A 126,230-nucleotide genomic window follows, 5' to 3' on the forward strand; every position below is an offset into this window, starting at 1 on the left:
CAAATGTACTGGCACTGATGACAATGCTGTTCCTATTTTGAACTTACAGATGCATGTTGCACAGAAAGCAGCTGCTGCCCTGATGGGAAAGTATGGGACTAGCTATGAAGTAGGACCAACCTCTCTAATTTTATGTAAGTTTCTTTATCTTTCCCTTTGATTGCTCTGGTTTTCGAAGAAGAGAGTCATTCTTGTGTCACAGGCATCAGTAAGTACTGTTTTGCTGAGTTTCCTCTTTGAGTAATATTTAAATAGGCTGGTTCAGTGGAACATCTAAGCAGCAGTCATTTGAATACAAGATAACACTGTACATTATAAAGCTGACTGTGGGAAGGAAGGAAGCACTGTTCAGAAGCTAGTTCCTACATGAATTCCTCACAGATAGATCACAGGGGACAGAAGGAGATTGGTGATAGATCATCCTGACCATGCTGAAGTCAGCAGCAAAACTCCTATTTGTCTTCACTGGAGTCAAGCAAAAATTAAAATCCCAATCAGGTCTATAGTTACTCCATCAGACATTATCACATGGCAGCTGCTTGCAGTTCTGTGTGAAATATGTTGGTGTCAGCCTCGTTCCTAACAGACCGGATAGCCATATCACGAACACACCATCACAGCTGATACTAGCTGACAGCCTTTACATAGAGGACTAGAGGGTCCTAGAGACTGCCTGGTAAACCCCATGTTTTCCCAGCAAGCAATAAGTCACACTAGTCACTCAGAACAGTAAGTAGTTGGCTCTAGTACCCATGTGGTTTTGCATAATCACAGCATCTGTCTATGCCAGTCTCCAAGTCACATAAGTCACCTACTCCATGAGCAATGAGGTGTAAGTAGACAGACACTTGTCCATGCCTAGGACTGCATTTTTCCAGGGTTTTTACTTATACTGAATAGGTAAGAAAAAAGATCCAGGAGCCAGATGAACAGTCGTACAAGGAGTAGCCAGAAATTTTTCAGACTTGACCAAAATTATGCTTAAAAACAAATACACAAAGAAATTCCAGGCAATGACAATGTAAGAAATGAAGTACCAGAACAGACAAATGGCCAGTCCATCCTGTACCCCACACTAATCACAGCAAAATGCTAAAAACACAGAATCCCTGGAACTCATCTCCTGTACAATACCATCTTATGGAGGATTGTTAGAAAACTCCACTTAGGAAATTCCATGGAAGACTTTCAGTATAATTAAGCATTGCAGCACCTAGAAACTCTGCTCTCCATGTCACAGTGATGTATTGTTACTGCTTAGTTCAGGGATTCTGGTATAATCTTGCATTAACTATAGCAAGAAGTATTTTCAAAGAACTGTGCGTAATATATATATCTCCCTTCTATTTTTAAATTCACAGACAGTAACTCAGGCTCCTCACGGGACTGGGCTTACATGATTGGCATTCCTTTCTCCTACACATTTGAACTGCGAGACAAGGGTGCTCATGGATTTGTTCTACCCCCTGACCAGATTCAACCCACATGTGAGGAGACTATGCTAGCTGTTACAACTATCATAGACTATGTTGATCAGAAGTACTTCCTAGGTGGGGCTGTGAGCCCAACCTCCGGCAGCCTGGTCCTGAGCCTTTGCCTGAGTGTTGTACTTACATGGACTGTTTCTTAAAAATGGCTTAGAGAACCCAGCAAGGCACTCCCATGCAAAGTGTAATGTCCCTTTGAAAAGACAAATTACATAGGCAGAAGAACTAAATGTCAAGTATTCCAATAAAGGCTCATCCCACAAAATACAAGCATCCACTTGTGGTTTTGATAGCTGTGTTTTAGGAAAGGAGGAAAAGATGAAGAGCTGTGGCAATTTCCCAAGCCTCACTTACTGGCTCTGCAAGAAGCCAGCTTGAGTACACATAGGGATAGAGCACTATTACTCCCTGGTTCTTATGCATGTTTTCAGGGTCTCACCTGACCCTGTGCAGCCTTTCTGCCAGCCGCAGTCCTGCTCTGTCATAATTCTCCCCACTGCCTGACCCCGCTGACCCCTGCATCTTGCTGGCATTAGCAGGATGCCTGTGAGACTTAGATGTCCCCAATTCCCACTACAGAAAATTGGATGGCTTTCTTGACATCCACCTTTCTTCCCTAAGCTGCCACACTGGGATTTACCAGATATTACAGGGCCTCAAAAGCTGGTGAAAGGTCATAATCAGGCAACCATCAACAGCAGCCTGAAACCAGCTGAAGAGTTGAGCTGGTGCAAGCATGTGGGGACAGACAGGAGGTGTGTCACTCAGATGCAGTCAGATTAATGAAGATAGAAACTGCCCAAATCCTTCAAAAATACAAAAGGGAAGGGGAGAAAGAAGATGAGGATGGGGTGCAATTCCTTCGGAGCAGACCAGAGAGTGATTTCTTTGCATCCTCAACTTCCAAAACTGTGTGACTGGTGACAACAAATATTCTTCTAAGTCAGGCTCCTAAAGGATTTCATTACAGATGGTATGAAAGGAAAGTCCATTTACAGAGGGGTGCCTTTGTTACAAACCACCTTAGCCCTTTGGTGCTGACTCTGCAGAAGGACTGGGGCCCAGCTGTGTGGCTCTCTATCACTTGGGAGGGCCTGCAGCCTGCATGGATCTGCCTGGGGTCCTCATGTGAAGCTGGAAGCTCAGTGGAGCGCAGAGAAAATTAAACATTTCAGCCCATTGAGCAGGGTCCCTCTGCCTGAGACACTAGAAAGGAAATGCTAAGGAAAGAGCTTCTGTGTTGTTACAGCCAACACCAGAGGGTGCAGGGCATTCACTGAAATAAAGACCTATTTTAACCTGCACTCTCTGCTTTTGAATCCAGGAGTCCCGCATCCCAGAAATATGTCCACCAGGCTTGGCTATTACAGATGATAGATTTTTTTAATTTTTCCTGAAAGAAAATTAAGGGGGGGGGGGGGGGGGGGGGGGCGGGGGGAGGGAAGGAAAAAAAAGAGTTTGTATGACCTGTCTGATTTTCTTAGAAAATTTCAAGATTCCACTTGAAAATTGAAAGTGTTCTAACCAGAGATTTTCAAAAAAATATTTCCAACTTTGGGGAAGCGAATGCTTTTTTCCCTGACTGCTTGAAGGCTAGTGATGGCAAATGCAGATCAAGAGCTTCTACCAGAAAACTCACAGATAAAGGACACTGGGAGGACTGAAATATTACTGTCCTCGAGTTATAAAGTACAGCAAGACTCAGTGACTTGACTAAGATATCATAGAGTGTCTGTGGCAGAACCTGGAAAATTCTTTTGCCCAGTTCTCTTCCAGTGCTGTCAAGAGAAGGATGCATATCACTTGGCCATGGTACTGTAAAACAACAACAAATAAAACCTTGCAGTCATTTTTCCAAAGCACATCTTATTGTCACTTTGTCTGTGCTGTTAGTTGACAAATCTTAGCTCCTGTGTTCACTGTCCACAGATCATTACCAATTGGTGTAGCTAAATCTGTCTAACTCCTGCAGGTTCCCCAGAGCATAGTCCTTCCAGACCAACCACTCATTTGCAGTGAGACCCGTCTGTCACTGGGCTCTGTAGCAGAAGGTGTCACTAATTAGCACTTCTCCCCACAGGAGCATCACTCCCCAAACTTATGTTTAGTTTAGAATGTGACTTCTAAGTCTTTATATTTGTATTTGTATATTGTGTCTTTGGAACTGTAAGAAGAAAGACAACTCCATCTGGTCTGTGACTGTGAGCTGTCTTTAAGCAAGTGGGGATTGACCACACATATTTTTGTAGCCATTTGCTGGCAAGCACCTGTGAAGCTCCCTCGTGCCACCAGTAGCAGATGGCAGTGCCCTCTGGGGACTGATGCCCACAAACTCACCTTGCCAAGCCAACCCAAACTTGGGCTGACACCAAGCGCTTTCCAAAACTAACCCAAGACTACACTGGTACAAAAATGCTGCCGGCCAGGGCTTCTTTACTGAATTCAGAGATGTTGCACAGCCTGTACACCTAGAGGCAGAGAAGAAGGGAGCTGTTTTTGCTGATCTTGGGTATTTTTTTGATAAAATTGTTTACCACTACAAGATATAACCAGGTATGTCCCAAAGTTAATTAGCAGGTTTCTGTGGACTGGCTCAGTCCTTCATTAGCTCCATTTGTTGTAATAACCACCATCAGGAAGGAGAAGATGTCCCTGCACATGGCACCAAGGCAGGGGGATGAGGGGAGATTTTGCCTCCAGCATTCCCAGCAATCAAGGATCATGGAAGTGGGGAGGAAGACTTCACCAGAAAAAAATGAGATATTTGGCAATAACCATTATCTAGAAGAATGTCTGCTGCTGTCAGCACACTGATCATGCCTGGGTTTACAGCTCCTTGGATCTGTCAGTAATGACTCACCCACTTTGCACAATGAAACCACAAATGAGGGTTGTGTCGAAGCAGCACCTTGCCCTCATTGCCACTGGAGAACAGATGTCCCACAATGAGTGCTTACAGCCCCTTTTAGGAACAATCACTGCACAAGCAAGCCACAACCACTAAAAGGCTGAGGCTGCAGCAAATTGATCTTTACAAACATTACACAGGCTTTATATTTCATACACCCTCCCAGTTTGCTGACTTCTCTGTGTACCTTTTGTGCTTGTAGATGAGCGACATGTATGGCTGACAAAAATCACTGCAGAGAGAGTGTATTTTATCAACTATGCTCTGCAAAGGAAAATTTTAAAGAAAAACATAGTATCGAGGTCTCTATTGAAACTCCTCTTCATGAATCCATTGCCTGGCTTTCTCTGTCCTGCATTCCTTTGTTGCTTTCTCTGACCTTTGCCAGGTTTTGCTTTGTGATGAAGTCTGGAAAGAGCTCCATTCTGATTTCTTGCATGTTAGCAGAAGCACAGCATTATCCTACGGAGACAACACTGTGACCTGATTTACTCATGTGCAAACACATGCAAAACTAAAAGTTATCATGCAAAACTAAAAGATTCTTTTATTCACTGTTGTTTCACCCTGATAGTTTTACCAAGACCCGTGCCCCTTTCCTTTCTTTCTCACAGTTAAATACCCAAATCATGCTTGCTTTATTATATGATTAGTATTGTGAAGGATTAATTACTTTTGGTCATTCAGGTTATTGAACAAAAACAAGGGCATCCCAGTTCTGAGTAACAGTGTTCTATATTATCCTTGTTAACATTCTGTCTGTAATACAAAAATAAAGTCTGAAGAAAGGGCCATCAGTGATCTCAATCCATTTCATGCAAGGAGCTCCCCTCTCTGTTAATTTCTCCTCCATGCTATGTTAATTTGATACAGTCCTCAGGCTCCTAACAAGTTAGCAACGCTGCCCTCATTACAGAAAGTGAAAATATCACCAGGGAGCTATAATATTAAACGAATGTGTGTAGCCTCCTTTCTTAGAACATCACATGATGGAAAGAGCAAAAACCTACAGTTTTGGGAGGAGTGTGGAAAGCACCTCTGTCAGTTGACCTTTCTGGGGAAGCAATTGCAATGCAAGTTGCTACTTCCTGATAAACTCCTTATGCTCCAGAAATCCACTCAAATGTTATTTTTTTTTGTGCAGATTCTATTTCAAGAAAAAAATTCTCATACTTGGACATTTTAGACTGTGTATGAAAACTGGAAGCAGTCTTAACTGGAACAAACCTGCTCAGAAACACAGAAAGATATTCCCAGTGTGTTCCAGATATTATAATAAATAGAAATGTATTGATTTATGACAGCTGGAGACCTAGCCACTTGTGTCCCAAATCCCTCTAGCCAAAACTCCCCATTTTCCAAAGTAGCCTGGGACCTACTTCAGACAAAAAGGTCAGACTCTGAATGGAAATCAAAGTGTCATGAGCTGGTCTTGGGTTCCTTCAGCCTACAACCTGTAAGTATTCATGGTCCTGATAAACTTTGTCTTCTTTTGGCTTAGTCCAGAGCTGGGTTTTCTTGACTAGATGGGATATCCCATTATGCCATCCACAAAAAAGACAGCAAAACCCATTGCTTGGATAGGACATGCTGTGCTCACGATTTCCTTCCACATAAATGGCTGGCCAAGTCTGCTTTGTTTTCATTACCACTAAGCAGAGAGGGGACCAATAAAAAGAAAAAATAAACAGAGTTTATGATTGGGCATTAGAATTAGCAAACTTGGGTACTCTTAATGAAAATGTTGTCTAAAATGCATTTTATATTTCCTGCATCCTCCTTCCAATGAATCTGGATGATCCTTGTTGGTATAAAATATAAAGGAATAATTTGATGACAACCTGTCATCACTTGCTCCTGTCTGCCAAATCTCACAGTGTCTGTGTATGTGCATGGTAGGCATTCACAAAAGCAGCTTCTTTTCTGCAAGTTGGCAAACAATATGAGTGTGCTATTCACAAGGCAGCTAATAGCAAGCAGAAAGAGCAAATGCAGTGTCATGCTCACACCTTTTAATTCACCTCAGTATATTGACCCAAGGTGCATCCCATCACAGCTGTGCTCTGTTGTGTGGGAATGCCTCAAATGAAGGCAATGTAACTTAAGGAGAGGTCGTTAGGACTGCATAGTTCCAACAGCAATGGAAAATCCCTAGAAGAGGGAGAGCATTTGTGAAAATGATGGAAATTTATTGTACTGACCAAGAAGTAAGTAATGCTGGCTTTAGCAGTAGGAAAGAGGAAATGGGTAGGTCACAGATGGAATAATAATGCCATTTTTCCTAGCTTTAGCTTCTTCTGCATGAGTGCCCAAGACAGACAGCCCTTGTTTTGAAAATACAAACTCTTCCTATTCTCAACACCCATGCAGCTTTACCTGGGGGCAGGCTGAGGAGGAAAAGGATTCCCAAAAAATGTTAGTTAGCTCTGATTAGTGAGGCACAGGGCAGAAGGGCTAAAACTAATGAGGGAGATACTGAGCACACATATAACCGGGCAGCAAGGAACACGCAAGTAGTTCTTGATCATGCTCTGTGATAATGAGGTGTAAAAGTGTATTTGCCAGAGTCACATAATGGAAGTTTATATCCTGAGATTGCAGTGCAGGCTTTTATGTCATTTACTGCTAGTGCCAGGGCAGGTCAATCAACTGATTGTAGCAAGGATCCCCCATCCACTGCCATCATCTAACACAAAAAATTTAAGTTTGTATTTAAAGTCTGTGTTCCTAGTTTCTAAACACAAACCGGAAACATATGAATCTATGAGAAAGGCCACTGTACTCCAGATTCTCTCTTCTCACCTCAGTCACTGTTTCTGCATATTCTTTAGATTTGCATGTTGCAATTTTTTTTTCCCCAAGCTACACAGAAAAAAATGATGGTTTGGGGTTTTTTTTTCAATTTTGTTTTTGGGGGCTTATGCTTTAGCTTCTACTTGAAAAATGAATCTTCCTTGGGATAAGCAATGTGACTTGTGATATTGGAACTGTCTGAATTCGCTGTTGTTTGCTTCACCAGTTACCTGTGACATTGACCTGAACCAATTATGGTGTGATTTTGAAAACACTTAATCATTACCTAGAGGTAGAAATCTGTGAAAGCCAGCTCTGTGTCAATTGTTTGACTAGGAAATACTATAAAAGGGTCATGCTCAGGGGTGAAAAACCATCCCACATCAGGAGAATGTAATTCTATTGTGGGAATGATTGCACAAGAGTGCACAACCAAAATGCATTATTTGGCATTGCTCCCATCTCAGAGGCAGAAGTCAAGCTACTTGTGCATGGAGAAATGTATCCAGCTGTCTTTTGTCTGCTACCTACAGAATCCCATTAATTTCATAAACTCGTTAGTGCCTTAAATCTCCAAAACATTATCCAAGGATATTCTTAGCATCTGAGCAACTGGGAATCAATAATAGTCTTGGGAAGGGGCAAGAAGGGGAATAAGGGTTAATAGCAATTATTCATGGAAAGCAATCTAAACCATTTTAAAATTTAATTTGGAGTGCCAAATGTAAAGGATTCTTGAATTCTAAGGCCATTTTCATCATGCTGATCCTGTGTCTTATTGAGTACGATCAGAGTATTACTCATTTTTTGTGACCCTGAGTTATCAAGGACATGCTGGGCAAACAGCCAAGGTAATACAAGCTCAATAATAATAATCTATACTTAAAGTTAACATGATGGCTATTACATGACGGCTGTGCCAATTGGAGGAAGGTTAGATCTTCCAGCTCTGGTAACTGCTTGACTTAGCACTTTTTTTAGTGCATGAGAAATGTTATAAAATAAAGCATATATCTTACAAGTGGGAGAACAGTCATGCAATGTAAGCAGCAAAGAAATGGGAAGAGGTAGCAGAATGATGGGGGTGGAGAAGCAGTGAATCCAAAAGCAGTTTGGACATGTTTTTTAGAAAAAAAGGCAATAAAACTCCCCTGGCTCCATCTGCACATAGGACTGTCATTGTGTGTGCCAGGAGAACAGATCAAGGGATTGATAGAAGCCCTGTTCTATTTAAAGGACATGGAAATGTGTGGAATCTAAGAAGTTAGAAATTACAAAAAAGGCCGATGAAAGACTATCTGTCTCCTAGTATTGCTCTCTGGGGTACGTTTCTAGGGGTGGTTGTCTAGTTGAGTCATTAAAGTCTCAAGCTCTCCTCTTCTGTGTCCTCCTTCAGACTCTGGAGTTGTACTTTTACCTTCAGTTTCCAGCTTTTTCCAATCTGTGTGGCTCTGTTCAGCGCAGGAAATATATATTTCAAATACATATGGGTTTTTTATATATATACTCATTTTGTTTAGCAATCCTTACTCATCTTAGTTACTTCTGTGGATTCCATGGACTCTCAAGGATCCAGAGACCGCCACTGGCTTCACCCGTTAATTATCTATCTTGTGACCCACAGTGTCCCAGGGACTGAAAAAGAGTACGTTCCAGAAATTGTCACTTCCTTTTAGACTATGTGGATAAGATGTTCCTGAAGCTTTTTTTCAGCTGTAACATGTGGGTTTTGTCCCGCTTACCAGGAATCTGATGTTGTACCTATAATAGCAGCAGAAGATTGAGCTCTTTGACTATCTTCCAAGGAAAATCAGGAGCTCCAGCTGAGTTCTCGAGCCTAAGATAGCTGTTGAGACAAAGCTTATTCTAAACCTACACCTACTCCATGGTTAGGATCACTCAATTAGGCAGTCTGGTCAGCCCCACTGATCTAGCTTTGTTATTCTTTAGTCCTCTGCCAGGTGAAGGTCCTGTCAGGGGGGGCTATGTTGATGCAAAAGTGACCAGAAAAGAATAAGCCGTTTGTTTTCTCTGTAGGCTACAATGGCACTTTCCCATAATGTTTCAGGGATAGACACCATTTATTTCACCTCCCTGTACAATCAAATACAATGACACCTACCACCTACTGCAGAACTATTTTGGAGTTCTATGTTTTTGAACAGCAAAGATATTACCTTTATGTCACTATAGTACCTCCAGTGAGGCCCACATAGCTACTGAAAGTCTTACTCTTAGTAGCAAGAGAAACCAGCCAACAAAGCACATGTGAACTGAGGGGAAAGAAAACCAGCTTGCATAAGGGTACCTAGCAAGATGGGCTGCAGAACACAGAATAGGTCCAGATCTTTGGACTCTCAGTCGGTGACCTACTCACAACCCTGTAGCATTCAAACTGAGCCACAGAGCTTTAAAATGAAAGATGGCTTCAAAGGAAAAGCAATCATTTCTAAGCACAGGTCTACTTTAGAAACACATAGCATCCTAGAGCTAATCAATATTTTTTGCCTATCACTTCTCCCTTACACAGTATTTTTAGCAATGTAGTAGAAATTTCTCATTCTGCTTTTCTACAGAAAAAAACATGAAAAGCATTTGATAGTATGTTTATCAGGTATTTATTGAAATACACCCTGCTTAAAGGTCACATTTTTTTGAGAGAGATTTCTATATGCAGTGCACCAGGTTTTACTTAGAGGACAAAACCCAAATGTTGACATGGTGCTATAGTACTCTCTGAAATTACTGACTCTACCTCTTCCTCAGCTTCAAAACACAGAGACACTTAAGAGAAACCCACCAGGAACATAAATATGATGATGTGTCAGGAGCAGACTGCAGCGAGCCAGTGAGGACCTCTGACCTCACAGAAAGCCGGAGTGTCTCAGAGACCCCTTCACTAAACAGCAGCATTTTCCAAACTCAAGAGTGGAAACAGAAGTTGCTTAAAGGGAAATAATCTTCTTTGTTGAGCAGTCATTTTTTCTAGATGAAAAGGAAGAGAATTTGCAAAACCACAATGTACCTTCAAGATGTACATATATATATATTATTTAATACATTTTAGGGGAAAAGATGGTTGACTATAATTTAAAATGCAGTGTTAAGCTTGCTGTACAGACTATTCCAAATTTAAGCTTGAAATTAGTCCAGCCCACCAGCAATGTCTCAGAAATTTCTAAGGTTTCTGTCACCATGGTAGCTAAGTGGCAATGGGCTTAATCTTGCACTCGCTGAGTCCATAGTCAAACTTCTCCTGGCCTTAGCAATGCTGGATCTGACCCTGTAAATCCTAACGTGCTTGAGACCAAAGCTTGATTTCTAAAACCTTTTTACCCAGTTTCCCACGGCAACTTGGGTTGGGAATTCTGTGGAGACCATTCACTTGAAAGATGTCTGGGGGAGATTTCTTTCATTCAGCAACAAATCCCTGACTGATTGAAAGAACTATGTTGACAGCCTGACAGGAAGCCATGCCATCCACTCCTTGGGCAGCAGGCATTTTGGCAACATGTGCCAATTTAGAAGACAAGGAACAGTAAAAGAGGGGAATCAGGAGTCAGACAAGGTCCCTGGAAACTTCCAAGCTGTTTGAAAAAGAAGGGAATTGTTGCCTTGGTTAAATGCAGACCCCAGTCTTTCACAGCCAACTAGACAAATTAACCGGTATACTAAAACATTTCTATTGTCCTCAGTGGATGATGGTAAAATGTAATGATTAGATAATATGCAGTAGTATACACAATAACTCTTCAACAAAATCACCAGCTCTGTGGGATAAAGACATCTCTAAAAAATGCAGGTCCACAGACATAAAGACTTGGGCTCTAATCACCTTGTGGTTTTATCCTCTTTTCCTGAAGAAATAAGGCCTGAGAGATCATACTGTTGATCTCTCAGCCTCTTCTTAATAACTTGTGAACCATCTGGCTGCCTTCAGCCAAACTAGAAATGTGAAAGAGGTTACAAAAGTAGGAAGTTCCTACAAGCTCTGTAAATAAAGGTGGCTGTGTGGAGTAAAGACCCCCACGTTAGTGCCTTTAAGAAGGAAAAGGGTGTGTGATGAGGTCAGTAATTAGGTCTTGTTTGAAAAGAGCAGGGGGGGCCTCTCCAAGAGGAGAGTGGAGGAAATTGAGGGTGGTTTTTGGCACACTTATGATGGAAATTTAGGAGAAGTGGGTTACAGACTGTGTGTGGGCGTGGACACAATTTCAGAGGAAACTAGACTTAATTAATTCCGCTACATGGTTGTATTATTGTTTTCTGTGAAAATGATGAGGAATTAGACATAGCTGACTCAATTGCATTACCAACATGAAAAGGTCTGAACCAAACCACAAAAGGATCATGAGGAAAGAAGCTCAAATGCTGAGAAGGCATGTAATATGTAGTCATACACAATAAGAGCCAATATCAGCATACAACTTACACAGCATGTTAATTAAAATAATGTACAGGCTGAAAGCCCTTGAAAGTAGGAAAGAATCTGCAGGGCATTTAGAGCAAGGGTAGCACCTACATAAATCAGTGTGTATTTTTGGACATACCTGAGTTCAGCCAAAGATTGTTCTGAGAGTTCTTTGATCCTTTGGGAATTTGGACAAACCAAAACACCTTATTATTGCTCTGAAGCTTCCTGTGGAAGTATTAACTCAGAACTGACCATTGCACTCTCTAGAAACACACTTGGACAACTTCCTGTTTTGTAGGAATATACTTTGACCATGAGCATAAATGCTTAGAGATAAAGTAAATGTCAGCCCTGAAAAAAAAAAGATCCTTCAGAAGAGATCTCAGATAAGGCCCATGTAGAGAAATGAAGAAGCTATAAGCTATGTAGGAGCTGCACTTTGAAGAGTCATATTCTGCTCCCATTTGTGGCTTGAAAAGCACGAGCAAGCCTGTAGAATTGCCAGGCTTTTTCCCCATTTAAAGCCAATCTGGGAGCAAAATCTGGTTTCTATGTGAATATAGCTTCTGCTGAAAAGAGGACTTTCTCACTCTTCAATTGTTAAAATACTGCTTTTTAAAAAGCAAGCAGAAGGCAAGGCAAGGGGGAGGTTTTGCTCTACAGTTAGGAAGACCTGTTAAGCACATACCCCACATCTTCATCAGGTGACAGGATGATAATCTTGAACAACAACTTCTGATGAGTAAGTGTCACAAGGCTCAAGGGAACTGCTAATTCCCTTTCCTGCAGTGACTCAGGCTGGGATTTCCCCTAGTTTTGTTATTAGCCTAGTTGCTATTTTTCTTCCTACCCATTTTGTTTCTTAGGAGACTGCCAGTCATGAAAAAAACCCACACAAATGAAACAAAATAAAAAAACCCCAAGGCCCAGTCCTGCCACTGTGATACCAAGTTATGGAATGCTGAATGCTCTGCCTCCTGGAATCTGCCCACACAGAAGGAACACACTTTGTTAGTATAAAGAGTTGCCAGGGAAGTAATTTTCCAGGCACAGCCACTGTTCGCTCTTCCAAAAGCCATGTAGTATAGATTTATTTTTTATTGTGTTGGGGCAGTAACAGAAGCTTCTCCAGCAGAACAATGTAACTGGACAATGATTTATGGGGCAGGGGGTTGGTTATAAGACAGAGCCATAGAACAGAGCAGCAAGTTCCCTGTCATTACATCATGACTGTGCAGTCCTATAATAATTATACTTATATCCCTGTGTAAATATAGGGATAAATTCAGGGACTCCTTTTCACAGGGAGGGACTGCCAAGCCTATTTATATACATTGTAGCCCAGTATGAACATTGTGACCCTTAACAAGGGCTGGCTCTTCTGTCCCGTTTTCATGAAGAGATCTCAATCTACTTCGTAAATCTGGTCGCCATAACTTCCTCTTTTCCCTTTACATTTTTATCCTCCCTCCCCACCTTTCATTTTATAGTAGGTGAAACTGCAGCCAAGAGAACAGGTCAACAATTAGAGGTGCTGAAAATTCCTGGACCTTGGTCTGGTCCTCTAATGGAGGGATATCACTCTAAAGAGAAACCAGTGTAAAATGCTGTAAAACACTTCACACAGGCTAGAAAATGAGTCCTGTATTACAAACCCTGTCTCTTGTTATTTCCTGGCTTTTCAAAAGGACCAAGTATATCATTCCTTGATGTGGGGTTGAAGCTCTTTATGTTTCATCCCCCTTGAAAATTCTGGTGCTTATTTTTAGGATCTCAGCCACAGATTTAAGAACTTAATATCAAGCTCCTGTGCTTGACGTGCTGAATGTGTGGGTTTCTGGCACATGTATTTAAGAAGAGATGTGTTATAAATTGGCTTCCTAGGGCCTGAGGACTTTGGGAAAAGACTTAGAGAAAGATATGCAGCATTAGAAAGCAGAACATCTTCAAAAACTGCTGCTGTACAAGATGACTTGTAAGGTGATACCACCGATTTTGCTAGTAGCACCAGAGGAAAATTATGTCCTAGATGAAAAACACTCAGATGTTGCGGACTTGTTCCTGGGGAAGACATACGACACGTGTTACCAGGCTTGTTTCCTCAGCCAAATAGAGTGACTGAGAAAGTAGATAATACCAGCATATTCAATGCAAGTGGTAGGTAATGAGGGGATAAGTTCTTATGTCTTGATCTTGCTTTTATTTGTAGACGCTGACACATCTCCTTCGGACTTTAGGAAAGTGGGACTGACACCAATATAGCTGTCCTTAATTTCCTGCTTTCTCCTCCAATCTCTTGTTCCTGTCTCTTGTTCCCTGTGATTGGTCTTTTTAGATTCCCTCTCCAGGAATCTTGTTCATGTCTGTTTGCCAAAGCCAGCGGAGCAGTTTATGTAGCTCTTCACCTTTACATAATGTTTGCTTACTGTCTAGCAGTATCTTTGGAAGAGCTCGCACATTCATTGATCTATCTGAAGCACGTTCAAAATGATAGACCATGAATGTCCTCCCAAAATCACTGCCCTCCCACTGGCAGAGGGAAGGGCATAAGATGGGTTGTATGCAAACCAAAATATATGATCAAGAAAGAACAAAGAGACAGGGGCGCTTTCCCACAGGGAGAAGGCTGGTGAGGTTACATTCCAAAGATGGTAACACGCATTCCATCACAGACTGACAACCTAGGGTTGAAGACTCCTAGGGAGGGTGGGAACATGCATCACAGAGTCATGACCAGCCCACCCTTCCTTTATTGTTAAGGTGGGAGGATTTATGTATTAGTTTCTATTTCTGTAGCTCTTAAGACCAATACCAAGAGGTCAGGGCCATGCTGGACAAGGTATGATAGTGACATTTAAAACAAAGACAGCACCTCTTCCACAGTGCACACACCTTGCTACCTAGACAGTAGGCAGCACAAGGAGAGAGTGACACATAATGGGGAGACAAATGGGGGACAAAGCCAGAGCCAAACCAGGGGCACTAGAGTAGGCTTGCTGCTCAATCACAGGCAGAGGCAAACATCCTGATTAATGTCTGCTGCAAGCTACCTGGGTCATGCTGGCTGAGGGTGTGAAGGGGATCTCATTTTCAATGCCATCCTGCTTCTGCTACAGACAACAGTAATAGCACAATTCAGCTTATGTGAGTTCAGGGTCCAACAGACCACTGCCTGGAGCCCCCAGTACAATCCCCTTGCCTCCATCAAGTGTAGGTGCTTTAATCCCCCATCATTTCAATATGACTGAGAACAGCTGAGTCAGATTTCAAAGTCAGGTCTTCTGGACCCAGCTCCTGCACTTTGAGCTCTCGTCTGTTGCCTCCCTCAGCTGGGAACTGCTCAGCTCACCTGGGAACATTTCATTTTTTCCACTGATTTCCTTTGTAAACCTGTTGTGCCTTATCTCTTTAGATAATAAGCTCTTCGGTATCCTCATTATAGTCTGTACATACAGCATCAAGCATGACATGGCACCAGATCCCTGGTTGGAGTGCCCATACTTTACTAAAATACAAACAGAGCCATAGGAAGGGCAGAGTGAAGAGAAACAACTCCAAGAGGTTATGGGGTGCATAAAGAGGGTCAAATTTACCAGTGTTCCATTAGCTTCTGCCATGAGGAAAGGGGTAACAACATCTGTGGCAGCAGCTACCAGGAATGTCCTTGGTGAGGGAGGGTGATGATAACTGTGGTTGTTGGTGAACTACAGGGATCAGTATATCTCACAGAAACGTTCCTTTTCTATTCACTTTAGCTTCTCTTTTGACATCTTCTAGCTTTTTTTCCTTTTATTTTAATCAAATAGAAGCAGTTGGAACTGGGGCCACTTCTGAGTGTCTGATGCTTTGTTTTGGAAAGCTAGGGAAATCCAGTGTCACCTCCATCTTGTCTGAAAGGGATAAAAGACATCACAGACTTTACAAAGGCTCCTGCATCCTTGTGGATTGTTATTGCAAGGGTTAAGCCCTGTGTTTTAAAAATGGAGGAAATCTTGTACTGAAAGTTCCTGGGGGCTTTTGAACTGGTTTATAAAAATAGCTGCCTGAAGAAGAAAAAGAAGAGAAAAAGAAATCTGCAAAACAAATTCAACACCAAATAGTTTCTAGTGTGCCCATCTATTTCAACTAGTGTGATATTAATAGAACACACAACAGCAGGGAGTGGGAAAATAAACATATTTTCACTCACATAAAGAGACTGCCTAAATGACTCACAAATGCAAAAATAAATAAATGCTCCCCATGATAATCTGAAACTATATTATAGCCACAGAAACAACTCGGCTTCTTAACTGTAACCTAACGTGTTAAATTCACTCAGTTTTATTTGAGGCCATGGACAGATTGAGTGATCAATCTCTATTACCCTGATCTTTTTTTTTATCTCATCCTTACAGTGCCATTTTTCTTCTCACTAGACATTTCAGTTCATTTCCCTGAGTCTTCTTCAGCTTAATAGCTGTATTTCAGACTTACAGAAAAAAAAAAAGGCTGTCAAACTTCCAGAGGGAAGTGAGCAAGTAAGCGCATGCTGTGCATGGGAGAAGGAAATATAGCAAAAAAGGGGAGAAAAAAAAGGGGAGGGGGAATTGTTAGCATTGCATGTTCTGGACTTATCTGATAAAAGTTATGTATTCTAGTTTCATAATTGAGATGTTCAGGGTGAAACAGGTGCTGGCTTCAGATGCTGTAAAATCAAGAGGTGGAGGGGTTTTTGTCTTGTAGAACTGGCAAACAGGTATTCCCCTAGAGAAATGGAATGAGGACATAGCAATTAATGCTCCCGTTCCTGCAATCGGAGTGCTAATCACATCCTTAGCAACTGCATGGTCACTATGGTACCAACACTATCTTTTGCTCAAACCCTTTCTGATTCATTCTCTTCGTAACTTTGGTGATGGTCAGAGCAGAGGTTATGTACACTTGCTGACACTGTGCTGAATGGTTCCATCAATCTCCATTCTGCAATACTGGGCTCTGTTGCAAATGAAAATCAGCTGGGAGGCTAGAAAGGAAGCCAGTAAGTGTCCAGAGAATCTATTCTGCTTGCTTTTCAGAAAGACTGCAAATGACAAACACAATGCTTCACTACAGCCTCTCTGCTCTAATAGTCTTAAACGTGAGGCTAATGAACTTTAGCTTTCAACTCCTTTGAACCTCATTATACCGTAAATACCCTTTGTGTAACATCTTCTTGTGACTCAGCTGCCAAAACCAATAATGAAGCTATCAGAAAAGAAGGAAAAGAAAAAGCTATGGTCTTAAAAACAAGCCAATCAGATTCATCTTTGCACAGCAAATATTTGTCCTGGGAGAAGCAGTGACAAATTATAGAGGCTGTAATGGAAAAATGCTAGATGTTGAGACATTTGTGAATGCTAACAGAATCAGAAAAGAGCATTCAGGAAACACACTAACGATCTGTCCTTGATGGAGTTGCCTAGAGTGGTTGCTGAACCTCTCCTGTAAGAAGTTCTATCCCATGCACTGCAGACACAAACAACTGGAACCACCTTTCATTCACTGAACGTTTGGGGTTCAAGTCCCTAATGTTCTCTAACTGCTTTGAGTGCTCCAGTGACACAGAAGAGCTGGGAACTCCAGTCCACACTTTGTGAAGAGGGACTTGCTGACTCTTGCCTCGCTGGTGGTATAAAGTGGCAAAGGAGAACTTGACTCAAGACTCCAGCCCTTTATTTTCAAATCTCAATGTTTTGGCACACAGGAAGGCTAACCTTAGCATCAGTCAAGCAGAGAGAAGGAAACAAATGTTTGCAGGAAGAAGACGGATGTCATGTAATCAAAGCATATGAAGTCTACATCAGGACACCATGCAGTTAATGAGAGTAGAAGAAAACATTTATTGGGAGCATATTTTCAATATCTCCTCAGCGGCAGGATTATGTCCTCTGATAAAGCTGGAACTGATCATTTTTGGAGGCAGAACAGGTGGATGCTGTGTGCATCTAGGGTGACAAACATCGATTTTCACATGTGGGAGATAACATTAAAATGGAAGGCATGGATACTGGGAGGTAGGCAACTGGAGTGGGAGTTTCAAGTAGTACCATCTGAGAAGCAGATAAATGTGTAGCTTCAGAAAGATTCGCACAGTGGACATTTTCAATAGTCAGCATTTATTATATACTTCTAATTGGAGGACCTCAGTTCTCCAGTTTACTAATTGATTCCTGTAACAAAGATGCCCGAAGTGCTGTATACCACTCAGTGATTGCTGGGCAAACATTACTGGAGTGACAATATTTGCTTTTTCCTAGAGCTATCATTGTTTGAGAGGGTACAAGTCATTTGGGATAATGGTCTACTACTGTCGTATTAAACACGGATGAAAAGCATCTGGTATGCTCACTCTCAGGTTTTTCCACTTTTTGTTTTACTTCGCAGTGAAAACAACTGCTAGTCAGTTGATAAAGCCAGAAGACAATACAAGGTATTTCAAAGGAATAAAATTTTACCTACCCTATTTGTATCCCATTACTGGGCCCTTAGGTTCAGAAAGGGTGAGAATTCAAAATCTTTACCCATTTTACATTCTCAAAGCTGGGCTCCATAATGATGCATTTCCCTAACTTCCCACCTCCTTCTACCCTGGGTGCTGATGCTTTGCCTTAAATTAGAAGTCAACATCTTTATCACAGACGGTTTCCTTCAGAAGTTTTGCAGCACCTAGCATAATGGGCACCCTGCTCCTAATTAGTTCTTCTTAGTGCTACCATGACACAAGCCTATGTTTTCATGTTAGAGGTGAGCGTTCTATTTCTTGAATGGGTAAAATAAAGCCTGACTGTGTATCTGGACAGAATGAGGAGAAAAGTAGATGGTGGTTTCTTGTTAAACAAGGAGGAATTATTTTCTGCTCTAGCCAATATATAATGAGGCCTTCTAGTTCTTCCAGGGGCTCATCTTTTCAAATACCACATAGATTTTCTCTGTAGCCCAAGAACTTGAGCAATAATCAGTGTAGTGGAGCTGGAGATAACCCCATAACTGCAAGTTTGGCTAGCTTACCCGAAGCCTTCACCACAAACTTTATGAAAAATTTTGCTCACTATTTATGTGAAAGTTGCAGTACACAGAGTATGGTACTTTTGAGAGAGTGACTGAGCTGCATAGCTGTGGAGTAATATTTCAGATGATCCTGCTGTCCTTTGGTCATTCAATATATAGGTAACTCCATTTCATATAACACTCTCCCAAAGTAGACAGAAGATCACTATGATTTCTGGCAATGAAGTGCCTGGGGAGTCTCCTGCTGCGTTTGGAAAGAAGACAGAACAAAAGTGGATTGCAAAACCCGAATGCTATGGTCTTGGCTCCCTGACATAGGTCATGAAGAGGTTGTTTGGAAGTTAACTGTGTATTACAGACCTAGAAATCCACACCACAGGACCAGAAGTTTTGAAAGGGCAGCTTTGTTACCCATGGTTGTTTTGCTAACATCAATGTTTTTCCTTCGTCCTGCTCTATAATCAGGATAGAATTTGACCTTGTATATTTAAAAAATGTGCCTTTCAGTGGGTATTTAAATTAGGTGATTATTCTTGTGCAAGTCAATTGGGAAGGTGTCTAAATCCACTATACATGCCTTTTTATGTGTGTAGAAATTTGGTTTCATGAATAGAACTCCAGGCATATGGAGTAGATAAATATCTCTGGTAAGGATCTGAGAAGAAACTTTTGCCTATTCTGCACTAGAACTTACATTTATATGAAACATTACCAAGATCCTGCTGAATAGGAATTTGGCTTGTTATTAGACTGTTTGGTAACTCTTGGTCAGTGTAAGTCATGTTTTTTCTTTCTGCATAATCTGATGAGAGTAAGAACCTCTCACAGCTCCAGTTGCATGGGATAAGTTCAAATATAAAAAGCTCATGTTTTCAGCTTTCTGTACGTTCTTGTGACATTCCCCAATGGATAAGCTATTTCAGTAGCCATCACAACACCCCAAAGCTCCTTGCTTCCTCTTTTTTCACTTCTGATGAAACTTCCTCTATCACAGAACACAGCTAATGGTCCAGATTTAATCAACAAAAGCATTTACATTTCAATATAATGAGACCCACTCGGCTGGTAACTTGTTAATTAGTTCTTAAGCATTCTCCCTTTATCCTCTTGTGCGGCAGCTCCAAACACGCAGTGGCTGCAGCCGACAATCCTTCCAATAATAAGGGAGGTAACTTGAGCAAATGTTATCTCAGAGTCCTACCTTGCTCCAGGCTCAATTTACACCAACCTGTTGATTTCAGGAGAACTACTTCTGATTTACCTAGTGGTAAAAGTCTTTATGTATCACCCTGTCTTACTTTTCCTAACAAGTTTTTGCCTTCTATTTTTGCATGATGAATGTCTGCAAAGCAATTACATGCCTGAACCTGAGCCTCTCTGACCCTTTATTTTTTAACAATGCTGTTCTTTCACACTGGAGCTCCTAATATCTGAGGTCAGATTGACATTTACAGAAAACCTATTTATACCACTTTATAATTCAGTGCCATTTTTTTCTCGATTCTCACATGAAGGCCCTTCTACCCAGCTATACAAAGGTAACAGAATATAAATAAGAATCTGCCCATTAATTTTTTTGTAGCACCCAGATACTAGCAAGTGAGAACAAATGTAAAGAACGAGGTTCTGTTCTCAATTTCTGACCCTGTACTAATAAAATGAGAAATACATATGCTGGGTTTCACAGTCTTCCCCAGCAGATTCCTTAACACCTGGAAAACTCCACCAATTAATCCCCAGCACAGATTATGCTTCAGATGACCTGCTGGCAATCAGTTGCTCCAGAACCTAGATCGATTTTGTCCTGTGATTATCAATTCTCTGGTCAGACAGAAGAGACAAGATCTTAAAGACAAGAAGACATTTTAGGAAATAAAATCAGGATATTCTACTCAGCACACAATTTCCTCCTATATCCTACTAATTTTGCAAGGCACGTGTGTGCTGAACTTCAAGCACATGATTAATCACCTCTTTGGGAACAGGAAGTCTTACCTGAACTGGAGTCTGTGTCTTCTCTTCTGCAGCTCTATAGATGGGCACCTTCTTTTTTTCTGTTTCCTTTATCTTTCTGCTCTTTTCTTCTTTCTTCTTTTTTTCCCCGTTTTCCCATTTCTTCTTATTTTTTTCCACCCTTCCCCTTTTCTTTTTTCCCCTGTCATATATAATGCATCTGTGCAAAGTTCTCCTCTTTCATAAATATGGTGGGTGGGTGAGGAGGTAATTATTTAAATAATAAAGTGGGGGTATAAGTTATAAAAATAGCAGCACATTCCCAACTTTTTAACAGGAATTTGTACTTCTGAACCATTTCAATTTCTCTGGAAGCCTGAGGACCGAGTACACATACAACTGAACCTGGCTTTTTTATTGATGTTTGTGTTCTATAAATGAACTACTTAACTATGTTTTCAAAACCATAAATTAGCACCAAGGAGCCACACAAATAGCAAGCAAAGCAAAACAAAACAAAAGAGGAAGAAATAAAACTGCCATAAAAAATTTTATCCTTCCTAGGTCTCCAGGACATCTTTTGAATACCCATCTAATTGTGTTTGTGACCATGGCAAAAAATGTTCCCCCATGTTGCAAATGTGGAAACATGTTGCCAATACTTTAAAAATATTTTAATAAATAAGTCTCATGTTTTAATCAGACATCTAGAGCCTGCATTTGTTGCCTGAAAAGCCAATCCAATGATTCTGATTTTTACAGAAACATAATCCAGCCACAGGGTTGGCAGAAATTGTGATTTTGGATCTGAGCTTCAGGGAACAAAATTCTAGAAGTGTGATTCATGAATTGGAGGGTCTAAGGTTGGGTGTACTTCACTTGAAACACTTGAAAAGAGTCTAATCACTTCCTTAAAGATCATCTCATGTGTTTATAAGGGTTACTCATGAAGGTTCATTCTAATGCAAGGTTTCTACCTTGATAGTCCATAGGAGGCAAAAATCCTGAAGAGTATCACTTGATAGCCAAATTTGTGACAGTGTACTAATTGTCTGTATCTGCAAAAATCACTTGTCTGATTAAAACTTCTTGATTAGATAGATGGTTCCCTCGAACAAAGAAAAGAACTGGGGAAGGAGGGTTAATTAATTAAATATTTTTTCATGTTACTACTATTTATTTTCTTCCTGACTCCTTTTTCCATACTTTTAAAAAATATTAATCCTCCTAGAATAGTCTATGAATAGCACAAGCATTCACAACAGATTAGCCCAGAAGGGATTCTGATCCTCTTTCACTGTTAAGACAAAACTTCCATTGATACCAATGAATTTGACCCTGGAATATGCATTTGCAGTTGACTTCTCAGAGCTTAGCTTTGCTGCCCACTTGGCATGATGCGTACCATGCACCTATTTACTTAGGACCCAGAATCAGAAGTGAGAGTTACAGAAAATCTGTTCTGAACTACTTTAGTTTAATTTGGATATTTGTGGCATTCAGAAGAGAGCCAGCAAGACTAACCTAGTTATGGAATAAGAATATTAGCCATTGCAAGTCAGGCTCTGGCCAAATTATTTTTCGAACATGAATAATCTTTGTTGTGACTATGAATATACAGGATTTTTTTTTTTTTTACTTTTGCATGACATTTGGAGGCTCTGTCCCTACAAAGACTTGTGCATATGTTTGACCTAAACCTCTGTGGAATAGCCCCTGCTACTCCCCCCGCAGATTTAATTCCTTGATTTCAGCATGTGTAAAGTATAAGGTATAAGCAGCTCAGGGGTGCTTTGAGGCGTTCTAGTCCATCATCTCTACAATGGTATGGGAGTCTTCTGCATATATCCACAGCAGGAAGAAAAGAGCTGGACTATTGCTATAACAGTTTTGCAGGAGGAAGATATAAAGGGGAACAGCAGAAGGAAGAATATTTTGGAAAATATTTCAGTGTAATGTTAGGGTGTGAGGTGGGAAGGTAGTGAAGCAGGCATTAGATAATCTAGTCTTTAAAATCTACTGCATGTGATTTGTGATCACTGTGAGTTACTCAGAAAAAACTCCTTGCTCAGCTCTGAATATCTTTACTTGCAGCTCTATGGCTTGTTCACTAGCTTCTCTATTTGATTTTGTATTTTTAATAAGAAAATTCCTCCTTTCCAAATTTTAATATTGGCAAGCTACACTTTGGTATGCTTCTTACCCAAAGGGGCTTAGTCAGAGTTATGCTGCAGTCCCTTATATACATAGTTGCTTCTTGCCAGCCATTAATAGATAAATATTTTACTACCTGCTTTTCTTCACCTACTAAAAACTTATCTATATAGATCCAATGGTGTCTTGCAGCTGCAGAGTCCCCTTTCTCCCCCTCATTCTGTGACCTAACCTGTCCTTGCTCTACAGATTATAGTAAGTATTACAGTATCCCATTGATTTTTGACACTCACTCATTCTTCATAAATACTCATTATGTCAAGTTCTCCTTCCACTGTCATACACACTGCTTTCACCTGTTATTATTTTTAAGCTTGTGGTATGCAGACATTGATAGTATTTATTTTTGGCCGTTTACCTATTTTTAAACAACTCCTCTGCCTATCTCCCTACTTCAGAATATAGCATTGTGATATCAGTTTAGTTATTCTCATGGTCACCCGTCATCCCTGTTCCCATCTTTTATAGCTGGATACACAGTCAACATACTGGTGGGGGAAAAAGAAGGTATGTGGAAATGTAGGCACTCTTTTACCCCAAGACTTGACTACCCACATCCTATCCAGTGCAGACAATGCGCTTCCTGATCCTGCACGCTGCGATGAAGTCAGAGCTGTGTGGCTGCAAACCCCTTTTCGTAATTAGATCAGGGCTGCATTTTCCCTAGGAAATGCTCCCTCTTTATCATCAAGACATTGCAAAGCTTCTGGTTTGGTTTTTTGTTTTTTTTTTTTCCTTTTTTTAAAGCAGTGGGACAGCTGATTTTTCCTAGCAATTTTTTTCCCTGTCAAAAAAATGATAATAAAAACAATTTCTACTTTGAATTTTTTTCAGCTATTCCATTACTGATCTTTCCATTGGTTCACTGGAAACTGTGAGGGAGGGTTTGATTCTTTTCTGTGGAAAGAACATGGGAAAACCTTGTTAGGCTTTTTGTAGAAAAAGAACAATTTTTCTTTTATCCAGCATTTTACCTGCAATTTTGTATAACATTTCTTTGAAAATTACATGTCCCAGTTTCCTTTTAAATTTCTTTATTCTGTTCTGCTACTGAAAAGACTGCAGATGGAAGGGGGGAACTAGGAACTCCCTGTGTCAATCAGCTCTATTCATTCAATGGCTGTATTTATTAGTTTCATTAAAAACATATTGAGCAGCCCCAGTTCCTCAGTTCTGCACGCCTACACATCCCGACTGCCTTGCTGTCCCCCTGTCAGTTAGTGCTCTATCCTGAGGCCTCTCTCAGCTTGAGATTCCACATGAAACATGAATCCAAGAGGATATCACATGTTTTTAGGTCTTGCTGGAAAGATTTCACACAGCTTGACGGGTGGGGAGGGGGCTGGGGTGGTTAGATGAGAAAAAAGAAGTGCTCAAGGTGGACTAAAAATTAACTTTTTTTTTTTTTTTTAAAGAGAAATGGAAAGAAAGTCTGTGTAAAGCTTGGAAAATATCTCCATTATTTCTGCCATTTGGTAATCTTTGACATGAATGTATGTGTAACATCTGACCAGTGTACAAACTATGGTTTTCTAGGAAATATGGCACGCTGGGCTGTCATCATACAAAGACGCAGTTCTTAGAGAAGACTGTTAATTTGCTATATTATTAATGCTGAGGCATGGACTGGTCTCCTGCAGAAAATGTTACATTCTCTATATGCCTCCTCCTGTTCTTGTTAAAATCAGAACTACGCAGAAGAGCAGAACCATGGCAGAAGTCTGCTCCTTTTGGGGCCAAAAGAGTGAGTGCAGTAAAAAATATTATAACTAGATTGTTATCTTTTAGCACTTTTGTTGTTTTGGTTTTTTTTTTAATCTACTTTACTGTATGACAAAATAAAAAAGTTTGGCACAAATCAAAAAATCTTTTACTCAAGACTGGGAATTAAGGTTGCAGTCTAAACTCTATTTAGGTTGAAAACCTGCCTAGTAGGTTTAATGGTCTTCAGATCAGACACCAGGCTAGGGTTAACTTCTCAGAAAAAGGAATTTTTTTCTGTATTCAGCCCTGAAGAGTGATCCATAAAAATCTGTCTCCTCAGACACATTGGAACTTAATGTTTTCCGCTCTTTGGAGATGATCTCTTTTTCCAAAAACATCAGATTGGATGACTGCTACCTAAATACACTAATTTCCTTTTTCCTCCCCTATATATCTATGGACCATGAACTTTAGCACCTGCACCCCACAATTAAAGAAAGGAAGAGACTGGCCTATGCACTGATGCTTCCAAGCACTCCCAAGAATATACAGCATACACCTCTTCCATAAGTTTTTTTTTTTTTTTCCTAAGCAAGTCACAATCTATTAGCACTGATCTCAGAGTTTCTTACAGAACGATGGTACATTTTTGTCTTTTATGGCAATAGAGATTCGGGGATACAGAAAAAAAATCTGCCTACTACCAAACAAATCATATTCTTAACAGTCACTTCTCCCCCTCAAAATGTTTGATCCTCACATTCGTCGCTGACAAGGAATTTTTGGTATTGCTTCCAGTTTCCAGCTGAGACAGTAAAGGTGCACTGGCATCACAAAATATGTATCAGTATCACACAGCATACATTGGTATGGCCTTGGCCAACACTCAAATACATATGCTCCCTTAAATTTACATGTCTTTGTGTGAAAAGAAACAAGTCCTACTCAGATGGAGAACTCACCCAGTTCACAAGCACATGCTTGGCCCTTACCAGAATACACACAGCCACTATGTGATGCATCACACAAATCCAGTGCAGAACACAATAGAGGACACAAGGCAGGGAAGGAGAAGAATTATGGTAGTGCAGTACTTTCACCTACTGTATTTGAATATCATGGTATTGCCACTGAAGCTATCACTTCATGGTTTGGCAGTCAGCTAAGGAGAAGTTGGTGTTTAACAGGATGTAATTCAATTGAGGGCAATATCAACTAGGAAGGACATGGTGTTATAAACAGATCAGCAGACAGATGAGACCAGGGAAATCAGTCTGGGGCCTCTGTCTCTTTGGAGTCTGATAATCTCACTAACACACGTTCCCCTGTCTCATAGAGGAATGCTATCATTCCTGGTTTATGGAGTTGTGGGGAAGCTAAAGCCTCCCAGTACCTATAAAGATATTTAGACATTGAATTCCACCTATGAATTTGGACCGTGATGGATTTACAGTGTCACAGGAGTATCTGGCTTGGCAGACAAGGCCTCTTAACGCCATCCTAGTATTACACTCAGAAGATCTTTGCTCCTCTCACATCGCTTAAGTATAGGGGTGGGGGTAGAAGAATGTTCTTAAGGACTGTGTACTATCAGGATGGTCAGGAGGGAATGTGAAAACTTGAATATCCCTAAATATGTGCATGTGTAGACCTGTATAAATGCATATGCATGTGTGGGGGCAACACATAAAGCAGTAATCATGCTGATGGTGATTACCTGTTCACTCTGACAGTTGCCAGCACACAGGATAGATGTTAGTCTGGTTCTTAATAGATGTGTATCCACCTCCACAGCTGGTGATGGTTGGCTCAGCAAAAGACAGTTAGAATCAATTAGCCTTGAATTTAAGTGGTGCAGATACTTCTATAGTCCTCCATTTCAAATAGTTCTTCTGGGTCAGGTGTGAGGCTCATGGCATGTGAAGGAAGAATCATAAACTTCCTTAATTTATCTAGTATTTTCACCAGCCACAATTTTTCCCTGAACAAAGCAAAACCAAAAACATCATGCGCAGAAAGTGATTTTGACTTCAAACTCCTTTTGTTTTCAGTCCCATCACATGGTAAGATAACTGCTGCCATAATAAGACAAATGAAAATTATGGAGCTGTCCGAGGGTGTTATCCTTCTACTGGAATCATGGATTTTTCCAAAACTATTTACAAATTCTTTTCAGAAAAATAAACACACAGAGTAATGAAGTCATTCTATGCCTCAGAGAAAATTGGTTGCTGTACTTATAACAAAGGGTATTGTAACCAATGGGTACAGTTACATGGATTTGGTTTTGGTAAAGGAGAGATTCCTTTCCCAACTTGGTGTCAAAGTCAACTCAAGTCCTCTGCAGAGTAGGCTGTAAATTCCTAGAATCCGGATTTAGCACAGAATTCATTGATAACAAATGATAGTTCAAACCATCTTCCCTGGGCTTGGCTACTGCCAGTAAAAACCCTCTCTCCACTGTTTATTGCTAATGTTTGAACTTCTAGTAAGTGGACCATATCTACTCTCCCCATGGAACGAGGAACCAACATTAGCCTTTCACAGCAGAATCACCCAGGCAAAATGCCTTACGCAGATATGAACACCTTGCTGTGTGTCTGCTAGAGCCATGGAGCAACTGAAATCCATGAGCATACTATACTTGTACTACATAGGAGCATACGGAGGGAAAAGGGGTACACATCACTAAAACTGAGCCAATAAAAGATGATGATCTTTAGTTAAATTTACCTAAAATGTCTGCTGTGGTGTAGGTGCAATCTGGCACTTCCAAATCCTGGTACAGTTCCTCGCTATACAGCTCCACTAACGTTTTGCTTTATTTAAAACCAAATTTGAGCTGAGGTTTTCTTTTTATGTTTTGCTTCAATGTCCTCTTTATCCTTTTCTGTTAAAAAATAAATCAAGAAGGCATTTAAATCTGAGTGTATATTTCTCTATTAAATTAACAAAAACATACAGGCAATTTTCTCAGTGTTTTTTACTATTTTTCATCGGTTCAAGCTGCTTCCAAGAAAGCCCTTCCCTGTGTGGAAATTGGGCCTTTCTGAAGAGTGAGGGACGAGTGGCCAAAACCCTTTCGACACAGTGACTTGCTGCCAGTGATTTCCAATTAATTAGGGGCACATTCTCCCCTTGGTATGTGTACAATGTAATTCCCACTAATATCAAAGGGAAAACTGCCCTCCTCAAGTTTGTCAGGCAGCAACTACCCAGGGGCTGGTCTTTTGTTCAGGGGCTGAACAAAATTGCTTAGCCTGTGGGCATTTTTTTGCCGGCTCACCGTGGGGTACCAGCTTCTTTCTGGAGCATGTGCTTACCTCCCACTGCCTGGTACCACAAAGCACATGCAGCAGCAGGGTAAGGAGAATGCCTGCCCAGCCTGGCAGCCATCCTGGCTACTGTTGGCACAGCTGCCATCCTGAAGCTTCTGTGCTGTGGTGTGTATCTGAGGCACCAAGCCGGAGTGGCCTGGCTGCTAGGGGCTGCATTCAGAGAGCACAGCTACCTTCTCACCCCATGATCAATTAATTTTGCACAACACCTGATCACAGTGATACAGCTCCTGTGAGCCTGTAGTGCTCTCCTCACAGACAGCTGTGGTCATCAGAAGAGCCCAAAAGCAGCTGCTGGATGGAATGGTGCTGTGTGGAAGTGCTGGTGGAGTTCATACAGAGAAGTAAACGCACCTGGGGCCTTCTCTGGCCCTGAGGCTGGCTGGCTCAGCATGGCTTATGTCTAACACCACTGAAATCACTTACCTGTCCCACACGATATTCCAAAATAGTGCCCATGTCTGGGCTGCATTTGGGCACCTGCTAGCTCTGAGCCAGGCAGTGTTGTGGAGGGTGTCTGATGGGGCCATACCAGTAATTTAACAGTACAGACAACTGGGCTACAGCTCTGTTGAGTTTACTAATGAAAATATGGCCCGTGGATGCCTAGGTGGCTGATTTTTATCCATGCCAGGCTTGGGACGGCAGGCACCCAGCATCAGAAATGCTGAGAGAAAAGCAGATTAGGGGCTAATAGCAATCCCCATCATGAAGAACATGGTGGCATTTTATAATTCTTTGGCTACCAGCACTGCAAAAAGAAAGCCCTTGTGGCTCAGCAGAAAGCCTGGCCAGCTTTGCAGGAGGGACCCCAAAACAGTGGAGCATGGGATGGGGACAGAAGGGTGACAGAATCACTGTACCAGGAGAGGGTTCCGCATACCAGGTCAGGACCCACCTGATGGGAGAACATTTCCTCCTGTGTTTCCCTTCAACCTTAAAGCTCCTGCTGTCGCTGCCGCCATTTCCAGTAGCTCACGGACACACCTAACCTCTGTTGGCCTGCTCCTCCATGGCTGGACAGGGTGCACTGAGCAGGGCTGGCACTCATAGCCAATGCCAAAAGGTGCCTGAGACGGGCTACTGCTGGGACAGCTGAGGGGAGAGAGGCACCATTTTGAGGGGCCCTGTGCCTCTCTCCAGGGCCTCAGCCATGTAGTGGCCTGCGAGGCCCCTGCTGTAGTCCCTGCCCCTCCGAAGGGCAGCAGACTGTCCTCAGGGGCAGGGGAGAGCATCTCACCTCCCCTCTCCTACCTCAGGCCGTGCTGTGCTGGGGCTTGGGTGCAGCACCTAACTAACTTTTTAGGAATGGGATCTCTGAGCAAGGGGAGGACTATACTTGACAAGTACACATGTTCCTTGGATGTTGTACCATTGACTCACCAGTATGTAGTTATATTCTCTGAGGTGCACAGTGACCCAGCCACAATTTTGTTTCTTGGGTCTCTGAACAGTGATCACTTTAGCTTCCTGTAAGTCATCTTTCACAATGAAGAAAATTTAATTTATCATTTAATAATAATTTAATCATTAAATATCAATTAATCAGTTAAATGTAAAGTGGTGATAATGGTCTTGGGCTAAGAAGGGAAACTTGTCATCTGGCAGCATAAAAACTTGAAAAAGGAGTGAGATGAGGAGGTTCAGAGTGGGCTGAGAGGATTTAGAGAAATGTTTGCAAGATAAGCTTCAGGGGGAAAAAAGCAGAAGCGAAAGAGTTAAGGTTTATTAATAATGGTTACTGGGACTTCAGGGTATTTGTGGCAATGCCTTGGAGCTACTCACATGAGTTTACAGGGAGACAAAGATCTGTAGCTGAGACCTTCCATTCTGTGCTACAGCTCATGAACCTTATTTAGGTTATGCTCTGGCAGTTCTTGCCATTTCCCAGAGCATTAGGCATTGTTCTGATACAAGGACTGTGCCCTCCTTCCTCTTCCAAACTACCTTCCTTGTAGTAGCTCTGCACCATCAGCTAGTCACAGTATTTCAGGGTCACAGGAAAGAGGTGGAAAGAAATGTATATTTTAGGGACCAAAATATTCACCTGACAAGGCCAAGGTTCTCAACACTGAACTTTAGGAACTTGTATTTATTTTGCAGCTTTCTATCTAAATAGTCAGAGGCTTTTGTAGAAGGGCAGGAAAGTTCTTATTTCTCAAAGATCCTTCCTGAATATCCCAAAATACTTTTTAAATGGTATCACACAACTATACTTCTCTTTAGTTATGGGATTAGTACTGGTCCTAGGTTTGCTAATACCAGCTAGCCTGGATCCTGAGGGGAAAAGTGCCTTCTGACTACCTCAGTAAATTAGAAATATTAGATAGGAGCCACGGACCACAAGGCATTTGTCTGGATTGGGACCCTGGTTTCCAGTCCACACTCTATATCATTTGGGGAACTCAAGCTGAATTTGAGATACAACTACCCTGTTCCACCTGCTTGAGATGCTTTTGTTAACTTTGCACCCCCAAAAAGTCCAGGGGAAATCCAGCAGATAGAGGTAAATTTGACTGAGTTTGGAAAAGCCTCCAATGCCCTGAGAAATTTTAAATTCAAGACCAAGGAGGTACAGCACAGCTTCATCTTGCTCAGTTTCACTGCCTCTCTATCACTGAACATTAACCAGACAGAACGTAAGCAGACCATGAATATGAAACCATGTGCAGGGGTATGTGAGGAAGAGTCTCTGAAAATAGGATGTCCCCTGTATGGTTTCAGACAAAAGATCTCCAGAAAACTGAAGTCAATGGACAAGCCATGGACACAGAAGGTCCCTAGAATCAATAGTTCCAATAATGTTCTCAGCACCACAGAGGTACACAAAGAGGCACACGAGCTCTCAGTCAGCAGACATGGCTTGCAACTGGAAAGAATTCCATCCAAGCGGTCAGAAATTGTTCATGAAAAACTGTTTATTTCATATCAAAACTGACTGACATCTTAAAAAAAAGACTTAAACCCAGAAGTATTACAAGTATTTGTAAAAAGTACTAAAATAGCATAATTCTGGTGGCAAATCCTAATTTCATTCACTTTTAATTCTGCTCTCACTATTTAGTCTCTCGAGGAAAAGGTGAGGTAAAGCCAAAAATTAAAAAAAAAAAGGGGGGGAGGAAAAAGCTACATTTGTAAGTTTCATAGGAAGCATTTTCCTTTTTTCTTTTCTCTTTTTTTCAGCTCAAGTAGCTTTGAAAAAAAGATACTTGAGGAAACTAATGAATCTGGCAACCTCCTCTGTTAGAGTAAGCTGCCCGCCAGATAGACACATGTTGCAGAGTCATGCCTAGACAATGATGAGCTCGCTCAGCCCCCTGCAGCCTGAGAAAGGGGTAAGGACTCCTCAGCCCTTCTCTGCTTCAGCTGAGATGCATTTGATGGAGAGGGACTATGTCTGAAAAGTCATGCAAAGTTTGCACATGATGAGTTTGCATCAGATGGGCTCAGTAGAATGGTCAAATGCAGTCTAGCCCTAGAAGTAAATAAATTTTAATCTTCTTTCCTTAGAGAATTCCACACCCTGACAGTGGGATTTATCCAAGGTGCATGACTCTCTGCTACCTGAACAATTTCAGAGGGAAGGAGTCCTTTCACAGTATCTCTTTTCCCTGGCCTCCAGCCCAGGGAAGTGTCTGACAGCTATTCCTGCAGACAATAACCTACTTGGTTCTAAGAGAAAGTGTATGATAGCAAAGCATTTTATTTTCTGAAAGTTCCTGGAAAACAAATTGGTTATATGTTTACTTGTAATTTATAATCCTCCCTCCAATTCATGGCAGTTGAATACACACCAAATAACCAGCTGTGCTGCCCCAAAGTTTCCTTCAAAAAGGTTGTTCCAGAGCTCCCTGGAAGTCCCTCTTACAGGTGGAGGGCAGAGGACTAATTTACACTAAAAGTATTTTTATCTAGACATACAGACATAGAACTGTCAGAAAGCTCAAGGTAGGTGAGATGCTAAAAGCTTCAAGAGGTTTTCAAGGAAGAGAGAAAATGAAGGAACCCGGACCTTGTCTTTACAAGAAAAAGCTATAAAGTCAAAATTCTATTTGCAGAAAGAATTCTGTGTCATATATAACTCCACTTATACCTACATAATACAAATACTTAAATCTACAACAGAGGCCACTTTTTCCAGCCTTGGATTTTCACAGTAGGGTGCTAAAATCTCCCTGACAACTGACTGCTTCACTCATTCACACTGTGTAGGAGTGACACCAAGGTATCACTATCACCCTGAAGCAGCCAGAGCACTGTATGGTTTTGACTATTTGGAATACAAAGCCAAAATTTGGACCTGCGCTGAGTCCTATTCCAATGGTCAAAAGCTGTTCATTAACATACACCCAAACACTACAAATTCTGTCCATCATCAAACATCTGGTACAATCTGAGTGACCAGAGCAGCCATGGGCATCACTGGAACTTTTGTCTTCCAACTTACCATGTGGTTTTCCAGAAATGCTTGACATCACCTCAGCTCCCTTTTCATTCAACTCATCCCCTGGAGTGAGTCACCTCTGGATATGTCTCTCTTCATTAGCTACAGAGGGAGTATGAATGAGTAGGTTAGAACAGCCATCTGGCTTCTAGATGCAGATGTCAGGAGGGGAATCCTACCTTCTGTCTGTCTGACATAAACAGCCCTAGCAGGTTTCCCAACAGGGCAAGAGAGGCATGTTGTCCCAGAAATAAATGCTAGCAGGTTGGCATCAAATGAGCCCTATACGATGTTCATATGCAATGCCCATTGAGGTTGCTGCAGTGAGTGAGCACAAGACAGCAAAAACCTAAAGGGATACTGGCCTGAATTGAAAAAGTAATTTCACCGTATGACATGACACTGCAAAGTAATTGTGCTCAGAATGACTGTTTTTACTGCCTAAATACATTTTTAGTACTTGAGCATCCAGGTGGATTCAATTGTGCTTGCAATTTTGCAGACGTTAAACAGGGAGACTAAATGACTGAGGCGGGGGAAAGAGAACAATACTGCACTCCTGCAAGACAGCCTGATTCATGGACTAGAGCATAGCACTAGTGCTCAGGAGCCTCAAAGTCTAGTCCTATTTTGACCACTGACTGACAAATGTTTTAAAACTAGGCATGGAAAATGCAACGCAAGCGTTCTCTGTGCCTTTTACAAAAATAATACTGGCTGAAAATTCAACCAGTGTAAACTGTCAAATAACAGAAGTCACTGACTCCAACAGAAGCAGTATTACAAGCCAAATCCGGTCAGCTTTTAAGAATAAGAACTTCCTTCTTGAGCATCTTTTCCAAAAGCAACATGTGATACAGCATAAATATAAGCAACACTTGAACTGTTATAAAATACATTTTAAAAAAATTATTTAAGTCCAAAAATGTGATTCTGATAAGCTAAAGCATACTGAGAAGTTATATATTTTATGTCATTAACTGTTTACAGAACCATAGCCTTAACTGATACCCAAAAGCCATTTCACTGTTCACAGAAGTTTTCAGAAAGAAATAATATACAAGGCACACTAAACACTGTCGGGCCAAACACATTCTACTGTTTATTACACATATTACATTCTTAAATAAAAATGCGTCACATAACATTTTTGCATAGATATCTTACAATATACCAATTTAAAAAAGAATTATGAAACAGACCAGTAACAAAAATAAATTTTTTCTTCATTAATAATTTTGTAACATTAACATACCACCATCATATAATACAAATAATATTTTTAAATCTTAAGACTTTTTGTACAGCAAAAAAACTGACAAAGTAATATATTTATATATATATATATAAAAAGCTTAAAAAAAATAAAATGTCAAAAAAAGGCAGAACTGAGGGCTACAAGATTGGGTACTTCTGTGATATATTAGAAATACCAGAGTAGGCCTGAGAGAACGTGACCGAGGGCATCTCCAAAATGCACTTGTCAGACACATCTGGTAAAAGAAAAATTATAGTGCAAAATGAAAGTCCTTCAAGCAATGTTGTTTGTTTTTTTTTTTTAATAGGGAGCACTCATACTTTTTTTGTAGTTGCTAAAAAAACCTCCCCACCCCCACCCCCCAAAAAAAAAATCTAATTTGTAGTAGAGAGCAAGAATGGTTTCAAAGGACAGGAAAGAAAACAGGTCACTTTGCAAAACAAGAAAAATAACTCAGCCTGCATTATTATTTTTTCAACTAGATGAGCAGACATGCAAAACTAAGGCCTTGTTTCTAAGAGAAAAGCTGTCATGGTTTGTACACAGTGATTTCAAAGCCAGCTACTTACATTGGTGCAAGAACCTTCCTGTAGAGGTAACTGAACTGGGTGAAGCATTTCTTACATTTCAGATTAACTGCATAGAATGCCAACGGAAAATCAATCCAGGCAATCAAGTAACAGGTGCAGCCGCAAAGGGTTTAACTAGACTGATATTTTAACACAGGACAACTTCTCTGGTAGACACATGGCCTTGGTAACAAAGTAGTGTTTAAACCAGTGTTTTGATCTACTTCCAGAATCTGACAAGCCTGGGGTTTAAAATACAGAGCGACAGGTAAAATGTATGTTGCAAAATATAAAGAAATATCAGCCCTTCAGCCATCAGGCCTTCCAGGGACTGCATGTTAGCTTTTCGTTTCCCCGAGAGCCCAACAATAAAGGCTAAAATTGTCACCTTTCTGTCCATTCTAGTTCACTTTTAGTGTGTACATGCTAAGCCCTCCTTCCCCTCCCTTCCCACCTCCCCTCCCAACCCCCAGATTTGCAGCCTACTCATTCACAGTACACAGCAACATGTATTTCCCAGCATTGCTGAAAACTTTCCTACAGAAGCTGACATGATTCCTAAAATGCAGTGGCAACAGCAAGTGCCCTCCCTAAATCAAAGCAATAGGCACGGTTGGCTACTACAAACTGTAAGTCAGTAGCTCAGTTTCCTCTTCTGTGTAGGTAGATACGGTATACTGTTGTACACCCACACCCACACCGAGACAGGGTGGAGAACCTGTTTTCTGGCAGTATATAGAAGTTAAGACCAAAGCACTTAAAAAAAGTCATCAAAGCTTTCATTTTGAAAATTGCAAAGAGTTCCAACTTCAATTATTACACAAAAAAATGCCATTAACAAGCATTAAGGAAAATTATAAAACCCTGTTTGAAAAATGATGCCTGCATTTGAAAGTTTTCAGGTAGGGAAACCCGTTCTTGAGGTGATAAAAGCAGCCTACCCATCCCCCCGATCTCCACATTGTTATGTATATAATTTATATATACAACTATATCATCATATATATAACTTATATAGCACGAGTATGTCTTGAACTTCTGCCTGTAAGAGGGAAGGAAAGTCTCAGCTTTACAAGACAGATCTTAGTACCTGGTAGGCCAGATCCTACAGTTCTTACAATGCTAAATCTTGCCACGGAAGCCAATGTAGAGCTGTGGAGGAGAAAGACTGCACTAGTCATCCCATAACTATTAATAAAAAGAAACACAAATGTGACAAAAGGAAGAAGAATATCCAAGCTTGATCTGGAAATGATCATTCAAGAAGGCGTAGATTTAATGCTAATGAAAGACAGGCAAGTCTTGTCAATTAGTAGTTGTAGTATCTTGGGAGGAAATAATTTTCATTCTTCAAGACAGAGTTAAATAGTTATTGTCAAGCACTGTTTTTGTTCTTGGTACGTGGGGATCTGATATCAGCAAAAAGCACTTCAAAAGAGTGTTGGGTTAAAGGTGTCACCCAGGATATGAAAGCTTAAAAACAGTCTTACTAGATAGAATGACAGGATGTGCCAAGTTCTGAATGAAATCAAGAATAGAAGCCCTTAATCCACTGGGTGCTGGCCTAGTAACATTAAATTATTTACAAAATTTTCCTCTTTTTTATTTTTTAAATTTAAAGATTTTGACACACATTAAGGGAAGAGGCAGAGAAAAGGAAACACTTAAGCAAGTTGGATTTTCATCAGTTTTGTCAAAAGCACCAATTATGACCTCTTTTATACACAGATAAACAAAGTATGTTAAATAGAAGGAGCAACGTTTGTATTAGAGACAGCTAAAAAGCCCAAATTGTCTAGGGCCAGGTAAAAACAAGGGAGGAAGCCTTGTTTTGTAGATATCAGAAAGGTCACAGATAAGAGACACTCAATCACAGAAACCAGCATATTGATCAACTCCATTTTAGCCATACACCCTAGTGATTAGTTATCTTTTTACTCCTGAAGTTAAAACAGTTCCAAAAGCAAGGACCTAGGTGCTCCTCTCGAATTCAGGTTCTTTTTCCTCCATCTGTGTTTGGTCACTGCTTTCCATATATTAAGGTAAAATGTGCTAGCCTAAAAAAACAGTAAACCCAATTCCAAAAAGTCTGAGGAAAATAAGAATGAGTGAAAAAAAAAAAAAATTATGTTCACCTTTATAGAAATATATGTTGGCTTAGATTTCAGGTCCAGGAAACTACTTTTGAGACATCACATGGGTCTTCCAGGCTAGCAAAACTTGTTTCCCTAATATCTGGTTGGTCCCTGCAGCTCTGACACATCTCATGGTATGATATTGCTTCAAACTGGTTTGCTAAAGGTTTGGGTTTTTTTTAAGATTTCTTCCTCTCTAAGTCTCTCCCTCATGAAGAGGCCTTATAAGGTTTAAAAATGATGAAACTATCAGAGTGTGAGAGAAACTCTACAGACCTGTCCTGCAGTCTGTTCTGCCAGCACAAGACTGGGAAGTACACATTTCACCAGTGAGAGATCTGAAATTAATCATAGAAACACAGTAAAATTAATATTGGAAGGTACCTCTGTAGGTCACCTAATTCAACCCTCTGTTTAAAAAACAGTTTAGTTAGATCAGACTGCTCAGGGCCTTGTCCAAGACATCGAAACTCTAGGATTTCAGGCCATCCTTTCTCTTCTTTAATTGCCAATTTATCCAGGTAATATAATTTTCTAGATTAAGTACTGGCTATTGAAAAAGAACATCTCTAGGATAATGAAAAATACTCTGGACTCTGGAATCCCCTTTTCTGTTAGATCAATCTTTATATAATACATGTGATATTTTAGGTTGCTTTTTATTTCCTAAGGGGAAAAACAAACAGAACAAAGATGCAACTTGTTGTTTTGGTCTAAAAGTGAATAAAATATAGCATCGTGTATCTTCATATTTGATATAGTATGAGCAAAACAGTACATTTTTTAGTTTAAGGTAAAACAGCAATGATTACATTGGAAAATCAGAATTTTGCTTGCCAGGCCTCAAGCTGGCAGTATAGAAACCCTATTTCTATAAGTATACTTTTATATACAGATTCAGCAAATCTGATTAGAAAAAAGTCTTTATATTGGTGCTTCGTAAGTGATTTTTCATAAGCCAGTTTTCAAAATAGAATCTTGTCATGGAGTATAGCTTGTCTCAATTAGATAATGGAAAAATCCAGAATAAATAAATTATATCAACACTGTAACTTATTGGAGCAAGTCTAACACAGCCACCATGAAGATCAGGTTCTGGAACACATGGTGGATGAATAGAGGCTGAGAGACATGGTTCAACCTTAGGAAGGGTAAGGGTAGATCTTATTGCTGTCTACAAATACCTAACAAAGGGTGTAGAGGAGGAGTCAGACTCTTCTTGGAAGTACATAGTGGAAGAGGCAATGAAAACAAGTTGGAACATGGAAAATTCTTACTTGACACATGGGGTTTTAATTTTTTTTCTTTTTTTACCATAAAGGTGGTCAAATATTGGACCAGCTTGCACAGAGAGGTAATAGATTTTTCATCCTTGAGGATATTTAAAACTCAGCTGGATATGGCCCTGAGCAACCAGCTCTAGCTGGAGGTTGGCCAAGATGGCCCCTGGAGGCCCCTTCCAACCTGCATGATTCTATGATGACTGTTCTGCTCCAAAATATTGTTTAGCTATTCACCAAACCTCACATTTGCTTTAGTTGCTTCCTCTATGTACACTATTTTGTGAGGCTTTTGTCTCAATTTGTTCTCATCATATCATTCCATGGCCTTGGAAAACACAATCTGACTTTCTTGTAATGGCTTCTCTTTTGCAAATAGGCATAAACCTAGCATGAAGGAAATAAGGTTAAACTACTCCTTTCTATGTCTGGATAACTCGGTCCTCAACTGTCACCAAATCATCTATTTTGCTTCTAAGAAGTCTTAGAGAGAGGATTAGCTTTTCCTCATTAGTCTGTTTCTACTAATAGTTTACAAATAGAGGACATCTGTACAACTTTAGCAAGGAGACACAGGCCCAAAAAGGATCTAGCTATAACAGATTACACAAGCTTGAAGTGCACAGCTTAAAATATCTGCGAAGAAACAAACTTGTCATTATAAAAATGAATCCTGGAATGTGTCACTAATTATGCCCTTCCAAAATGGAGACTCTTCCTGCAAAATACCAGCTATGGTTTGAAATTTTAGTAATGCCTAAGACACTTGCATATGAGCACCCAAAAACTGAAGTCCAGAGATTGACTGAATACACCATGTATACAGGTGAAAAATATCTCCCTTTACAAACAGAAGAGATGGTCCTAAAGCCCAAAATTTGGCTTCAGAGTTCAAGACCTGCTACAGAGAGAGCCTGAGAAATCTGAAATCTGGTTAAGTCTCTTATCCCCCTTTTCTCTATGTTTTTAGGCTATTTGGATCCATGATTTAGATGTAGGCCTGCCTCTAGAACAAAATAGTCAGACATTTCAGCACATATTTTTCCATGGGGCCCTTGTTCTGCCATATTTAAATAAGATGTCAACAAGACCATAAATGACAACTGGAAGTAAATAAACAGTCTTGCTTGATTTTTTCCATTTTAAATAGAGCCTGTCATTTAATAATTAAGGTTTGTAGACTACTGATAGGATGTCTAAAGGCAAGTGCATTCAGAGGTCAAAGAAGGATATTTATGCAGGTTCACAGCCAATGAATATCATGGTGGTGGTTTTGAGAGCACACACTTTAGGACACTACAGTAATGAAATTCTAGGATTCTCTTATCCCTTTTTTAATCTAATGCACTGACTGGATGCTCTACAGTTTCACACAGCTGAGGTTTCAGTTCCCATTAGACATCTGGCAGGATGCTCTATATATTCCAACATAAATTGGATTCTAGGGCCCTCAGTCCCAGTGGAACAGCTGGGTGGAATGGCCATAAAAATTATGCAAATACAGAAGTAGAGAAATACGAGATTGTCAGCAAGCAGTGCTCCGCAATTTTTAAATGTATACGTATATATATAAGCTATATATATACACATATAGAGTACAGTTAGTTTTAAATCTTTGGAATAAACTCAATTTTCATTCTCTCTCTCTCTTTCTCTCTGTCTTTCTATTTTTTCTTTCACTCTCTCTCTTGCTCTCTCTCATGCTCTTACCATGAATGTTACACCATTGTCCCTAAAAGATGGTTAGATTTTGGTCCATATTTCATGCCATATGGGCCAGACATCGTATTTCCCCCCTGTCCCTAAAGTGTTCAGTTGACAGTCACAGTGTTTTGTGAAAACTGTGAGGAAAAACAGCATCTTTCGAGTAAATTCAATCTCTCACTGGAACCAAAGGTTGCAAAATGCTGAGAATTCAAGTGCCAAGGATCCCGGTGACGGCTCTTAAACATCTATTGAGTTTCTTGTTTGTTCTTTTTTCCCCTAAGAGTACAGTTTTACCTCCCAAAACATAAATTAAGGGAAATATTTAACAGTCAATGAATCAAAACAGTCAAAGAAGGGCAGTTGGCTAATACAGTATAAAAGAGCAGCAACCATTTGTGGACCACGCGCCATTTCGTTTCATTTCTAGACACATCTTGTAGGGATGGTCCCAGAATATACAAAATATACAACCTAACGACCACCTGCCTGCTTGCATAGGCCATTTTTATGGTCCTAAATGCAGTCTTTGGAGTCAGGGCCAGTGCCAAATAGTTTCAAATGCAAGTTATGGTAAGATACATTTTTTTGTGTTTTTCTTTTGTAATGAAGACTTTAATCCACTTTGAGTCAACGAAATCAAATTATCAATAGGACTGAAGGGTGAGCATGAGGCCTCCACTTCTCCTTGACGGTTCACACAGTAGGCCAAAATGGACCTCTAGGTTAGTAATACTTTAGACCAATCATTTGGAAAAGCCTCACTGCTGTATGTAAAATCCAACCCTTCCTTCACCGTTCACGCTGTTACATTTTTTTCATATAGGAGTGGGCTACAGCATCAACTTGATGAATGGAAAAGGAGGACTTTGATAAATTCTTTAAAAGGCTAATGCTGAATGAAGCCATTGTACTTGGAAGAGGTTCTCGACTTCCCACTCAGAGACTGGAGTAGGATTTTTGGCTTGGTTTTTTTTGTGTATGTGTGTAAGATGCTCAACAAACATTAGCTTTAAATTAAAACGTCTGCAGGTGCTCTTTACACAAACAAAAGTCTAATGTTTTAAATTGATTAATAGAAGAACAGCAAGAAAAAGCAACATAATTAATCACTAAGTCACTGTGAGTTGTGGCTAACATGCTCACATGATGTGGAAGGAATCCTGTAGTCATGCCTGTGTGGCCAGTCCCAGACTGATATCCAGGTGAAGACAAGGAGTTCTGAAGATCACTTGTTCGTGGAGAAAAGAGAAAAAAATGTTTAAGCTTCCAAATAAGCTTTCGAAGTTTTTTGTTCAACAAATAAACAAGAAGTCCTAGCTATGGCAATAAGGTGAGGCCTACAGAGATATTAGGTGCTGTTTCTCAGGGGTTTATCCCTTGGCCACTTAGCCATCATGGCAGCAGCTTCCAGAGTCCCTAGTGCATATGTTGTGCAATAGCCGAAACAAAAATTAAAATAAAAACAACCAACAAAAATATAGTCCTTCATGAAGTCTACATAAACTCAGGCCAAAAAGAGGATATTTGTGTTACAAGTGTCACTCCACAGTCTACTGCCATTAAGGCCACTGGTATTGACTTAAAAGGATCTCAATAACTCAGTTCTCGGAAGAAGAACCAAAACCAAGACAGGTCAAAGTGTCTGTGAGAAGTCTGATGCACTGAACATTAGGAATTCTCAGACAAAGAACAAATGAACCAAGAGGTTAATTTTGGCTACCAAACTGGGATTTGGTTTTCTAGGTCATTGTTTTCCCCCCATCTATTTAAAAAGGAAGTTAGTGCTACAAATATGCAACTTCAAGACGACATATTCTCCTATTGAGTTGCACTGAGAAGCAAGTTAAATAAGCCCCTTCTACTGCCGTCCACCTGCAGGGAAGCCTCCTCCATTTTCTTTGATTTCCACTGGGAAAACCAGGAAACAAATCCAAGAGGAATGAAGTACTGTAAGCCACTGTTCCTTCTCATTGACTTCACTTCTATACCATTTTGCTGCCTGCATCTTCTCCCATCCAGCTGGGGCAAGGCATAAAGAACTGATGTACGTATTGAAGTATAATTGGGTGCATGACAGTGTGAGCGTGTGGTCTCTGTACAGAGGATTACACGTGATCAAGTTCTCTTCTCCTGCAAGGCAGCGTGTTGTAACTGGAGTTCTGTTTTCATCTCACAACACTTAGCTCAGATGACATCCATACCAAGTTGACTGATATTTAGATGTGTCTCTTCATGTGAAGAGCGAGGTGATCAGACCTGGAAAAACACCTGCAAAATAAAGCAAGTGAAAAATGAAATAAACACAGGATTTGGGAAAACAGGGTTCCTGCTCCTGTACAGAAGGAAATATATATCCACGTTTAGAGACATTCCTTAGATTATCATGGATCACCACCAAACCCTGTCTGACTGACCTCTGTGACCACAGACAGCCCACTATCCTGGCTCCCCAGCAACTAAATAAACTACTTCTTTCTCTGTTACTCTCCCTCCCTCTTCTTTCACTGAGTCAAATGTCAAGGAAGAGTGCTCATCTATGTACCTGTAGCACAAAATCAAATATTTAGTATAAGTGTGTGCGTGCATATAAAAAATGAAATAAACCAAGTCAGTTTTGCTCAAGTACTTGGCAACACCAGTTTAAAAAGCCACCACCTCTCTAAAGTGCCCAGTACCTGCAACAAGCACCAAAGTATGATGCCAGTTTTGAAAGCTGAATTCTCATTTCTCACTCCAAACTGGAAGTAAAGCTGGTTCAGAGTTTGGAAGCTGACAATCCATCAGGCTACATATCTCTCCCTTTCTCTCTGTTGGGAATTGGGGTGATAATATGTGGATGTTGATGAATGCTATCTCCCTGAAGGATGTTGACAGAAGATAAGGTATTACGCCTATTTTGTGAAAACTGAGACAGAAGGCAAGGAAATTGTAAATCACGCAAGAAGTGTGGTAAAAACAGGGGAAAAAAAAAAAGGCCAGGACTTCAGCTTTCAACTTCTGTTCTCTACCCACCAAGCAATTTTTCTCCATCTCATAAGAAAACGTATGTTTTGACATTCTTAACATGTAGATGGATGCTGATGAGACGGACTTAAGAGTGGTGACCCCAGAGAACTAGTTGAATTTTAGGGCTGTTCTAAACATGCAGTTAATTGAGAATAAGGTAGGGCATGAATTTGAAATGAAGCATCTATTCTTAACTCCCTCTCTAAAGGCTTATGACTGCTGCTGCCTTTTGAAATTACTGCATCCACTTGGGAAGTGGGTTAAGATACTCAATAAAACACACTTAGTTCAGGAGAAGAGCAACCCCACAAACAGTTAATCAGGAATTACTATTCTAGAACAGCTGCCTTGTAGTAGACATGCTGCAGGGCACTCACAGCAGCAGGAAGAGCAGTCCAAATTCAGGCTCTTCACCAAGCTATTGTCAGAGTGATCAGGGGAATAAGTTCTCAGGAGGACAAGTGCTTTTTTCCCCTGTTATTCAATATATACTCCATTTTATCAAGACTGCCAGTATGCAAGAATATTTTTTCAACTTCATACCCATTGGAAATGGGATTGAAAGCACCAACCCATTTCACAACCACCATCACAGCGTTGTTAAAGACATGTATGGCACCAGAGAGCAAACTGCAGGACAAGCAGACAGTGGTTCTGGCTGCCTACCCCAAAGCCCTAAAATGGAGGCTGACTGTCAGAGCAGCAGGACTCAGACACTCTCAGAAATTAGACTTCTACTAGATGCTTCAAGTTGAGCACTAAAAAACAGAAGGTTTCCAAGTTCTCTGCAAATCTTGGCTTGCCTTCTTTCTACCCTAAGCCATAAGACACTGGCTTACTTATTTTCACTAATAGCAAAACACATCTATTATAAATATCACACAAAAACCACATATCTGTGGCTTTTGAGTAAACTGTTTTTGTAGGCTCCGAGGGCATCATGAAAAGCTACTCCCAGAACTAACTTGCCTGGAATGTCTTTTCACTGCCCCACAGAATTAGAGTATAAAGGAGCCACTAATATCGGTCTGAAGAATATCCAGATGGCTTATTGTGAGAATCTGGACAGCTCATACACGGGCACTGAATGTTTTTCCAAAAAAGCAGTAGTTGCGTATCTTGTATTTTTCAGAAAGAAGAATGTAAAAGAACAAATTAACTACTCAGTTAAAAAAGCCAAATCCAAAGATAAAAAAAAAAGACGACTCAATCTAAAGGCAAACACCTGGAGGATAAACACCCTAAGCAGAGAAAGGCTGAGAAAGAGAAGAACTATAAAAATGAAGAGACTTTAAATAGTTAGGGAATCTTTTCTGTCCCACTGGCAGTAGTGCCCTGCATGAGCCATCCGTCTGCATCTACATGCAGAGATGAGAGATCAAGAGGTCTATTTTTAAGACAAACTTCATAAGAAGGCAACTTTTGCCAGAAAAGCCACTTGTCTTCTATGGATGAGCATAGCTCTGCTCAAGTCAGCTGGTCTCTACTAATTTGTAGCAGCTTACTTGGGGGTTAATACCTTCAGAGTGGCAAAAATTAACAAGAAAGGCTTCAAATAGGATGGAGGCTGCATTCCTCCAAGCTCCTATGAAGCACAGCGAGACAGACATGAATCTGACAATGGACACCTGGTTTTCAACACAGCAGGCTCAGCACAGCTAGAATTTTCTAGCCCTACAGTGCCAAAATACACCCTTGGACCAACATCCCTCTTGTCAGTCTAAACTGAGAAAGCAGCATGCACTGGCTACAAGGGCTGCCAAAACAAAACAACAGCTTGAGTGGCTGCCAAAAAGACATGCACCAGCTGGCACTTCAGTCTAGGACTAGTCATAAGACCACAACCCAAGCATGGCTTTTCCTTTCCAATTGTCTCTATTATAGATGCAACCCAGGAAATTGTATGCTGAGTCACAATACAGAAAGATCTGTTAAAAATATGGATTCAATATATCGTTTCACATCAGTAACCACAGTATTAGCATCTAGTATATTTTTCAGCCCTAGAATATTTTTATAGCTAATAAAATGGTGCCATATTTGCCAATTTATAGATAATAAAATGGTACAATACTAATTCTTCACATTCTCCTGCCGACTAATTTAGCTAGTTCTATCTCTTGGTAAGGCTGGTGGATGCAGACATTTATTTTCAACAGTAAAACAGTTCCTACAAAATTTTGCCACTAAATGACACTGTCAAAAAAAGCTATTGATCAGCGGACATGTTTTTTTTTTCCTTCTGGAATTAGAGGCAGCAGTGGAAGAGGCTCCACAGGATAAGCTGTCAAGGGAAACTCCTTTCTTCACAAATTAAGAAACAGCAGCTTGGTGGTCTCTAGTCCTGCTTGTGAGACAAGACTTTGCTCCACACCTCTGGCTCTACACCTCTTCCAATTCCAGACAAGCTCGGCACATTGTCTGTGGGCCCATCACAATCTTCACCATCATCCCTCCCCAAGTCCAGCTCTTCCTAGAAGGGATAGTTTATGCTAGAATAGGATACCCTAATTCTGAAAGTCATACAGTGATGCATGATACATAAATTCCCTGCTCCCAGACACGATTCCTTCCTTTTTCTTTTTGCTCTATCTCCTTAGCAACACAGTACTGCTCAGCACTGAAGCCTCTGCAGGAGAAAGAGGGAAGGCAACTACGATGAGAAGAGAATATATTGTTCAGCCATCTTTCTTACCAGCTGTGGATTCTCCACTGTGGGATATGTTCATTCCAGCTAAGTGTGCTCTTGGCTTACTGTCAAAAAGGAAACCACTTGCATGCACACACACGAACACATACATAGAGAAATATATACCCCAACAGTCTGGCACTAAGCTGCTATCTCCTAAACACATATTTATGCCGAAGAAGTGAGAGCCACTACCCTGTCATCCTCTTCCCCTTGGAGTGCTGAAGGCTTGCACTGTGTGAGGAACATAACCCTAGCCTGTGTTTCTGAAGAGCATAACTCCTGGGGAATGCTAATAGCCAGCATATCCCTGGTGTCTAGAAGGCACTAGGGACTTGTACATTGCTTTCCACTCAACTTTAGCTGATTCTCCTTTCTCCCCTGCTGCCACCAAACCACACACCATTTGCAGTACATATGGTGCTACTCAAACCAGTGGTAGTTTGCCAGCTATAACTAACAACGTGATCTGTGGGCTGCATGGTGTTGTGATAGGGCTGGGACAGCACCAGAAGAGAATCAACATCTTCTTACCTCTTTTGTTTTAAAATTGACCTGTACACAGAGGACATTAATACCCCTTTGATATCAGCCAGAAGGTCAGAGACACAAATGCATCTGAAAACAGCCTGGGAAGTGAGTTGCAGCCAGACTCTGGGCACAGTATTCCCCTTCTTTGCTATCTGAATCACCACGTTCATGCTGTGATTGCCAGGGTATGGCCTTCACCTCTGAACAATAACAGGCATATTTTTTGCGCAAGTCAGTGTTGTTAAAAGCAGCCACAAAAGACTCCTTAAAGTTTAGCGAGCCAGGATGTCTGAGGGAGTGACTACAACTCCTGTCAATAATGGTGGGTGCAATAGAAGGTAGCAGTTCAAGTATGTACAAACTGTTCTCCAGCTGGGAACCCTGGCTCAGGAAGGAACGTCTTTAACATTAAAAGCCTGTTTAAATAGCTAAGGACAGATTTAGGCACATGTTTCAGGGCTTGCTTGAGGTGACGTCTGCATTAGGTGGTAGTACAGAGATCTCTGAATGAGAAAAGAAGGAAAAACAATGGTATGGTAGAGTGGGTCAAAAGAAGAACAGGCACTGTTGCTTTATGAGCTTGCAACAACTGACTAGGACAGTAATGACAAATCCGTCTCCTACCACCACACAGACATGGTGTGTGCATGGAGTTTAACAGTGCATAATCCCCAGAACTCTTAGCTTATTAATAAATATTTTTCCTTCATCTACAGATTCAGCTGAAGAGCAGAAAATGCATTAGATGATTGCAGGAATGCATGCCTTTACTGCAGTGACTGAGTTGCCACCAAAGAAAAAACCTAGGTAGGAAGGGATAATATGTAGAGGAGAAGAATGAATACTTGACAAAGGGCTGAAAGAGACTGAGGAGTTGAAAATACTGGCTGTATTTCTTTAGATCTCTGTTAAAAATATTGTCTGCCCTGACACAGAATCCCTGGGGCTTTTTGTGTATGTGCGTGCGTGCGCATGTGTGTTTGTGGAGCTAGGCTGGCTAGTTTGTTCTTCAGAGGAAAGAAAAGAGGAAGACAATGCCTTACATTTCAAATGGGAATGTAACTGTTCTCCTTCACAGAGGTGCTTATACAAAAGCAGAACTCCAGAGGTCTCTACTTGGTTTATCCTGTCCCTCATTCTGAGCAAACAAAAGATAATGCAGGGATAAAACAAAAGACAATCCAAGAGGAAGCCCTCCATGGCGGAAGGGGCACGGGAAGAGGGGAGACAAGGGGGGAAGAGCACTCAAGGAGATGAAGCTCTTGGAAAGGCAGGATGTGAAAATGATCAAATTTCCTTCCCATAAAAGGATGGGGTCCCTTGTTTATGTCCCACACATCCTCTCTCCACACATGTTCTCTGCTGGTCTGATGTACCCAGAGGCTTCCTAGAGTCTTTATTGTATTACAAAATGTTTCCTTATCAGAACAGAGAACCTTAGTGCTGCATTAAAAAGATGGGTAATTTTCTTAAGCCTCTTTTAAAAAAATATATAAATAGGATTAGCTGGATAACATGTTCAGATGCAAGCACATTATTTGATTACTCAATAGTGGATCCAGTTTTCACCCAGGGCACTGCCAATCTCCAGCTGGGGAGGTACGAGGGGGAGCAGTGCTCATTGTTCGATCCTGGCAGTGCTGTCAAGAGTCATTACATGGGTAATTGCTTTTGCTCCACCCTAATTTCTTATCAATTGGGATTGGGAATGGGGAGGAGAGTTTTCTTTGTTGTTGGGGTTTTTTTTTCTAAATTCAGAGAACCCAGCTTTCAAAAATGCTCAGCACCAAGCAAGGACGACCAGTTTTTTTCAGATGAACTCATCATTGATTCAAGCAACTAAAGCAGTGAGGACTGCAAAAAGGAATTGGCAGTGAGCGGCAGCGACCATGGCTCTCACTGGGAGCTGCTGGCTGTTCAGCTCACCAGGCATGACTGGCCCCTCATTTCTGAGTGCCCAGAGAATGACTGTTGCATGACAGGCTCTTCAGGAGCCCTGGCTCTGGGCATCTGTCAAGCTTTTAAATCTGGGCCCACACAAAATGAAGGTGCGGAGTATTACCCACATCAAACAGATATCAAGGGTGGGATTTAAAACTGTAGGAAAAGATGCACTAATTAGCAGGAATGTGCAGAGATCACGGATCCTACACAAAACAACACCGTGAACTTGAATTGTCAGATGTGCTTAAATCGCTCCTGTGCTTTTAAAAATGAGGCCCTTTGCTCTCTTGTGTTGACTTTCCCGTTTCATCTTGGGAAGCATGGAGCCCTGGACTCAGTGGTAAGAGAAGACAACAACTGTACAGAAATTAAGGGCTTTTCTCCTAGATATTTCCTATATATTTGTGGCACAACAGCCACACACACGCTCCATCCCCCAAATCATATACCTGTGTATTTGTGGGGCCCATCAGATTCTGCTGACCGCTCTGCTGAAATGCAGGCAACCAGTGGTGGTGCTTTGGGTAGCCTTTGAAGCAGAGCAGGTAGAGGGAGCTCTGCCTCTGTGAGGGCAACCAGGAGATGGAAAACTGTGGAGAAGCTTTGTTGGGAGGTCCAACACTGAAGTGGTCTAGGGCCTTCTGGACTTCTCGGCTTTGAGAATATTAAGAACAGCTGCCCTACAGACTGAATCCTGTGCCCACAACAGACACTGGTAGGTTTCAGTCAGACCTATGCCTGGTCCCACATCTTCCTCTATGCTGTGGGATGGAAATGGTTTAGGCTGCTTTGGAACTATTCCTCCTCTGCCAGCCTGCCTGGCCACTGAGGCAGAGAGGACAGGGGAAGAGTGGAGGGGTCCCTTCCTGGCTCAGGGATCAAGGCAGTGGGACAGGAGGCCAGAACAGACCCCTCTGCTGGGAGCCAGGTCTCTTGTCTCAGGGAGCTGGCAGCTCCATGCCACTCACAAAGTCCACATGTTGCTTGAACACCGTGTTAGGAGGCTGCATTACCTGTCACAATGGTTGCATTTAAAGGGCTTTGCACCCGTGTGCTTTCTGTAATGCCTCGTGAGCTCGTCGCTCCGTGCAAAACGCCACTCGCACCCTTCCCAGGAGCACTTGTAAGGCTTCTCACCTGCAGAGGGGAGGAGAGAACAGTCAGCATGGCAGCAGGATTACTGAGCACTCAACTTGCCAGCCCTGTGTCCTCCCACCTCACCTCTGTCCCTCTCAGGCAGGTTAGCCCATCACACAATTCATGGCCAGTGTGGGATGTAAACAACTTAGGTCTTATGATGCATTGTACTGAGGATGGATCCAGTCCAAATTTTATCACTGCTAAAATTCTTGCACAACCTTATTTCTAACAAAACCACCCAACTACTCTTCAAAGAAGCCCTCAGAATGTCCCCAAATGCCTGTCCTGCTGTGTTGCTGGAGCCTGACTTTCAATCAGCTTTTCACTTCACACTGCCCTTGCCAGATGAATTACTGTGGTACTTGTGAGTGGCTGTACAAACACCTGAACACACTGCAGGTGTGCACCACTCCAGAGCGATCACCACCATTGCATCGCATGCTTTACCACAGCCGTCATTTACCCGTTACACGGCCAGACCCACATCTGTTCCCCTCAAACTTTCATGCCCGCTACCCCTAAGACTGCACCTTCTTTAGTTGCTTCTGACAATAAAAATAGTTCCTTGGCTCAAGAAATTATGCATCAGAACAGTGAGTGCAAGAGGAGGTACATTTTCTTCTTTAAATCAGCTGGTCCTTCAGTTTTTTTGCACTACACCTTTATCACCTGTTATTCTGCCTGGTATTAACCATACCACTGAAGGCAGTGAAATGGTACAGTAATAAGACAGGAGAGATTCTGGTCTGCTGTGTTCACGTTTACCTATTTTCTAACACAAACCAGTCTCTGTGGATCAAACTCTGCCATGGCGTAACATTCGTGGAGTCATTAACATCTTCTGATGGAGAATTCCAAGGTCTCATGCCTCCCCTTTCTTACACAGTACACGTGTATTTGAGTGCATGCAAATGTATCACCTCCCCCCAGAACAAATGCTCCAGTGCATCTGCTCTTATATAAACTCCATGTCACTATTCCCCACGCAGTCAGCACCGGATGGATGCATTAGAAGAGGAGGGAGCCAAGATAAAACACAGACAAGAAATCACTTTCACTACCAAGCTTCTAAGCTGGGAATTATAAACGGAGAAGGGATTATTACTTATTTATTTGTTCTTAAAATTGCTAAGAAAGTGATCTTAAAAATCCCACCACTGACCAACTGAAGTTGCAGTCTGTATGACCTCTCTATGCCAGTCACGTGAAACAATCAGTTGACCACAGCAGACAAATTTGTCAGTGCAGAGACGCAGATTTCTATATTTAGCATGTCTATTCAGCAAGGAGTGAGATCTCATTATGAGGGACCTATGTATTTCAAGGTGACAAATTGGAGAGGCCAAAAGAGCAAGAAATTTGAAGAGGGGAAGAGAATTGCATCAGAACACATGGGGAAAAAAAAGCTGTTCTCTGGTAAGTTTCTGCAGACTTCTTGTTGCACAGGCAGCTCTGTTGCACAGTGGTCATCCACCCCAGAGAGAACAGCAGAGTGAGCTGAGATACTGGCTGGAGCTAAGCTGTTTTACTGGCCTCTGAGAAGTTTCTTTGGCTCAGTAGCTCAATTAAAGGATTCATTGGGGTGAAGCAATGAAGAGGGGGCAGCAGCCAGCAAGACTTCACCAAAATATCCATTTGTCCCTCAGTCCCTGGATACAGAAAGGCCGGCCTGGATGTCTCTGTTGTGTGCCACAGTCCACCATGGGAAAATGCCCAACAGGACAATGGACTGAGCCAACAATAACACCACCCCACTTAGATTGTGCCTGCCTGGTCATCTCTGGAGACTTGCCTTTTGTTCTTTTTTTCTTTTAATAGGATTTCTTCAGGAAAAAAAAAAAGCAAGAAACTTTTTGTTAGTGAGCCAAGTGCTGCTGTCTTGTTTCTGGGCTGGTTACTTAACTATAATTCAAGCACTAAATTCAATTCAGTTGCAGTGCTCTCCCCCTGCCCAAGCCTTTGACATCCTGCCTGGCACACTGCAGCTGCTCTCCCCTTCTCAGAAAAAAGGGATTTCCCCAGCCCTGGTCATGTCTATGATGGTGCACCAGTTTTGTCTGAACAGTTCATGCATTATTTTTAAAAGCTGTCAGTAAACAAGCCTCGATGATAATTCAGCGTCCTCAGTTCTCTGACGCTCTCTAGTGCCTACCTTAGAGTGGAGACAGCAAGGCAGACAAACCGCGTTGCAGCATATGTTTGCTACGCACGCTGCAAAGCAAACACAGAAGACAACTGCTCAGCCAAATCTGGCAGGTACAGCCAGTCTGAAGATACAATTGCCTACGGAGCAGAAGGGTGAAGGAAAAACATCCTGGGCCTTCTGTGAAACAAGGGCTATTAGGACAGAAGCCGAGTTTGGCTTGTTAACATTTGTCAAGAACTTTGAAAATGCACAGTGCTATACATAGGTTACGAGAGACAGAAATGCCAAGTATGATTACTGGTAAACCCATGGGATGCCACATATCTCTGTTACTTGCTGCAGGGACTCCTCTCGCAAGTGTTCCTGGTCTGGCCTTGCACAGCCCTGAGCTAAGTTTTGTTTTCAGATGTTATTCCTCTGTAACCCAAGCCCCGTTCCACAAAATGTCAGACAGTACCTCTTTGTGCTCCAGACAGCAGGCTGGCATAAGTGTTCCACGTAGAACAAGATAAATGCAAAGGAGCATGGTGACCTTTAAAGCCATGTCGGATGGCTCCTTGACCCAGAGACCTCAAAGAGGTTAGATTTCCTGCCCTCCTGCAGCTACTCAAAAATATGAGAGGCCAGGAGGAGAGAGCACTCCATAGCCCTGCACTAAGAACAAACTGCTTCTTTAATGGCTGCTTTCACCTTACCCAAAGATGATATGAAAGTGTATCTTGCCAAGGTGTACGTATGTAGGAAGCACGGGAATGGAGAAGGGGGGAGGGTCCTCCTACCTCACTACTGGCAATGGCAGAGAGAAGAAATGGGAAGGATCCTTTCCACGTGCTAGGGTGCTCTTCTATTGTTGCAGAGCATTAGTGAAAATAAAAGGATAGATGGTGAAATCCTCCTCTGCTGAGGGCAATGGCAAAACTCCCACTCACTTCTACAGGGCCAGGATCTCCTCCTTTTTAACAAATTAATTATGAGCTTCAAAATCCAATTAAAAATAGGAACATCACGGAGCTGTGCCACACTGACTTTTTCAGGCTCTAATTCCTCAAAATTAATAACCGCGCTTAAAACTCCTGCCTATGAGCCTCTCCCAGGAAGGAGGCTCTACTCCTTAAGTCACCTTTACACAACACAAAGATCGGTGCAGTGCTTAAACAAATCCATAAATCCACATTTATACAAATGCACTCAATGGAGCAGCCAATGCACATCCAAAAAGAAGCCAATACCCAGATATGCAGCTGTTTCAGTTCAGAACGCGCTCCACACCGTGAGGCTGGTTCAGCTTTCATACATCCACAAGCACACCTGGGAAGGGCAGGCAGCCAGAAATGCAGACACACATTCAAGCAGCAAATTACACAATTTTCTGAGATGAGCACGAGTTGTTAAAACAATATACCATTTGCTTATAGAAAATCTTTTAGAACTGACCCAGAATAGTGGCTTTCAGCTTTTTCTAATTTTTTCCCTGGGAGGTGGAGACTGCTACCTAGTGATTTCAAGCTTACTGACCACACTCCAGTTTCCTTGGACAGCATGTATATCAGAGAGCAGTGCAGCACAGTAAAGGCGAGCTGTTGAGTGAAACAGTGGGTTCGCAGGACCCAGCAACCACACTACGTGCATTTGAAGGTTGTTATTTCTGGCTAGCCACAGCCTGGTCCTGTGGCCTGAACCCGTCTGTAGGTGAAGCATGCCAGCTGTGCACTTGCAGAGCACCTCCCAGGACAGGCCATCCAAAACCATGTCTGTGCTCTGGCCAGGCTGAACCAAAGCACAGTGAATGGGGGCAACCAGAAGACTCACTTCAAAAGCGGACACTTGATCACCAGAAAACACTCACTTAGACACATCCTTAGCTGCCTGCTGAAGATCCCTGAGAAGCATCCTGCTCATGCCTGCAAGCGCAGAGATTGCTGTGCTGAAACCTACTGATCGAGAAGGACCTTATCATCAGAAAAGCTAGTGGTACAGAAACACTATTAGCCCTTCAGGTATGCTTTAGGGTTTCAGTCCATCGTGACTGCATGCTTCTGTGAAGCAGCCTCTCTTCATTGTAACTCTACCCTGTGGTCATAGCCAATTTTAATCTTTTTATCTTCCTGGACCATATTTTCATGCCCTGAGACTGGGATGCTCCTCGTTCCACTTCTGTTTATGGTACCTCGTACTTCTAAAAGTACCTCCAAAGCACACTTCAATACAGCCTGGTCCTCCATCTTCCCTATTTCATCCAGTCTGGTCCAATTTGGCAACTGGAGGACGACCTTTGCAAATTTATGGGAAACGTGCAATAGTGAAGCTAGAATTTATGAGTCATAACAAAAATCCATCAGACGTGGCAGCCCTGAAATCGGGTCACTATTCCTTTGGTGTCTAAGACAAATGCAAGACTCTAAATATTAGGCATCTAGTTATAAAAATAAACAAATGATTGGTGTAGCTTTCTCTTGAAAGCCAAAAATTTATCATATGAAAATATGAAAGAGCCAAGCACAGAATTCTAGCAACACTACTGTTGTAAACACACACTGGGTTCCCAGCAAAACTTGATAGAGCTGGGCTGGTTCTGCGATTGAGAGACACTGCACTGGTCCTTGAGACTTCTCCCTCTATTTTCCAGCCTTGGGCAGTCTTGGTGAGTTTCATCTCATGCAACTTCAGATATTGAAAGCCATCATCTGAAATAGCCACTTAAGCCTCTTTTTCAAGTTAATGGAGATGCAAAGGCACATCAGACCCCAGTCAGACTGGAATTGGAGGTGAATTTCTCTCCTTTGATGGTACAGGGGGCTAGGCAAGCAGCTCAGCTGCAGGCAGCTGTATCTTTGCTCTCCAGGCACAAAACAGAGAACATCAAGTTTTCCTTCCAACACATACTTGGATTGTAAACCCTATACAAGCCTTCACAATAAATATTTCCTCACAAAACACAGCAATGGGGACGGTGGCTCTTCTCAAAATCCAGAGGCCCCACGTCCTTTCCACCTACATCCCACATGCACCCTCTAGGTCCCCGGGGATATTTCTTTTGTACAAGGAGTAAGGCAGCATTTGCTACAGCCATCACACAGTGGCTGTTTCAACAGAGGGTGATTAGTAGAAACATTAGGTTTCAGGACACAGAGGTACAGCAGAACTGAGATCACCTGAGGACACTGTCATGATCACAAAACTACAGCACACAATGGACACTGGGCATATTATACACCTTATATTTGCATTACTTATTGTCAACCACAAGGGTTAAAAAGTCATGAGTCTAGTCTCCCATAGAAATAATGAGATTTTAAAAAAGAAAATAGTAATATTTAGAGATCATTTGCCTTCTGCTTTGTAGATAACCTAGGGCCATGATTTTAAACTTCTCTTTGGAGCCCTGCAGGCTAGAAACATTTTTTTACAATATACAGAGAGAAGAGTTCGCTCTCTATTCCCTGGATTTCAAGAGTGGAGACTTTAAGAAGAAAACCCTCCAGATTTAGGGATGTGCATGAAAAAATCACAGAGTTTGCAATGCTGTTGGTTGAAATCCTGGCTCCATCAAAGTAATTGGAAAAATGCCCATTCAGGCTTGAGTTTCACCCTGTACCTTTACAGAATTAAAAGTCAACAAAGATACTATGATCACCTATCCATATCTATTTCCTTATGCCTCCCCTGCACCCCACCTTAAATACCATACCACAAACATATGTTGATTACAGTGCACTTAGTAAAACAATCAAGTAGTTTAAGTCCCCAGTTCTGCAATGAACTTCAGAGGAGAATTACAGTCAAAATCCTTGCTGGTATCTCTCCATGCTAAAACATGGTACAGTCATGGGAGTCCTTTTGCCAGTAGAACCAATTTAGCCAAAAATGCTTAAAGAAACTGAGGGAGAAAAATCCAAATCCTGTCTGTATGCACATTTTGAAGTACATTCAAATAAGGCATTTGTTGTACTATGTTTTAAGAGCTCCTTAGTATTGTGCTGCGTAACTACACAAAACTAGCATGCAAAAGCCTTGTTAAGAAAACAACAGAAACATCTCCTTAAAAATCACCATGTGTTCTAATCCACCGTGAATTATTTACATACTGTTTCAGGATTTAAAAAAAAAAAAAAAGTTTTATGAAAGAAACACAAAACATTTCCTTCCTTTTTAAAATCTGTGATTCAAAACTATTCAAAATGAAACTAGTTCTAAAAGCCTCAATGTCTAAAAATATGTATTGAAAGACAGCTTTAGCTACGCTGCTCCAAATGTGGTGTTCCTGGAGAACCAGACAAACTGCAAATTACAACTGAAAAAGGAATTAAATGCAAGATTTCTTGCCTGGATTTCTCCTGTAAGGAAGCTCTGGGGGCCTGAGCCTTGCAAAGAAATGTGTGAAGAATCAAGTAGTGTCACTGGCTTTTTAAGAGAGTATTTTAATAATTTTCCTTGCCACCCTATCTGAGAAATCCTTTTGGGACATGCTATTCCCAGGATGGTGACTGGGACCACGCTGTTGCAGCAAGAAGCGGTGTCACTGCGGGACCACCCAAGCCATCCTTCAGAGGCCGGTGCCCATGGGGAAGCCATTGGTGCAGACACAAGTAGCTCAGGAATGCCAGAAGCTGGTGTGGTTTTCGGTGAGAAGCAGACCCCTAAATCACCTTACAGAGAAACACCGGCAGCCATTCGTATTTGCTTTACAGTTTATTACAAAAGTCTGCCACAGCACAATGAGATGCCTAACGTGGAACATCACCTTAACAATATTTTATATTTATGTAGCACTCTTGATCTCCAAGGGTCCCAGAGAGCTTTGCAAGCTACATACATGGCATACGAATGAAGCCAAGCCATAATTCTTCTAATTAGCTGAACATCAGCGCACAGCATGTGGCACAACAGAAAATGTTACTGGTCACTCCTCTCTTCCTATGGAAAGAGCTATGTGATATTTAATAGAGAAGCATGTTGCAGAAGGACATTGTTTTAAGGTCTCCTGAAAAAACGAAATCTAACCAGACAAGTCTCCTTAACACCCATGCCTGTCCTCCCTCATTACATATGAACACTTTGTCAAATACTAGACACAGGAGTAGCCCAAGACCAGCTACTTGTTAAATATCCCCACTTTCACACTAGATTCAGCAACTTACCATCACATAGCTCAGGCAGCTGTTCTGCTGGTGAGGTTACAGAAAAGCTAGTGAGCAGCTGCAGTTCAGCACACAACATCACCCTCTTTTTAAGATTAATAAGTTCATTTCTTTAGCAAAAAGGAAGAGCAGGCCATTTAATACACACATCCTCTGGAGATCAATGCTAACATCTAAGCGAATGTGCATGCAACCCATCAAGCAGTAAACTAATTACAAAAATCAATTTCAGATACTTTTCTGAGCCTTTCATTCCTCAATATACTCCTACTTGATTTTTGTTGGAGAATAGAAAGCCTAATTATTATTTTTATTATTACAAAGGAATGCAAGGGGGGGGCAGTGGTCAGTGCTCACCAACGCTTTCTACCCAAAAAGAGAAAAAAGAAGAAAAAAAAAGGCATTTTATTCACAGTTTTGCCACCTGCTGGAAAGTTGGAAAAGCCTTTGAAAGGGTGACAAAGCACAAGAGAAAAGCTGGCAGGAGACAGTATGGGGCAGAAAAGGAATGTGACAGGATTGTGAAATACACAATGTGAGAAGGTTGTACCTATTTTTAGATGGGCAGGGATGATCAAGTGTAAAAGCAGTTCCCCTCCACAAACAATGTACAGGTCCTTTCATCCAAAAAGTTCAGCAGTGCCCTTATAGAGAGATGGCTTTGATCACGTCTATATTACAAATGAGGGAAAAGAGGTTAAGAACCAGACTCAATGTCCAGTCAGTCTTTCTACAAACTTCCAAGCTCCAGATTAGTCCCTAAGGGCATTGCCAAAGCTCTTCCATCAAGCCAGAAGCGGTCTTCGGCATGTAGCCATTCAGGACATGAAAAAATTAATTTTTGCAGCATTATGTCTTAAACACACACAAGCACCTAACACACATCCACAATGCCCACTTGCCTAGCTGAAAAGCAGAAAAAAGCAAAGCATGTAGCAATATTCAAAGAAATGTACTTTCTTCATGTTCTACTCTACTTAAGAGACGCATTTAATGAATGCTCATTGCCATACACGTCAAACACTGAGGGTGGGGAGGAACACCGTGCTTTATCTCCTCAGGTCTATGCAACACTCTCGTCAAGAGTGATAAAGCCTTTGAAACACTGCTCCCCTTTCAAACCCCTTCTCCATAGCTCCTCTCTGAAGGATGCTCCTGGCTGGCGCGGAGCAGGGCCGGGGGACAGACACCGGCGCCAGCCCAGGCGCACAACCCGTGCTTCTGCCCCATTAATTGCCACCACATCCTCCCGCAACCCCGGGCCCTGGGGACAGCAGCAGAGCGGCAGGCCCAGGCGGGCACCCGGCAGCAACACCAGCAGCAAAACTACCCAATTAAGCCTCCAGAATAAGGGGGGTGGGGGGATTTAAAAAAAAAAAATTAGAAAAGAAAAACATAAGGATGGAGTTGCTTGGCAACAGGAGGGCAGAAGCAGCTGTGCAGCAGGTCAGGCTGGTACCCAGGCGGGCTGGCCCATTAGCACCCTGCATCTCATGCATTTTGTGTTGGGGTCTCCTAGTAACAGCCTGTGCACGCCCGGCTGTTGCGCGCTTCCCCTCCTCTCCTCCTGTTTCTCCCCATCATGCGAGGCATCGCTGTTTGCCCTAATTACACATTCTCCACTGCTTCAAGCTGCCATTACTTTGGTCCCCAGAGGAGCTGCAAGAACTTTAAAAAAAATCTCCTCTAATAAGGGCTTTTAGTTTCAGATTCAGTGGAGCTCTGTGAGCTCAAAGGTGCAAGGCAAGCTAGCAGCAGCAGAAGGAACAGATGAAAAAGAGTAAAATTCAGCAGTTCACTGGGTCAGATTTTTCCAGGACCCTGAAGTATATTTTTTTCCCTTTGTTTTTTGTAAGTTATCCTAGAGACTGAACAATGAAGACAGCCCTTTACAAGACATGGTGTATAGTCACATAATCTAGAGCAGCGTATCAAAGAAGTGCTCTTTGGACACCCATGTTTTAGGACAACAGTTTCTCAGAAATTCCAGGCAAAATCAGAAGGCAAATATTCTGGACAAAGTATAAGAAACCTGTACCAGTGGCTAGAACCAATGAAAAAAAATTATGAGAAACAGACACCCCCTTTTCCTAATGCTAACATTTTAAATGGTTTTGCCTCATATTTTTGCTAATTAATGTGCTTTTTTTGCTTATTCAAACTATTACAGTGCTGATGTTTTTCACCATTTAACTGTCACTCAATTTTCTCTGTTTTTCCACTGAAAAATTGGAGAAAGATGACCAAAAAAATGATGCCTACTGGCAGAGACAGCACAGGAATAAAACACAAGGGGAAAACAAAATACATTCCTTTCTGCTTCCCAGTTTTGTCAACAACAAAAAGAAAAACAGAACAAGACTCAGGATACTTTCATTCATTCAGAGATCGGATTTGATTTGGGAGTGGAGGCGGAATGGAAACTGCGCGCTTGGGCTTAAAAAATGTACTGGCAAGTTCTCACAGTGAAGGCTGCCCTGGTGTCAGGGCAGGGCTACCTACACGGTGGCAGGCACGTGATGTTTCTGAGCAACATCCCACCCCCCTAGTGCTTTTTCCCTCTCCTGGGGCTGGAGGTGGCAGGCTGTCCTGGGCAGTGTGGGAGCTCCTCTCTGCTTCACGCTGAGCAGGGCTTGGTAAGAAGTTCTTGGCAACACTGCGGGGCAAACCTTGGTGAACCAAGCAGCCTGGTCTCACGAGCACAAGGCAGCAAGTAAAGATAATTCATTTTACCCATTAGGAAGTTTCCTTATCTGGATTTTGGAAAAGGCACAGATGATTACCTGTCCTTAGCTCTAAGGGAGGTACAAGCACCCAGCTGGAAATCACCCAGGCCATGCATGCTGCCAGATGAGTGTAACTATAAAATTCCATTGCTGGGTGATGCTGCATCTTCAGGGAAAAAAATTTTAGAAATAAAGTGGTTTTCTGTATGAAACACATTTCCTAACACACATTCAAAGCCAAACAAAGTCCAGGAAAAGAATCACCTTTGTGATTCTATGGGTTTTGCAAAGAATTAATGATAAAATTATATTTCATGTACCACATACATATGGAAATCAGTTTACAACAGATCATAGCTTAGTCCATTCAAGTTAATTTTTACCCAGATATTCACATTTAGAAGCCTTCTACTCAAAGACTATTTTCCATTACATAGGCCAAGTTTTTAGCTAAACTTGTTACACTCAGGAAGCTCTTTTCTCCCTGCCCCTCCCCAATACACACATGCCACATTCTCCTAAAACCCAAATATTTTTCCTCCAACTTAAAAATAACAAACAGTAACCACACTGGAAAAAGACCAAATGTGGAAAATTTCACTCCGAAGAAGGAAAAGCTTTGCAAAGTTACAGGTAACCAACAAGAAAATGTCCAAGTGGAAGTTTATGCAAAATTAACCATAATAGAGTTCTATGCAGTTACATATTGACAAAATTACATGCAGACGTGTATGCTTGTATTTTTATAACATTCATTTCCAAGAACTAATACAAGCTTCTAGTGTGGTAATGATTGTTTATGGTCATCACAAAAAGCCAGAATGACACTGCAAAATTGTCCAACCAATCTATTAAGTTCTCTCTGCCAGTGATAAGAGTCCAGACGTAGAGGAAGAAGGAATAAATCCCCACTAAGCCTCTGAATGTGCACTGCCATACAGTGAGGACACCTTTCTTTCAGAACTCAGCTGGGGATCAGCTTTTATCTTGAAACACATGCTTGTCATTGTTAGCTTAGCTAGCACGCCTGCAAATGTTTTTTCAGCATTGTTTTTGTGGTCCCAGCTTTCAGTCCCAGGTTTTGAAGGCCAGACACCTTCAGGAGCAAATCTGCCCAACACAACTACATTTGGGTGCCTATCTACAAATGGGGACTGCTGGGATTGTGAACTGGCCTGCAACATTTTAAAAGCTTTTAATTCTTAGTAAGCCTTCTTATCATGTATAAAGCTGACCTACGGAAAGATTTTGGTTCTGCAGTGACTACAAGGTTTTGGACACTCTCAGAGACGTGTGGATAAAGCAGGTCCCATGCAGTATTTTGTCCTCCCCTTTCCAAAATGGCTGCACTAGGTCTTTAAACTGCCCTCACTTGACATTCTTGACTCTTATTCATTTCAATCTACTGCAGCACATTACCATTCCCTGCTTGAAATGTGGTAACCAACTGGCTTTTGAGAGTGGTGTTAGTCAGTTGTTTTCTGAAGACACAAATACATGTTCTCCTAAACTCCAGCAAAACAGAAAGAGGCAATTTTATTAATGAAATCCACCCTGCATTCTCTGGATCATAAGCTTGCCCTTTAGCTATCTTTAAGTACTTTTTTTCAGCCATTATTCCTAGTGATAATGCAGGCCTGGCTGGTCTCCCTGCCTGCAGTTGGTCTGTGCTACACGATGTGCACCACCTACACCATGGTGCCCATTGTTTTATTTGGGACCCCACCACCCTTGGCAGAAGCGTGGATGCTGTATTTAGGTCCTCTGTATTTAGGTCAGCCTGCATGAAGCCTTGCAGTTCATCCACTCCTGCTTGCAAGTTGCTGCTGCTGGTACGTAGGTATGCAGGACCGTGTCTGCATGGGGTGCAAAAGGCAGTCTCTGGATTAGGAGAGGTCTGTCCAGGCTCCTGGCTGCTTGCCCAGATATGACCCAGACTCAGATGCCCACACTAGGCTTAAGAAGAGCCTAACCCAACACCTGCTTTTGGGATGAGAAGTAACACATTTGGCTTTTCGTGACCACAGCACTTCAGCTTTCCCAGCATGCTCAGGCCCTTCTTGTCCAGCAAGCCCACCTTAGCTTAAAACAGCATCTCTGAGCACATATCTCTGATTCAGGTTCTGGTGTGACCTCAGTACTTCAGATTTTGGACAAATGGACAAGAAAATCATAGCTTCTCGTCATTAACCTGCCGTTTTTATCCAGTGTGGGACAGCAGCAACACAAAAGGAAATTGGCAGAAGACAAGTTGAAGGTTTTTTCTATGAGTCTTTTTCTGTGATCCCTGTCATTCGCCCCCTTGCTGGGTACCTCACAGGGGCTCAGGGGTGGATGGGTATAAAGAAAACACTAGATGGCTAACTAGAGATGGTTCCTCCATACCTTACCAAGGCAGCCTGCCATAACACTTGGAGGCGCCTGCACTTTCTCTCCTGCAGCTGCTGAACAGACAGCAAACATCACTTTCTAGGTCTCCCTTGTGCCAAAAATCATCTCACATGGCACACAAACAAACAATACCTGTTTACATTTTTAAATCCAAACAGTAAGACTGTCCTGTGCTATTGATTTGGCAAATGATGGAGTAGAAACACAGGACTGAGAACTCAGGTATTGGCTGAGCAATGGATGACCACCACCGGTATTTTACGTGGCAAGGGCTGCTTTTGGCAGGGCCCATCCTCCTCCTGCCTGGGAAGTTCACAAAGCTCGTTTCCTCAACCTAAGCTCTCACTGTAACAATGAAGTGAGGCTCTGGCCCTTCACAGTCAAATCACAACAGCCCCCTCCAAACTTGCTAAATGGCTAAAAGGCTTAAAAACCCTAAAGTTTTAAAGAGCTCATGACGAGGTTGGGCTTATTTTAACCAGTTTTGATAAAGTCTTGTTGAGTTTTTACCCAAAAAACTTCCAAAAAAAACAACCTCACAACAAAACACATCTTTCCAATTTGGCAATTGTACCCAAAAACAAATCCAGCTCTGAATGAAGATCTTCCTCACACACCCCTTCTCCCTCAATGCCCTTGCTCTCATTTCCAGCGGCAAATTCAACTGTTGTCACAGCTGCTGCCATTGGAGCTTCAGCATCCTCCACGTCCCTCCGTGTCCCCTTGCTGGGTTGCAGCCCTGTGCACAGAGCTGGGGACTTGCTAGGGAGTTGTGGGCCTCTGTACAACAAAAAATCTTGGGCTTTGGCTTTCATTTCTTCTATGCTACCTATACTGTTCTCCCAAATGCTTTTCCCTAAGCCATCATTCAAAATCTTGCATCCTGCAGAACTGATGTGGTGCTTGGCTATTTGCTTTTTCTTTCTCTTCACTGGCTTTCTGTACCACACTAACACAGCACAGCAATGCAGCTTCCCATTCAAGTGGTATCACTGATACAGATAGTCTTATTTCCTCTATTTTTCCTTTACTTTGTATTAATCTTCTTTATCTATCATCCAGCCTGCTGTCCTCAATTTGGTCTTTTCCAATAATTTCCAAATTCTGGATATTTCCTCTTCTATCTCCAACACTTCAGGAAAGCTCTTCTCTGATGTTTTAAATCCCATCTCAAAAACCTTCCTGTTCATTAATGCTCTTTCTAATGCTCTTGTGTCTCTCCTCTTTTTCTTGCAAATGTAGTAATTTGTTTTCCTGCAGGGTGGATTTGTTTGTTTTAGTTACTCTCACCCAGCACTTTGGATCAAAGAACTATATAATTTAAAATAAGATGTCCTAACAATGTGAAACAAACTCCACTTAAATAAGTGCTATCTTAAGATCGCATGTAGACTCGTAATATCTATTTACATGGGTATTTCTCGCCTGTTTAGGCATTAGAAACCTAAATATAGGTGCAAGGTGCCAAACTGCTGTTTCTCTGACTTGAGCTTAGGTTGTATCAGATCCTGGTTTTGGATGGACAAAGAAAAAACCTTCTGATACTCATAAAATGCAAACTCCAGTCCCTAAGGGACATTTTTTATCGCTATCCCAATCCTAAGGATTTCCTGGTCAGTTTATATGTGATGCTTTATCTCTGTCCAGAAAGCACCCATGCCATCTCATACCTTCCCCTGTACATTACTGCAAGGTAGGCTGATAGGTTTTGTCAAGAGGTAGAAATCTCCTCCAGAGGTCTTTGATCTGGGACACACAGCCACATGCCATGACTAATCTTTCCACAGGTCACAGGCCAGCTCACCCTTAGACTTATTTGCATCCAGACACTCGCCAGCAATATCCTGTTTTCTAATTTAGTACTGATGACTATACATGGGTTTTCACTCATTCAAATTCCTTCCCTCTCCACTCTCCATTACATTGGCAATTCATCTCCATGCATGTGTAAAGGCTGGACAAAAATTTCTACCTCTCAAAAGGGACAAAATGTCATTGTTTGCACTTATGTCTGCTCCATGAATAACTGTGAGAGAATGTGCTAGGATTGGACTACCATGCCAGTCCTGGTGGCTCCTTTAGATGTTTATACCTCACCTTCACATTGGCAGCATGGTCTTTCCAAACCTACAGCTCACCTTTTCCTCCTGTTCACAGGCCCAGCCACTATTTCTCCCCTCTGTGGCTTCTTTGCTGCCCTGTGACAGTCAGTCCCACCACTGCTCTTAGCTCCTTTACACACCCTTCACTTAGAGATGCCCCGGCTTACTTTGAATTCAGTCAAATATTTTCATTTCCCTTTTCATCCAGACAATGTTTTTCCCTTTCCCTTCCAGATTAAATTCTCTCCCACACAGATGATTATTTTTCCCTCCCAAAGGTCATCCAGAAGGTGGTTTCATAACCAGTTCAACCATTGATGGGCCTTACAGTGCTGTCCTGATTCTCTTACGGATGAAATGCGGGGTAATGTGGGGGATACGCCAAGTGCAATGCGGGGTCTGACTGCCTCTGGGTTCCCCAGCAAAGTAAAGCTCTAAAAGAAGATCATCTCCAATCTAGCAAGCTGCTATCAGTCTGTATTGCCTCCAGCCCAGCTTGGCTCATCACGCAGCAGCGCGGAACGCCAGCCAGCATCTGTCCGGTCAGCCTTACATACGGACGAAAGGAATGCAACCTCCTTCCGCTGCCTTCCACCCCCCAGCTCCCCAGCCCATGGTTTTCCTTTCATGCACTGCAGTAAATCCCTTTGATCCAGCAAGTGGACTTTGCACGTGCAATCTGGATGACCAGCCTGCATTTGCGTCCCTGCCTGTGAACCCCACATTGACAGCTCTTTATCAGGACACTCACACCATTTTACACAGAGCCCACACTGGCAGATGCTCTTGCGTGACATACTAACAAACTACCAGCCAAAGGAAAATATCTTGCAATCATTTCAGACCCTCTGGCTCAGCCAACAACTAAGCCAAGTGGCTACTAGCCATTGGCACTGCTGGGTGCATTCGCAACACACAGCACAGTCAGCTCATGGCATGAAAAAAACAAAGCACCGATGGAGAAAAGGGCTTCTTGTCTGTAGCCCTGAAGGCGTGCATGGGAAAGGAGGCAGCCCTGCCATTTATAGTTCAGTCCCAAATTTCCACAGCTATTCCTCTCTGTCCCTCTTTTACTGGAGGCAGGAGTTCCCTGCGGGGAACCCCCACTGCAGAAGTCAGTGTGAGCAGATTTAATGTCTTGATTGTACCAGCTCTGATTTAAGGCATCCAATGGTTAGCAGTTTTTAAGGGAACAGAGCACTTAAGCAGGATGAAGGGGTCTGAATTACTTTCTGTTTTAGACTCAAATAAGCTAGTTACATAGGCTTATCACACCCCTCAGAGTGCCCCTCAGAGCACTCAGATTGCTCCCAAGATGTAAATGTTCAAAGGTATTTAGGCAATCTGCTTTCCACAGAGAAAAATGGGAGCCAGGTGCCTACCTGCTCCCAGGTTGTGCATCAAAGATGTATTCTACCAACAAGGCTGCATCCAGACCTCATCGCAAAATGAAACCATGCTTTTTACATAGCTATGCATAGCTAGGACATGGTCAGGTGCAGGGTGGTTTATGGCTACAAAGACAGGAGAGTTCCTCATCCAGGTTTGTATTCCCTCTTGTCTTTTGCCTTCCCGCTTTTCTAAAAACCCATGCTATCTGCTTAGGACTTGGTGGATGGAAACAGGAACACTCCCTTGAACGAGTAAATGGTTTAGAGGTTAGTTAAACCACTGATGGTTTAACTGGCAAGATCAGAGCGGTAGCTCAACCCATTAGGTGAGGTGCTGGGAGTGGCAGGTGCGGGCACTGCACTCGGGCAGCTGCAGTCTCATCATCTGATACAGGTCTTCCCATCTGCCAGCCAAGGTGGACTTGCCTTTCTCACCATGTTGATCACTGCTGTGGATGGGCAGACACATACACGTCAATGGCACTAGGTACAGTCTAAGGCTATTCAACAGAAGTATCACACAGCCAGTAAGAAATTTTTCTTGTCATGGATTAATTACAAAACATGAGATTTCACATGCTGATGCTACTGAGGGGAAAGGTTTTGACCTCAGATACAAAATTCAACCAGACCTAAGGCTGGGTCCAAAAGCATACAAAACCTTGCAAAGATTTTGACTCCAAAGGGTGGAGGTATTGAAAGAGTAGTGGTTTTTGCAAGTGCTCTCTCAGGACTCCTTTTCCACATCCCCACCTACTGGGTGACAAAACCAGAAAAACTCTACAAGTTCACCCTTTCTAGGTGATCATGTCACATCCCTGACTAACTTCAGGAAGAGCTGCATACACCCATCACTTCCAGCTCGAGGAGGTTCGCAGGGGTCACATCTAAACAGATAAGACTACCATGTCAACAGCTCTCACAATCTGCATTTGTGCTTTCACAGGAGCCCTGTCACCTTCTGGAAGGCCTTGGCTGGGATGTCCCCCCACAAAGCCCCAGCAGAGGCAGGCCTCACAGCAGCCCTGGCACTACGAGGAGCCTCCTGACCATGTTGCTGCAGATTTTAAAATGACTGCACTACTTTCTCTGGCTTTGAAATCACTGGATCACAAGTGAGGTCACCCCTGGCAAGGTGGCTATCCCCTGTAAAAGCACTAGAACGCCCATATAAAAAGATCAAAACCAACGCCTTTTGCATCTTAGTATGATTTATACTTCAGACCATGTAACTTTTACAGGGCTGCCTAGTATTTGATGGATGCAGCTCTCTTAACAACCCACACATTGGTTTGATTTACTGCACTGGTCCAACATGTTATTTTCTACCTTGCAAGAACAACCTTGCTTCTAGGAATCTGCTTGCATGATAAGATCATGAATTAAATGTGCAGTTATCGTAAGAGACCACACATTTTACAGTAAAATTGAGAAAACTGATTACAGCAATCCCTCTGGAAACAAGAATAATCACATGATAAGACAGTGCTAATGGGAATTTATCATCTCTCATCACATGTGAAGCTTAGAACAAAGCAGCAATGCACACGAACTGCACAGCTATTACTGCCAATGAATACCAGCTGAAAAGCTAGTGGGAACTATGAACAAATGACAGGAGACTGGGGATCTTGAACAGCCAAACTTAGGTCAATTCAGTGTGCTTCAGGAAGCTTACACAGTGGAGCTTACATGCAATATTAGTAAATATTACCCAGAATAACAGCCCGACATCTTTCTATACATCCTATTCCCTCTCTACCTAAATTCTTCCATTCAAATTCCACACTGTTCTTTCATTTGTTCTCACTGTATTTTATCACCAGAGAAGTCCAAGATCATGAGTATCTCAAGGGTATGTGCATCTGCATCTATACACACGCCCTCTCACGCACACATTATTCCTGAACTGCGTATCTCAGATCTGAAATATGTTTTTCTCCTTCCCCCATACAAAAGGCAACAAAAACCTACCCACACTATTTTCTATTTGAAGCAATTAACACTTCACTAAAATGAACTTTTTCAAAGTTGTCTTGGGGAAGTGAGTGCCAAAAACCCAAACTGGCATGCCCACAGTTTTAACATGAATGATACATCTACATCCCTTAGCTATCCTAAAATTACTCTTCAGCAAGCCCCATAAGACATATGAAACCCCAACAGGTTAATGATAGATGGTGAACTCCTCTGTTCTCTTGAATAATGGGTACATTTGCTGGCCTGCCATATTTTTCCACTGCCCTGTTTCACAGACAGAAGCTTGGACTTTCAGAAGATTTTTTTTTTTTCTTTTCTAAATGAGAATAAAAGGAGATGGTTACGGTTAGGTGGCGGGAGGACAAGATGAGAGAAGCATCCTACACAAGTACCTGTATGAGTCCTCTGGTGAGCCTTTAAGTGGGAGCTCTTTGTATAAACCTTCCGGCACCCATTAAACTGACAGCGATGGACCCTCTTCTTATTTTCTGGGGATGCTTCTGCCCCTGCACCTCCTTGTTCACTGTCACTTTGCCCGCTTTTTATTGTCCCTGCAGTCGCTGTTGCTACACCCACTTTCACAGAGCTGAGTGAAGTCTTCTTGGCTACCAATTTCAACGTCACCGTGCCATCCACCGCTGAGAGAGTCTGTGAGGTTTTTACAAGGTGGCGGCTGAGCTCTGGAGAGGAAGGGGGCGTTAATGAGGTTACTGCATTGAGTTGGGCCTGGTTGACGGCTGTGTAGCCTTCTGTGGAAGAGCTGGTAGACTGCAAGCTGAGGCACGTCTCAGACAACAGCTTGTCCCGTGAGAGGATAATGTCCATGTTGGCGCTTTTGTCACATGTACTCGTCTCCACTGGTAAAAGGATGGGGTCCAGCCGTCTGATATTGTCCTCTGCATCTGGGGCTGAGGAGGCATGAAGGAAGCAGTCCAAATCCTCACCAAAGGTCTCAGAGATCTTCCGCGGTTCAGTCTGAAGGTATCGCTCCAGCTCCAGGCATGTCTGCAGGAGGGGAAGTGAAAGAAACCACTGTTAGAGAGAGATTACAGTGTAGCTCCCACCTAGGGCAGGAGAACAACATGGTCCAGTGCCATTCAGAGGCAGCATTCATGCATGCCAGCACCTTCTCACGAGACAGTTGTCTTTTGGGAGACACGAGGATTCAGCACTTGTTTGATGCTGCTCTGAGACAGAGAGTGGAAATAATCTGCATATGGTAACAGATATTATGGTAGAAATGAAGATACAACAAGCAGAAAGCATCCGCTGCATTTTCATGAGTCTGTACATTGTCCCATGGATACCAGGCCCTTCCCAATTTTAAGTATAATCTGGCCAAGAGTCACCTCCATATGAAACTATCCTAATTATCTGGCCACATACAAACAAAAAGTCACCTCTCCAAAGAACTGCTTCCTCTTCCTTCACAAACATTAACTTTCACTCCAAACTTAACTCAGCATAGTTGGCTGGGGCCCAATCTTTTCCTAAAACAGCATAATTCTGAAGCGTAGCATTTTAAGATAGGAGACAGGGAAAAACTTCCAGTGACAGCACAGCTTGTTTAAAGGGCCTGAGACAGAATGTGACAGAAAAAAGGGACCTACTGTCAGTTTGAGAGGGTTTTGGCACATCCAGTCAAATGGGGCTTCCTGTGTACAAGACATGAGACCTGCACATGAACACACACACCCCCCTTACTAAAAAGCAGGTGAAGATGCAGTCAAAGAGGCGGCCACATAAAACCATGTTCCTTCATCTCCATAGCAGTGATCATCAGCACGAGGATGGGGTGAGCCTCATACTTGAATGTACCTTATACGAGGTACCCTGAGCTACCCCCAATAAAGCCTCCAGGCACCATCACACTGCTCAGTCTTCTCCATAACCAACATTATAAACTTTTACTGTTTATAGAAAACTGTTTACTGTAGTTTCAGGTACTTTTAATGGAGTTTATTAGTGCTATTTTTCACTTCTCGCTGCCTGAAAGGCTAGCTGGTTTAACACCTCTGCTGCAATTTCACAGGACTTGGAGAAACAGACATTCTAACTAATACTTTTTAGATAACTCTAAAAACTACTCTTCAGAGAACACTTCTAGAGATAATAAGGGATTTTAGGCAAAATTTTCAGCCTATGGGAGCTGGCAGCCCAACTACGTCCCAACCTGGAGAGTCCAGCATCTGATCGAGAAACAAAAGATTCATATGACCAGAGGAGAGACAAAGGCTCCTGCCTTCTGGGTACAGAGGCCCCACTCACAGCTTTCTAGGACCTATCAGGTAGCTCAAGATTATTACTTTCTATGCACCCAGGAAACAGCACTGCTGGTTGCAGATAAAACTTGCTGGGATGACTTTCAGAGTTCAGAACTGAATTTGTCAGACAGACACCTGTTGTTTCTTTTTTAAAATAATAGCTGATTATAGACCTGAGCTGTAGAGACAAACTTGGACAAAAAGCAATAAAATGGCAACAGAGACATGCTATACTTTAGCGTGTAGGCTATTTTCAGAGGCATGACGCTGTATATATGATGTGTCTGCACTCAGGCCTAGAGGTGGAACACTTACCAGTTAGCACTCCTGCCTTAAGCAACCTTTCCATTTTCTTGTTAAAGTGCATTTCTGGGACAGTGAGGAATGTCTTTAGCTGGGGATCTGGTCTCTTCCCAGATGAATCCTAACAGGTTTTGAAGGGTGCTTTCCAAATGAGCTCCACAGTCTCTCAGGAAACCCCCCTCACCAAAAGAGGTGATGCTTTTGAATTCCTCACATCACGAAATTTGGTCTTTCTGGCCCACTTAGCCTTCACCTAGCGGGGCAGAAACAGGTTTAGGGGCCGAATAAGTAAAAGGCTTCCAAGGGAAAGAGCAACTGTAATCACAAATTAGGGATGGAACGAGGAAAAAAAAAGAAAAGAAAGGCCAGGACTTAAGGCCATTAAATCTGATGACAGTGACATGAAATTTCAATTGCTATGGGATCAGAAAGCTGTGCGCTGGCTCTGGGCTGCCCGTGGAGGGGAGGCAAGCAGGAGGTTCTGTTCCTTTAAGGCATCACTACCCCACGACAACAATAGTGGGCCTGACAGTTTTTTCCAGCTTCACCATTAATTTTCCATAAAGAGCAGTTTCTCGATGAGCCCTTTTCAGGCAAAGCCTGATGCTTCAGAAACCTGTAATTATTCCTGGCTCCCCCCTCCCGCAGCCATAGCACCTGTGCCATTTCAAGACACCAGCTGGTCATGTCTTGCCTTCTGCCTCTGAAATCCAAAACCAGTGGATCAAGCCCATCTCCCCATAGAGGGGGGAAAAAACAACTCAAAGAAACAATATAATGCTGTCCCTCCCTCCCACCCCCCTCAGCCTCTCCACCAAGTCAGTAGGGGGGAAGAGCCTAGCAACGCTGAGCCAGAAAAGCCCTCCACCTAATCTGCATGGCAGACAAAGCCTGGTGAGGGGTTATGGCCACAGCCCTCCCTTTACCTCCGCTCCCCCCAGGGCCCTACCTGCTGCTGCATTTGCCAGGGCAGGCAATTGCTGGTAGAAACAAAGCGTCTTTCCCCATATGCACTTCCCAACTTCTGCCAAGTACCTTACGCGACCTTCACACCTCCTGCCCAAATCACCCAGGGAGTGGTGAGGCAGGGTTTTGAAAGCAGCCTGCTTTCTTCACTCCTGCCCTGGCCAGACTTTAATTTTTAAGTCAACTAAGCCCACCCCCTCATCTTGAGCTGGAGAGACCAGGCAGGCTGACACTACCAAGGTCCCCACTCCAGCCCAGTGGACCATCAGGAGGAGCAGGAGAGTTCTTTGTTCACCATTCCCACAGAGTCATTTGCCAGCAAGCACACCAAAAACTACCATTTTTTTGTGGGAGCAGCAGGATACTGACCACTATCCACAGAGATATGAACCCAAATGGCTGGATTCCGATGCTGGTGAACCCCTGTAGATCTCTTACTTCCACTACCAAGCTGGTAGGAAAATGTTCAAAGGATACCTAAGGCAGGAGTTAGCTGCTCTTGTCAAAGTTCTGTTGAATGTCCAGCTTCTCCTTAACCACTCATGAAACAGAGGGGAAGCTTTGTGTAATGGCTATAATACACGTTCCTTGCAACATTAAGTCTATCCTTTGATTGTTACATTGCAGGCATGTTGGTGGGTATTAAACTTTCTTACCCAGTCCCTATAGCATTTACAGCAATAAAGACATTGAAAATTGCAATGGGAAGAGGAAGATGGCTCCCTCCAGGAACAAAAGATCCATAAGATTACTGATTGCTGTCAAGCCATTTTCACAGGCAAGGGAGAAAAAGTGACCCACTACTTCAAGCTCTATGTCCTGATTAACAAGGGTCATTCTCCTTGCACCTTGATCATCAATTTAGCCCGTTAAAAGGAATTATGATTCATGGCTGACAAATAATAGGATGTGACTTTGTGAGACTCCACATACTTGCAGAAAGCCAGCTAGCAAAGGATGGAAGTCTGGCATGTGAACATTCTCAATAAGGCCTCAGTCTGTTTTTTCAGTTTTGGATACAATTACAAAAAGGCTCACTTGCCCAGCAGAGGCATGTTTCTATCACCTGCAAGAAATGCTCTGTGCTTCCTGCCTACGCACCGGTAATTCATAACATCTCTTCGCTCCCCACATTACACTATCATCTCAGTCCTCTGGGGCATGTACAGCAGAATACACGTAAACTGCACACCATGACACTTCTACATGCAGCACCAGATCCTTCAGACAGCACAAGACACTCACTATAGTGCTGCCCTATGCCTTGTAAGGACCTACTTCTTACTTGTTAGTTCTTTCAGTGTTTGCAGTAGCACTGATTCAGGGAAATTCAGTGTTCAGTATGTCTGTCAATTCAGAAATATATGACCTCTAATCTACCTGTATTCTCACCTCTGGAGCACATCTAAACATCATCTACTGAAAGTAAAGATTATTTATCAAACACATTGGCTATGCTCACCACTATGAAATACAATGCAAGAGAAACTCAGCTTGTGCCTCTGATAGTAGAGATGTGATATGTGTACCATTTTAAGCAACGCTTAGCACTCACCTAATTCTGCAGCCAGCAGAAATCAAGACAGTTCTGCCACTAACTTCAACAAAAACAAAACAAACTCCAGACTTTCCAATCCCTCACAGACTTCTTGGTTCTCGGTTTGGCTCAGACAGCCTAAGTTTTAGGGTACTTGTCAGCTGTCCAGGTTAAAATGCAACCCAGAACATTCAAAATCCAGATGTAAAGGAGCTGGCGTCATGACACTGATGTTTGACTGCATCACTCTCCCGCCAAGAGCAACCAGCAGGAAGGCCCTACCTGGGACCACCACCATCATCAACATGCCAAGCCTCAAGGCAGTGGAGGTACCCGATGTCTCTGTCTGCCCTTTAGAGAATGATGGGGGAAAGGCATGCCTGTAGGCCAGGGGCCTCTACAGGGACACAAGTCTGGCATCTGGGTTCAAGTACAGACAGCTCTGGAAAACCTAATTCAAACTAATGGCCCAAAATGAACTCTCAGTTGCCAGGGCATAAATCTAAACTTGCTCCAATGAATTGCAGAGAACTGGTCTCAATTGGCAGGCATGTTGTGTATCAGAATTTGACCCATAAATGCAGGCTCTTGAAAAATCACAGATCACTTCAGAAGCACCTGCCTATACTGTGAAGTGTTTACAGCACTCAAACTCCTGGGCATTTTCCATAGCTAAAGACAGGACAATGTGGCAACGGTAAAGTTCTGTCAAGGGTAAAACAAAGCCCAAACACTTAAAATGATTTGAAGACAAAGTCAGGGAAGACACCTTAGCAACATGTTCACTGGGTTCCTCTGTTTTATTGATGCTGAAGTATTTTATAACACCTTGATTTTGAATTTTGCTAGCATATCATGGGAAGTTCTTATCTGGAAGTGCTAGTTACTTCTAAGTGCCATTTTACTGCAGATATAATTGGACGTCAAGCACCGATCTTGGAAGTTATCCAAAACCTAATTAAGAAGTTGGATACTTAGATCAGGCTGTGACAGAGAATGAAAATGTTGAATGTGGTTGACAAGCAGGTCTGATCTACCAGCTCTGTTTACAATACTTGAAAGGAGTATCTTTGCAGCATAATTTATACAAGCAAAGCAGAATTACACATGCAGTAGTGAAGGTCAAATTCCAACCTCTATCATGGCCCCATTGCTTTCCACTGGCACATAAAAAAGGGGTCTCATCTCTCACTTCAAATAATTGTGAAAGTCTCAAGACTGCAAAGGAAGAGAAAGCAACCACAACCTGAAGGCAACCCAGAACAATAATTCTAAGGTCAGTGATACCACAGTTCACTCAAGCTCAGAGCAAAAATCAGCACCAGGTCCAGTGCCCGGTGTCAGTATTTCCTTTTTCAGCAGAACAGGGAAAGCTTTGAGCTACCGTAGCACTTGCATTGTTGATGCCAGAGGCAGATATTCAAGTTGATGTTGTGGGGCAGCCCTGAAGTTAAGAGGAATAAGAGATTCAAAACTCACCTGCCTTCCCTGAAATGCCAGGCTATTTTTGTCCTTAACCCTAAAACAAGGTTTGAAAGATGCACCTTCTTCCCACTGCCAAAAGCCTTCATTACTTCCTGAACAAAAACAAAACCCAATATTCTTGCCCATCTATTCCAAGATTGTCATCTGTTCCCACCCAGCTGCCAAAACCTCCAGCTTTTCCTCTTGGCAACCTCCACTGGGCAGTTGCTAGTTGTCAAAAAGCTGCAGCACATCAGAAGTTTAACATTTGGGACAGCATAAAATAGACAGAATTTTAGTATTAAAATAAGTGGTTTTGCAAAATACGCTTGGGAAAGTGGGAAAACTGCAGTCTGAAATGAATGAGTAGAAAGAAAAAGTTTCAGGTGATAGCAAATCATTTCTATTGCAAAGGTTTTAAGACAGAACTCCTAGTCATGTGCCAGCACACTTCGCCTACGTGTTCTATAGTTAATTGAAAAAAAAGACAGCTAAAACCACTTTTCAGGTACAACAAGAAGACACCTAATGACAGCTAACTCGTGGTAAACATCTGCGTGCATGTTCTTAATCCCTTTTATATATGAAGCAAATCAAGTTAACTCTACAGTCAACAAACATGCTTTTGCCAAGAGCAAAAAGGCACACACATGGTCAGCAAAGATCATGTGACAGGCAAAGACTTGTTTTCCTGTGGTAACTTCGCTATATGGCTGAGCTGTCAGGCTAGTCCTCTCTAACACCAGCTGAATGGGTCTCACCAGCCATCAGAGCTTGCAATGGACAAGTCTATTAACTCTTCGCTATGGTACACAGGACTCAAGCCTCTGTTTGCAAGTTTCTTCAATATAATAATGGCCTATGCCCGTTATCCCCCTGGGTGTCAGCCCAGCGAATGAACCTTTAAGGAAATGTATTCAGCCAAACCAGCCCATTCACTGTTAATTCATGCAGAACAGCACTCTCAACGAACTCCCTCCTACCACAACCCAGACAGCTTTCTCCCTGGATGTTCTCCACAGCATTTTTCTTCAGAGCATAAAAGATGCTAAACTCAGAAGCCTCAACCACATTCAGCATAGATACATTTTAACGTAAAAAGTTCTGCAACTTTACATAAAGGACCTTCATATAAACACAAGCCATTTTCCTGTTGTTTTGGGGCATGATGTAACCAGCATTATCAAAGACACTGATCAGTATTTAAAGCTCATAGGATAGAAACAAATTTTGCCATAAATTAGCAATTTTCACCAGCAGAAATGGGTGGTAAAGGAAATGTCTCAAACATAAAAAATGTCTGAACCTATAACCCTAACCAAGGAGTCAAAATGAAGATTTGTTCCCAAATTCAGTGATAATGAAATACATCTTATCTAACGAATATTCTTTTAAATGGAGAAGCCAAAGCTGTTTGCTAAAAATCTGTGGTATTTGGGCTCAAGCATAGAGAATTTCAGTGCACTGGTTGTGAGATATTGAACAAAGGACTGCAGCTAAGCATGGCTGAACTTGATAGGCATCTAGATTAAAAAAAAAAAAAAAAAGGATAAAAGAAATCTGCAAACACTGAACCAGGGCTTTGGAGGGCTTTTGTTGTTTTTTGCCTGTCTAATAAAGATGGAAAAAATACCTGCAACCAGTCACAACAACAAAAAATAGCATCAATGTCAGCAAAGGATTAAGGATAGAGAAATCAAGAATTAGAAAGTGCAGGCAGCCTATTGTGCTAGTATCAAAATACAATAAAACCATGCGTGCTTGTACACCAACAAGTCCTGCATGCTACCATGCAATCCAGACAGCAAGTAGCCATACAATGACCATCTGAGAAATGATATATATGTAACATAAGTGTGTTTCAAAATCTTTTTGAAGAGATCATTTATTTATGTAACAACCTTGGATGGCTTTGAGTGAGCTGGCTAGTGGCCTTCACTGCAAACTTTTCCCCAGACTTCTTCAGCTGTGTATTTAACCTGTTGCTGTCTGGTTTGGAAGCAGCTTTAACTTAGCATTACAAATAGCAAAAAGGCACAATTAGCTCCTTGAATTGCCCATCCTAGCTCCCACTGAAATCAAAGGATCAGTTTCAAAGCATGCCCCAGAGTGTTGTAAACTTCTCACAGGAAATGGGTATACAAGAGCAAATCCTGATGGCTGTGGAACATACAAAGCAGAGCAATATTTTAGCTCTCGATCCTCAATTAAGATTCATCCTTACAAAGTATTGCAGTGGGGTTACACAGCAGAACTGGATTCCTTGTAATTACTCTGGATAGGATCATGAATGAAAAAATGTACTCTTTAGAGATGTTTCATTAACATACAGAGATAGCTTAACATTTCCTCCTCAGCAGCTGACACAAATGTATACATCAGTTGCATTCTCACACTCTCAGGCAACAGCATATTCGTAAGCACAATTCTTCACAATTAGCTTATTAACTCAAACCTGAAGAACAGATGTGTTCAATACACTCAATCTATGTTACCTTTCATAACAGTTCGGAGTTGTGAGTCATATCTTCTGCTCTGACCTAAAAACATACTAAACAACAGGATGCATAACACTGAAATCCTAATGCAAAAACGTGCAATTCCTCATCTAGACTTTGCGAGTTCAACATTTTTGCACTGGAACTACTGTATCTACCCTGTATGTGATACCCATTCATTATCACATCTCATGGCTCAAAAAACCTTTTGTATGTTCCCTTTTGTATTATTTTTGGCTGTGGGGAGGAAGAGGCGGGGACTTGTCTGGGAAACAGGAAGCAGGAGGAAGGAGGGGAATGTCTTGTAGAATAAGGTCAGAACAAAAAAGAATAAAAGAGCATTTATACCATTTCTAAATGATAATAAACATATAGGACCAAAACCTGCCTCCAGCCACGCAGGGAGCAGTGGGCTGTTTGGCTGAAGTTTAAACTAACGTGAGCACAGCATCTGTCCAAGCACATTTACAAAAAGCCATTTGCTGCTTTTTCTTTGATTTTTTTTTTTATTATTATTTGGGCAATTTGTTATCTTACAAGAGCAAGAAGATGCACGTGCTACTGTGATAAACATGCCAGTCTGGGCAAGGAAAAGCAAAGACAACAGACTTGAGTTTCACCATCACACCGAGAAAAATACTTAGACTAGAAACTAAGTGATGGGAAGCACAACAGATTCTCAGCTGGCGTAAATCAGCACAAAGCAGCCCTGATTTCACGGTTCCTGTTTACATCAGCTGAGGACCTTGCCAACACTCAAACTCCATGAAATTCTGCTCTTGATTAGCCCCATTTAACTCTGACTTATGTGAAGTATAATCTGACATGTTCTTTGATGGCTGGAGATGGTTATTTTATATTACAAATCTCATCTACTTTATTAGGAACAATGTAAACCAAATGGAAAAATGTGAAGAATTTAAAAACCAACTTCAGACATCCTGATACTTGGATTTGTTTCTTTTTTCTCTGGTTGTTTTGTTGTTATTGTTGGTTTGGTTTGATTTGGTTTGGAGGGGGGGGGGCAATCTATATGGAGGTATTAAAAAACTGGTTTCCGCCTCTTCTAGGCCATGGTTTTCATCATCTATGCAAAGAAACAACAGTCTTCACCTGAACATCCCAGTGCAGCTAAACTTGTCTCTTACTCAAAAGCCAGGTGCCCTCCAAAGGATGCTCCCTTACAACCAAGTGTGTTTTCCATTGCTTTTCTTTTCTACACTGCTCTGCCAAGGAGCTTGTTCCAAATTCTAGCCACCAGGTGTTTTGATCAACCTCAAATCTCACAAGCAGTGCGCTTGGGTTGCCATGCACCCTGATAAAAGTAGCACAGTCCTCTTTAGAAGCAATTTGCTAGAGCACATTGGTAAAGCACCTGCCAGTACTGGCCCAACCACTCAGCAGCAACCCAGGCAGCTGCCCACAGGCTTCCAAGGAGACTTGTATCCCCAGAATGCATCAGATCAAACAAAAAGGAGATCTGGCAGCGCCTTTTGTGGATATCATTAGCAACCTAAGGTGCACTGTCAGAACTGGATGAGGCACTGTTTGCTCATCATGAAAGGACCACGAGATCAGTCTCATGTCTGTGTGGTTTCCAGCAGGCTGTACGGCTACCGGCTGCAGCACGGCATGGGAAGCAAAGAGATCCCATTAAGAGCCCTGCCATTTATTGACTTGAGAAAGCTCGGCAGGTCAGATCACCAGCTGCTCAGAGTCAGCACACCTCTGTGAGCCAATTTACATAACCATGGCTCTCGCGCTGGCTCGCTTTCTCCAGTCTGTTGACTGTGGACACCCACCCAGTTGTTGTGGATTTTAATATGCTGCAATATGAAAGTGCTATTTCAGGACAAAGTTATTAATAGCAGAGCAGCCAGAAAATAGCCTAGAAGGAATGCAATGTCTTGGTATTCCTGGAAGATACAACAACTTCCCAGCATCCAAGAAGCCACGATGGTTAATTCAAAATGTTTCCATGCACAGCACCATCTTTTGTTAGAGGAGCTAACTATATGATAAGCCATCATGACACGCCTTCATAGATATGCCCTGTATGGGTACCTGCAGACTCCCAAGTCTACACAGACTTCAATGCAGAAAGGCCCAAAGAGTGGTATTTTGTTACTCTACGCAAGCTGGTGAAGAGCAGAGGCTGAGCACTGTGATGGATGAAGCATCAGCAGAAACAGAGGCCAGGAGAACCGCTACTCTTCCTGAAGGTGAAGGACGGGATGGGACCTGTCTGAGCCCTGCTCAGAAACCTGTCTGGCTCTAGGACCTCAGAGAGGCTCTTCTTTTCGGACTCTCTTCCCTACAAGCACCCTCTCCTTCCCTTGTTTCTTCCCACTGCATGTCCTCAGCAACACTCTTTACTTGGGAAGGAGCCTTGCAGTCAAGGCAAGTCAGCGTCCCTTTTCATGCTCTCTCTTAAGCCTTCTGTTTCTCCTGGGAAAATATCCCTAGAAACGTATTGGAGAATACTGTGCAAAACTGCCAGACCCTGCCTCAAGTTTGTGTTGGCACCTTTCCCTCTAAAATTAATTGGGAGTGTTCCCAAATTAATTCCAGGTACACCACCAAATACAACACACAGCACCACCTTGCAGATACAATACCATACAAAGGTATCTCGGCTGGCAAGGCTTTTAGCATCCCATCTGCCTGCATCCGCATTGCTGACAGACTCTCCATGAGTTTTCAGTTTTCTGGCCCCATCCCTAAGTATCCTCTTTGAGTAAACTGAATTAAACTCAACACTGCCTCTTTCCCTGAGAAGAAAAGGCCCAAATGATGATGCCAGGAATCAGAAGATGTCACGTTCACAGCACTGCAGCCTTACCCATTAAACTCCCATAGACAGCTCCAGCTCACTACTGAACATGCACTGCAGGGAATTGCAGTCCCTCACCACTCTCCAGAAAGCAAACAAATAAAACCCACTTACCAACAAGGAAAAGAGGAAACATTGTAGTCATTATAATCCCAACAGTGGACACGTTATCTGGCATATTTCCAACTCAGATGTTTAAAAAATGTAGTTAGTTTACCTTTACTGTCTTATTTTCCCCAATTTCCCTTTTCCACATCTATTTAAGCTTATATAGCATCTCCCGAGATAAGCCTGCCTTTGTGGGTTGGCTGTGTATCATTCCTTCCCTCTATTGTCTTTCTGAGATGGAATGGAAGTCTCCAATATCACAGCTTGAAAGACCATGGCCAGGCTCTCTTGGCTTGGTTTGTAGGAAGGGGAAGAGCAGGAACTGAGGAAGGATAGCCTCTCCCACTGCATGAGTGGGGTCCTCTTCCTCACGGTACAGCCAATCCTCCCTGGCATTTTATCACTGATTCTGCTTAACTAAAGCTGTTTTTAGTAGTCCCCAAAGGCAGTCTGCTGCCAGCTATTGTCATCCCAAACGCTTCCAGACCTCTGCCACTGTGCTTTGGTACAATCCTTGCAATAGCCAAACGCAAACATTATGTTCCCCCAAGTACAAATTATAGCTTTCAGGAGCTGCAATTTTATTTTGGTTAAAAACATACAAAGGTAACCTTTATGCTGGGAGAGGAGGAGCCATGCAAGAGACCACAGGCTGAGTCTCTGCTTTGCAGGGAACATTCCTGGGAACACTTTGCTGCTTCGCCTCCAGCCGGCTCTGCTTCCCAAGTGGTTGTGCTTCCCAAACGGTTGCATGATATCAGAGCTGAAGCAAGAGCCAAAATGGCTTGTGGTGGCCAGGGCTGCTGGAGGGATCTGCTTCAGACCCAGCAGTCTAGGATTTGGGACTCAGAAAGGGAGAGAAATGCAGTCAAGCTATAGCTATAGCTATCGCCAGCACTACTGGCAGCCTACACATTCAGGATGCAATTTTCCAGGCATGACTTGCGACTTGGTTGCGACCCTGAACCCCTGCAGAACACATCGCAGCACTCCTGTACATACAGGTTCTGCTCAAGACCACCCCAGAGGTGCTCCCACCATCACCAGAGGAAGGTTCAGGGATTTTCCTCTATTTCAAATGCCTCTAACCGTTCCCCGCTTTGCAGATGTCCCATCACTACCCAGCACTGAGCACGCGACACCTGTCAAAGAAGCATGATGTAAAATTGCCCCTGCAAGCCCCTGAGTGCCCCTGGACATTTCAGTCCTCCTGTCAAGCCTGCTAACGTGTCCCTCCCCCATCACGAGTAATGGTGCATTCCTGGAAGCAAAAACTGCATTAGAAGTCTTCTTTACACGCGAGCTAAGAGCTTTCTTTGCCTCATACCATCTTTACTCATAAATATAATATCAAGGTGATCGTGTTCTTCTCAGACTACTCAAGAGTGTTCTGTAAGTAAAACCTTCAACTGGCAATTTATCAGATGGAAAAATAAAAGTCACATTTGGTTTCTCCCTACGCTTAAAAATGACCATGTGCAGTTTCTGAAGCAGTCTTTTTAACAAGGTCATGAGTATCAGCTGGGGGGGAGGAGGGGAGCAAAACCACCCTGCACATGTTTTTCCTTCTATGCTGCTTTCTTACCAATGTTTTGCTCACTTTCTAAGCAAAGAGGAAGCCTCTCCTGTTCCCGTCACCCTGTGTTTATCCACATTCCAGCAGCAGTGGCTGCTCCTCCAGCTGCTCTCCAAGGGCAAACAACTGGATCTCACCACAACGCATTTTTGAACTTGAGACATGTCCAGCTCTGAGTGGGAGTGAGGTGGGAGCCCTGAGAGCAGAAATTATAGAGGCAACGGATGGCGGGACACCAGGAAATCTTTTGAAAGCATTGCTCCTGCAGGCTAAGACAAAAAGCACAACACACCCTTCGCCTAGTGAAAGGAAAATGCACTTTAGGACGCACAGCCTTAGGAGTCAGAATAAATCCTCCCAGATGTCTCTGGTGACAAAGCAGCCCAATTTGATCAATACAGCAGCATTATTAACGCTGCACTACCTTACATGAGGATAGTCATATGTTCTTGCCTCTGCTGAGTGTGGGGGAAGGGGTGCAAACTCCTACAGCAATTCACAGGGGAAATGTCTCTCTCAAAATCATTAAGATTGCACATTACCAATTTCCATGCAAGCTGCTTTTTTGGGAGAACTCTGCTTCGTTGGTATTGATCAAGCTCAGGTGGAATCCCAGAAATAGAGTGTGCTTTATGTTTTTCTCAAAAAGAAATTTTGTTTTTAACGACTTTAGAATCCCTATCTTCAGGGTTTTTTCTGCAGCCATGAAGACCCTTCCTTTTGGGGACTGGGTACAGACACATAAATGTAGGTGGTTAACAACAGAAGGCAGGACTTTATGAGCTGCAAATTTTGGAAAATGATTATGAGGATTAGGGGGTAAGTGCATTTGGATTCAAGCAGAAGTAATGGTTGTAAAAGCGTATATATATCAGTGCTGCTTCTGAGCCCCAGTCAGAGTCGTGGCCTTTCTGTGTTTGGCTCTTGACAAATACAGTTACAGACAATCCTGATGAGTAACTCAGGAATTGGCAAGAGAATGGAAGGGGAAAAAAAACAGTCCTGGTTAATCACCTGCTAAACCATGGCCAGCAAATCTGAGGATTTAGTAAAAACCAGGTCCTGTGTGTGCCTCATGATGAGTCTGAAGGAGGCTAGAGAGGTACCACCCCTATGCCAGGTGACTCAGTGTGGGAGAAAACAGCAGAGAAGCTAAAGGCTGAGTGGTAAATATTGACAGCATGGGAGGAGGGCCTAACTGTAATAATAAACACAAGACCAGTTAATGGCCTTTAAAATCAGGAGAAAGACCTTACCCACAAAGGGATGTGTGTCATCCATTGCTGGAAAGAAAAACTACCACAGAAACGCTACATCAGCACTAGCCATCTTTATCCAGCACTCAGCTGGAACAAAACATCGTCAAAAACAGGGAAAATGACAGACTCGCTCCCCCTCCACAGAAATCCTGCCATGAATTCCCTCTGCCACCTCTCCAGCAAAAAACACTGAGACTATCAAAGCCGAACTGCACCAGGGAGGTGCAATGCTGAGTTTGAGTGCACCAGGCCACCTCCACGCTGCTTGCTAAGCGTTTCTCACCTGCGAAGTGTGGTGCTGCTGGCACAAAGGCCTCCCAGAAAGGGGTGCTGCAAAAGTGTCTAGACAGACTAAAATTAAAAAGAACAAATTATATGACGCTGCCCACTGTCTGCAAACCAGGGCCAGATTCTCAGAGGGAGGAGTAAATTGCTAGCACTGTGATCATAGCTAGTAGAGTCATCTTAATTTACACTAAGCAAGGATCTGGCCCAGAAAAAAATATTCCTGTCAAGTTTGCAGCCAAAAATTCCTCTGCTAGACCACATTCCACCAGTTAAACTGCCAGGGAAGACAATTGCAGAAAGAATTTCATTAAAATGGAGATCAGGAAGCTAGTATCCTTTTCAAACTCTGCTCCTGACTTCCCCTCTCCAACAACTTAGTACTTGGACATCCCAATTTCCCAGCCTGTAAAATGGGTGCACTACCGCTTCCCTGCTCTGTAAGGGCAATGGCTGTGAAACAACCCATCTGTTCAAAGCCCAACCATCAAATCAAACACACATCTGAATGCTCTACGCCTCTGGGTCTTGGATGAAAGGGTATGCTTTTTTCTTTGCTGAAACAGCTCTGTCATGGGTCTTGGAAAATTTGAGTCTCAAAAAGGCAACTTGCATCTTTGCTTCCAAGACTGTAGGTGTCGGGTCCTCTGACTTACTGGGGTACTGCTGAGGGGTTTTGTTGCTCCAGACTGCACAGATTTGTCAGCACAGTCCCTGGTACTGAAATAGAAGTAGGCACAGAGAGCACTGCTTTCCCACAATTTTGTCATTTTTTATTTTTGACCTTCAACTTTTGTACTGATTAACATTTGGATGGTCAGCGGATTTTCTGCATACCCCTCTGTTTTCAACTCTTCCACAAAGTCATTAGATAGAAGAATACACCCAGGATGCAGAACAGTGCAATCACACCATCAGGTCATAAGGATGGTGCCACGTGGTGCCTCATTGTAGCAGGTTTTCACTCCTTAATTTCTTTTGAAATATTTGGCTTTATACATGCTGGCCTGCAGGATCATTAGCAACAGCACATGGTTTAGGACCTGTGTCTTTACAGTCCTTGCATTCCACACGAAATCCCCTCACTGACACCCACAGCTTAAGAGCTTGCTGAATAATGGGGAGAAAGATGACAGTTCCTGTGAGAAGTTTTCAGGGGCAGAACCAAGCAGAAGCCAGCAGAGTTCGGCTGCCCACAGTCAGCTGTGTACCTCATTGCTATTTGGTGAGGCCCCATTGTTTTGTTACAACCCTGGCAGACCTCATACAGGGCAAGCAGCTTTCCTCCTGCACAGGATGGAAAGGGAATCACCCATCTTCTGAAACACTGGGAAAATATTTCTTTGCCATACAAGCAGCCCAGACTGACTCAAAAGAGTAGACATGGTTAAAAGCAGCACAGCAGACAAACACAGCAGGAAGGTTCAGAGCCTGGGGTGTCCCATCAAGTGAACCGAAGAACGCCTTGCAGTCCAGAGCAGCTAACTCTCCCCCTGGCTCAGGCAGGGTCCTTTGCCTTACCCTAGCAGCTTTGGCAAATCCTCCCTTAAGGTGGTGGGGCCAGGGTGGCAGGGAGCCCCCCTGTTCAAGGCCACCACAGCCACCCACCCTCGTGGGTGGTGGCAGAGGGCAGGACCCTTCAGAAGGACGGTGGTGGTACCCCACCGCTAACCCTGCAGCGTTTCGGGCAGGCCTGCTCCCTGCCCATGTCAGAGCAGCTCCCTTTGCTGAAGAGAAGGGCAGAAGTGTCCTGGGTGGGCACCAAAATTCAAGAGGCTTTCTACCATTTAACCATGATCCGGGTTAAACACCCACCTCACAACCACCACAAAACCACAAAACCAGCGGTCTTCGACTAACTAACCAGCATATAGACACTAAAAAGGGCAGCAACTCACAGCAACCCTGCTCTTCCCGATACTAATACTACCACGTGTTTTTCAATCCCACTTGTTTTATTTGTGTTTTTAGGCTCTTCAAAATGCTGAGATCTTCCATGACTCACTGTCAATAGCCAGCACTGAGAACCAGCTACCATCAAGTCAAGTCATCAGCACTGACTTGACTTCACCCCATTTAAAGTCTGATCTGTTTCGTTAAACAAACAAACAAAAACTTGGCATCAATTTCTTTGTTTCCATTTATTTTGATGGATCACAGCTCTCACTATAAAAACATGCTTAATAAAAACAAATCAGAAAACTACAGAAACTGATAAAAAGGTTTCATTGTGAAGAAAAGCAGGGAAAAGGGTTAAGGAGGAAATGCTAAATTTTTTTGTAATGCCAGCAGAGAGAGGCAGTATATAAAGAAAACCACACAGGGGCAGGAAATAAATCCTTGAGATTGAATTTGGAAAAAGACAAATTCAGGTATTTATGGAAGAAACAGCAACATAATATGCACGCTCAATATAAAGCAGAGATCCAGTAAGGCTGAAAAGAGACCTAGAACAGATAAGACACAGAGAAAGCCAATACAGCTTCGAGGACACGTTCTTAGCATCTGATAGACAGGAAAATTGGAAGGAACACAGAGGCGGCAAGTATGACAAAACTGAAAGGGACATGCACATTTATTACTATTTATCACGTCTGTTCCACAGACAGTGTTATAATCTCCAGTCAATGAGCAGGTGTCTCATTTCACATTTAGACAAAAATCCTTGAAAGAGTTAATATAGATAAAGATGGGAAAAAGCGTCACAGACCATGCAGCTATGAACAGGGTGAACCCAAACAAAGCAATGGACTTGCTCATGGAGAAGAGAGAGTATGGGAGGGGAAGGAATTAGGCTCAGGTAGGAGACAGAACAGCCTCTTAGATATTCCTCCCTTAAATTAGGTTTTAGTACATTCTTCCAAGGAAAGCAGGGCTCACACTAGGTGGATTTCAAATGAGACTGGGAAGCACCACTAAGGCATCCAATAAGAAATGGCACCTGGGCAGAAGAATTTCATGATCTAACAGTGCTAATTTCCAAGCTTATTTGTTTCTAGACCAGATCTTCTTATACACACAGTTTACTGTCGCTGGATGAAAGCAGTGACTAAAAATGCCTTTTCACGATTTGCACCCTGCTCTTGAACCTCATTTGCCTTCAAAATTAGCCAGTAAGACCCCCTTGCTGAACACAAGGTCTTCCCTGACCCTTCTCTAACCTTAGAGGCCAAGCTTGCCATCAGAATGTGGCCTCACACGCTCTCTGTGACATGACATGACATGACATGGGACTCGCTTTTGAATCTAGTCAGTGCAGAAGGATGCCCCCACCTCCACAAACCTGGTCCCTCCTTTGAGACACATTTCCAACCTGACAGACAGTACGCGTGTGATGGATTCTTAGAATGAAACATGCCTGGCCACCCGTACATGCACACACAGGGACCCTTCATGACTCACATGCACACTACAGCTCTACACTACATCATTAAAACAGAGCAAAAAGGTCTCAAAGCGGACTTACTTACAAAAGTGGATTTTAAGGTCAAAAAGGGCCATTCTGATAATTTAGTCTGACCCCTGGATGACACAGCCCACTTAATTAGACAAAGGGCTCCTTCAGACGCTCATTTACACCCACTTTCAGGTTGGCTTCACTGCTGGATATGAAAGCCCGAGGGTAAATCAGAATGGGATCCTTCCTTCTTCCCATGCAGTGAGACTGTTCAAAAACCTCTCTCATCTGTCTGCATTTCACAGATAGGTATTACTGTCCTGGGGGAAGCAATGCCCACACCAGACATCATCCCACCTTGCAGTGTTAGGGAGAGCACATTTAGTGCTTAGAAACCTCTTCTCTTTCCCTCTCACCCCCACATTTTCTTCACTTGAAAAACCAAAGAAAACAAATCATGCTACATCCTTTGTTTTATAGAGGGCAGCTCAGGACCTCCCACTCTTTTATGAAAGAAAATTTCTTTCTGATACAGTTTCCATTATTTATTAGCTGAAGGTGGAGGGAAAAATGGTATTTATAGGATGCCTAAGGCCACACTCACTATAAAACAGAAATAAGCCAATATAGCTAGAGCACAACTTAGTGGCCTATTGTGCAACATTTTAAAAAATGTACTCTCTCATTATGGCACTTGAGAATATCTCCTCCCCCTGACACCAGTGGAAATACATTTATGAAAGCCATAGAGAAACAATATTGTTTTAATCAAATCATTAAAATGGGTGTGCTGTTTTCTGCCCACATCCTGATATTTATTCTGCATCCTGACAAGACCTGGGATTTGTATAGACCATTCTCCTGCAAGGTGTCAAGTGACTTTGTGGACACTGGGCCAGTGTAAATCTGTGTGTTGCCACTGTGACTTTGGCAGCTCTGCATCAGTTTGCACCAGCCCAGGATCTGACTCACTGACTGATCTGAAATCCCCAACATGATGTGGGTACTGTTCTTCCCATTTACAAAGAGAAAAAGCATTCAGAACTGAATGTCAAAGGTTTCCTTGACCTTTTCCACTTCAACATAAAGAAATGGAGACAGAAATTCCCATCTTATATACCACAATGCAACAACATCTGACCAGAGATACAGCTTGCTCAGACAAAACACTGACTGAATTACAAGGCCTTGCAGCTGGTATAGCTCTCACTGCACAAAGATAATCCATGGAAGACGGTCTCAGTGAGGAGGAGTCTTCAACCTAGAGCATCCACTCAGTGTCCAGCTCAACAGGCACACAAGACTTGGAAGAGGGGTATTCAGCATTTTCTAAAAGTCACATGTGCTGGAAGTATTTGGGAGTAAGAAACAACTCACGCCTTGCTTCCCTTGGTCTCCCTCAAATGTGTTCTTCAAAACGAAATACAAATTTTTCATGCTGGGAAAAAGAAATCCGAATGCAGCCTTTGTGGGGCTCTGTGCACCTACTGGTATACTTCTCAGCACTGAGACGCTATGCTGGGAAGTCACCCATTTACCAAGTCCTTCACCACAGAAAGTAACTCTGCATTGGCATTCTTCTGTTCACTCTAAATCAGCTGGGGCTTACTGATGTTTTAAACAAATCACCAAAGCTCAGAAAGCCTAAGATGAGCTAGGCACACTCAGTAAAGAGTATTTAAACTGGGTACCCTGAAACATCCAAGAAAGATTAATAAAGGAGTCACTTGCACTCTCAGAAAACACAAAACTGTCTTGAGTGAGTAGAAAATCAGGGCTGCCTAAAGAAAGCATGAGCTTTGCAGCTAACTCAGAAGTACAGCATGGTGCCATGGGATCAGGCAGTCCTGGAGGCATGCGAACTGAGCAGTGCAAGGCCCCTTGCATTACCTTCTTTAACCCCCAAATCACCCCAGCTCCTGAGGCACTGATTCAAGCAAACATCTTCATCCAGGGAAGCACTGGAAGACAGATTTCAGCCTGTGTCTGGAAGGTTTCATCCTGTAATCAATGGAAGAAACAGTACAGCTCCTCCTGACCTTAACTGTACAATCGAACACCAAAAAACTCATTCCCTTTAAAAAAAAAACCCAATAGATTAAACCAGGTGCTTCCATTTTCAAATGCTGTATACAGCAATTTTTCTTTTCACTTTAAAAACACAGGAGAGCTAAGGGATGTGCCGATAAGAGAAGCCTAAGCTGTTTACCTGCAGCAGACAGTAGGAAACTACCCCAGGTGACATCCACTTACCCAGAAATTCTCACACCTGCAAGAGAAGCACCTTACAAACTCTTTCACTGGGTCACATTAGCACTTATAGCAGCCTTCTCCAAGATATTGGAGACCTCTAAAACCGTAGGTGCTTCCTTCTTCTGGTCAATCAAATACAAACATCCCTTAAGTTTCACTATTTGACTGCAACCCCCACATGCTTCTTAAAGCCCCAACTCTCAGAGGCTTCTGATTCTATCAGAACCACCTTCCTCAGCACCAAACCCAAGCTCTTGGTTTCCTCAACTGTGCAGGAAAACCTACAAACATGACTTTACACTACCCAAAAGATCAGAAACCAAACTAGAAGGAATATGCACCTTGCTACGAACCTGAGGTACAGCAACCTTCAGATGTTCATAAGCACTCTGAGGTGCTGGCACAGATTACGAACAGCTGGAGGAGGGCTGTGACACCACCAGAGTGAACTGGGAGAGCAGCGTCAGATGGAGACAGAGAAGAGCAAATATCCCAAACTGTCTGCATTCTCAAATCAAGTCAGTCCAGTGCCCTTTGTTTCTCCTTTATTATTTTAAAATGCAGACAAATTTAAGAATAAAAGCAAGAGACACCTAAGTCCCTCCCTAACTGATCTAGTCACTAATGAGGGAGGTTTCTTTTCACTGGCACAGATTTTCCATTGAGCAGCAAACCCAGCCTCTCCACTGCCCATGTGTTGGAAACAAAGCCACTTCTGGGCTGATGCTTTCCATATGAAACACCAGCTCCCATCTTCCTCCTCCCTTCTCCCTTCCTCCTTTCCATAGTTTTATTACTCATGCGGCAGCTGTAGTAGTTTGTAGATGAGCGGAATGTTTTCTTCAAAGCTGCATACATTTTCTAGACTGACAGGGGAGGCCAAAAGAAAGAAAAGTAAAAAACAAACCCCAAAACAGGACTATTCAGTACTTCTCACCAGCTCAAAGCAGGCAGCACTTCAAACCACTGTGCAGCCACAGGAAAACAAGAAAGCCCCAGAGCTGCTCACCTCGCCCTGCACCCTGGGATGTGGGGCACCTCGCACCCAGCAATAAGCCAGAGGTGCCAAGAGAAGGTGAGCGCACTGATTCCTCACCAACCGGCACAGCACCTCACCAGCAGCAGTTGAGCAGAGGAGAGAGAATAGTGACCAGCAGTTGCGAGGAGCTGAGAAAAACATGTGACTGCACTGCTCTTGTGCATCTTGTGCATCAACACACCTTGCCAGACCCTCACCCAGAGGGAGGGAGAGCAGGCCCCCATGTTAGAGACCAGAAGTAACCAGACATTGCTTACGGCATCATGTAGGGTTGTGGCTGCAGTTCTCAAAAGATGCAAGAGAGTGAGGATACAGAGTCTGGATACCTTTTACTAGCAGAAACAGAAATTGCTGATAGCTGGGAAAAATGAATCAAGTTTTAGGGGTGCAAGCCCTGAAATGGAAGGCTAAAATTGACCAGAAAGCTGAAGGCATTAGCCAAACCAAGTCTCACACCAAAAACAGGGCCAGGCCCTCAGGAAAACTTCTAGAAAGTAAAACTGGTTGAAACGTTTCTACCAAACAGTCTCAAAAAAAACCAAACATTTTTGTCCACAGTGTTTTATTGGAATATATTGGTTTTGGAGCCACCACGTCATCCACTGAAATTTCACACATCCAAGATGTCATCTGGACAGGCAGACCTGAATCAAGCAAAGCAGCAACTTAAATCTGGGTCTTTAACATCACACCTAAGTGCTATGGTGGTGCCAATGTCCATTTCGGCTGTAAAAAGCAAGCAGACAGGAGCATTCTCATCTCTTCTACGCTTCCAACCAATGAACATTTTTCACCACAGCCTTTGCTCGCTGGAACCTTTGTTTTCCATCTAGCCCTGGTGGAGAATAAAGGTAGGCGATTAAAGGTGATTAAAGTTCCCTACTTCACCTCCACCAGCACAAAGCAATTCAGCGCAACGCTGATTCCCCTCCTGGGCTAGAGCGAAGACAAGTCAGCAGAAATTGCAAATGTTTACAAACCCAAGAACCTCAAGAATCTTCCTTATGCTTGAAAATGAACTTTGCCCACTTGAGAGTCAGGATTAAAACCAAATGCCTAACAGCATAGTAGCCTATTAGTAGTGAAAGCATTTTATAAATCTAATTTATTTGCCATGCTGCATGCATTTTTCCTCAGCACACAATCCAAACCAACAGTCATTTGCACTTTGATTTCCAGTCACTTCACTTTAGTTGCATGAGAAGAATGCTGCAGTGCGAGAGCTGCAAAGGCAGCAGGTGGGCAAGACAATCCTGTCCAAAAAACACAAACCCTGCTTCCAGGGCTTTTTTTAATTATGTAGATGGAGATGCTTCCATTGATTGCAGTTTCTGTCAGAACGTGCTGGTTTACAAAGGTCCATCATGGTCAAACATCAACACTATGCCAGTGTCCCTTTAAAACTGACCTTGAGAGGCTGGAGGTTTAAGGGCAGGATTTGTAAATCAGGACACTAATTGAAATGTCTCGGAAGAGTCTCTCACAAGCCACTGTCCTTCTCCTTTGCATCCCTCCCCATCAATCACACTGTCTCCCAGGCTCACCTATGTCACTTCTTACTTCTCTATCCCTTGCAGAGTAGGAGCTGTTGATCCCCCATGTATGATTTAACCCCAGCTTTGCACTCAGGTCCACAATGCTGGGAAATAACCAAGAGGATTAGGACATGTGAGACATTGTCTATAAGCACCATGTTCAAAAATGTTATGACACTTAAATGAGTATGTCTGCTGGACCTTCAGCGAGCATTAATATGCAGTCTGTGCGTAAATGACTCAGACTCTTTAGTGTATGTTGTAAAGTATACCACATGCATCTTAATAGTTCTCCAAACAATAACACGTGTAATGAATACACAGTTGCACTGAGCAGAAATGCTGTGGATTGGAAAGGATCCTTCATGTGTAAGAACAGGGAGAGGATGGGTACCCGCTTTAAAAGGATCAAGAGCATCAGAGCAGCTTAATATATCAGAGTTGAAATATTAAACCTTTTAAACAAACAAAAAAAAAAATCCATGCCTTCCTGCCTGAGCTTCCTATACCCAACTCCAACACCTTTTAAAACCTAGACGAGTTAAATTAGTGCTATGTACAGGCTGCCTCAAAGACAACACAGAGCTCTGGGAAGGGGGATTTAAGCTTACCTTTCAGATCCTTACTTTCATTTTTTGGAGAGGCAATGCTGCACCCCATCGAGGGTTCCCTGCGCGGGAGCTGTCCTGCACTTTCAGCACCTGCTGGCTGGCAGGGCAGGATTTGGGCTGGCAGTTTCAGAGGGGCTGGCAGCCAGTGTTCCCTTAGCCTAGTGCAACCCTCTCCTGCCCCACCTGCTGTACCCAAGCATTGAAAACCCATAATATTAATCCTTGATGCAGGCCTATAAGAATGAATAGCTGCCAACTACTCCTGCAGCTGAAGAACTGAGAAGCAAAGGTTTGGTGTCCTGATGAAATCCAAGACGTCTAACTATCTTTGTGCATAAAGGCTGAAATTATTTCTCCTAAGAAGAAAATGAGACATGAACCCTCCTCTCACAGGCAGCCTAACGACCTGAACAGCCAGGCAGCCTTCCTCACCAGCTGCTGCCAGAGCAGGGATTGCAAATAAAGCCTGGTGAATGCAGCAATACATGAGCTTTTTTTGACATACACACCTATCTCTGTACTACCAGCTCTCAACATGCCACATTAGTGGCATTTTCTTAATGCAGTTGGAATCCAGTAACCGTTAGAAATCCTGGCTTTTTTATTTTTGAGAATGAAAGACAATAAAACAAATCTTCAGTGGCTTAGAAGCAAGGGAAGTAAAAAGAATATAAAATTTAAAAATAAAAAGCCTGTGACTTTAAAGACAGTCTCCTCAGTGTCTTGGGAACCAAGCACATGATTTTTTAACTCCAAGTAGCAATGCTGGGAAGGAGACACGGCCAAGAGAGTACCAAACTCAGACACTCAAAACATGCATCGTGCCTACCAAGACTGAAGCCAATGGAAGAAAACTGGGACCATCTCAAATACAACAGCATCAAGCTGGGGAATATACCTGTGTAACATCTGTATTCCAAGCCTGTTCTCTACCCAGGAAAATCTGGGAGGAGGGGAGGGTCTTTCCCTGGCAGGTTTGGTTTGTTTTGTTTGCTACAGAATCAGCTGAACCCTGCGGTTCATGTGAATCCAGATGCATTTGGACCAAGGCAGAAGCACCCATAGTACAAAGAGGACCTGTAGGGAGAAGAAATTCAGCAATTCAGGTGGGTGATTCCTGCAGCTGGAGCCTGAAAGACACCACAAAAATGGCACTCCCAGCTCCTGAGTGTCACTGGCAGTTTGGAAGTGGTGGGGGCATTGTAGATGAATACATACGGGAATGGGCACAGGCACTTGAGAGTCCAGGAAACAGAAAGAAAAGTAAGAGGGACTCAGCACCATTCTTGAAAACACCTTTATTAACTCTCCAGAATTCAGGTCTACCATCAAAAAGGAAACCCACCACCAATTACAATACCTGTGAATAACTTTTTATGAGGTTTTGAGCACAGTGATCAAAAGCCTGCTATTTTTCCCCTCTGCAGAATCTGACAAACTTGATAGGAGATGAGTTGTACTATTACACCATTGCTTAATGTACTCAGCACCAATGTTGCTCAGCCAGTGAGCAAAATCCCTTTGTTTTATGAGGACAATTGCAGTCAAGGTTGTTCATCTGCAGCTACAGAGTCAAACAGAAGCAGCTTCCTTCTCACTTCCCTGTAACATCTTTCCCAGGGCAGAATGGAGAAGCAACACACTGGGTGTTTCTCAGTGGAGAGTCATTTGACAGGGCCTCAAAAAATGTGACAATATCCAGAAGATACCATTTGCCTCCACCCTGCAGCGCTTAAGTGTGAAATTACTGCATGGAACTGAAGACCTTCTGCCATTTCCACATGGAAGTATCACACTGCAGACTAGCTATATATATCATGATTTTTACGTAGCCTACTCTAATCTATGCATTGCCTACCCAACAGGACATAGAGAAACACATGGGCTTGGGGGAGGGGAGGTTAAAGCATCGCAAACACATACGTAAAAATATTTTCTAGTTGAGTACCCACTTCATGACTGTGGTATTTAGCCCATTTCCAAATCACTTGACACAGGTCACTCACACACATAATCAGCTACTTAAGACCTGTAATGTGGATTGTGGGGCTCTACACTTTCATAATGCCGAGAAATAATGCCTTACAACAACAGATTCTGTAATTAAGGAATCATGAAACAATAGAGACAGCACTTTCAAGTCTGTCTTTCCTCTTTCTCCATCTCTTTCTTTAAGGTCACAGGAGCATGCTTTCAGCACATGGAGCAAGCAGAATGCCTGCAGGTATAAATGGACCAGCGCTCAGAGTCTGAAATACACTGCATTTACACATGTGACTGTTTTTGGAAGTCAACCATTTCTGCGAGTTATTCTCAAGAGGCATGATGTACTATAAGCACTTAAGAAATGTGTTACACTGTGACTGGAACCAAGATGAAATAGCAATATTAAAAGAGATGGTTTAGTTTATGTAGTGGCCAACTATGCCATTAAACTAGAACAATGGAGACGATGGGGAGGCAGGAATGTTCTCCAGTGTGATTTATTCCTTTCCAGTAGCAGTGGAAATTTTTCCTATAGACCTGAAAATGACCCTGTCTGCCAAACAGAAGTCAGCATTAAGATGTAAGAGTTCTGCTAGATTAGTCACCTCGGGATACTCAGCTCTCACACAGCACAAGGATCTCAAAGCACTTTGCAAGAACGGGTCAAAACTCAGTCTCCCCACCATACAAAGACCAAACCTTAGCATCGTTGCTGTCAGTCACTTCAGAAAGGGGGAAACTGAGACGTGAAGACTTGATTAAAAATATGCAAAGAAGGCTCTATGACAGGGTCAAGAATGAGAAAAAAAAAAGGCTTCCTTGATCCTATGCTTTACAGGAAACATGCGTCTCCATCGGAAGCATCATTGTTTGCTGCAGCTGAGAGCAACCGGGTCAGCCAAGGCAAGAGGAAATGTTATTGGGCAATGGTTATCAGGCAAATGATATAAGGCTACTTCCACTTCTTCCAGCCAATTAGACCTGTTCTGCCTGATGACACACGTGGGAAAGGCTGGCTCTTTTAGAATAAGCCAGGGTTTGGTACCTACGTCCTGCTGATTTTATATACCTGCATCAGCTACACACACAGTGACCGTGTGCATCTACCTGCTCCTTGTGCCCCTGTGCTCTGACATTATGGGAATTGCCATACTATAGGCTGCCCCATGGCGCACACAGAATATGAAGAGAGCCCCAAAATGTCTCCTGATTAGACCCCTTCTCCACATGAGAATGGTGACTCCAAAGTCCTCTAAGGGGCCTATGGAGAAGGATAATAGGGGTGGTTTGAAATGCTACTCCTAGAAAGAGACATATCTGACTACAAAAGATGCCTTCTGCACACTGATCTTTTAATGACTCCCCCAAATTACATTGTGAAGGCCTAGCAGGAAGAACAGTCTGCAGCCCTTCCCAATTCTCAGCCCTGCTCTCCCCCTCTTTGCAGCCTGGCACACTAAGAGTGGGACCACGTGCAGCTGCACGGGCTACGGTCCTCACAGTCGCCTCCCTCAGAAACAGCCTCCTACCCACTTCCTTCCTCTGCAGAGTAATGAGGCCCTCTTCAGCCTCGTGCTGCCTCTCCCAGCAGTCTGGTTCCAATCTTGGGGATGCCACATCAGACGGCCACCCCCGAGCAACAGCATATGTGGCCAGAGGTCCTCCTGCTGCACTGCAGCAGCCACGCAGGTGCTGAAATCTCCCCCTGCCCTGGTCCTGAACTGCAGAGTCAGCTCGCAGATACGGAAAGCAACTAGGATGGCTCAGTCAGAGCCAGGATGAAGCGCCAGGCAGAAACACACAGATGCTGAGACACCAGCCAGCTGACATACAGCAAACACCTCATTTTCCAATGCACAGAGCCCACCTCTTCCTTTAATCTCTCTCAGTGCTGTGGCAGCTCAACACTGCTGGAAAAGCTAAACAAAGACTAAACAAAGGTCTCTCTCTCCTGATGAAGTTGTGCTATGAATTACTCATTAGATCCTGACCTCCCCACTCCAAGAAAAAACCCTCATGACCTCAGAAGTGTTTTGCCTGAAGGAGTACACCCAAAGCTGACAGAGAAGCTAAGCTTTTGCTGCCTAAAAACCAAGCTCTCCCTTCCCAACACGTGTTTTAAAACAATGTGAACCACATCACGGGTTCAGTTCCAGCTTCTGCTTCAGGTATTTCCACTTTTACAATGTAAACTATGTCCAGGGTGGAGTGAGGGTTTTTTTGTTTGTATTTTTTCCTCCTAAAAAAAGAAAGCTACACAAGAGATTACAATCTCTTCCTACACAAAATCTGTTTGTTTTGTACCTATTGCTGGGTTGCTGTCATTCAACTCCAATGCTAATTGTCAAAAGCACAAATGCCAAACTTGCTCACATTTCTCTTGCAGTGGGAAGGAGAAAAGGGAAAGATCAGCTGACTGCATTCAAGCATTTAGCAACCTGCCTGCACCATCAATGCCCCCCGTGAGTGATGAGTGTTTCACAATTGGAAATATGAGCAACTGCCCCTGTGGTGTAGTCCTCAGCCAGCAGCTACAAAAGTGGGGTCCAGACTCAGGAGAAAAGGAAGACAGGACTATGTCAACACTTTCACCTCAAGGGGTGCTCTGATTTTCAGTGGGGCAAGTGCATCTTTTATGATATCACAGTAGACACCATTCCTAGGAGCAGGAACTGGCAGGGACTAACCTCTCCACATCAAGCACATGTAGCTGCTAATCACAAAACAAATGTAGCTCACAATGTGATAAGGAAGCTTGCTCTTGACCCACACAACTACTTCCCCCCTTTTCAGAGGCTGAAGTAATCTCCCAGGGTGCTGTTTTGCTGCTGGGAGAACCATTGCTCTAGAGCCTCTGTGGAGCTTAGGTATGGCACCAGAGCTCTTCATGGGAGTGGAGGCAAGACCCATTCAAGCGTTTTCACTCAAAATTAAAGCTGCTGCTTCCCAATCCTGACGCTTCCTGCAAGGATCGGTCACTGCGCTGTCAGCTCTCTTCCCTGGTGTCTTGACTGCAGCCTGACAGTTTTAAGGGTTACCTTTAAAAACACACACACAACACTCGTCCCTGTCCCAAAGTTGCTACAGTTTGCCTAAAATAAATAAATCCCCAAGACCTGGATACATTTGCAAGTGATTCCGAAGAATGAAATTGGGGTCTCTGTGTCAGTGGGTCTGCCAAGCCTGCGTGACAGCATGCTCCGTACAGCCAGCTTCAGCTGCTCCCACCACTGATACATCAGTTTTGCTCCCTGTTGTTTGCAAGGAGCATTCAGGCAGCAACAGGGGAATAAAAACAAACTGTAAATACAGGATGTACTATGAAACATCAGGCACTGGTTCACTGGTTGGAGGATTTGAGGAGAAATAAGGGAAAATGTAATAAATTATTTTCAACTTCTCTTTTCCAACATATGTGGAGAATCAGTGGGGTTTAACGAGGAAAGTGTAAGTTTAAATTTCGCAATAGTAACAGTGGGCATGGTTAGGTACACTGTACTGCATAAAACAAACCGCTGCTCTTCCACACATAAAAGAAGGCAGCAGGAGACAGAGTATCACACATGGTACTGCCTAAAGCATGCTGGCTATGTCAACAGATTATCTCGCTTTGGACTGTCTGGACTGTTACTAATATGCAACTGAATATGCAACTGATCCAACAACAACAATGCTATGAAATTAATTTTTTAAATGTAATTATATTAACCTCTTCAGTTTAATTAGCATGTTAAAAATATAAAAGGAAAGCAGATGTGACCATCGTGGATGTGCGAGCTGAATATTAATAACAAAAAGCATCCCCTCCCCCCTGGAGGATAAAGCAAAGTTGGACTGGTCATTTTGCAAATTAAATCCTAAATGCATTTGCACTGTAGCTGTCGATAAACCTCTCATGTGTGGGCACATACACACAAAAAGCTGAAGCCAAAACAATTTTACTAGGGCAAACCTTTAAAGATCCAGCCCCGGTCCAGCCAGCTGACAATGCTACAGCCCAAGTGCTCCCCTGAAGCCCTACCATCCACATTTCTCCCCACATACACTTTCAGGGAAAAATTAAATGAACGTCCCAAGCTGTCACTTACTGGAGACCTAACACACGCTGCCCTTATGCTAGCCAAGACTAAGGTGAATGCTGGCAAGATGAAATCCAGTGGCTCGTTATTCTTATACCAATATTGCCACGGGTCCGTGCGCTGCATTAGCACCACATGTCATCCCAGCCACACTCCACTATTCATACCCACCAGCGGATTTTTTTTTTTTTTTTATTTTAAAGAGACACTAGTTTCCAGAATTTCACCTGGCATATCACCTCTGACAGAAAACACATGAAGAAACAGGATTGTCTCACAATATCCTGCCATAATGAGGAGTCCTGTCTTTCCTTTTCCCTCAGTATCCCAGCTGATAACTATTTATAGATCTATGCATTTGGGTTCATAGTTCATTTTATACAACACTTTTCTCTGTAACCTACTCTTCTCCTTGGTCTTATTTATTCATGCCACCAATCATCATTTTATTGCATTCATAATACTTGATTTCAATCTTTAAAGCATCCTAATTCTGTCTGCATATTAACCCTACAGTGCCACAAAACACACTGGTTTACTGGAACCAGCCTAAGGCGTCATTGTTTTAAGATACAGCAAGAAGCATGTGTTTCTCCCCACCTTCTAAAAAAAAAAAAAAAGAAAAAAAGTCACCTCCCTAGTTACAGAATTTAGCCTAAAAGCTTTTGCTACTGCTTCCACACACTTGCCCACCCCCCATCTCTGGTTTAAGCTATGGTTTTTATTGACATATACTAATTACCTGAAAATAAGAATGATCTATTCCTTTTCCACCAGCTGCCAGTTGTCAGCACTGGCTGAAGTGATCAGCCTCGTTTAAAACAATAACAAAAAAAAAAACTGAGCTCCAAAATAAAATAAAAATAGTAGTCAGAATAGAAACAAAACCCTACAGAATGCCACCGGATCTCAGGTGCTGCCGGGCGTGCTCAGAAAGGACTGAAGGCAGACAGATTTGAATGGACTGCTCGGTTCGTCACGGCAAAAATACAGAGATTTAAAGGTCTACCCACGCGGAAAAAAAAATAACCACCAAAAAAAAAACCCCAACAAACAACCCTGTATTAAAGAACAAAAATAAAGTCAGAAATGCAGCCCCAATGCATCTACTGCCTGCGCTTAAGAGATTTACAGGAGTAATTTAAATGATTCACCTGCTGCCAGTTTTCCTCCAAGGATGGCAAAGCTGAGAAGTAGCCGGTGTCGTGGACAAGCTGGAGTTCCTGGAATATACTATAACTAGCCAAGACATCCATGCTGCTGCTGAGCAAGACCCTTTCTTTCTGCTTTTGTGTGTGTTTGTTTGCTCGGGTGGGGGGTTGTTTTTGATCATAAAAAAAAAAAAAAGGAGGAGGAAAATCAACCAATGATAGATCCAGCGTCCCTTTGGCTTTGTTTTGTTTCAATCACACTTTAAAAAAAAAAAGAGAAGAGAGAGAGGATCAGCGCGGAGGGACGGCGAGGGCCGAGGGCCGGGGGCCGGGCCGAGGAGGGCGAGAGGCGGCGGCGCGCACCGAGCACCCCGCGGCCGCCGCACCGGGGCACGTCCCCGCCGCCGCCGCCGCCGCGCAGCGCGCAGCCCCGCGCCGCGGCCATGCGCGCGCGCTCACTCGCGCCCGCCCTGCCCCCCCCCCCCTTTATTTTCGGGAGACCACATCCCCCAACCCCCACCCCCACCCCCCCCCGGTTTTCCTCTCACCCTCCCTCGGCAAACCCGGCCCGGCCCCCCCCGCCGCCGCTGCCTCCGCCTCCACCGCCTCACGGCCGCCCCACCCCCGCCCACTGAAGCAGCGCGTGACCATGTAGGGTAAACGGCGGGGCGGGATGGGCGGGCCCGCGGCGCTCCTGAAGTCACTGTCGCCCAATGGCGACGCCGCTCAGGGTGAGGCAGGCGGTGCCGGATCGCCGGTGGCGCCATCGATTGGTCGTCAGGGCGGCTCCCACCTCCTCCCCGTGGCTCGCGAGGCGGTGCGCGGCGAGCTATTTTTAGGGCGCTATATAATGGGGCGGCGGGGCACGCGGTGGTGGCAGATTGTAGTGAGCTGAGGGGCGGTGCGGCCCGCTCGCGCTCCGGCCCCGCCGCAGTTACCGGTTTCGGCGGAAAACCGCTGCTCTTGCGAGGTTGGGGGGCGCGGGGCAGGCTGCGGCTGCCCTTCTCCCCGCCGCCGGCTGCGGGGCTGCCCCGCCGGGGCGCGGGCGCTAGAGGGATGGAGAATGGGCTGCATACTTGGTGCCGTCCGAGCAGCCTGTCCTTCCCGCGCTGCCTGCAGCCGTGCACTTCTCTCCAGCCTCTGGCACTCGAGTCCCCTAGGGCTGAGGATGGCCAGACCAAGAAAAGCACTTTTTTCTCAGTCACAGGTGCCTGGGGAAAGATGCGCAGGTGATGGGGGTGTTGGAAGGAGGTAGAGTGGGATTATACCCTGAGCAGGGGCAGCCAGTGTAAGGAGCTTGGTGCCTCTGTGTGGAGACCACAGCAACCCAGCTTCTGAGGCACAGGCAGTGCTGGCTGTTAATCCAGCCAGGTTATCTCCAGAAATGCTCATGTGCTTATTAAGGCATCTATTGTGGCATTTAACCAGGCTTAACTGTGAGCTGAGCCCTCTTTGAGAGTTAGCTTGGGTTGGCTAATGAGCTGTTTGACCTTAAATGGTTAGTGTGGTGTTGAGCTTCCCCAGAATTGCTCTGGCACTAGGTGCAGTTGCATTTCTCCTTTTGGAAGGATTGCAGAACAGTGTGCTCATTTAAGGATGATGGGGGGGGTCCAGTAATAGAAAAAATATGTTCTCTTTGTTGCTTTCAAATTTGGAGGGCCCTGCAGTCCCATCAGTTGCATTGCCAGGGCTGTATCTAGCCACCAGGCTGCTGCTGAGCATCCCCCTGCTGCCCTTTTATGGTAGGTTGTCAGCTGTGTGAGTAGGGCTGGGTATCAGGGCAAGCAGATCCTGCAGGGGTTGCATCACACTTTTCTTGCCTTAAGCAACTTAAGAGGTCTCTACTTGCTATTGTCTTCCTTCCCCAACCAGATGAGAGTGCCTGGGCCAGGCCTCAGCTGGTGTAAATTGCTGCAATGCCACTAGTACACACAGGTCTTATCCCAGGTGTCCCACTCAGATTGATGTGAAAGTATGATGCAGCAAAACTAATCAGTGCTAATTAGTTCATGGTCTGTTTTCTTTCTAGGTGATGAAAACAAATTGCCTTTTCTAAGGCTGGGTCTATGTTAACAATTTTGAAAGCCATGTTTGAGGAAAGCTTCTTTGGAATATTTAAAGCCCAGATAAGGGCTACACCAACTCCAAATTCTTGTAGGTGCTGGCAAGCAATGCTGCTGTAACTTTAGAATAAAGCAGAGGAAGCACTGCACTCTAGTTTGAGGCGTCAAAATCTAGAGGGAAAGAGGGCAACGAAGCTGTTGCTGAAGGAACTGCAGTAATCTGAAGAGACTGGGTACAGGCAGTTCTCTCAAATAAATGGTTTCACCTCTGCAAAAATACTTTTTTGTTTGGGTGCTTGCATTGCATAAGCAGTGGGGTGGCTTGAGGGAGCTGTTGCTCAGGCTTTGACCCTGAGGCTGCAGGTCTGGACAGTGAAGGGGCAACTCACTCAAAGATGGCTGTCTCCAGTGAGCGGCTTGTGAAAATGATGCCTGTTTCCCAGCCTTCACCTAGGGAGCCGTAGGTTGGCTCAAATAGGACCATCTCTGGCACCTTTAGCTTAGCAGAAAAGCTAGATGTGAGGCTGGATGTGAATAATAAACTGTTCTTTCTCATCAATATACCCATAAATGTGTGTGTTAGTGGGAGGATGAGAGGGAAGGTTAATGCAGCAAGCATTGTTGGAGAGGTCTTACAGACCATTGTTACCAATTCCAAGCATGCCTCAATCTGGCAAAGCGACACCTTTCCTGGGCACCTTGGGAAGGGAAGACTTAGACAGGAGAGGAGACAGCTGGACTTACATGGTCAGATCTGGAAAAATGCAGTACTTGGGTATCATAACACAGCTCCTGTACTGAGAGGGTTGTGCGGGAAATACCTGTCTCAGAGAAAGCTTTTGATAAGCATTTATCCTTAACAGCTTGTCAGAACAAGGCCGTATGCATATACAGGGCTTTTTCTGACCTAAGCAAGAAAATAGAGGACAAAAGCAGCGAAGGTTTATGGTATAAACTACTTAAATATACATTTTTGTCTTCAAATTCTGCAGTTCCTGTGGCTGAAAAACATTTTGGTGCTATACTTCTGGCCTTGTTTAGCATAACTAACACTTTCATATGTAGAAAGTTCAGTGCTTTAATGTTCAGACTCCCCTCTGACACTGGCATGAGAGGAGACCTAGCTTGTGCAAGCTGTGGGTGGCTCATGCTTTAGTTTATTCTCAAGCTCAGGTATACGGGCAGCCCAGGAGTCCCCTCTGCTGTGATAGTCACCTCCATTTGCTACTGAGTAGCTCTCATTTGAATAAATGAAAATCTTTCTACTTGTCAATCTTATCTTGAACTTTCTGCTGAATGCATGTCCTGTAGGAACAGCCACTTTTCCACCCTCATGGTGAAGGGCATTCTCAGCTGTGGAGCTCGGCTGCTTTACACCACTGAAGAGCCCAGCCTGTGCCCAGGTTGCCCTGTAACTGATGGCCAGGTCCAGTGAGCAGATGCTGGTCTGCTGCTCTGGCTGGCTTCAGGAGGAATTGTGTCTGAGGGCAGCGTTTTGGCTGTGAGCCTTGAGGTAAAGAGCTGGGCTACAGATCTGGCTGCTTGCCTGGGTGGTTTCCAGGCAGACATTGCATTTTTATTGTCTTGGATATTCTGCTTTGGAGGTTAGTCGAGAAAGCAGAATGGGGTTGTCACTTGGCAGAAGTAGAAAAGTCAAGACAAAAAATGAATGTGGTAATACACTGGATGTAATGCTGTCGGTCTAGCACCTGAGGTAGCATCTACCTGTGCTAATCCAGAGGTAATGGAGGGAGATTTCTACCCCGCTCTCTTTTGTTTCCCAGGCTGTACTGACCTTACTCTTGGCAGATAGCCACTTTCCCTGCTCCAGCCCAACCACGCCACCCAGAGAGCAACGTAATCAGACGTGGAGGAGGAGCTATACCTCCCCACTGCTACACAGCTGGGCTCAAGGGCACAGAGGACTACACAAAAATGCAGGCAAAGTGTGTGGGCTGGACCTGCAGGGAGTAAGGATGGGCATTTCAGCCACAGCGCAGATTTGTCCCATAATGGGTAAAAAGAATAGGCTGGATGGGGAGAGGACTTTTTAGACCAGCCCCAAACTTCATCATTCCTGTGACTTGCTGAAATGTTGGGAAGATGCAGGGAGGTGATATGGGCTGGTTATGCAACAGCACTAATGGGTCTTGGAACCTGGGAAAAGGGACAGGGTTGTATTTTTGGCATCAAGGGGCAATGGGAGTGGGTTGTCCTAGTGAAAAGAAAGAAAACATTTCCTTGTTCCTTCTGGTCTTCCAGAGAAAGAGGAAAGGTGACTTTACTGTTTTCTGAGAAGAGCTTTAATTTCTCATTGCTTGCCACAGGACCCCTGGCAACAACCTCTTTTACCCTCTCCAAGTTGGGAGTGCAGAATTGCCTGCTGCACTTGGCTGGGTCCCTAACAAGCCACTGGTGTGCACAGAATCACAATTTTGGTTGTTCTGGTTGCTTTCCCTTGTGATATATCCAACTCCGTTGCCCCCAGGAGCAATGGTGAGTGGTGCATAGTTGGGACCTGACAGGGAAGGCTTATTTGCAGGGGACTTTGCAGTGTTCAGTTTGTGTTTCATTGATCTGGTTTGGGCAGTGACAAGGTGCCATAACACCATCGGGTAGTATATCAATTTATAGTTTAAAAATTTCACTGGATATACCTCCTTTGGTACCAATGAAACAGCTACACTGAGATCCCCTGTACACCGTTTGTGACACAGTATTAAACCCCATGGTCTTCTCCATAGTGGACCAAAGTGCTAAAGCACTTTCTCCTGCAGCAAGTTGGTCCAGGTGTCCAGGCTACCAGTTTCTTCTACCATCACATCTGCATGTTAAGCTGCCAGCTGCATCTCTTCCTCTCCCCTGTCTCAGATCAAGAGTCAATATGGCTTTTCTGTGCTTACAGCCTACGACAGGAATGTTCAGAGGTGTTGGTTCTTCAGTCAATGTCACTCCTGGAGAGGAAGAGGCTATGCCTGCAGGTTGATAGGGTTAAGGTTGTAAAGGCTTCCAAAGAGCAAAGGGGAGAAGGAGCACTAAAGAGCACTGAGAAGCCCATTGGAGCATGGTTGGATTTGAAGTTGCATCCTCCCCAGGGGTGGACGCAGAAAGCTATTGTCAGGGGAGTGGAGGACTCATGGTGGTGGTTTACAGCCAGGCAGCATGGCTGGCAGAGGCGCAGCAGGAGAGCTCAAAAGCCACCCTGCTGTTCAGCGTTGCCCCTTCCCGCTATCTAAATGTGTCTGTGCATCTGTATCCATGTCCACATCTGATGAGAACCAAAATCCCAACAAACATCAAGCAGACGAAAGGATGACAACTTCCTTTCCCAGCATGAAGCATCTCTCTGCAAGCCCCAGACATCCCTGGTTCTCCCTCCACTTTGTTACCTCCCAGCCTCTCACCTCCTCACACCTCAGTTTCCTGAGAAGGGCTGCTACTGTTGGCCCCTCATCCTTCTCCCATCCCTGCGCAGCAGCATTTCAGTGACGTGGAGGATAGCTCAGTATTTCATGCTTCCTTCTTGAAGGTGTGGCCCAGAAGCAGCATCCCAAGGGCACAGGCAGTGGAGGTGGTTTGTCTTCCAATCTTCATCTAGTGAGCAGCATGGCTGTAGCTCGCAGCCATCACCCTCAGTGGTGCTTGGCTCAGCCTGTCGGACATGCTGTGAAGCAGGGTGGTGGCATCTCCCTGCTGGGCCTGCATGGGTGCAGGTGTCTCCTGGTCTCCAGTGAGCCACAAGCTGTTCCCCAGATCTGCAGCAATGGAAAGGGACACAAGAGTGTGGCACAGCAAGTTCCTGTGCCTCCCCTCCTTACTAAAAACAGGTACCATTTGGCTCCCCTTCCTTTTCAGATGAGTGCCCTGTGGACATTGCAATGGGTTTAATTGCAAGGCAGCTAATGAGCACCCTCCAGGATTAGAGATGAATGGGTTTAACCCATAATCATAGCTTAGGGCATCCAAAAGTCTCAGTGGACTTTGCAAGTTGATCACTGGCCGGATGCAGGAGATGTTTGATGGGAAATCAGGATGTGCCATCCTGAAGTGGAAACATTATCCAGATGAGTTGTCTGGGCTGAGAAAAAAAACAAAGCCTGATACTTCAAGGGAAGGTTAGAAATCATAGCTGAATGGGCCTGATCCAGGTCTGGCCTGGAGGCTTTTGATTCCCTGTTCTGAAAAGGCACCAAGAACACTCAGCATGTAACAGGATTGAGTTTCCACTTTGGGGAAGTCTTAATCTGTTGTGGTTTGTTCACATGCTCTAGGGTTTTCATATTTCTTGTAATCATTTTTACCTTATGGGTGTGGCTGTTCACATTAGGATTGGTCTCTGTCTCCTAGTTTTCAAAGCCAGAATACAGAGCAGTGCTGTCCTGGAGAGCACTGCAGTTGCGCTCAGAGCAGTATGGTGATGGGTCAAAGCTTCCAGAGGCAGATAGGTACAACCCCAGTGTTACTGGTGGGAAACATGATTTCCTTTGGGTCCCACCAAGAGCTCTGAACCCATCTGGATCTAACCGCTCCCTGTGGTGTCTTTCGAGTCCTCCCTTCTGCCCAAAGTGATCTGTACATTTCAGAACCTCTTGGCAAGGGCAGTTATCATTGCTATTCTGTTGGTGTTCAGCTTCTGACATAAACAGTCTCTGATCATATTAGTAGGCTCTCAGGTACTTCTACAGTACAAATAATAAATAATAATGAGCTGCAAGGAAGACTTTTGAGTCTTGGGATCAGGCTGCACTCTTACAGCTTCCACACAGGCTGTCCACTTTGTAGACATTTCTGGGCTGCTGTTGCTAACAGTGCAGCAATGCTGCTAGAAAGTAGCCTGGGAAGGGGGTCCCAGCAGCCCTGGGAGATGCTGTGCAGCTGTCAGCAGAAATGAGAAATACACATTTGTGTGCTGTGTCTCTGGGTTGGTGGCCTTTTAATAATTGAGTTGGATCACACTCAGGTAATTTATAGGAAACCTTGCAATAAAATAGGATAATATTGGCATGGTTCAGCAGATGGTAACCAGGGACTGGCTTGTGTTATTACACACATTACTCTGGAAAAAGTGTTGGTTTGTCTTGGCTTTAGCCAGCAAGAACCCTTTTAAGAAGAGCTGGCATCACAGCATAGGTAGCACATGCAGCAAGAGGGGCTTGCTGTGCACAGCTCTTCTGCAGTGCCACAACAAACACCCACAGCACTTGGCACCTGTGGGACAGAGAGGGCTCTCCAGAAAGTAGGGGTTAGAGCAGCATCACTGGGTTTTGTTTCCTAGACTTTTCACAGATGAAGGAAATGCAGTGCATTGAAAGCAAAGCCCGTCTTCAGCTGGAAGCTGTAAGACCCTTACTGTGCTGTTTTCACATCCTCTTGGGGTTTCCTTCTTAGTCCTATTCCTTACAAGAAGCTGCTCTCACAGTCAAGTATGGATATGTGAATTAATAAGAAAATGCTGGGGTACAGGGAAGCAAGCCAAGGCTCTGAGCTTGCCTGCCAGAGTTGTGCTGGGTGCATGCAGGCAGTCCGGCAGTGCTTGCCTGCTGTTTTTCATGTTCCCAAACTGAGGTGCATAAAGATTAAAATAGCTGGCTGGGCACAAGTGCACACATACCCCACAGCAGCAGCCAGGCTTCATACAAAGAGACTGGAGCCAAACTCAACCCCAGGCTACAGCCCCTGCTCTGGTTTATCAATCAGGCTCTGCTGGCATGACACAGGGGCATCACCTGGGTCTCGCAGCATTTCCCCCTCTAAAGAGCACCTCTTTGGGGACTGCTGTTGTACAAAAAAAGATGGAAAGAGCTTTTCCCTTGGCCAACCCCTTCCCATCCCCAGACCATCTGCACCTCCCTTTCTCAGCCCTCACCCTCCTTGAAGACAGACCTTTGAACAAGGCCCTGCAGACATAGTCTGCAAATAAAATTGCTCACAGCCAAGCTCTCCTGGGGGCTCAGCCCTCATCTGCTGGGCAACTGCAGACTGCTGAAAGGAAAACGGATGTTGTTCAAGAGGGAGATTTGATCTTTGGGCCTCTCTCCCACCACAGCCTGCGTTCCTTGGCTTTGATTTCCCTTGAGGGTCTACATGGCTCTGTCTGTAGCATGAGCAGCACTCAGCAGAGCATCTCATATCTCTTCAGTCTGTGTTGCATGCTGCATCACTGGATCAGATGGATACCTGGCTGCTGGTAGGAAGGCAGTAGCACCAGGAGCGCTCCATTCATCCAGAGGTGTTGGCTTCACAGCACAAGAGCTCACAGGTTAAATGCAAGAGACAAAACTTAGCCTGAAGTCACAAAGCAAGTCAGAACCCAGAATAAACCCTGTATCCTCTCAAATTGCAGATTAACATACAGGGACTGACCTGCAGCTATCGTACATGCTCCTTCAGAGCCCCCCATGGCTGGAGAAGACCCCTGGCTGCCCACCTTGATTTGGGACTTGAGGGAGCTCGGCTGAGCTGTCCTTTCCTCAGGCAGTGCTCAGCAGTGTAGCCAGCAGTTTGTCATTCCGCCCTTTCTACCCATAGCAATTCCTGCCACCAGTGAGTAATTGGCTGTTACTATTAAAGCCACAGGGAATGTTATGAGATTATTTTCTAAGGGGTGGAGGAAATCATTTTATAAAGTGGAGGTCACCAACACAGCCTCCCTTCTCCTCTTTAATGGGAGGTAAACACCTGCAGAAGGCAAGCTGGGAAGGTTGTTCTTTCCGAGGAAAGAAATTAAGAGGTCATATGGGTGATAAGTGGTAGGCAAGGACATCTGAGTCTTGTTCTGCAACCCCCTTTCTTTACACCTGGTTTGTGGGTGGCTGAGGGTAGAGATGCTGGGTGTCATCATTCCTGCCAGAGCTTTGTCTGCCAAGCAGAAGGCTGGTGCCCGCTGTGCGTGGTGGATCCATGCTGATTTCTGAAACCAGGAGTTGAGAGATGGGGAGGCAAAGCCTTGGAGGAGCGAAGGAAGAGGGATATGTGTGTCTCTCCAGAAACTCTTGCAGATTCTTGGAAGCAGGCAAGTAGGCTCAGCGACTGCCTCACTCTCTGACATCACTTTTTCTCCATAGCAACACACAAAGACATCACTGGGTTTTTGACAGGGGAGTAACAAGGGCTTGCATGGTCTGGGTGGGTGACGTACAACACTGCCTTGCTCTTGCTGTCAGTACAGCTCTGCTGGGGAATGAGCCGTCCCCTGCTTGGATGAGAAGGAAAAGCCCTGGCCACAAACTCCCCACCCTTCAGCTTCTCCACCCTGGGTAGACTGAGGTTCAGCAGGGGCTGCCTGGGGAAACCAAATGTGGGGGCTGAACCACTGTGCTCTTGCATTTTTCAAGTGTGTAGTCCTGCCGCAGAGAGTGCCCTGAGAAACCATGACTCATCCCTTTCTGGGCAGGGCCACTACAGCATGCATCCATTTTTAATCATTTTTATGAACCTACTCACTGAATTCTGTGAAAATCTGGGTGTGTTTTGGTAAGTTGCCATGATGAAGGTTAGCAGACTATTCCTGCAAAAACTTTCACCCAGCACTTGTGGTGTTAACTGTGTCCACGACTTTATAAGTTGTCAGGATTACTCATGCTGTGCCAAACCTGGGGATGTACAGTCCTTCTTCTAAAGGAGAGCGACTGCTGCAGGAGCTCGCTCTGGGTCCCTTTGAAGTCAATGGCAAATTTCCCATTGGCTTAAGTAGGAACACGTGTTCCTACAAGAAATGAAAATATGGAACTTGAAAAGCGAGGAACAATATGGTCAGGGGATGGCCTGGTTTGACCTGGAGACTCAACTTGTATTTTACTGCTACATCTGCCTCCATCTCTCAGCCGTACAATAAGCGGTACAAGTTTGATTTGTGTTGAAGAGAGCTACATACTATTATTAGTAACCTACATTATTAGCATTAATTGGATTAGGACTGATAAACTACAGAGGTTTCTTTGTTTTCTACCGGTAATTTCCACTTTAAATTGGGCTTGGACAGAGTGTGTGTCAGGGTGCACAGCCCCTGTATTTGTCATGCATGTTTTGTTCCTGCTTTGGACAAGCTGGTAGAAAAGTCTAGGAATACAAAATGAAACAGTCTTTGGAAAGAAAACCTTAAATACAGGCTTGTTGAAGAAGCTGGTATTTTCTTGTTCTGAGTAGAGTAGACAGTTAATAAAATTACATTGACATTATTGTGGTGGTTTGATCCTTATGCCTGACACGGTGCATGTCCCCAGGCACAGCACTCACTGGCTGCAGGAAGCTGGGTGAAGATCCCCTGAGCCCCCAGATGGGAAGGCACTGCGGGAGGGCTTTAATACAGCATGGTACTCAGCTCACATGGTCACCCCATGTGTCTGTGCAGGACCACTGCAGACCTCGGTTGCTGCGGTGCCAGGAGGCAGTGTTGGGGTCTATAGCCATGTCTAAGTTGTCTAAGTGTTTATTTTAATAAAAGCCACAGGTCATAATGTCTGGGATTTTTAAAACATCACAGAGGCAGTCTGTAGTGCAGGACTGCAGCTGTGTGGTCATGATCAAGGGTACCGGGTAGTTCAGCAGTGCTTTGCAGAGCATGTTGATGGGCGCATCTCAGTGCAGGACTGCAGAAGCAACGTGTCCATGGCAGCGACGGGCATATATAGCCTCCCAGCCTCAGAAGGTCATCAGCCACTGTGGGTCCAGCTGCGTGCATGGCCCTCACTGGCCAGGCCACTACAGCAAGGCCAGGGGCTCATGTCCCCTCAGGACTCACCGCCTGAGGGCTGTGTCCTCCCCACTAGACTGGCAGGATTCCAGAGGGGCATTGCCATTTGTCTTGCCATTGATTGCAGGACAAATGGTTATTGAAACAATTGCCTCTAATAGCTTGGGAGAGGCCGTTATGGTCTGCCCAGGCAGTGATCTACGGATAATAGTTCCCTCTGAGACTTCCATGCTCTCCTGCAAACCTCACGCTGGGTGTGTTGAAGCTGACCTGCAAAGTAGTGTTTTATTTTCTCTCTTGCTCTTCCTCTTATTTTTTTTTAAATACCTTGTAGAGTTTTTATGAAATACCACTGTTATTGGTGCACTGCTCATTGCTTCTTAGTGGTAGCACTAAAGGGTAAGCCTTGCTTTTTGTGGAGTGGGGAGACAAACTTGCTTATACTTTACCTTAGAAACAGGGGGACTGTTGAGTCCATCCAGCCTCCACCGAGCAGAGGGAGTGCATGAGTCTCAGGCAAGAGGGCCAACTCCTTAACGAGAGGGACAGTGGTGCCAAGTGTGACCAGAGGCATCTTCTCTCCCAAGCCCTTCAGCAGGTGTGGCTGCAAAGGTCTCCAGCAGAAGTGAATTTTCATCAAAAGAACATGCAGCTTTTTTTGAAGTTGAGGCATTTTGTGAGAATGTGCCAATCCAGACATAATTTTTCAACAGGAAAGCCAAAGTGAATCATTTGGGTTTTTCTGTTTTGATAATGGTGAAATGTCTTGTTTTGACAGAGGCAGAACTGTCATTTCTGTGATGCAAAAATGTTTTGCTTCTACCTTCTCGTTTTACTACATTTTCTGCTAGCTATAAATACACTGTTCATAACAGTTATTAATTTATCTTTATCTTTTTCTAGGTGATGCTTAACACTGTATCTAATTTTTTAGATATGCTGTTGTGTTTTGACATCTAAGCCAAGTGTCTTTTTATTTTAGTCAAATGAAATAAAATAAAATTAAGATGCCAAGACAAAAACAATTTAATGTTTATTGAAATTTAAAATTTTTGTTTTGAATTTTTTTCCCCCAGTTTTCCACTTCCTGATGGGGAATGCAACTATATTCTAGGTGTGAAGCTGTGGAAAGCAGCTGTTTCCAGTCGATATGCTCTTGGGCACTCAAGTTAAATCAGTGCTAGCAATTAAAAAGCAAGCAAGCAGGTTAAAAGAGTATGGGCAAAAATAACTTCCCTTTTCAATTAATGAGGTTTCACATTGAAGAAGAAAGAGAGGATGAAAGGCTTTGGTGTGACCTGTTGTATAGCTCTTATCAGCCGTAGTGCCTAGGAGATGACTGTAGGATGTCCGTGCTCACAGTCCCCACCTCATCAGCTCCCAGGCTGGAGTTTATGAATTTGTACCTAGAAGCAACAGGGAACCTGGTATGGCTTCCTCACCTAGAGGGTAATACCTCTGCCTCACACACCTTTGAGTGCTGGGGTTTCTGTTATCAGTGTTGCTAACTTGTTGTATGACGCTTTCACATTAGGCTGTGATAATGGCACTTATACATCACACTTTGAAGATGCTTTTTATTGAAGTAATGTGAATATTATTACCATCGTTTATTACGGGGAAGTATCTCATAGTAATTGAAATACAATATGGTGCCATTAATCACACTGAATACGAAATGCTAAGTTTAAACTGTTCATAGTATATTAAATGCTCCTCTAACCATAAAACAATTTGACTTGCAGTCAGATAGTTTACAAATGGCCAGTGTTTAGGATTTGCAGTGATTGACATTTATGCAACAGTGTTCACATGCTCGTGTTCCCTAACAATGTATTTTCTTTGGGGTTTCTGTGAAAGTGTTGGGGCTTACGGCTTTCTGGTTGCCTGATAGAGAGGTGTAAAGGGATGCAGACTACAGGCATGACCATCGTCTGTTTAGCAGCATCTCCACTGCAAATCCGAGATATGCATGAGAGTCTGAGGTGCCCAGTGGACTGTGTACAGTAAGCTGCCCTCCTAAAACATTGCCGGCCTCCTTTCCTCAAGACACCTGGTAAAGGAAAGCAGGAATAAAGAGACAGAAAGTCAAATAGCGAGGTTTTAGGCAGGAACTGTTGAAATAAAGCCCGTTTGTTTTCATGGTACACTTTTCTAAATTCTCTCTCCTGTATTACTTAGAAAGGAAAGAGGTTTCCATTTTTAAAAACAATTTTCAATTAAAAATTAATCCACCTACCAAAAAGGAAAAAATAATTTAAACTGATATAATAGTAAAACTATACCAGTGCCATCTGCAGTGCTTCAGTCAGCTGTGTGTGATAAATCCCCTCCAGATCTGCCCAGCTTCCAACCTCTCCTTACTGCCTGCACACAGAGAAGTGAGCAAAAGGCTTGCAGGAGCAGCTCCAGCCCGGCTCCTGTCTGCCGGGGTAGCAAAGCCCTCCACACTTGATGCCCCTGAATTTCAGCAAGAAACATCAGGCATTGGTGTCAGTGCCAGTGGCACAAGCCCTGTGTGTGCTCAGTGCCACTGCAGCACTTGCAGGGATGGGGCAGGAGGCCGTGTGCCGTGCAGCAGTGACTGCGCGTGCGTGCGCAGCACAGCATGGCACAGCACAGCACAGCACCACCTGGCTGGGTGTGGGCAAGTTGGACAAAATGCAGTATTTCAGAAAGCTCAAACGTTTGCTGCTGTGGTGCCTGTGAGAGGCACTTCTATTAAGCTGCTTGCAGGAGCCTCACTTTTTACTGCCTGGTTTTAAAAGCGTACTTCAATGGCATTCACAGGAGGGGAGAAGATGTGTAAGGTCATTTTGCAGGGCACATGTTTAAAGATTTTCTAAGAAGAGCAGAGCAAGGTCTTTCTTCTGGGAAGGGAGGGGCTTTTTTTTTTGTTAGCTGGAGCTTTTATTGTCAATATGTGTTTTTAATAAAAGGGAAGCATAGAAGCAGTAGCAGGTGACGGAGCCCACTGCTGTTCAGCAGCTGACATTTATAAGAGAATGCCAACATCTCTTCAAAACAGACGCTTGTTTGCCACTACTCTATCGATGTACACATTTATTTTATAACCGACAGCAGCAAGATGAAAATTATAATGCATGAAGAAATCCCAGAAGCACAGCCTGGTGGTTTTGCAATGCAACCTCTTTGCCTTTGGCATCATCTGGAGGCTAACAGTCCTGGATGAGTCAGTATGAAACAGTATGGGCTGTTCTTTCACATGTACTCGGTGCTCGCTCCTTTTTCCCTGTTTCTGCTGACACCAGCTGTGTATATCTTAATCATCTTGGTGTATTTACATTTCTTTCTCAATTATCTACAAACAAACCTGGGCAGTTACATGGCAGGTGATGGCTGGAGAGTGCTGGTCAACTGTGAGGTTGTGTAACATGGTGGTCACCAGGGAAGTGAAAAATAAGCGTATACTACAGGCTATGAAAGAGGAGAGGTAACCTTCCAAATAACATATTGGAGCAGAATAAATTTAGTGCACAGGATCAATATAGACTGGGGGCAAATGAATGGCAGATGCCAATGTGCAGGCTTCAGCCCCCGTGTCACCAGCTCAGACCCCAGGTCTTTGGTGGGGGAGCACTTAGGTGCCATGGGACTTGCACTGAAAGCCCCATGCATCAGGGCTTCCCTTAGCTGGCGCTTAGGTGCATCCTGGGTTAAGGAGGAGGAGGAAGACTGGTCATGCTAGGTTAGAGCCCAGCCCTGCAAATCAGCTCTCCCTCAAGCATTTTTGGTCGTGTAAGAATAGTCCCCGTGGCAGCAGGCTGACCTTCACTCCAGGAGGAAAGCTTATTCCTGGGGCACGTCTCATAGGATGCTCCTTACCGCAAGGAAATCAATACAGCGATATTATGATAATGTTACATGTGAGCTTTTATTTCTGGATGAAAAATGAAAATAAAGAGTATGCTGTATCTATTGATTCCTTGAATTTACATATTTGGATATATATGTTTGATGTCTGCCTTCTGTGTGCAGCTGTTTGCCAAATGTGACGGGATTTGTTTTTTAAACCTGGGGGCAAGTTCTGCCCTGTGCATTTAAAATAAGATTTCTCTGAATTATTGAATATGTCAATAAATAAAGCAGAGGAAGCAAGCAGGGAAAAACCCAAAGGTCCTTGGTGAAAGGAAGTTGTAGGCACTGGTAATAGGTTGTTACAGCAGAAAAAAGAGGGGGAAAAGGGCAACTTAAAAAAATGGAAGGGACACAGACTCAAACTGAGTATCTCTGCTTTTGTTTTCTCTGGGTTTGATGGTAATTACTAGCTTGGCCCTGGACTGCATTTGTTCTTTTTCTGTGAATTTAATTCCACCTCGTGGTGGAGGGTGACAGATAAAAGAAACATGTAAATAAATGCTGCATCGAAGAGAGGAGAGACATCTGAGATGTGTGGGTGTTGCAAATGTCCACAGGATGGGGGAGATGGGCCCCAGACTGGGGGAGCCCCATGGGAGCTGCCAGCACCTGGGCATGAGGAGGGATGGTATTGGGGAAACCCAAGGGACCAGCAAGTAGGAGGGGGCACATGCACAGCCAGTGGCAGGGCTGGGGGCTGCCTGTGAGTGCCTCAGGCCCAGCCCCACCGGCCCCACCACCCTGCCAGCTCTTGGAGGAGCTGATGAATAAAATATCACATTTTACGGAACATGTGTCATCCTAGCCCCAAAATTATAAAGTCCCTTACTCTCCTCTCAAGAGATCTTGCATGAGCAACCATTTAAATGAGTGTTACATTATTTACAAGTTTCGCTATTATTAAATTAATGTTACATTCATTGGGGCTTTTGTTTTGTTTTGTTTTCAAGGCAGAGCTGTAATTTGAGCAACATACTCATCAAGTCTGAAATGGTGGCTCCAATTATTTTAACATTCATTTGCCTATTCAGCTTCCTCTGCATCTGCTGGTTTCCTCCCCTCGACAGCGTGTCAAAGATGGGGATGTGTTTATGCTGCTCGGCAGCAAAACCACCACAAGGGAGGCAGTGGGACACATTCGATCCTAACACAGCCGAGGCCATCGAGGCTCTTCTGCGGGGCAATAAGATGCTGGTTGCAAAGGCAGCACGTCTCCCTGTGCAAATTTCCCTTCTCTGCTGGCAAACCCCTCCTGGCATCAGACCGCATGAAAATGGGGCTAGCAACTTCTTAAATTCAGGCAGGGTAACAAAAAAAGACTCCAGCAATTTGCTGGCATGGGAGCCTCAGTACGACAGTCGTGTGCCTGTGTTGTAGCAGCGCTCATCGAGGTGAGCGTGGGCTAATTGGTTCAAATCTGAAAGGATGCTCTTCAGTGCTGGGTAAGCAACCGTAACAAAGAATCAGCCATTCAGCAAGTGCTGAAAATAAGCCAGAATAGCTAAAAAAAAAAAGTTTTCATTATTTATTTTAATGCTGGAAGTATAAGCTTTCCTGACATGATCATAAAATGTTATCATTTATTAATGCTCCTTGCTTTGAGGCTGCATCCCATACCATCCCCAGCCTTCTGCCATTCCTGCCATCTTGAGCCCGGTCCCACAACTGTGCCCTGTGAGGTGGCTGCCTGTGCTGCTACCAATCCCACAGCAGGTACCAGGATTCCCCTCTGCCCAGCCATGGGCTCTTGTAAGGCAGTGGTGGGGAAGGAATGGGCTTTTTAAAAAAAAAAAAAAATCAATAGCCATGGTCTCTTTTTCCTTTGTCTGCTTTCTCAGCCTGTGAGATTCACTTGACTTTTTCCCTGCAACCACGAGAACTAATGACATGCTTTGGGTTTTCTGGGTTTTTTTCTTTCCCAGATGAGACAAAAGGATCTTATCTGATTATTTACCTGCAAGAGCTAGGGCCTCTAAGGTAGACACAACCCAAACATTATGGGCCCCCCCATAACCCTGTGTAAGGGGATGGCCCTGATATGCGAGCATCCTTGTAGGTCCATGCTGATGTCTGTGGGAAGAGCTCTGGGAGCCATTGGGGACCCTGATTTTCTGCCTTCCCTGACACACCCCCAGGGTTTCTCCACTGCTGCAGCAGCATGGGAGCCATGAGGCCACATTTCTCAGGGACAGCCAGAGCATCAGTAGGGTGCATGGCTCAGGGTGGGGAGCAGCAGAGGAGGCAGGACAGCGGCACTCAGAAAGATAATGCAATGTGTCCCCAGAAAGACCCTTAGCGACGGCTCTCGGATGTGCCTGCGCTCTGTTCATTAATCTGTGATAATTAGACTTATTTGCAGAGGTTAACAGCAGTGGCACATGGTAATTAACCACTCATTCCCTGCCGAACGACTTGTAAAGTTTCTCACTTGCCCCGGGTCCAGCTGTGGGTAGTTTTGGTACTGGTGGGTCCTGACGCCGGGAGGTCAGGGACTCCCTCCCAGGGGGAACATCCTCCAAAGCCCACTGTCTGTCTCCAATCTGCCATGGGGACAAGCTGCAGGAAGAGGCAGGAGGAAAACAAATTAGCATGCCTCTGCTCTTTGCTCCCCTCCTGCCCTGCCTCACCAGCCAGCTGGGGTGTGTAATTTCCCCAGGGCAGGGGCAATATTGCCCCAGTGCCTGCAAGGCTGCTGCTGTGGGCAGGTGTTTTGGCGGGGCAGGTGGGAATGTGTACCCCTGTTTTGCAGGGCACTGGATATAGCATTAGAGCCAACAAACACCAGCCCCGCAGTGGGTCCTGCTGGCTGGCATCAGCAGAGCTCTGCTCAGCTTGACCAGCCTGGGCTTGCGTAAGATGGAGCAGAAGGATGGATTTCGGACAAGGTCTCCCCCTCCCCTTTCCTTCTCTCTCCCCCTCTCTAGCCCCACACCCCCCCAAGCGAAACTGAGCTAATTAGTTGAATAGATGAGGATAGGCCAGGCGGGGAGAAGCCCCGTTGTGTGTCCTATATTAGTAACTCACGTGGGAGTAGCCAGATTGGAAGGGGATTGAAAGGGAAAATTGCAGGTGTACATCGGAAGATAAGTGGGCTAAGCCTTTCCCCAGCCCCGTGTGCCTCGCTCCCGGCACGAAAATGATGTCATCCTTCTCCGCAGCTGGCCAGCCGTCCCGCATCAGCCCCCTGCAGCGTGACGGCCAGCAGGATGCAGCTCGGGGGGTTTCAGCCCTGTGAATAAATGATGAGCGACTGGTGGGAGGGAGGCAGGGCGAGCGCCTCGGGATGCATTAAAGCAATTAGCCAGGAGTGAGGAGGGAGCAGCACCAGTTTTAGCCCGCAAAAAGTTGCGTGGGTGGCTGCAGGGGGGAGCCACGTGTTGGGGGGCAGCCAGGGACAAGGATTTTAATAGGTGTCCATGTTTCTCTGGCTGCCTGCCACAGCTGCGGCAGGGAGTAGGGGCTTTGTCCTGCTCCTCCCCACCTAGCCCCAGCCACTGCCAACCCTACCTGATGCAGAAGGGCCCTGCTTGCCAAAATACAGCCATGATCTTCATGAGTTGACTTGCTTTCCAGGTCACAAGGCCTAAATCTTCCTTCCCTCGGTAGTTAGAAATCCCCTCTGCTGCCCTGACCCACAAAGTCTAGTCCCATCCTGGAGCCCAGCATACTGGGGTCTCCAAGCATTCAAAGGACTTTTGTACTGGGCATCACAGAAACACACGTGGTAGCTTTGCAGCTCATACACTAAAAAGTGTCTTAAAGAAAGAAGCATTCCTCCTACTGTGAGAGGCAGCAGCATCGTGGGTGATTTTCTGGCTCACTAACAGGCAAATTCAAGTATTTGGGGGGCCCATGCGGTGATTTCTGTTCCTCTATCAATGACCGGCGGCAGACCCCTCCAGCAAGGAGGAGCATTTTGCTGGCTGGCGGAGTGCTGTCCTGCCGCTCCAGTGGAGGCAGTGGGTATTTACAATTAGTGCCTTCACCCTGGGCTCAGAGATTTGCTTCAATTATCAATCAGGTGAGTGCAGCTGGTTGGCTGGGGAACATGCAAGACCCAAATCATCCCTGTGGAGATCTTCAGCCTTTGCCAGAGGTGACTGCAGCAGTGGGGCCATGTATGGTGCCATTGCTTTGGGAGGGCAGGGGCTGTCCACTCTGCCCAGCACTCTGCTCACTAGCTGGCTGGTGCTGGCAGTTTTTGGTTCCCACACTGATGGCAAGTGAGGTGACAGTCCAGTCCTCAGCTCTGACAAACCTAGTTTCCTGACCTACTTTTATTTAACCCCACTGTGGTGAAGCAATGCCTCGCACGTCCTGTGCCAACGGCACCTATGCACGCTGGATGGCTCTGCCCCTGCCGACTGGGATGGCACCTCAGCAGCAAAAGCTTCCAGGAAAAAAAAAACATGGGAAGGAAAAAAAAGAAGGGAACACAGGGCACCTCCTGCTGACACTGTGCGCTCAGCAGTGCCCGTCTAAACCTGTGAGACCCACCACCAGCCCTGCTCTTAAGGGCAAAATACATCTGTGAGCCAAGGTGAGGGGACTGAAGGATGGCAGGCCCTGATGGGGCTGCCCTGGTTGTTCCCATCACTGTGTTCATTGTTACTGCCTTCAGCTTCAGGGGAAAAGCTAGGTAAAGATGCTGTCACCGTTTCCAGGGCTTTTTTCTTCCCAGGTCAAAACTCCTGTGCCAGGGGGCTCAGCTTCATTGAGGTCAGTTGCTCCTCTTACAGCCATCTCTCCTTGGTGGTGGTGGGGAGCAGAAAAGGCAGTGCCCAGCAGGCTTTGGGCCTTGGAAAGAGAAAATGGTGGCAAAGGGAAGCACCTCTGTTGCCAACCTCTACCTTCACAAAGAAATGTTTCCTTGTGCCTGGGAAAAATCACGTGAGGAAAAATGTCTTTGCTCATGATTCCAGGGCTGGTTTTGCTGGTGTGTGGTCCCACACCTCTCCCTCTTCTCTTTTCCTCAGCCCCCATCAGCCACTTCCTCTTGCACTTCCCTGCTGCCACTGCTTGCAGTTTTTCTGTCTGCCTGGTCTCCCTGCTCCAAGCCATCTAATGGTTGTAACCCAACATTTTTTCTGCACTAGCTGCCATTGAATCTCTCAGGCAGCATAAGTGTTCATTCTGCCTTGTGTGGCTGCGGTTTGCATATTCTGTTTATTGTGTCCACTTTCGGGGGTATCAAATAAGTTCCTCAACTTCTTCATCCCAAGTGATAGGACAGAAGAACCTCCACAGGTCTAACACACTACTTTGCTGGTGCACAGGCTTTCCAGTTCATAGGATATGCCATCATATCCGGAAATTAAAAGCAAAAATCCTTCTGAATTAGACCAAAACTTAAAAACTAGCTAGATTTCCCTTCAACTGGAAGAATGTCATGAGTAAGTCTGGGAGGCTCCTCAAATCTTGGCTCTGGGCAGACCCACCAGGAGCCCAGCCATGTCCTTGAGGATCTTTTTTTTTTTGGTTCAGTGACAGTTCATTGAACAGGAGATGGAACATTTCAGGCTGGCATTTGTCGGTGAATTTCTGACTAGCTGCAAAAATGAATGCTTGCATCTGAAGGAAAAGCAGAGCTAGACACATCTGTAGTGATGGGAATAAGCATTTGATCAGGAGGACAGTTCTCTCTCAGCTTGCTGGCAGTACTCATGGCTCCTGCAGTCCAGGATCTCCTCTTACCACCTGTCTCAGCAAAAAAGATGGTGCAGATCCCAGAACACACGGCCCAAATGCAAGACCAAAATGCTGTGCTAGTTCTGGCTCACCAGAAAGGGGCACATGGTGACACCTTATCTGCATCCCTCCAGCTTGGGGGTCTCCATTCAGATGCTGTCTGATGTGGCATGGCTCCATCTGCAGGATCTCAAGGGCTTTGGATACCACAGCTCTGCTGTTACTGTAAAGCTCTGCCACTGAGTAACAGCCAGCCCTGATATATTTTGATAATAATTTGGCTGAGGGTAACTTTGAGTGAGGGCGGCACTATGGGACAACGTAACACCTGATTATAGCAGCGAGGAAGTTTTCAGAAGCACCCTGGAAATTATGTGAAATTATAAAAACAGAGTTTGAGGGTTAACTGGAGACTCTCCTCTGAGCCACACTTCACCCCCTTCCTGGAGCCTGGGCGTGCTCAGCACGCACAGAAGGAAATTGTGTTTCTGGAAATGTTACCAGTGACCTCAGTTTTCTGAGGTCTGAACACAAAACAGAGCATTTGCATTTTTTTCTTCCCTATCTAGCTCCCCTTTTTCTTTTCAGAGGCAAAGTGGACCATGAGGGCAATAGTGACTAGACTGGTACAGCAAAGGAAACATTCAGCAACACAAGTACTGACAATACAAATCTGTCTTCTGAGCTACAGTTCCAAAGAGTGATTTTCTGTAAAAAGATAGAAATAATGCCAAACAAAACCTATTCCTTTGTGAGGCCCGCAGAATGAAACTGAGTCCAGTGTTTCAATTTTTATTTCATGAAAACGGTTTCCCCATTTTCCAACCAGCTATTGCAAAAGGATTTGCCATTAGTAACAGAAGAAGCCTCACATCTGGTCGGGGTTTCACCATCAGACAAAGGGGAGGACATCAGCAAAGCATTAAATGTAGATAATGGATTATCAACAGGGAGAACAGACTGGGGGGTGGGTGTTGGGAGGGTCAAGGGGACGGGACATCATAAGGCACAAAAGCAGCAAAGTGAGACGTCTGGGAGGGCTGCGAATAGCTCTAGGGGGGCTTGCGCTCCCTCCTTGGGTGTCTGTAGCTGATCACCTGATGCCTCCCAGACGTGTCAGTCAGGAGGGAAATCAAATATTAACTGGTTCCTGCTCCCTACCTGTGTGAGGAAGAAGAAAAGTGAAGCAGGAAGGAGAGTCGTGGAGCCAGGAGAACAGTGGGAAGCCATGCAGAAGCCAAACACTAAATTATTAGTGAGAATGAGTAGCAAAGCTTTCAAAAGCAGCTTTGACAGACACACTAGCAAAATTCCCAGGGTAAGGAAGAGCCTCAGTTAAAATTAGTGTAAGACCCAAGAAGCAGCTTTGGTGGCTTCAGAGAGCAGCCCTGGGATGGAAGAGGGTGAGAGTGAATGAGCCAGGAGACAATGAAATGCCTGAAAGCAGTGGCAGGGAGACCTAGCAGAGCTGGACAAATCCACAGAGGAGGAAGATTAGTAGTTAATTATGCTGCCGTCCTGCACAGGGACCTCCAGCCTGGAGTAGGACCCCAGGCACGTCGCAAGTCCAAAGCCAAAGCCAGCAGCCTGTGCAGTGGGTGCTGGGAAGTGTGCCCAGACGAGCGCTGCCATTGGCAAACACCCGTTCATGCGGAGCGCCTGGAGCCGCGGGGCCGGAGCACCAGCAAAGGCTCTTCCTGTCCCAGGGCATGGGGAGTGTGCCTGAAGCCTGGCTCTGAGCACCTGTCCTGGCTGGATCCTGACTGCTGGAGGGGCGTTTCATGCCTCCCTGCCCCCTTCCCCTCCCTTTGTGCCCTCCTTCCCAGGGGAAGACAGGGCAGAGAGACGGTATGGGCCCCACAGACACTGCAGACACCGGTCTCTGCCCGGGTGGTGGGGCACCAGGGTGTGCTGAGCCCCAGCACCTCCAGGACTGGAGTGGCAGGTGGTCCTACTGCTGGGGGACAGCAAGTGCAAGCACCAGGTGTATGGACATGCACCTCTCAGGGGATGCTGCCTTGCCGGGAGAGGAGTGCTCCCTTCCCATGGAGCACCGATGCTCGGCTTCCTGATGTAGGTCGGCACCCTTCCCAGACTCCCACTGCCCCTCTGGCAGTCTGGGAGATGCGGTGGAGGCCCTGGGAGCCTCTGGGTGAGGGAGAGCCCAGAGAGGCCCCCATTTAAACCAAAAACTGGAGAGCAGGAGCCAGAGCCAGAAGCAGCTCAGCACTGGGGCATGGGGAGGGCAAGCTGGTGAGTAGACGTGATGGGTGGTGAAGGAATTGCTCTCTCTCCACAGACCTTCACTTTGTCTCTGACACTGTAGTAAGGACCCAGACTGGGAGGGAGATGCTTAGATGCCCAACAGGAAGGGGAGACCCCCTGGGACAGCCTGAACTGCTGGCTATTTGGCATTTACAGTATTGCCTCAGAGACCTCTTTGAGATCATGGGGTCTTGTGGTTGGTCTCTCTAGTCTCTCCCACGTTGCGAATGCCAACCAGAGCTGGTTGTATAGCCTCTCAGTCCCCAGGTGTCAGCAGAGCCTGGTGGCAGTAACCTTATCCCCTCAGGAAACCTTGCTGGAAAGGAAGATGTGGAGGGATGATGGGTAATGCTTGAGGAGCTGGGCAGAGGAAGCCCTGTCTTCCCAAACAACAGCTGGGGCTCTCCAGCCAGGGAGTATGCCAGGTCTGCTGCCCATGCCAGGAGCCCTGGGGTCTCAGGGGCAAGGCGGTGGTCCCAGCAGCCACCCGTCAAACTGGATGGGGACAGCCCACTAAAGCGAGTGGATCTGGTCGAGCTCCATCCCTGGAGGGCCACTGTGGACCTGCACTCCGCTCTGTCCTCACCACCATTGGCAGAATGAGCATGGTTTAAAAGAAGCTTTGGTTTCTCCTCCTCTGAAAGATGGGCCCTGGTCCAAATCCTACTGGCGCCAAGAGGAGCCTGGCCCCAGCAGAGCCTGCTCTTGGTGGTTTTGGTCTGGTGAGAGCTCATCAGTCACACCAGAGCTCCAGAAATCCCAAACAAAGGGTGGCTCAGCCCTAAGTATTTGTATGGCCCCGTTGCCATAGTGTCTAGGAACCTCAGGCTTTAAACACAGCCATTGTCACAGCAGCCTGGAAAGGGAGGGATGCATGTCTGGGTCCCAGGCAGGGAAATGGAGGCACAGAGGCCATAAATCTCTTGCCTGCAGGTGAAGGGAAGGGGACCTTGTGGGATGAGACCCTCCCAGGGTGCAGGGCAGGCCGGTCCCTCTGAGCCTTCACCTCTCCCGTGCTTGCAAGTGTCAACAAAAGGCCAACATCGAGTCTTAACATCTGGCCTCTATTGCTGAAGGCCACTTTGGTGTCTCTCTGGTCCTTACATGGATGTGGTGATGCTCATGGCCAGTGAGTGCCACATGATGGGACAAGCAGGCGGGAGGCATCACTGTACTTGCTGGAGGACAGGAGCATGGGAGTGGGAACAGTAGGCTGTAAACAAGCTATGGCAGCATCTTACCAGGTCTGGAAGCTTTTTTTGGAGAAGGCCCAAGGATGTTGCTTTGAACACCAAAGGGAGGCTGCCTGACCCGGGTAAGACAGGTGGCTGGAGGGCACTGGGGAGGGAGCCATGGGCCTCAACAGGAGCTACTGCAAAGACCAGGTTGTGTTATTTTGCAGAGACTGGGCTTGCAATGCTAATGCTCTTGGTACCTTTCCAGCGGTGTAGGAAACAGAGGGATTTGCAGGAGCATCCGGCAGGCATGACTCAGCACAGGCAGAGCTGCAGCAGCATCCCCAGCCCTGCGCCACTGCCCTCCTCCTGCCTGCCAGCATGCCTGGCATGCTCCACCCAGAGGCAGGCACTTAAGGACTGGCAGTAGCCTTGGCCTGACAGCAAGGACTGGAAAAGGTGGGGGCATCACAAGGAAAACCTCAATGCACCGAGAAGCGGTGTTAGCCCCATGGGGAGTAGATTTCTATTAGTGATTAAATTTCCTGAGTGTTTTTACTCTCAACTGTATAGGCATACACCCAGGGTCAGAAATGACCCTGGCTCTTAACAGTGGCTCTGGAAATAAGAGAAAGGCAAGAGGAGAGGGGTGGAGGTGTCTGTGCAGGGGTGACAGGCTCCAAGGACATGGACATAGATCGAGACAAAAGCCTACACAGAGATGTACAGGCTTCACACTACTGGCCTTTGACCAGAGGACAGCCATGAATCCTGCCCCAAAATGGGGGGCAGGGGGTAGCTGTGCTGAGAAAGGGATGTGTTCATGGGAGAGCGGCACTCACCTTTGCCGTGGCTTGTGGAAGAGCAAAGAGCCCCACACAGCTGGGGCAGCCCTGGGGCCACCTGGAGCCTTTTCTTATATGCGTTGCTGTCTCATAGTTATCTTTTCGGTATGACGGAAGTCCTGGAGGGGAAAAGCTATTAAAGATTTTTCCTGTTTGCTGTTTTAGCTGATGGAAGTGATAGTCGATATGTTTTGCTGAAGCAGATGGAGGATGAAGCTGTGGAAAGTGTACTGTAGCAGGGGGAAGGATGCTGAGTTTTTAACAAAGGCTTTTTGTCCAAAATGTCAGTTGGTCATTGAAATTAAGTGATGTTAATAACAAAACAAACAGAAACACCAGACAGCAAACAGCCTGCTCTGGTCACCTCTCAGCGGCTCAGCTCACATCATTATCATTTTTGTAACCACACCATTTGCAAGTCCTTTTGCCTCCCCAGAGTCTTGAGGTGAAACAAGGATCCACACTTCTAATGCCAAAAAGTAGCTTTATAAAAACACCTACTTCCAGGTCTTTTTTTTCAGCACAGGGAAGGGAACACTGGGCATGAGCCCAAATTGTACTTTCCTTTGTGGGTCACCTTTAGGAATTGAACAAATGGAGGATCTCAACATTAAAATAGAATATGACTGGAAACTTCATCAGTGACTGAACTCCCCTTGGCATCCCTCCAACCCTCCCTGCCGGCTCTGCTCCGTGGGACATAGAAAACCTGGAGCTTCACGATGTGATATTGTCCGGGAATCTGCACCGGCTGCTGGGAGAGTGTCCAGGCATCCGCTCATCGTGCCGGATGCACTGCGCCAGTGAGATACGCCCTGACCTTTACAATGCCGGGCCTTTGGGGGTTAGGAAAATCCTGGCCTGGCTGAGGGAAAATCCTTGTACAGAAATAAGCTTTGCAAAGGCCTCCCCCCACTGCAGGGCTCCTGCACTGGCTGGTGCCCCTGCAGCGGGCACAACCACAGGGGGAAGCAGGGATGGGGAGAGGACTTGGGGGAAGGGGTGTGCAGAGAGAGAACAGCCTTTCCACCGCACCCACCCCTTTTCCTATCAGTGGTGAGGGAAAATCTGCTGATGACCTCTGGGGCTGCCTGTACCTGCTGGGCAGCTCTGTCTGCCAGCGGCTCAGTGAGCAGGGCAGCAGGGAGCTCCTTCTGTGTGCTGCCCTCTCTCTGGTAACTGAAAATCTGCTGAAACAGCTCCTTGCTGTAGTCTCTCCGTGCACTGGAGGTTGTGCTCAGGCTGAGCAGCCGCTCAGAGGGGAAGGGAAACCCAGACCACCATCACGATGCAGTTGGGGCCAGAGGGGCTGCTAAGGCATCTTCCAGCTGGTGCCATGCCTCATCCCGTCATGGCAAGGACGTGGCTTTTTCCCTGCAATATTTCAAGCCGCACCGTTGCAAAGCAGGACAGCAGGACTGTTGCTTGCAGGAGGAGTTGGGGAGAGGAGCCTTTTGCCTCCCAGCTGACAGTTGTGGGAAACCGTCCTTGGGCAATGGCCCTTCGGGCACTTATGGGAAGGGGCTCAGTGGCCTGAGCCCACCTCGCAGCTTTTGCTGCCTTCTTCATCTTGTGCTGCAGTAGCAACCAGAGCCCCCCAGCTTAAATCCCAGAGGTAGGATTATAGTGTCCTGCAGGTTGGATGAAGCTGGGCAGTGAGGGGAGAGACCTGCCTGGTGCCCCAGCTTGCTGGGCACCAGCCCTGCTGCCACACCCCACTGCCATGGACTCCCGTATCCCCTTGCAGGCTGTGCAGTTCCTCAATTTCCTCACTGCCTTCTGCCTGTACCCCTAACCCCAGGCTCCTCTCCTCCTTGACCCTCCCTCCTTTTACCACCCCCTCCAAGTCTCATCCCAGGGCTGGACAAATGGCAGGCCTCCTGCCCTCACTCGCAGCTGTGGCTTCCCCTGGCAACTGTGGTGTGCTTACATCCAGACAGCATGTTAAATAAATCCTGGACGTATCTAGATTTATAACTTAATCAGCTGGTTGTATAAAGTTATTTCCCTTTTCAGCACTTGTGCAATAGGCTCGCCCCTCCTCTCCTTGTTTATCTGTTACTATGAATATTTGATGGCTGACTGTAACAAGGAGTTTAAATACCTAAATTTATTCTCTGGTACAGGCACAGTGGCTGCTCCGCTGATGTTGCAGAGCTGTGCACAGCAGCCTGGGACTTGGGAGGGCTGGGGGTGCTGTGTAGGTCTATAGGGGGCAAGGGAGCCTCCACATGCCAGCGTGGGCTGTGGGGTAAGATCCTGTAAAGGTGCAGCTAGTGGCTGGGCTTCAGGAAAGCTTGGTGAGGACAGGAGGTGGCACTGCTCCTGGGGTCACCCCCGCTATTGCCCGCATGCCTTGGTGGCTCTTCCTTTCCTTGCTCCACAGTCCTGTCCCCACCATGTGTCCCCCCCCGCAGGGGCTGTGATTCTTGCCTGTCACCCTGGAAAGGGACAAGGGGCTCACAGCATCATCCCCGTATGGCATGTCAGCTGGCAGAAAGGAAATGCATCCTGATGGTGTTTGCGTGGAGCACGTTAGTCTGTAGGAGAAGGGAGAGAGTTGCCTTATTTCTCACTCAGGCTAGGTGCCAGCTCTGCAAATAGGTGGCCACTGCGATCAGGGCTATGGTCTTGTGTTAGGGCTGGCTGGCTCTGAAACCCAACGTGAGCCACGAGAACAAAAGACCCACGATCCCCGCTCCTCACTGGCTCAGCGGCTTGGGAGCCCAGATTGGGATGGATGTTTTCTCCCAGCAGGTCCAGCCCACTCGGGCGTTGCCCATGTAACACATCTCTCGCAGTGCTGCCACGCTTTTCTCCCCCTCCCTGCCAGGCACGTGCTGAGCCCAGACAGCCCCCACAGAAGAACATGAGCCCAGTCCCAAAGTCAGCACCTCATGTCACATGCACTGCACGTGGAGGCAGGTTTCACTGAGATCTAAGAGCTGACTCCATCCAGATTCATTATCGGCACCTAGGAAAAAATATCACATCGAATTGGTAGGAATTCAGCTTGGGTTTTTTCCTGTTCCTGGCTCCCTGCCAGGGGAGTGGAGCAAAGCCAGCCCTGCCTGCCCCTGCCCACACAAACCTGCCCTTGCGCTTGCGCCAGTCAGTGAAGGCTTAGTGGAGGGCATTAAAAATACAGTGGCCCTTCCATCCATCATGTTGTTATTGGGAAAACCAGAGCTCGTAGCCAAAATAACAGGAAAAAAATGCCTTCTGGAGCACGCATCTTGCACACCCCATATCGCCCTGTGTTGCTATAATTTGTCAGGGGACAGGAGGTCCTGCAGGAGCTCAGCCTGTCCCTGTGCGTGGGACCTTGCAGCTTGCATTGCTGCTGCCTGCCCCGAGCACGGCGTGGAGGCTTCCAGGGCATAAATAATTCAAGAGCCGTGAAGAGGATTTCTCCCCCCTTCCTCCCTTCCCTGGCTTATAACAAATGTTAATTTAATCAATCGGCAGTAAATCTGGCTGGTTGCTGACTCACGGCAGACGGTGCCCCTGCGGGCTGTAGCAGCAGCTTCCTCCCCTCCTTTGGAGATGAACAATGCGGGAGCCCGTTTCCTTGCTTTTCACCTTTTCCCTCTTTTCCTTCAGTTGGTACCTAACGGAGGCAACTGCAAAACAGGTCTGAGGTTGGAGGCAGAGGTGCTAGGTTGGCAGCGGGAAGCCCTGGCTGCTGGAGATTGGCTCATTCGTGGCCCTGGCTGTACATAATTTGGGGCTAATGAGGCCACAAGGCACACAGAGCCAAAAGGGAGGCAGGGGTGCAGTGCTGTGCAGTGCTGGTACCACTGGTACTGCCAGTGTTTACTAGCATCAAGGGACCATTGCAACATCCAGAAGCTTGGCAGGTGATGTTATCCAGGCGAACAGAGCAGCTTACCATGCTGGTGACCCCATGTTTCTGAGCTGGAGGGAGCAGGACCCTGCCGGGGGTCTGTCCCCCATTGCCCCCAGCTCTGCTCCACATCCCTGGCCGGGCAGGTGGGAGCAGGGCAAGGCTGAGAGCACCAAGGCTTTCGGGGGCATGGGACAGGCAGTGTTTCAGCAAGGGAG

The 126,230-nt window shown here is 44.4% G+C and overlaps 2 protein-coding genes across 5 annotated transcripts in view; one reads left to right on the plus strand and one right to left on the minus strand.

The window, feature by feature from the left end:
- CPO (carboxypeptidase O) overlaps positions 1–1,630 on the plus strand; it is a 14,176-nt gene extending 12,546 nt beyond the window's left edge. The window contains exons 10-11 of the mRNA XM_075092579.1: positions 50–134; positions 1,362–1,630. Of these exons, the coding sequence (XP_074948680.1) occupies positions 50–134; positions 1,362–1,630 (354 nt within the window). The remainder of the gene's footprint in view (positions 1–49; positions 135–1,361) is intronic.
- Positions 1,631–33,358: 31,728 nt separating this feature from the next.
- KLF7 (KLF transcription factor 7) lies at positions 33,359–98,172 on the minus strand. Of its 4 annotated transcripts, none has more exons than XR_012660675.1 (6): positions 98,107–98,172; positions 97,562–97,818; positions 66,807–67,419; positions 48,414–48,537; positions 41,103–41,498; positions 33,359–40,458 (listed from the first exon to the last, which is right to left on the minus strand). XR_012660675.1 is itself a non-coding variant. In XM_075093740.1 (5 exons), exons 2-5 carry the CDS (start codon positions 97,661–97,663, stop codon positions 41,447–41,449), a joined length of 891 nt encoding a protein of 296 aa, XP_074949841.1. In that variant the 5' UTR covers positions 97,664–97,818; positions 98,107–98,172; the 3' UTR covers positions 33,359–41,446. The 4 variants fall into 4 exon arrangements, 2 of the variants coding, with proteins under 2 accessions (XP_074949841.1, XP_074949844.1); XR_012660676.1 differs by having other exon boundaries at positions 33,359–36,581; positions 40,374–41,498; XM_075093740.1 differs by having other exon boundaries at positions 33,359–41,498.
- Positions 98,173–126,230: the final 28,058 nt, after the last annotated feature.

The sequence above is a fragment of the Phalacrocorax aristotelis genome, chromosome 5, assembly GCF_949628215.1.
Source record: "Phalacrocorax aristotelis chromosome 5, bGulAri2.1, whole genome shotgun sequence".
Lineage (NCBI taxonomy): Eukaryota > Metazoa > Chordata > Aves > Suliformes > Phalacrocoracidae > Phalacrocorax > Phalacrocorax aristotelis.

Coding starts and splice junctions, on each gene's coding strand:
- KLF7 (XM_075093740.1), bottom strand. CDS start 97,663: ATGGATGTCTTGGCTAGTTATAGTATATTCCAGGAACTCCAGCTTGTC. Junction 67,420..97,561: donor TGGAGGAAAACTGGCAGCAG/GTGAATCATTTA, acceptor CCCCTCCTGCAG/ACATGCCTGGAGCTGGAGCG. Junction 48,538..66,806: donor TCACCAGAGGACTCATACAG/GTACTTGTGTAG, acceptor TCCCCTCTGCAG/GTGAGAAGCCTTACAAGTGC.